Consider the following 133231-nt stretch of genomic DNA (forward strand, 5'->3'; position numbering starts at 1 on the left):
GTAAACATTTGCTCAAATAGTCAAATTGTTTGAGAGGAGGTGGCTATGGTCTATGGAGACATCCAGAAACAACATGAAGTGATTGAATAGATAATCTTAAGAGGATGACAAGCGAGGAGCATAGGCTCAACGCTGTGCCCATAACAGTTAGGACTAAGTGGGTGGGATACTGGGATTCAGTGACCAAATAAACCACAAAAGCTGTGATCACTTTGGTGGTTTTGTTCAGTGACCAAATATAACTCGTGCCCATTTAGTTCCAAAGAAAAAAAAACGTGCAATCTTTCACTCCATGGAATATATATAGACACACACCTACCTACATACATAGTATTTTGCTATAATACACTTGGTGTATCCTATACATAGAATGCACCCATGCCAGTGGGCGCACTAGGTTGAAGCAACTAGCACACCCAACCAGACATGCCGTGAGTGCTTCCTAAATTAATTTATATTTTCCACCTAGCACGTAAAGCCACCTAGCATACAAATCCCACTAGACTGAATGCATGTATGGATGGAATCTTTTATTGGTTCGAATCTTTGAAATAAATTTTCTCCTAAACCGTAACCCCGATTCACAAACCGTTTATTCCATCTGTCTCAAAAAAATATTCTTAACAAAACTAGATCCAATATGGATATATTAAAAATATTCTTAACAAAACTAGATCCAATATGGATATATTTTTTTATCGTTCAAGCGAATTGCATATCTATGTACTATCGATTGCAACTCGGACTACTACAGAGTTGCAACTAGTTATAACTCTGTGTATTGTTTGCATCTGGTCACAATAATCATATCAAGTTGCAATTCTAAGTTGCAATCATATGTTGTTGCAACTACGGTACCAACCATGTTGCAACCAAGTAGTAACTAGTTACAATCAGTAGTAACTGGTTGCAATTGGGTAGTAACTGGTTGCAATTCTATTCAGTAGGAAACATATCTGATTGCAATTGGGTAGTAACTGGTTGCAATTCTATTCAGTAGGAAACATATCTGGTGCAATTAGAGTAGCAACTGGGTTGCAACTGAGTATTAAATAATTTCAACCATAAGTAACAAGTGCTAAATAGGCTACAATCAATAACAAGTGCTAAATAGGCTACAATCAAGTTGCAATTGGGTTGCAGACGTTCTTGCAACTCAAAGTATAACTTAGTTGCAAAGTATAACTTAGTTGCAATGACATACTTAAAAAAACTTCATCAAATATAGCCTTCATGGATCTCGTTGTGTTAAGCACATTTTTTCCAACAACATGCTACAAACAGATTTAAAATCGGATCTGCGGTTCTAGAGATATCACATTTTTTTCATTTCGAATCAAGAAAAGATTCCCTGCATGCATGCTTACTGGATGGATGGGTTAAGCTATGAGGTGGCATCACGTGGTTGGTTGTCTCCATTTAGTTCTGCATGCAAGAGCGTGGGTTTTCCTTGACACGTGAATTAGCTGGCACGCGGAACGTAGGGTGAAGAGTCTGTGCATTTGTTGTACATAATGTACCTGGGTGCATTTTAACCTCGTCGTATACACACATGACTACATGACTCATCATACATATATCATGAGCTACACACTGCTAGGTTACAAACATTGTGGCAGGCAAGCTGCCGTGGTGGGCAACAAACACTGAAGATAACACACAAACTTGCCCATAATACTAACTTCCTGCTCAGCAGAACTCGTGCCTTCATGGATTAAACAATCAAGAAATCATCTGCAGATCAAGAACACTAGCTAGCCACTATCGACACCCTATGTAACAAGTACATGGCATTTCTGTTCGTCTGAGCTGTGTGAGGTGAGCACTTCAAGTGGCACCGGCCAAACTGTCACTGGGGTTCTCCTCCAGCTGCTGCAGAGGCTCCAAGGTAGCGACGATGTCGCGCATCAGCGGCCTAGCCTTTGGGTTGCGGTTGAGGCAATGGTATGCCAGCATCGCCGTCTTCTGCACCGCCTTCACCGGGTAGTCCTCGGCAAGCCTCGGGTCTACTATGCCAAGCACCTTCTTCTTCTGCGTCAGCAACGGGAATGCCCAGTCGGCCAACGTCTGCTCCCTGACCGGCCGGGACTTGTCCAGCGACTTCCGGCCTGTGAGGAGCTCCAGGAGTACAACACCGTAGCTGTAGACATCACTCATCGCCGTGAGATGCCCTGGAGTTGCAAAAGAACAACACTGGTTACTGGTCTAGTATTGAAGTTTATGGAACCAAGTGACAAGTACTGAATTTAGACGCCTAGCAAAGTATGAAGATTCAGAGTTCATTCCTTTTGCTTAAAGTTCAGTCTCAGGTCATGACCACAAGGCCTTTGAGCAACCAGTTGCATTAACCTGAGTAATTAGTCATTGTTTCTGAAACTCCCTTCGTGGTAGCTAGCCTTGTTAGGAGAACATTACCTGTCATGATGTACTCTGGTGCTGCATAACCGTAAGTACCCATTATACGAGTTGAAACATGGGACTTGTCACCAACTGGTCCATCTTTTGCAAGCCCAAAATCGGATAGTTTTGCATTATATTCCTGTATTTTTTTGGAATAAAAGAAGAGGTAATAAGCAAGAAAACGTTGCTTTCCATTTTCCCAACAAAATTAATGACAGTGATTTACTATGAGTGAATTTTTCCTTCATTTCTTGCATTTTAGTTTACAGAGACTGATATGAAAGTGTAACAAAATCAAATAAATTTAAACTGAATATACCTCATCTAGCAATATGTTTGATGTCTTAAAGTCCCGATAGATGACAGGCTTCTCTGCTTCATGCAGAAAAGCAAGTCCTTTTGCAGCGCCAAGCGCAATTTTCATTCTGATCGACCATTGAAGTGGGACCATTACCCCTGCATTACAAGTACAGATATTTCAAAAAGGTTTGACAGAACACAGTGATTGATCTCAAATGAACAAAATGACAATACAAACTGACCACATAGGTCATGCGGAAATAGACAATGCTGCCACTTGACGCAATGCAGAGATGCAGCTAAGTTATTCTAGTTCAGGATAGGTGCGAGGGGCAGTTTTATGCTCTTTTCGAAGGGGTAATAGTTTTCAGTTCAGAATGCCCTATGCAGATGTACTATAGTCAATGTTATGACAAAATGACAACAAACTTTAGAAAGCCAAACAACAACTGGTCAAGAATAGGATCAGAATTACTTGAAAACAGATGGGACTCCACACTTCCCAGGGGCATGAACTCGTAAACAAGAACCCTGTGGTCATCTTCACAACAATACCCGATCAACTTCACTAAATTTGGGTGAGAGAGCTGCCCTAGAAATATAACCTCAGCCTGCAAACAGGAACAAAAACTTCACATCTGAGAACAGCAAAGCAAAACATGCCAAAAAGAAAAACTGAAGACAACAGCTTAACACAAGCATGCGTTTAACAGTATATATTCAGAAAAGGCAGATTAATCACCAGCCACTCCCTATGGCCCTGGAAGCTATTGTCACCATCATGAACTTTAACGGCAACTCTCAGGGGCTCTTCTATCTCCAACCCTTCGCGGAGATCTTTGGTAATGTACCCTCTGTAGACTCTGCCAAATCCACCACCCCCAAGCAATGAATCTTGCCTGAAATTTTTGGTAATCCTCTTGAGCTCCTCAAATGTGAATGCTATCAAAGGGTTGCGAGCCGTATCCTTTCTCAGTGCCTCCACCTCTTTCGGGTTGGATGGCAGCTGGCTGTCTTCCTTTCCAATTCTCTCCGATGGGCTCTGAATTTTTGGAGATTCTGCAGCAAATAAAATATGCAAGACATATATAGATACTGAAATATAGGAATGATTGAGAAAACTTTGTAAAATCAGTTATCAAAAGATGAACAAGAATTTCATATGGCAAAACAGAAAATCTATGATCATTACTTGGAATAGCCATAAGACCAATTGTCAAGATTAAGGAAAAGAAAGAATCATTGGATTGGATCAGATTAAACGTTGAGTACTAAAATTGCTGCAGTTTGATTAAGCAAGAGCAGGGGCCATGCTCACTGAACACTAATGTTTTCAAATATAAGAGAATATTTTTTTCAAAGAAATTAGCAACAGTTACGTTAATGCCTCAATTGAGGGATCAAACAAATAAGAGAAATTTCTTAGTTATAACTGTAGCTACGCAATCCCAGACATGAAACCAAGATAGAAAAGTGTTACCTGATTTGGTGGCATTGGAAGAAACCCTGTTGAAGTATGGATTCCCTTTAAACCAGCAATTACCCATACTGCACAACTCCTAAAGAAGAAAGTCTGCCTCTCTCTCCCTGTCTCACCAAGAACACCAAGAACAGAAAAGGAAGAAAGAGAGTGCTTGCAGTGAGCTGATGGGTTGATGCCTTGATGGTTCGCAGCACAGGAACACCAACATATACTCCCAGGATTCGAACCAAGAACGGGCTCTCCTGAAGATCAGCCCTAGTTGTCAGCATAAAACGAAGGAAGAAGAAAAGAACACCAGTGGAGGTGGGAGAGAAGATGCAAATTTTTATTCTCCTGAAAGCTACACAGAAGGCACAAACACAATGGAAAGCCTCAAGTGAAACATCCCTTTCTCTACTTATCACGCGTTTGATGAGGACAAAACGCAAGGAGAAAAAGAAACGGAAACAGTTCAATTCTGGTAGTCAGTTTCCTCTATATATGCATCATTTATACCCACTTCATAAATCTTGCTTTTAAGAAGGGTATGGAAGATTTCTCCTTTTCTGCGCTGATTTATATTTTCCTCTATATCCATTTCTGAGGGGTTTGGTTTGTGGTTGTGGGGGAGAAGAAAAAAGGGGTGGGAAATGCAGCAACCAGACATAGGTAAAGGCACCAGACCACCAAGAAGTCTGAGTGGGGGAAATGGGGATTGCAGTTGTGGCTCTCTCTGTCCCTCTCAGCTCCCCTGCAATCATCCTAGATTCCACTGTCTCGGCCTTGAGCGCTGAAGCCCTTGACCTTAGTTGCTTTGCCCTCACTCCTTTCCAAATTGCTTTCTGGGCTGTGGTTGGGACTTGCAAGGAATGCACTCATCTAGCCCCATCTGCTTGATCTCTCATGGATATGGAATGATGGGGTTTCTTGGTGGAGTGGCGGTGGTGGTGGCGCCCATCCCACACCCCCCACTAGCCACAGGTAAGCCTAATCACTGCACTAATTATATTTTCCCATTTCCTTGCTGCAAGGAATTTTATAGTCTTGTGGAATTCGCTTTCTTTCCCCTGCGATGATTAGCCTTTGCTGCTGGGGAAGTGGATGTCTGAATCACGCAGCCAGTTTTGCCATCTCCAGCGACTTTTTTTTTAGGGGAAATGTTGCAATCCTTGCGGAGTTGCGCTGCGGTGAGAATTTCTGGATTTGCTTGGGCGACTCACTCGGTGTTGTTTTTTGGCCGCTCTTTTGGCTTGGGTGGGCGTGGGAGTGAGAGCGAGACCTGGACCAGTGCCAGTCTTCCAAGTTCAGGACCCACCAAGCCACCAACCATTACCTCTGTTCCTTCCCATCGCATTTGGTCAGAAACGTCTCCCCTCTGCGGCTCTGCCTAAGCTGGGAGTGTCAACATCACTATCTTTTTCCCCAGCCAATTGCCTAGGTTTGGTTAATCTCATTAATTAAGATCAACAAAGGTGCACAGCTTTGCATTACTCCTACTTATGACGGTGCTTTCCTCTAGGCAACAAATTATAACAAAAGGGCCTATCACCAGAGACAGTTACAGTTATTCTGTTCCTACGTGTGAGTGATAGAGTTGCAGAAAGATCCTTTTTCAGGAGTAGTTAGGACGTGATTGGTAGCGGGAAGGAGTCGTCCTGGAAGCCATCCGGCACCATTTCGTGCACGGGGAGGAGTCGTCGTAGAAGCCATCCGGCACCATTTCGTACACTTAGATCTAATTTGGTTACCCCACCGCACCATATGCCTGCACTGCTTTGTTCACCTGCTCCCCTCTCATCCTGTATCCCTCCCAGAAATCTCTCTTCCCTCGCGAGTCGAGATGGCTTGGTGCACGCAAAGGTGTATGGGCCCATATGTCAGTCAACTAGAACTTCGATACTTGCATGCATCCAAACAAAATCTCATCTCATACAGAATCAACAGCAAAAACAACCGATCATGACTACTTGCACGAGCGCATCCTGACTGCTTTGAGCCTGTACCGTCCGGCCATCCTGGCTTGAGGCACGCACCACAACCAATCACGCCCTTAGTGATCCTGCAGCTGCAAGGGGAGGTGTCTAGCACTACTATTGCGTTTATGTCCCCTTGAGGTTCAGCAGCATAGCGTGAATCACTTGTTTCCACGAACATGGATAGTTCCTCATTCCATTCCCTGTCAAACTGTAATGCTAGCAAAGAAATGTGCATGTCGGTGTGATATGAATGTCAGAACTCACTGGATAGGTGCGGACTATCTGCTTGATGATAATCTCGTGCGACCACCGCATGCTTGATTGATTGCTTGTGAGACTTTGAGCTGCTAGCGCTAGGTTTTGCATGTAGCAGGTGGCTCACTTTTAGGTTGAACAGTTACGGGTTCACCAGGGCCTAAATACAGCTTAAATTCTCGGTGATGGGACTGCGTGAGATCCAGCTAGTAAAACACTGCCATCGCCCGTCCATTTTATATTTTTCCTAACTATGTCGGCATCAGTTGCTGTGATGTATGAACCCAGCTTGTCTCTGGATTTTGTATGACTACATGGACCATGAGGGTGCCGACAGATTTGTCTGTGAATGTGATTGGTGTAAAAAGAAGTTACTTGAGTAGATTGATTATACTGTTCTGCAACACCTTTGGGGTATTTGGATTATACGATTGGGTAAGAACATTGCCTGTAGCAGGTCATACTTGAAATTTTATCAAAATAGCACGCTTGGGATTTTCTAAGCTCAAAAGCTACGTGCCTTTACGAATTGCATTCCTTTTACTCCATCTTGATAGTTACACGTCAAGGAAACAGGCTCCACTTGGTCTTCCTTAGTTGTCTGGTTCTAGAAAGCCCTAAAGGTAACCTAGTTTGTTGGTCGCACTAGAAAAGATCATTGTCTAGATTCTCCTAAAAGGCAGCTTGCACAAGTAGTGTTTGTGAAACTTATCATTTGGGAATTAAAATCCTATTAATTTAGCTCTAGTTGTCTAGTATTAATTCTGATGGTACCGTATTGCTTTTTGTGGTCCTGAATTGGTTATAGCCTACAGGCTACAGTATTCTGAGTCATGCTCTATCATTCTTCCTTTCCTACATCCCTTCTGTGTTGTTAGACATCAATTTTTATTTTTCGGTTCAGTGAATGAGTTTTACCCCCAAGTTCTGCGTACACTCGATTAGCTTCCAAGTTTGGTGTTTGATTGAACTTTATTGATTTAAATTATACCGCAGGAGTCCCAAGTTACCGTTCGTTTTAGCTTATCTAGTTACATAACATTTGCTACGTATCTTGACATAATATATATCATAAGATATATCTAAGATGCATAACAAAATATATATATATCTAAAAAAGTCAAAACGAATAGTAATTTAGGACGCAGGGAGTAGTTGGTAGTAACTTCCAGTGGTTAGCTGCTGGGTTGGTCTGATATAGCTCGCCTTTTTTTCTTTCTGTTGTTTGCTCATTTTATCAATTTTAGAAACCAACTGGGGCAAGGAGCCTGACTAAACATATATTATTTTGTTGAGATCAACAAAGAACGGTCAAGGTGTTTGTTTTTTCTGGGGTTATTTCTTTATTCGACCTGTAAAAATCTTGTTTCGTTCCATATTGATAAAAAAAATATGGGTGTCTTGTTTATCTCAAAGAAAAGTTGTGCATGGTCAAGTGCCAAAACATGTTCAGTTGAGTTTTCCCCCCTTTCCCCTAATTAAGAGAATTTACTTGTGAAATATACTATGGGCTTCAAGAAAGTCATAAACTTGACAAGTGTTGATCTGCAATTCGGTATGGTTTTATATAATCGTACTATCTATTTATCTTGAATAATTCGGTGTAATGGGTTATGGAACTTGTAACAATTGTATACCTATCATTAACCAAAGTTATGTACTTTTCTTATTAGTTAGAATGTTTTCAGGACAACTCCAAATTAGCTTCTTTTTTGTTTCTGATTATGATTTTCTGTGTAGAACTTTGTGAGTTTGTTTCAAAAGGCTTTTGGAGAGAATAAAATACAGTATAATCGTGGAACCAAATGCTATGAAGGATCGTACTGTCATCATGATTATGTGTGAAAACACCTTACATGCAGGAGGTTACTGGGCCTGTTCGCTTCAGCTTATTCAGCCGGCTTATCAGCCACCAAACAGTGTTTTCCTCTCACAACAAATCAGCCGTTTCAGCTTTTCAGCCGGCTTATAAGCTGAAGCGAACAGGCCCACTGTCTCTATATTTCTGCAGAGACAAAACAAATGGATATCGCGACATCATCCTAGGGGTAACTTATTTTGGCAATAATTATCTGTTCTTCACGAGGGGTTCGGCAAGACAGTTAGAAAAAAAGGATTTCATGTGCTCATATAAGTAAAAACGTGTGTACAGTAGGACATGGAGATCCTTTCGCAGGTGTCGGATTTGGTGACCGGTAGTCCACTAGGGGGTTACCCAGGTGGTAGATTTGTAGGCGGGGGAGATCGTAAGATCAAGAACTCGAATGGTAACACAGAGACGCAAGATTTAGATAGGTTCGGGCCTCCGAAGAGTAATACCCTACGTCCTGTGTTATGGTAAATTGTATTGTTGATCGCAGATGCGAAGAGTTAACGTGACGTGGGATGAGTTGAGGTGCGTTACCCTCGGGGGGCGCCTCTGGCCACCTTATATAGGCTGACGACCTAGGGTTACAATCGGATAGGATCTAATCCTAATCGGTTGTTACATGGAAAGTAATCTGAGTCGGTTTACAACAAGTATCCCGTGATATCCGAGCAGAATCCGTTCGCCCGGCCTCTAAACTTGTGCTCCACATATTTTCATGCCTTGACCCGCACGGCATGGTCGGGCGGGCCCACTATCATACATACATCTATGGGCCCACCTGAAAGTTTTGACAGTCCCAAATGTAGGGCTGGACACCGAGACGCATCTAACATGGAGACCATGGCACAGGATGGCGTAGTCTACATGGAAAGACAGGAACGAGTCGAGAATTAGGAAAGTATTCGTCGTAATAGGGTAGGCTTCCTCTAGTTGTATCCGACTAGTACTCTTGTAACCAACCGACCGACTATATAAGGTGAGGCAGGGATCTCCTCTAAGGCAATTCAATCCAACCAACACACATGACTAGGGTATTACACAATCTAGCAGTCCGAACCTGTCTAAATCGTGTGTCAGCGTTTACCTTCAAGTTCCTGATCTCGACGAGCCCTACCAACCAAAACACTACCTCGGGCATCCCCCTCAGTAGATTGCCGGATCTAAACACCGACACCCACTTGTCAGGGCTGACCAGTATTCTGATCGGTGAGGACCCGTGGATACCTTATCCTCGGAAGGTGTCGTTGCCTTTTGGTCTTCATGCAACCATAAACGGAAACTCGTCGTGCACATGGACATGTAAAATCCTTGTGGAGCGCATATAAGTCTGTTTGCTTTTCAAGAACTTCAGAAAAAGCGTATTTGCCATTATTAACCCACCTCATATGTATTCATCTTTTCATTGTTTTTGTGCCACTCATGAAGCCAAAGAACATTTGGTATATGGAGCCTTGGAGGCTCAATTGGATTGACCATAATTGACCTGCATGGATATGGGGCAGCCACCGGGCATGTCAACATGGATAATCAAACACATGAGGAAACCAAATTTTTGCTGTGTTGATCCAATGATGCAATGTTGATGTAATAATGCATCTAAAAGATGAAAAGATTGACGGTCCATGAAGCATGCTGGATTGCTGGTAGATCTTTCTGGTGAAGTGAACAAATATGATGAACCATACTCATGCCAAATGGGAGTGTTTGGTAAGATTCATACAGTCTGTTTCACACATTTTTTCTTTACAACCGATGATACTGGATAGTTTGCCTCTGGATATGGTTTTATCTGCGTTTTACTGAATTATACTAAACTTTCATGTGCATGTTTCCATTTTACTATGCATCTCCTTGGAAACAGACATTGTCCATTGTTCGAAAAAATAGATATTGCCCTCCATGTTCTTGAGAACTTTTTTTTTTCAAGAACACACAGGAGAGCTGAAGAAGGAATTAAGTTTGTTACAACACGGCCGACCGGCACATTCACACAGAACTTTACACCCATATTCTTAAGAACCCATATACTTATATTAATCATTATAGTTACAAATCAACACATAAAAAACTCGACCCTTAAGGGAAAGACCCCTCACGAGTCTCGTTGCATTAAGAAAAAATCTTTCTTTGATTTGCAGGGTTGAGAAAAGGCCCTGAACGCCAAACTGCCTAGACGCGTATAACTCTGGAGACAATATGACTCTCTGAGGAGTCTTTTTTATGCGAGACCTAGGGTTTGAACCCTGGTTGGTTGCCTCGCAACCGGAGGACCTATCCACCCGCTATTTGGTCAGCACATAATGGAACAATGTTAGCTCTTTGAGCATCCTGATTGTATGCAAAACATACCCTGGATGGGAGGTTTACCACATGGTAGATGTGCTTCACAGTTTTTTTTTCCTTTTGCAAGTTGCACAGTTACAAGTTGCTGAAATATAAGCTGATAAAGATTGAGGTTGGATGACTACAATTTTACAAAGTAGGGCATGTGAAGGTCATTACCATAATTAAAGAAACAAGGTCCATGCTGATTAAGTATTAATATTTCCTGTGAACCATGGCCGTTCATTATTTGTGAGATCGCATTGCTTTTGAATGTTCAGAGAATGCATAATGCTTGCACGGGGTGTAATACTGTAATGGCTACCAACATCAACATGCACAGTAGACTTTCCTGGTTCCTTACATAAGCTGCACTTCTTTTTTAAAAAAATTACGTTACTGAAACATGATTGGCACGAGACAAAAAAAAAGGCCCTTTCATCTTGATTTCATGGAACATTTTGGATATTATAAATTTTATACAAAGCAGTACAAGTCACTGTAGTTTGCTATAACCCGGCTACTATACAAGGTAGGCGTACCATTTGTTTTGTGTCTAAATTGGATCTTTAAAGGTATAATGATATGAGCACACATGTGATATTCATAACTCAACAATTACTTATACCTTTGAAAGTCTACCTGTAACCTTGGAGTTTAGCCTTTTAGTTAGTTAAACTGAGAGCTTGAGGTTAGCCTTTAGAGAACTTCAAAAGCTACGACATTCCGACTTGTCAATAGACTATAGCTGATAGTTGGACCTAAAAACATTAGATCAGATGATTAAAACACGAGGCCAAGAAGGTTAGTTTGCTATGAACAAGCTTAGGTCTGTTAGTTATTTTACACATAGTATAGTAGTTAGACTATGTAGTTAACTCCATAGGCTTAATCATCGCATCAGTGGTCTATGGACTAGATCACTAGATGAATAAGGCAGAGGGCATGATGCAGCCATGGAGGGCTGTCAGAGTCAATTGTAGCTTTGCAAGGCTTGTCTTGCAAGCACCCTACAGCATGGCACCAAGGCATGCCCCCACCGAGTAGTATGCTATGTCCTTTGTCTATCTCCCTATATATACCCCTGCGACTCCAGTAAAGTCATCGTGTAAAGCACAATGGAAGTTTTTCGGCTGCTGCTTCTTGTTTTCTCTCTTTCCTTTGGCGTTTATACCGTTCAATCTATACCAGGGTCTCATGCAGATGTACTGTTTTTCATAGATTTTTCAGTCCATTTGATCTTTTGATCAAACCATGTCTTCACATTCTGTATGTCCTCTTTCTGTTGTCTTGCAGGTTCACATTGTGTATTTAGGCCACAACAATGGCCTCAGTCCTTCTCTAACTTCAGAGTCTCATCTGCAGCTTCTGTCAAGAGTCTTTACAAAGTAATTGTTTCTGTTTTCTCCCCCTGAAGTTGTTGGTGTAAAAATCAAGGGAACTAACAAAATACATGCTCAGAGTATCTTAAAGTTAAGTTTACCAAATGTAGTGCAAAAACTTAATCCTTGATTAAACTGTTCTAATGTATAATTTCCTCAGTCAATCACGTATATTGCTGCATGTGGCTGATAGATAAAGGTAACACTTTAGTAAGAAAAGGTAATGTAATTTAACTGTTTAAACTGTATATGTCGTAATATACAACTGTTATCTTTGGTCCCATATATTCTCAGGTTGTGCACCATGCTTAACTTCAAGCAATTTAGTAACTGCTTTGGAAAATTCAGATGTTCATCAGTTGAGTCTGATTGGTAAAAAAAAAATATCAAATACACTTCTGCACTCAACATTGCAGGCCGGATGAAGCAACAGAAGCTATTCTGTACAACTACAGCTGCGGATTCTCTGGTTTCGCTGCACTGCTCAATTCAACACAGGCTTCCACCTTGTCTGGTAGACTGCATCCGTTTTTGCTTGTTGTCAGAACATGCATACATCTACCTAGTTATGTGTAGTTCATTATTTTCGTGCACTTACAAGAAACCTCATGATCATTGCAAGCAGAAACAGAAGGGGTCATATCAGTATTCAGGAGTAGGATGCTGGAGCTCCATACAACACGGAGCTGGGATTTCATGGGCCTCAATCTGCACACGCAAATGGAACAGTCATCCCAAATGCATTTGAAATTTGGAGGCGATGTTATCGTCGGCATCCTTGATACAGGTGTGTGTCTATATATGTATGTATATATATATATATATACATATATATACATATATATATACATATATACATATATATATATATATATTCTTGTCCCTGCAATGCTACAAATCTTGCATATTTGTGTTTTTTCTCTAAAAAAATAATGTCTTTTATGCACATTCTTCTTGATACAAAGATACGCAGCTCTCCTACGTACTCACGGGATAACCTAAAGTATATAGTTTCCGAATATCCGTGCACAAATTAAAGAAGCTGGAGAAAATTGAGTGGTGATCCCTCTCATCCTCCCTGCATAGAGTTGAGCAATCTTGACATGAAAGATAAAATGATTGCTATGATCCTAGCATGCCCTGCTAAGATCTGAAGTTGAAATTTATGGAGCACTCATTCTTGTTAGTGTTGTTATACATGGTGCGGTCCTTGACATTCCACTTGGAAGCTCGAGACATCTGATCTTTTCATGTGCCCTCAGGAGTGTGGCCCGAATCCGAAAGCTTCAGAGATGACCCCCACTACGGCCCCATCCCGTCGTCATGGCGCGGCACGTGCGTGAAAGGCGACTCCTTCGACCCGGCCACCGCGTGCAACCGCAAGCTCATCGGCGCGCGCTACTACCTCGCCGGCATCGAGAGCGAGCTCGGCCCGCTGAACACCACCGGTGGCGAGGAGTACCGGTCGCCGCGCGACCGCGTGGGACACGGCACGCACACGGCGTCCACGGCCGTGGGGAGCGTGGCGCCCAACGCCAGCTACTTCGGCCTGGGCCGCGGCGCCGCGCGCGGGGGTGCGCCCAGGGCGCGGCTCGCGGTGTACAAGGTGTGCTGGTACAAGGACCTGACGGGCCGGTGCAGCGACGCCGACATCCTGGCCGCGTTCGACGACGCGCTGTGCGACGGCGTGCACGTGGTGTCGGCGTCCCTGGGGTCGTCCCCGCCGCTGATGCCGCTGTTCGCGACGAGCACCGAGATCGGGGCGTTCCACGCGATGCAGCGCGGCGTCGTGACAGTGTTCTCGGCCGGGAACGACGGGCCGGACGCGTCGATGGTCCAGAACGTGTCGCCGTGGGGGCTCACCGTCGCCGCCAGCACCATCGACAGGAGGTTCCCGACGGTGATCACGCTCGGGAACAATGCCACCGTCGTGGTGAGTATCTCTCAGTTTTTTTTTCTCCTAGCGGCCGGCGTGCCTGCGTGCAGAGTCCACGTTGGCACGTCGTGTAGCGTGTGCATGGGTTGATCACAGCGTGCGTGGCGTACTTGCGCAGGGGGAGAGCTTCCTTGCGAATGGCATGATGAAGAAGCAGCTGGTAGAGAGCAGTAGCGTCTTCTCCGACGGGTAACCTCCCTCCTTCCCTCCAAGGTCCAATGTGTATATGTAACAATAGCATCTGACGAGGGCATTCCGTTTTGCGTGTGGACGAAGGACGTGCACGTTCGACCAGCTGATCAACCGCACGGCGGCGTCGGGGAAGATCGTGCTGTGCTTCGGCACCGCCGGCCCCGTGTCCAGCGAGGGTGCGGCGCTGGCGGTGTACGCCGGCAATGGCGACGGCGTGATCTTCGCCGACACCATCAGCCGGAAATCGAGCCAGGACAACTTCTGGCCCACCGTCCACGTCGACCTGCACCAGGGCACCCAGATCCTCTACTACATCCGCGCCTCCAGGTGCTTCGCCTAAACCAATATATAATCATGGACCAAGCAAAACCGGTCCATTGCAAATGCGTGCATTTGCTCGACCGGCCTTGCTATCGACTTTCTAACTGGAGCACAATCCCTGCATTGCTGCAAACAGGAAGGCGACGGTGCACGTTTCTTCGAGCAAGACCGTCGTCGGCAAAACGCCGGCGCCGGTCGTGGCGTACTTCTCTTCCAGAGGGCCGAGCTCCATCTCTCCCCACATCCTCAAGGTACTCGCTCGATGCTACTTCGCCTCACTCTTCACACATGTTGTACTTGTACACCTGAGCAAATATGGCCCGGTCCGGCAAGGCACGGGGCGGCCCCGGTGTCGGCAGTGGGCTCGGCCCATTGTGATTGCTCGTGAGGTCTTCTTACGCTGGCTGGTGTGTCGCGTGATCATGGCAGCCCGATGTCACTGCTCCCGGAGTGAACATACTGGCGGCATGGCCGCCCAAGTCGTCGCCGACGGTGCTCCCCCTGGACAAGCGCTCCACTGACTGGAACTTCGACTCGGGCACGTCCATGTCGTGCCCGCACGTCTCCGGCATCGCCGCACTCATCAAGTCCGTGCACCCGACCTGGTCGCCGGCAGCCGTCAAATCCGCCCTCATGACCACAGGTCTTTCTTGCTAGTACCAGTAAGCTTTAATTTGCACCGGCCACCGGAAAGCTTTCCGTCTTCGTAACCTTGTTTCCGTGCGTGGCTGCGTGCAGCGTACATGGACGACGACACGTCCGACGTGATGTTGGCCGGCGGGACGCTGAAGGCGGCGGACGCCTTCGACGTCGGCGCGGGGCACGTGGACCCTCTCCGCGCGCTGGACCCGGGCCTGGTCTACGACGTGGGCGCGCGCGACCACGTGCTGTTCCTCTGCGCCCTGGGCTACACGGCGGAGCAGATCCGGCAGCTGGTGCTCCCGGGCTCGTCGCTCGACACGAGCTGCCCCGGCGGCGGCGGCGGCGCGGCGCACGCCGCCGACCTCAACTACCCGGCCATCGTTCTCCCGGACCTGAGCGCGCCGGTGACCGTGAAGCGGACGGTGACCAACGTGGGCCCGAACCGCGGCGCGGTGTACCGCGCCGCCGTGGCCAGCCCGCAGGGCGCGCGCGCCGAGGTGTGGCCGCGGGAGCTGGCCTTCTCGCCGTACCACGGCGACACGGCCTCCTACTACGTGAGCGTCGCCCCCGCGAAGCCGTCGCGCGGGCGGTTCGACTTCGGCGAGATCGTGTGGTCCGACGGTTTCCACCGCGTCCGCACGCCGCTCGTCGTCAGGGTGACCAACCTACCCGACGACGGCGTCCGAGCCGCTGCCACCGCCGCCAAGGGCGACCACGACAGCCGCGGCGCCACCGATGATCTACAGGCCGCCTTCTAGCCTAGCTACCCCCGGTTCTTGGCAGGCAGCGCATCACGGTCTCAGAACTCGTTCGGTTTCAGATATTTCTCGCGTGCGTGCGTGTGTGTGGATTGCATTTCGTCAGACTTTTTTGAGCCCATTTCTTTCTTGGGAGTTGGGTTCCTCCGGAATCGGTAGTGTGTGTGGGTGTGCCATCGGTCATGGTCAAGACAGAATTTTGCCACAAATTCCAGGGTAGTTGCTGTCAGTCAGTGGACCGATCGTTCTTCAGCAGCTTGTGCAGGAGACGGTCAGAGCTGCAGTCGTGCCCGGATTATTGTATGCCACTGGTCTGATGATTCACCTTGAGGTTTGGGAGCATTGATGGCGATGTGCTCGCTCCTTCTGAGGCGTCAGTTTGCTTGGGGACGCGAGGAGGAAGGGAATTTGTGCAAGGCACGGCAAGGCAGAGCCGGGCTACGAGGACGTTTCAGGTTGTTTGATACGAGGTACTAAAGTCCTTTAGGAAGGTCCCATTGGATATTCGAACATTAATTAGAGGATTAAACATGAGCTGATTATAAAACTAACTGCAGAACTCTTGTACTAATTCGCGAGACGAACCTATTAAGCCTAATTAATCTATCATTAGCAACTGGTTACTGTAGCACCACATTGTCAAATCATGGACTAATTAGATTTAATAAATTCGTCTCGCAAATTAGACTCCATCTGTGTAATTAGTTTTATAATTAGACTATATTTAATACTCCTAATTAGTATCCAAACATCCGATGTGACAGGTACTAAAGTTTAGGAGGTGTTACCCAAACACCCCCTTAGGGGTTGTTGCTAAAGTTTAATTCGTGTCACGTCGAACGTAGGTTAATTAGAAGGATTAAATATAAGTTAAATTAATTACGCTTAATAGATTCGTCTCGCCGTTTAGTCTCCATCTGTGCAATGGGTTTTGTAAATAGTCTATATTTAATACTCCTAATTAGTATCTAAATATGGGCTAAAGTTTAGCCTTGTGAACCAAACGGCCCCTTAGGTGGTGTTTGGATTTTAGTCCGGATTAAATTTCATGTCATATCGAATATTCAGATGTTAATTAGAGGGACTAAACATGAGCTAATTATAAAACTAATTACACGGATGGAGGTTAATTCACGAGACGAATCTATTAAGTCTAATTAGTCCATGATTAGCCCATGTTATACCTGAATTGGCACCTGAATCGGACTGAACCGATTATTTGTCAGGCTACTGTTCTCCTATTCAGCGGTAGAGTGTCACCTTGATGTGGTGGAAGTCATCAGTTCGAGCGTGTTTATCCCTAAACCTAATGTAAGCTATTTTGACTTACTCTCCCACCACGATCGAACGGGAATGGATAAGAGGCTTGTGGGATTGATGTGATAGGGTAGGGTTGGCTATACTGCTGGTGGCGAACTCCAGGCTAATAATCTGAAGCGTATGGATACAAGTTAATGTAACATGGGCTAATCATGGACTAATTAGGCTTAATAAATTTGTCTCGCGAATTAGTCCTCATTTATGCAATTAATTTTTATCATTAGACTATATTTAATACTCTTAGTTAGAACATCCGATGTGATAGGAAAAGTTTAGTCTAAGGTATCTAAACATCCCTTTAACTTTGTTGACAAAAGCGCCCAAGATAGATATACCTGCATATGAATTCATGCAGCTGTCAAAGAAATTTTTTATCTCGTTCAGACAGCGGAAGGCCAGGGAGCATCTTGATAAATTGAAAAGATCTTGGTCACACAATGAAATGGGAAAGGCAACAAAGAAGAGAGTATTCTGAAAGGAAGCTACTATTGTCAAAGACCTACTAGCATACAACTTCTTTATAAGGCTAACAGATTCTGCATCCTTTTTTTGTTGTGAAACTTGAACTTGCAACTAGAATTGCAAGAGCAGTAGGTATATTTTCAGCTCTGTGGTAGATAATTTTCATCAAATCTAGACATACCGCGCACAAGGAAAGGCTAACAGATTAAAAACTAATAAACAAGTATATGTCTGATATCTGGTAGAGCAAATATCTGGCCTCACGCCAAGCAGGGAAGCACAACCTTCATAAATCAAAGCGCTCACGCCAACCACCAAAGTAGCAAAACAGATAAAAAGGGTGGAGCGGAGATGCAGCGGCACCTTCGGATCCACCCGCGGCACCGTCGGATCTGGTCCCGCGCCGCCGGTTCTGGCTGATTCGCCGCGGCCGCCGCGGCCACGGCTTTGGAGAGGAGGAGAGACGGGATGGTGGGAGGAGAGAGGTGGACGCCTGACCGGGATTCGAAATGAGACGAGGAAGCATTATGTTTTATCGTGTATAGCAGCTGTACGTATACGACGGACCCACCGTACACAATATTGGTGGGACATAATGCAGACCATTAGAGCAAGTATAATAAGGGGCTGTAAGTTGGCTGAATGCTGACGTGGAGGAGAGAGAAGAGGTGAGAGAGGAGAAGCGAGCTATAAGCTTACAGCCGACTTGGGCACAGGAACCAAGAAACTTTGTGAGAATGACTTGTGGACCATGTATTAATGGTGAAGAGCTAACCATTGTACGAGTGGGCTAGGAAAAGGCTGAGAGAAACCTTGCAGCCCGCTTGCTAGCTGCGTTATTAAACTTGCTCTTAGTACAGCTAGCGCGGATCTCAGAACTGGAATCGGTGGACATGATAGAACCTATGTCAATACCCTAGAGTATTAAAGGGGTGTCACGAAGGTTTAGATACTAATTAGAAGTATTAAACATAGATTAATTATAAAACTAATTATACAGATGGGACTAATTTGCAAGACGAATCTATTAAGCCTAATTAGTCCATGATTTGATAATGCGATGCTACAGCAAACATGTGCTAATGATGGATTAATTAAGCTTAATAGATTCATCTCGCGAATTAGCCTACATCTGTGAAATTAGTTTTATAATTAGCTCATATTTAGTCCTCCTAATTAGTCTCCGAATGTTCGATGTGACATGAATTTTAGTCCGGACTAAAGATCCAAACACCCCCTAAATCTTCATTCAAAGTCGGGCAACTTGTTTACACCGCATCTTCTAAATTAGGTCGAGTGCAACTTTCAGAGGCTTTTTCCAAGTTTGCTGCCACAATAGCAGTGTTCCACGAGGTGGAATTCCGTGGCCACCTAAGCACGCTTATGCGTTGGGCGGCAGGGTACCGTGGCGCTTAGGGGGTAGGCGGTCCCTTAGGTGGCCTGTGGTGGCATCGGAGGCCAGGATGGCAGCGGCGAGGTTAGGGACGGGAGGTGGTGGAGGCAGGGACAGGCGGCGGAGGAGGAAGAGGCAGGGGTGGGCGCGGGTGCGCGGAGAAGGAGAAGGAGCTAGGGGATGGAGACCCGCGGCGGCGGTGGTCGGGATGGCGGGGGCGATGCAGGGGCCGCGGTCTCGCGGGTGGCCGAGAGGAGAGGTCGAGAGGACAAGGTGGGAGGAGGGAGGGGATAGGGATAAGGTGGGACTGTTGTGGCTCGGGTTGGGCTATTTTGATGGGCCTTCGGTTCAACTTTAGGCCCGCTAGTCTTCTATTTTGCTTTTTTAAGGATATGTATATATGTGGCAAAGTATATGCGTATGTGTAACACCGATTAGGAGACCACCTTGAAACGCCTAGACGCGCCTAGGCTCTAGGGGTAGGTCACCGCCTAGAGAGTGCCTTTTGCAACCTTGCACAATAGTATACTCCAATCCAGCAGGATCAGGTCAGCTGGCAATAAAAAACCCTGCTTAATTGAGGGCAATTCAGCAGCAGCGGACATTGACACATTTGATCCCATCGTCTACTTTGACGTTGACTTATTGTGAGGTGGCACTAGACGAACGGCAAGGCGTGCGTATCCTTCATCGCCATTCTCAAGTTGTGGTGACGTATCCAAAGCAAGACTATATTCAAATATACTATCCGCAATATTATTGTTTTGAAGTTTGGCTAAGCTTGTTTATACTATAAAGATCAAAAATAATTGAAAATTTTTCTCACCCAAATCGGGGCCACCGTACCCCTCATGTTGGACCCATCTATCATATATTTGAAGGAGAGGATAGGGTGCATACCCGTAAAAATTAAGAGTTAGTCTATACTATAAAGATCGAAAATAATTGAAAACTTCTCTCATTCAAATCGGCGTCACCGTACCCCTTACGCTGGACCCATCGGTCACGCTGGACCCATCGGTCATCATGTATTTGAAGGAGAGGAGGGGTGCAGACGCATGGAAATCAAGAGTTAGAAAATGTTTCGGTCGAAAACGTTATTTTTTTTTTCAGCGGGCGATGTTTATACCCGCCCGCGTACCCGCCGTCCAAAAATCGTTCACCGAGGTTCCCTTCCGCTTCCGAAGCCGCGGCACGCCGTCCCAAGTCCCTCTCCCAGTCTCCAGCTGCCTCGCGCGGCCGCGCCCATGGCCGAGCGTGGGTCGCTCCTCCTCCCGAATGCCCATGCGGCGCGCTACCCGAGCCTGTCGAACCGACGAGCCCAGCGCAACGCTCCTGCCTGCATTCACCCACCCCCGCCATGCTTGCCTTCCCGTTCCCCCGTCCGTCGAAACTCTTCCTCGCCGCGTTCCCTTCCCGCCCAGCCTTCGCCGGAAGTCCTCTTCGCCTCGCTCCCCCGCTGCGCCGCCAGACCTCTCCTCCCCGACAACCCCGCCGTGCGGTGCTCACGCGCTACCGCCACGCCGTCAGACCTCTTCCCCAGCCATGCGCAACGATGGCACGCCCGATGCCCCGCGACGCGCCGATCATGATGGCCATGTGCCCTGCCAGCGGCTGCGCGTGCGGTGTCGCGCTTCACGCCTTCACCCGGCGGTCTCGAATCTCGATGCGGCCTGTGGCAGTCGGAAACGGCAATGTGTCCACCACGGCGGGTGGGATTCCTGGCAGCCGGCAGGCGAGCGACAGATGTGGGTGTGGATCGGTGCATGCTAAGGTGGCGGAGGTAGGAGGCTGCGGCGCTGCGCCGGTGGCGAACTGGCGACCAACGAGGGCACCTGATGCCACAATGGTGGAGATCCCGCTCCCTGGCTGGAGAGCCCCTATTCCCTGGCGCTGCGAGCTTCCCCTGGATCCCAGCGCCATGGAGTCATGAACTCATCCTTGCGATGGCTGTGCCCTCCGTGTTCAGTCACGGCCAGTGCCCCAACAGCTTCCATCGATGGCATCGGAGAGCTGCTCCTGTAACAATGAGAATGAGGTTAATCCACCTCTTTTGAAGGATCTCCAGTTAGTCCTGTAAGGTCTTACAGGACTAACTAGAGATCCTGTTATTTGGACTTTGATATTTTTGAATGGTTAATTTTTTTTGTACATTCATTGGTATTGTAAAATAGATATAGAGTTCGCATTGCTGGATACAGGTTCAGTATTGCAGGTTTAATATCCAGTAGGTAAATGCAGACCTTGAGTTGATCAATTTTCGGCCCTTCCTTTTTTGTCGAATAGACTTGGGTGCTTCAGAATACAATTTCAGAGTGTTAATCAAAACATTGCTTTGGTGCCTTGCATGCTCACTTTGTTGAGATAGGACACTTATCCTGCAGGCTTTTATGGTGTGAATAAAATCAATGACTGCTCAGTACCTTTAGAATTCGGCAGTAACCTATAGGCATATAGACTGCAAACTTGTAGAATCATATAGTTTCAGACCACAGATGAGCCCTAGAAGAAAGGACATTTCTTCTGGTAGTCAGATAAGCACTGGATGACAAATTTCTAAGCATATAGTAACAGAGTTGCTCTCCAGTACAGAGTCAGTGCTCACTGCAAATCCTGCATACTCCATACGAGCACTGGATGAAATAGAAGACATTTCTTTGTTCGGGTCATTTTTTGGATTCCTCGTGATGTAATTGCAACGTTAAGGTGCTTGGTATCTAATTACAGTATTATTTGTGCGTAAAGTCTTGCACAGATTTGAAACCCTGCTCTAAAGTGTGAACTGAACATTTCTCCCCTTACTATGGAGTGCATGAAGGTGACCGGTGATTATCATACTTTCCTTGTCCAGCAGCTACAGTATCGCATCAGCTTGAAATTGGCCAGATGCCCAGATGGAATTGAATGAATATCCCTGCTAGCGCCTTTTTCCCTGTGAACTCATCATCTTGTAGGCATGTAGTGTTGGGCAACTTTTTTTGCTGTCTGGAAGGTGCTTTTTTTTTTCTGCATGCAGTTTCTCGGGGTGCACTAGCTTAGGCACCATGTGAATGAAGCACTTAGCGAGACATGTCACACCATATTGGAGATATTTTTCACATACTTCCACACTAGGACCTCCTAATGAATACATTGTTATTAGATGCCATACTTAAAAAAACTTGGATACAGAGTAGCTTGAATTTTTATTATGCACTTTGGAATTGTATTTTTAAAGGGATTTGAGATGGTGTTCTACATTTAGCAACTTGAAGACCAAAGGCATGCAAGGAATTACATATTCTGAAACCACTTTTTAGCTCAGCTAATAAATAGGTAAAGCATGAGGTCAGACTCTTTGGGAAGCTCAGAAGCCAACAAGTCATCAGCTTTCTACATGACGAAGGAACAATGTTATTTATTGACTTATTAAGGTCACACAATGAAATATTACGTTCTATACTATCTTGTATCCATTATTGTAATAATATTTCTTTTGTGTTCATGCACTTTGTATTCTTTTTTTAATAGCTAAGTGATTTGGACTTGAAGGTTTTCTAACATGCATGTATGCTTATCTGATTTGGATGCAGCCATGCAGGCAAGGAATGGGAGAGTTTTGTGTTTGTATCCAACAAAATCAAGTCCCTTGCTTTATTTGTTATTTCTTTCATATGATACGTGCACCTTCCAAGATATGGTGAGGTTATGCTCCGCTAAATGTCTGAACCTGCTACTCATAATTTTTTTAAATTTAATTATTAGTTGATTGGTTATATATATATTTTATTTTTTCTAAAAATGCATGCATGTACATTTTTCTCTATAAACAAAAAATCATTATTTACTAGATTTTTTTAAAACACGACACCCACGTGCATTTTACTAGTATTTTGGAAAGAAAAAAAAAAGTTTGCCAAAGCGACAGAGCGAGTGCGCGTGTTTAGTGTTATCTCGCTGCGAACAGGTGCCGACTGTGCCGTGCAGGTGCCCGCACGCGCCTTTGCACCGTGGTGATCGGATCTGCTGGTCCTGTCGGCAGATCCCATCGACAGAAGTAAAGAGAGCAGCGCCATGCTACGTACACCGGGAGCAGCTTTTTGTCAGATAAGAACACGACGCCCCATCGGTGGAACAAAGTCAGCTAAAGGACACTTGAGCTGGAGAACGCAAACTCGTACACTTCAGGGCTGTTTGGATACGAGGTGCTAAACTTTAACAGTGTCACATCGGATGTTCGGATGCTAATTAGGAGGATTAAACATGAGCTAATTATAAAACTAATTGCAGAACCCTGTGCTAATTCGCGAGACGAATCTATTAAGCCTAATTAATCCATCATTAGCAAATGGTTACTGTAGCACCACATTGTCAAATCATGGACTAATTAGGCTTAATAGATTCGTCTCGCGAATTATACTCCATCTGTGCAATTAGTTTTGTAATTAGCTTATGTTTAGTACTCCTAATTAACATCCAAACATCCGATGTGACAGGTATTAAACTTTAACAGGTGTTTCCCAAACACCCCCTTCGTATCACGTATGGCTCCATAGCTGTTACGATCATCAGGGTCGTTGGCAGCACGAGATCGTTCTTCTTCCAAATTCTGGTCCTCGCGAGGCCCACGTGGCTTCCTACGGTTCCGTGTAGGAGGATCACCCTCCTACGCTTCCTCCATCGTATCCCACGTTCCGAAGATAAAGGGACGCGATCCATCCGTCCGCTTGTGCCGGAGCGTCTCCAACAGTACAAGTTGATAGGTTATACTTGACGTGGATTCCATGTACACAGCAGCTTTGAAACTTATAATGTAAAAAATATGCGAAACTAGCTTTTCGCTCAGCGTCTCATACTTGTTGCGTAGCACATAGCGGGCGCGGGGCGGCAGGAAAACAAAAGGCTCCGAGCGGGCGGGACGCCGCTCGGATCACGAGGCCGAGCCGTATCCGCCCCACGGGTCGCGGCCGACGTGTCGATTTCTGGCGCCGGAATCGAAAATCCCTTCGGGAGCTTGTCTACCGGGGAGGTGGTCTGCAGCCACCGTTAGATTCAGCATCAACGGTGACAACTCGACTTAGGGTGGAGAGATTAGGAAAGTACGGAGCAATTACTAGTTCTTTCATGACGTACTTGCCTTCTGGGCTTCTCGGTTCACCGCACCGGGTCTCTCGTTTTTTTTTCTCTCCCTTTCTCTCTCTCTCCTCACTCTCACGCAGATTCGCCGCCGCCGGGGCACAAGGAGGAAACGGCGGCCGGCAGCGGTGTGCTCTGCTTCACGGCTCTTGTTGGGCGTTGGCGTGGCCGCCTGCGTGCGCCACGCATGCATGGATGGACGCACCGGAGGCCCGCTTCAATGTTGTGTGTTTGTTTTTTTTTGCTCGCTCGCGTGGCTTCCTTTCTGTTTTTCTTTCTTTTATTATACCGTTCGAAACTGCTTGTGGAAATGCGCGTACGCATATCTAGATCGGACGGGGCCGGAAATGCTAGAGACAGCCGTCACCCGTCAGGCTGGTGCTGAGCCAGGTTTGGAGTCACGCAATTATTGGTAGTGGTAGCCGTCGTAACAGTGCGCAGGCATCTCACTGCTGGTAGATCACGCGTGACCGCTGTTACCCCAGCCAAAGCAGAGATGACGCCAAAGCAGAGATGACGAGGACTTATAAGCCGACTGGTTTGTTGTGGGAGAAAAATACTATTTGGTGACTGATAAACTGAAACCAACGGACTGGAACTCATCGCATACCCTCACGCAGCAGCAAGGACTCCTCACCAAAAATAGCTACGGTACGAACACGTAACACCAAACGGAATGTTTTTTAACAAAACAGTAAGGATTAGGCGCAAATTTGAGGACGACGACAAAAGCAAGTGGGTGGAGCGATGATTCACTCTCTGAACACAGTACTCCAAGCAACCGGCTCCAAACCCACCGAGCTAAGAAAGGGATCTGAGCCGGACACCAGAGCGATCCCGATTAGTCACTAAACTAATCCGTCCATTACTCGTTCACTCACTCGCCCAAATAAAACCAAAAGAAAAAGGCAGGAGGTTTATACTATTAAAAAGATATATTGCAGGGAGCACGATGGAATAGTTTAAAGAAAGGAATGGAGCGGCGGAGGGGAATCCAAAGCGGCCGCGCGGGCGGGCGAGAGCCGAGAGCCGTGCTCCTCCCGAACTCCCCTATCCAGCCTGCTGGGCTGGTGCTATATGACCCCCACACCCCACACAAAACCTCCCCCTTTTCCCCTTCACACCCCCTGTACACCTGCTACCGCTAGCCGCCGCGCTGCTGCTCTGGTGGCGGCTCGCCTCCCTCCCCCCACCCCCGTCCGCCGCCGCCGTCTTCTCCTCTCGCTGCACCTCCTCCCTCCCTACCCCGAGCTAGCTCGGAGCTACCTATCCCGAGGAGAAGGGAGAGAGAGAGAGGGGAGAAGGGTCGGTCGGTCGGGGGTTCTCGGATCTCGTCGCTGCCTCCCCGTTGGGATCTCTCGCTCGCGCTCGCACCATGGCCGCCGTCACGCCGCCCCCGGCCCCAGCGCCCGCCGCGCCGGCGCCGGCCGCTTCTGCCGCTGCCGCTACGGCTCCTGCAGCCGTCCCTGTCGCGGATCGTATCCTTTTCGTGCTGTCCTTTTTACTTGCTTGAAAGGTTTTGCCTTTGGGAGGGTTTGGCTGCTTGGTTGGGTGGTGCGTGCTCTGCTGTGCCGGCTGCGCCGGCGCCGCCCGGCCGCCCGACACCCTGTCCGGTGCTCTTGTCTGTCCTTGCCGGCTCCTTCGCTTGGGTTGTACAGATCGATGCGTTTTTACTGTCCTTAGCCTTTTACCTATTGGTTGGAAGCTACAGGAGCAATAAAGATTATTTTTTTCGTAGTTTTGTGATTGGGTTTATTGCTAGTGCTTGCTTGGATTTAGTAGCTTGCAAGCTCTGTGATCTGATTACGCCCTTGTGATGCCTTAATTCGCCGATTTGCCGCGCGAAGAAACCACGGATCTGCTGCAGAAGCTGTCGCTGGATTCGCAGCCCAAGGCGGCGGATGCCACAGAGCCTGCCGGTGCCAAGAAGGTAGGGATGAAACAGAAGCTTTCATGGGTTTTCATCTTGTGTGTGTTCGTGGTTTGCTCCAGGTGATCTGTGATTCTGATTCGCTTGTTTGTCTGTGCTGTTCGATTCAGCAGGGTGCTGCAGCGAGCCAGCCGCTGAGCGTGTCGATCCCGCCGGAGCGGTCCATCACGCCGGTGCTTCAAGACTTTATGGATCCCAACCTGTTCTATCTGCCAGCGTATTACTATGGAGGTGAGTGAGGGACTGTGTAAAAAATTCTTATGGTGCCCTTTTCCTATCTAGCAGGAGTATCTTGGCAAGTTGTTTGCTGGTGTCGTCTTCCTAGTGGTGTGCCAGACTGTAGGCTTGATTACTTCTTCGTTTGAGAGTTCTGTGATTTAGATGACTGAACTGGTGCTGTCTCGTGTCTTACAGGCTACGACGGTTCCATGAACGAGTGGGATGATTATCCTAGATATCTAAATCAAGACGGAGTGGAGATTGCCCCAGTAAGTAATCCTAGAAGATCTTTTTCTTCAACTTGTCATCTGATGCTTCCAATGACTATTTGTATCCTGCAGCATATTCTTAATGTAGAAATGGTCAAAATGCTTGCTATTATTGTCTGCTGCTAGGTGATAGCTGTACTGTCGTGTCTATTGTTGGACATGTAGGAAGTGGAAAGCTATTCCCTCTCTTTTTTGGGTATGGTTTGTGCTTTTGGCTGGTTTTCTCTTTTCCTTGTGCTTCCTGCACTGTTACCTCATGTTAGAAAGGTTGTTTTTCTTGTCTGCCACTAACATCGTGTCATGAAAATTATGCATCTTGTATCTTTTTATGCTCTTCTAATATTTGTGTTACTCCTGGAAGCATCATGTATACCATTTTGAGGCTCTTTGGAATTTCACAGGCAGTATATGGCGATATTTATGGATATGGGTATGCTCCCTATGGTGCATACTCTCCTGCCAGTTCCCCAGTTCCAACAGTTGATGGCCAGATGTTTGGTGCGCAGCATTATCAGTATCCAACTGCGTATTTTCAACCTCCTACACCAGTTCCTTCTACCACTCAAGGCGACCTACAGTCTTCTGTCAATCCTGAAAAGCCAGCAGCTAAAACCGATCCTGCCAAGACAACAACAAATGGTGTTCCTAATGGTACTGCTCACAGTAACAGTGGAACTGTACCCCTTGCGTCAAGCCACCAAAATTCATCACTGACGCCTGATGGAACTTATAGGGCACCCTTGCTAGGTGGAGTTCCTTCTGCTGGTTACCTGGACACAACTTATGGTTATGACAGCACAGGAGCACACTTTGCATGGTATGATGGCTCTGCTTATGCAAATGGACAGCAAAGATCAACTACAACTAATCATATGCCGACCTCGACTTTCAATGCTAATGGTTCCTCAGCAAGAAATCAGACAAAGAGCTCCACGGCTCCACAGATGGTGAGTTCAGACTAAATTTAGTGATAGTATTGTTAAGAATACAAAGCTGTGTCATCTATGCACTTCTTCTGCTTTTCCATATGTTTCCTGCTAGGCTAATACTCCACTGTTTCAGAGTCACAATAGGATAAATCTCATTTCACATTTCATGACACTTATTAGTCTAACCAGATGGGGAGCATAACTTCTGTAGAATTCCATTTTCTTTAAACAATTCAAGGACATACTGTGCTTTCAAATATAAGAAATATGTGCTTCCTGATCGAGCAGTTTACAAAGTTTTACCTTTGCCCTTCATACTAGAGTTGATTATGGCATATATGATCTTTCTTAGAACAGTTATTGGCAGGCTGACTCATGTCCTCTTTTTATTGTCTTCAAGCAGGGTATGCAGAATCGAAGACCTACAGCTACAACCGGATCAGTGACACCTACATATCCAAATAGGATGTACCCTAGCTCCCGGCCTTACACCCAGTATGGGAACTCAATAAAAACTGGTCTTCCTTATGGCAGTAACGGTTATGACTCCAGGTTATATGGTCGATGGGGTCTTGGTATGGACAACAGGTACAGGCCCAGGGGTCGTGCTAATGGATACTATGGTTATGGCAATGAGAGTCAGGATGGAACAATTGAGTTAAACAGAGGTCCTAGATCTGGCCGTTTCAAGAACCAGAAATTATATGGTCATACTGTTTCTATTGCTGTGAAAGGGCAGAGCCTTCCTTCTGGCGAAAGCAAGAATGATAGTGCCCTACCTGATCGAGCACAGTTCAACAGAGATGACTTCCCTGTTCAATACGATGCTGCAAAGTTCTTTGTCATTAAATCGTACAGTGAGGATGATATCCACAAGAGTATTAAATACAATGTGTGGGCAAGCACCACCAATGGAAACAAGAAGCTTGATGCTGCTTATCAAGAAGCTCAGTCAAAGGGCTCTGCGTGCCCTATATTCTTGTTTTTCTCGGTATGGGTCCTGTCAATCAACATTTCTTATTTCATTATGAATGTATGAGTTTATTTTCTTTGACTGATATGGCCTTCATGTTGAAATTTCAGGTGAATACAAGTGGCCAGTTTGTTGGTGTGGCTGAAATGACTGGTGCTGTTGATTTTGAGAAAACCCTTGAGTACTGGCAACAGGACAAGTGGAATGGTTCCTTCTCTCTTAAGTGGCACATTGTCAAGGACGTGCCTAACAATATGCTGAAGCACATCATCCTAGAGAACAATGAGAACAAGCCTGTCACTAATAGCCGTGACACACAAGAGGTAAGCATTCTCCAGACTTTATTTCACTGGCTTGCAAAAATGGTGGTGTCTTTATCTTTTTTGGTCAATTATTCAGATACACCTTGAACAAGGCCTTCAGATGCTCAAGATATTCAAGGAGCATGTCAGCAAGACCTCCATCCTGGATGACTTTGCCTTCTATGAAAGCCGGCAGAAGTTGATGCAGGATAAAAGGGCTAAACAGCAGCAGATCCAAAAGCAGGTACGTTCGCACTAAATACGTGCTTACTAATCAGTTCGAGGCTCCAGCACCTTGCCAACTTAATTAACCTGTTTTTCTAAAATACCTCTGCTGTGTCTGTCTTAAATCACTCAGGTCTGGGACAGCAGGGCTCCCGTTTCTGTCACAACCGGTGAGCTGCAGGAAGTCGCTAACGGGAAGCCAAAGCCATCTGTACCAAACGGTGTCAACGGAGAGGTGAAGGCTCCTACAGAGAACGTCACTGCTCCCGCTGTTTCCTACGCTGCAAAGGTGGCCCAAACAGCAACCGAGAAGCCCGCCCTCGCCAATGGAGTTGCCAAGACTGGCTAGCTTGATTGCAAAACCGATGTTCCATAGCTAGCCGTGAAGATGGTCGGACAACTCAACCGAAGTGTGGGGTCCCAAGGAACTGGTGATCTAGCAAGGGCTACCTGTGGAACTGGAAGCATGGCCCCGAGAGCCTTGCTTGGTCGCGCCTACTGGAGAGCAGTTGGGCTAGCTGTTAGTTTTTCCCCTAGTTTCTCTTTTGCCGTATTTTCTCGTTTCAGTTTGCTTAGCTCCAGGACTTTCGTAATAGTACCATCCTCATCATCAGGAAAAAAAAAAAGCCAGAGACTTCTGTGGCCGGACAAAATGGATTGCGGAGGCCATCTGGCTGGGTGCGTGTTGCGTAATTGGGTCTTTGAGTTGAGTATACCCTTGTCTTCGTCGTTGTCGTCGTTATATTAAGTGGATCTGAATGAAAGTGGGTTAGATTGGAGTAGTAGCTTTCCTTTGATGGCTTTGATTATAGCGTAATAGCCGTTGCTTTTTCGGTCCGTCGTCTGATGATGGTGCTGAATTCGGTTCGGTGCTCCACTACCGCTTAGCCAGGGAGGGGAGTTGTTGCCAAGATGACGAAGCAAAGCGGCCACCTTTGCCGTAGTCTGCTTTGCTCGCGTTGCATCACTTTTGTTGTTTGAAGTTATCACCACTTCCAGTTCCAGCCCTGAATTCTGAGGTCCCTGCCTCTGGCTCACTGACGGTCGGTAGTTATGAACTACTGATGCGGTCGGTAGTTCTGAGAGGTCGTCGCGCCTTACCTTGATTTCTCTGATAATGTGGTGGCCATAGGGACACATATCGGTCCCATCGTGCTTTTGACTGCATTGGCACGGTCGCTCGCCAGACGTACTCGGCAGAGGGAGATATCATACGCTAGGCCGCTAGGGCCCAGCCTTCCCTGCACTACCTGTCCTCCCATAGTCTCCGGATCAGTGCCGTAAAACACAACTGTGGATGCTTCTACAAAATTTCCAGCTTCATCTTGGGCCACCGCTGCCGCCGAGGCGTGCCCACGGTTGTGGGGTATGATTTGGGCTAGGCTATGTTCGCTTGGGCTGGATCGGCCAGGACTGCGGCCCACGGTGGCGGATTCGAAAGAATCCGAGCCCATTGAAAATAGTCGGCGCCTTGAAAGAATCCAGCCTAGGCTAGGCCCAGTCTGGCCTCGGCTCACCGCACCCAACGCTTCCTTCCCCTCCCCCGCCCGCCCGCCCGTCCGGGAAAACAAACCTCCAATTGGAACGAACCCTCGCGAGAAGCTGCGGCAACAGCAGCGGGCGATCCCTGGTTCCTGCGGCGGCGACGCGGCGGGCGGCTGCCGAGGCGGCGCGACTCATACGCGACGGCAACGGCAACGGCCACACGCCGCTCTCCATTTTAAGTACTCTCTGCCAGTATTACTTTTTTGTGATCATTGGTAGATGGTTTTATTTATGTTCCCTGTTCTTATGCTCAAACGCTTTCAGGTACTACATGTGCTACTGTTCTGACAAAGGCTATATTCACTGAGGGTTGCAAGTCTGTAACGGCTGGAATGAATGCCATGGATCTGAGACGTGTTATCTCAATGGCTGTTGATGCTGCGGTTAGAAACCTAAAAGGCATTGCGAGAATGATTAGCATATCAGAGGAAAAAGCACAGGTAACTGTTGAATAGCAACAAGTCAAGAACACTCTAAAGAGCTTAGCATTTTATGAATCTTGTCACATGTACCAATATATTTTGAATTATCTTTGGCAGTTCCAAGGGTTCCAGATATGATTTACACACTCCCATAACTTCCAGTACACTTAGGTTGTTTATGTGCTCAATTTGGAACATATTTGCATTTTCTTTATCCCACAAAGGATTGTTATCATTGATTTTTTATTTCTTTTATAACTAGCTGTGCTGGGAGAAGATTTCTATATCAACTTTTCTCAGAGGATTTATTTCTAGTGTGCTATATTTTGTTTATGAACCATGAAATCTTGATAGGATGTCAACACACTCTATAACGAGCTTGAAGTTGCGGAAGGCACGAAGCTCAACAGAGATTACAGCTCCCCGCACTTTATTAACAACCAAAAGAACAAGAAACGTGTAAGTATATCCTTGATTTCTTGTTTTTCTTCTGCAGTAACTTCAATGTGTTTTTATTATATCTTTAATTTATCTGTTGTAGGTATTAAATGATCCCTTGATATTGGTACATGACAAGAAAATATCAAACATGCACGCGGTGGCCAAAGTGATGGAGTTGGCTATGAAGGTATTTCTTTAATTGTTTTTTTTGGGCTGGCTGATGTTGGAATGCACTGATCTCGATTACAATCTATTTGTTCTCCTGGGCTCACGACTGATGTTTGTTTTGTTGTGACCTCAATTACAATCTGAGATGCCAATGATCTATTTTTCTGCTTCAACAGAAGCAAAAACCTCTTGTTGTTGCGGAAGATTTAGAAAGTGAAGCGTTCTTAGCAAGCTTTGTGGAGGTGTTAAGGTTGGCTCTAATTTGACATGAAATTTAGGTCTGTTCGGTCAAAGCTCCTGGTTTTGGGGAGACCAAGAAAGCCAACTTACATGACCTTGTTATTCTTACCAGTGCAGAAGTAAGTCACGACTCTATTACTTTCCCTATGTCATAGTTATCAGATATTTGAATCCTTATTTACTTCAGTTTGTTTTAGGCTTTTGCACCATCATTGAAGAACTTGGGATCTTTAATGACTTAAACCTGCTCGCACTCAAGGTTAGGAAGGCTGTCCACGTCGCCATAAAAGATTTCAGCCGTCGGATCGAGCACGGACGGTAGAGGATGGTGATTTTTCAAAAAACACCCCGGACTTTGTCGAAATCAACCAGCAGTTCAAAGGCCCCATAACTTTTTTTTAAAAAACCTGAACTTTGTCAAAATCCAACCTGCAAGCTCAGGCCGTCGAATAGAGGCCTAACAATTTTTCAAAAAACACCCCAAACTTTGTCAAAATCAAACCAGCAATCCAAAGACCTCACAGAAAATTTTTCAAAACCCCCCCGAACTTTGTCAAAATCCAACCTGCAGTTGGATAGCCCCAATAATCTTTCAAAAAAAAACCAAACATCGTTGGAATCGAACCCGCCATCTAAGGCCTCTCACACAATTTTTTTTTAAAAACCCGTACTTTGTCGGAATGCAACCCGCAGTCCACAGACCTCTCTCACGCAATTTCCTAAGAAAACCCTTTACCTTTAACAAAATCACCTCGCTGTCCAACCCACAAGTAATATAAATAAAGATTGAAAGTAATATGGCTCAGGAATAGTAGATGTATTGATGCAAAGCACCGGGTTACATATATAGGCTAGGGTCTCCAAGGTTTATACAAACACCACCAATCAAGAGATCCTAGCCTAATACAATTACACCTATCTAATCCTAGGGGCAGCGCACACTCAGCAATGGGCTGGTGCGGCCAGCACCCAAGGCCCGTAGGGTCGGCCTATACACAATTGTCTAACAAAGATGTAAAAAAATGATAAAGATGCAAACTGATAATTTATTAACTAATAAACTGACTGGCACTTTGCAAAATAGAAACAAAAACATAGAAAAATGATAGAGATATAAGTTAGCTTTTGTTGGCTTCGTTACAACCAGAGGTATCCAACAAAAAAATTAAATCTAGGCAAAAAAAAAACAACAAAATACAACATCTCGATACGTGCATGAATTTATTTACAAGATACTTTTCAAAGTCCACTCTTTGATATTGCATAAATATTGTGTGCTCCATTTAACCATAAAAATATAAATTCCAAACCAAATATATGGAGGGCTATTTCTGCGCGGCAACGTTGCGCACTGTTCTAGTGAACCTTGAAAACTTTGAGCCTCATATGTTTGGCACTTGCAAGAAGATAAATATTATGCCCCTGTTTACGACTGTTCACTGTTTGAAATCCTATCAAACTGAACTGCTGTACAGTATAAAGTAATCACTTTGTTTCTAAAGTAGTGATGTTTAGATTACATGGGTGAACAATAATTGTGATACAATAGCTTCAGTAGATTATCTTGCTCATTCTGTTCATGCTTAAATGAAGTGATTGAATGCAGGTTACAATTTCTAAGGAGGACACTGTCATCCTGGATGGAGCTGGAGATAAGAAGGCAATTGAAGGGAGAGCTGAGCAGGTTCATTTTATAAGTTTAGTTTCCGTGAGTCAGTTTGGACTCTTATGTGCTTATTGCAATCAAATACTGTTTTCAACAGCTGGGATCTGCTATTGAGCAAAGCTTTTCTGACTTTGATAAGGAAAAGCTACGAGAGCGATTGGCAAAGCTGTCTGGTGGTGTTGCTGTTCTAAAGGTGAAATTTTTTTATCCATGTTGAATGATGCAACTTCAGAATTTTGATGTCAATATTGAACTTATCAATGTAAATCACTAGAATATTCCTCAACTAACAGATTAGGTAATGTGTAAATTGGCAGACATGTATCATGTATGGAGTATATTCAGTAGGTACTTGGTTATGTAAAAGAATTGACATAGCATTTTAATTGATTCTGATGCCCTGGTTTACTGATAACATGCATTATTTTGATTTTTCTTTGAGATTGGTGGAGCAAGTGAAGCGGAAGTTGGTGTGCAGAAGGAGAGAGTGACTGATGCACTAAATGCAACCAAAGCTGCAGTTGAGGAGGGTATTATGCCAGGTACTGAGCTGGAGCTCCACTGTTGAGTTTTCTGATATAAACCTGTATCAGTATATCAGCATGGCAGAAAATCTTATTTGTTTATGATACACATAGGTGGCAGTATAGCCCTTCTCTGCGCGTCAAAAGACCTGGATAAATTGCAGACCGCAAACTTTGATCAAAAGATCGGTGTTCAAATCATCCAAAATGCTTTGAAGGTTTGAAGAAGTTGTCTTTTTTAGATGAACCTCTCATGTTTACATCATCTGATGATTGGAGGCTCTTGCAGACCCAGTGCAGACTATTGCTTCACATGCAGGCGTAGAAGGAGCTGTTATTGTTGGCAAGCTTTTGAACAGGAAAACAATGGTCTAGGCTATGACACAGCTAAAGGTAGGGTGCATTGTTGATCACCTTAACCCTTGAAAACTCATGTTAAATTAAGTTTCTAATAACTTTGGTTATGTTAACTTATCTTCCAACCTAGGTGAATACGGACATGGTGAAGGCTGGTATCATTGACCCGCTTAAAGTGATCAGGACAGCCCTGATGGATGCTGCAAAGGTCCTCTCTGTAATTTCATTCTTGATTTTTTTTTAGTCAAATGCATGTGGGGTTTTGGACTTTTGGTTAAACCATTTAAGCGTATAGTACATATGAAAGATAATGAAGCTGCATTGAAGTAGCTGAACCAGATTAATATCCTCTCGAAGCTCTCGTGGTTTGATAAATTGTCAAAAGTTAGCTTCAACTTTTAGATTGTTCCGTACACGCTCAAGCAGCTCCTGAATCTTGGTTGCAAAAAATCTAAGTCTGTTATTATGATATGTTTTCTCCTGCTCTGTCTGCAGGACCATGACACACTTTTGCCTTCTGTTTTCTATTGCAGACTTGCTGTGTGTCATCTCAGATGACTACCACAGAACCTATCATTGTTAAGATCCCCAAGGAAGAGGGCAGTGCACCAGCAATGTGTGAAATAAAATGCTGACATGCCAAGAAATGTGATTATGTGAAATATTTGTACTAGATTCATCATTATCTGGCTAAGAAAGCAGTCCAAATTTTGGTCCTCCTGAAAAAGGTAGTTGGAAATTGGGATGAACAGAAATCCTCTTATACCGAGAGAAATTTTTCGATCGAATCACGGTTGGTCCTTAACTGAAGCACCCTGCGACTGGACAGTTTTGCCACTTCTCCCTAGAAGATTACTTGGGTATACTGTGTGGCGCTGGTTTCAAGATGATTGTCATACGTTGACTTGGAGTGGGATCTGATTTTTCTTTTGGTGATGGTTCGAGTAATATATATGCTTACGCTCTCCCTTCTGTTTGTGCATACCTGGAAACTGTACAGTACTCGACCGAATGCGCTCGAAGAAATGGTCTATCATCTCAGGGTTCTCCTTGCAAAGTTTATAAAATTTCCCAACTGACAAGTTAAGATAGGGCCCCCAGTGCGAAATTACATCTGTCCTCTGCGGCCGCTGGCTGCTAACCCGCTGTTGTGGAGGCTTTGTATCGCGGTTTAGTGGTGATACTGGATTGGTTAAAGTGATACTGAATACAAAGACAAGAGAAACAAAAAAAAAACTTTGTTCTGTCTCATTTCCCTTGTGCCATGTATTGTAATTTTGTTGATTTCTTCACGCTCTCTTCGATTCTTCGTTGCAGTTGTATTGTTTTCATGACCGTGCAGTTGTACAGTTGTACTATAACACCTGTAGACTGTAGCTACATTGGCCAGAGAGGAACCTTGCGCCTGAAGGCGTAAAGCTGCGAAGCATGCCGCTTGAATAAGAAAGAGTAAATTTCGTAAGAGGTGTTTAAACTTTGTTCTGAGTTTTCATCCCGATCGTGGTACTTTTAAAATGCACAAGACGATCCTTAAATTTATCCCGTGCTTCTTGGTACTCTTGAAATTTACATAACGGCTCCTAAACTTACCCGAGCTCTCATCCAGATCCATAAACTTGTCCCGAGCACTCATACAGATCCATAAACTTGTTTCGAGCTCTTATCCACTAAAAATTTAAGTAGAATTTGAACTTGACTTCAAATCCTCATGATTTTTCGATCAATTTTAAAAGAGATTCAAACTTGATTTCAAATTCTCGTGAACTTTGGATTGATTTTGAGTGAGATTCAAACTTTTAGTATTTGAAACCAAGTTCAAGTACCACTCAAAATTGATCCAGAGCTCATGAAGATTTGAAACCAAGTTCGAATTCCATTCATGAAACTCTCCATGAGGATTTGAAACCAAGTTCAAATCCCACTCAAATTTTTAGTAGATGAGAGCTTTAGGGACTGTTATGTGCATTATGAGAGTACTGAGGCTGGATGAGAGCTCGGGACAAGTTCAAGTAGCAAGATGAGAGCTTGGAATAAGTTTAACGACCGTCATATGCATTTTAAGAATATAGGACCGGGATGAGAACTGAAGACATGTTTAAGTACCACCGTTGAAATTTACTCTTAAAAGAGCAGTTGAAGAGATCAGCTGAAGTAGCAGCTCCAGATACGGGTCAAATGAATGCAGCGCCAAATTGGCCAAAACTCAGAAGAGACCGCATCACGGCACCAGTCTCGGGCCGAGATTGGATACTCTCGGCGTGCCGTCGTATGTTCAGCTAGCATTGTACTGCATTTCTGCAAACGGCGACGCTTAGAGCAAGTCCAATAAGGGCACGTAAGCGGTCGTATAGCCAAGACACATCAGCTGATTCCGATGTGGCGGAGAGAGAAAAGAGGAGAGAGAGGATCTTGTCGCTCATGCGAACGCCGAGCGCTTCATCAACAGCGTCGATGCTTGGACGGTTGCCTATTTCAATCATCAACAGCGTCAATGGACTCGTGGCAGAGTCAACGTCCGCTTCGACGCGTCCGATTACGGATGACAAGGCACGATTGCATCGCTTTGATCCTTGCTCTACCCCCACGGCTCCATGCGTCCATGACCGTGGCCCCACCTGTCACTGACTCGCACGCGGGGGGAGCATCGTACAGCAAGTCCAGCCCCTTCGTCACAGGCGGGCATAAACCTATAAACTAACCAGAGTAGAAGGGACAAAACCACATTGCAAGCCCCTTCGCGAGGCTGCGGGCTGCCTATATATAACGTCACGCTCCCCTTCCTCATTGCAAGCTCGAGCAAGCCTGTTTCTGGGCCCTCTTTTGAGAACAAGAAGCGTCGCTTGTACAGAGTTGAAGATGGCAAGGGGCACGTTCAGCAGCGGTCGTGAAGCGGGGGCCGCCGGCGGGGCGCCAAAGCTTCACCATCAGGCAGCCTTTGGCTGCGGTCTGCTCGGCCTCGCCGCGGCCTCCACGGCAATCACCATGGCCGTTTCCGAGCCGCCGCCCTGGCTCGACAGGAATGCCTACCTCGTCGCCCTCACGGGGGCGTTCTTCGCAGGGATGGCCCAGGTGGCAGCCTCCATCTGGGCCTCCGACGGCGGCCGCGGTCACAGGGTCGTGTGACCTTGCAGCTCCGAGATCACGCCTTCAGCCGTCATGGGCTGGCTGTCGCCTGTCGTCTGCGTGTCGGAGTTTAAGCTCATTGTGATTTAACGGGAGTGTGCATGCCTCTGTTCGTTCTGTTGTCGTGTCATGAGCGGCGTGGTTCAGTCGGCAGTGTGTGTTGTTCCATATGTTTTGGTCTTGTTTAGTTCACCCCTAAATTCCAACTTTGGCACTATGTAAAAAGAAGATTTCCCATCACATCAAACTTGCGGTACATGCATGGAGTACTAAATGTAGACGAAATTAAAAACTAATTGCACAGTTTTGTTGTACTTCGCGAGATGAATCTTTTAAACCTAATTAGTCAATATTTGGATAATAATTTACAAATACAAACGAAACGCTACAATGTTACTATAGTAATTTTGACACCTTAAAGTTGGGCAACTAAACAAGACCTTGGCCTCTGTCGTGCGTGCGAGAGCTGGTTGCTTGTGTGCCAAGATAGGTTTTTTAGTACGCTGGATAAATAATTTTTTTTGCTTGAAATGGTCTATCACCTATCACGTTTCAGTAAAGTACTCTGCAATCCCGCATTGGGCACTCCGCCGCGCCATCAGGTCCACTGTTACAATACGTAAGGTCGGCAGGTCGCCGCACCCTGCCTCGCGGCAATTGATTGCGCATATTAGAGCAAGCACGTAAGCGGTCGTACAGCCAAGACATATCAGCTGATTCCGATGCGGCGGAGAGAGAAAAGTGGACAGAGGTTTTTAATATACCTTCTAAAGTTTTTAGTACCCGTCACATTAGATATTTAGATACTAATTAGGAGTATTAAATATAGACTATTTAAAAAACCATTGCACAGATGAAGTCTAATTCGCAAGACGAATCTATTAAACCTAATTAGTTCATGATTTGACAATATGCTGCTATAGTAAATATGTGTTAATCATGGATTAATTAGGCTCAATAGATTCGTCTCGCGAATTAGTATAGTGATTTCGCAATTAATTTTATATTTAGCTCATGTCTAACCCTTCTTATTAGCGTCCGAATATCTGATATTTTTCGGACGTCGAGCGCTTGCACGGTTGCCCATGTTTGTGGGGCCGACACCCCCTCCTGCGGTGCAGCAAGCTCTGCCAGGGCTGCATGTGTTGGCTCGCTGCTGAGGATGGGTGGGTCCCGTTGAAATTAAAAGAAAATGAACTTGGAATGTGGGATGAGATAAGCTTGTTGTATGAATGTCTGCTAACCTTTCCTTTTGATGATATGGCTTGTCTATAAGACAAGCTTATTGGGCTTGCACTTAGCAGCTGACTCGAGAAGTCCACAAGAACTCTGCTTATGAAAAATGAAGGAAAATACAACAGCATCCAGTCTGGCAATCAGTAGTTCAGCGCACGCAAAACAAAACTTCACTGCAAATCGCACTATGCCAACACAAAATTTTTGACAAAACAAGCAGAGATATGCTCCAGATTTGCAACCACTACACGCTCCTGAGTATACTCAACTTGATTGCTAGTAGATCTTCAAGAAAAAAAATGGTTGCAAGTTTGCCGGCTAGCCCATCGCAGAGACATTTCCTCTTGCAAGCAGATCGCTACCACTACAGGCTGCAGCCGCAGCATATATACCCGAGCGGTGCGGAACGGGCCAACAACTACATGCCTCGCTACATCGTAGGCACGCGCACGCCAACTTAGGCTCTTTTGGTTCTGGAGTGCTTTTTCTTAAAAAAAAGCCAGAAGCTAACAAAGAGATGGAAACCATACAGAGCCGATCCTAAGATTTGGGAGCTTCGGGACAAAAGTAAAATTCGGGGCTCTTTAATATAAATATTATAACAAATATATATAAAATGTTACAAATAAATACTTAAATGTATCTAAAAGTAATATTCATATCAAATTATTTATACATATTACCTTAAAAGTTTCTTCTAACATTTCTCGATGCAAAGTCAACTTATGATAGGGTTGATGTCAATCTCATCCAACAATTTCTTCTCGATGCATAATGTTGCCAAATCATTTAACCTTTCCCGAGTCATTGTTGACCTCAAATAGTTCTTCAGTAACTTCAACTTTGAAAAGCTTCTTTCAGCCGATGCGACAATCACAGGCACAGTAAATAACAGTCGGTAAGCAATGGAGACATTATGATAACAATCCACATCTCTAACATGCTCGAAAATCTCCATAGCAAATATTACGCCATCGGGCAAAGTGAATTTCATAATCTTTAATTCAGAAATAAGATCATATACCTCAACATCAGATGAACCATCAAAATAAAAAGTTTCTGCAAATTTAGTGCAACATTCTTGAAGTTCATTATCATTTAATGACTTCAAAGTGCTTGAGCTCAATAAAAATTCGAATATATGTTTAAACACCATGAGTTCTTCAAATCTGTTCTTCAAAGAAGAGATCGCATATGAATCAAAACAAAAAAAATATTTAACTTCAAAAGCCTTCTCAGCTTCAAGGATTTCTTCTTGGCAATTACTTTCATCAAACTGTTTCTTTCTCGTAGCACGACGTTTTTCTGGAAATGATGCCTCTACTTGTCTGCCGGGCTGCCGCATGCGTAAATAATTACGGCTCACTGATCTTAGGCCATGCTGCATGCAGGTTGCATGCGACCTGCGTAGCAGGGCAACAAGCACACCATGGATGGGCCCCCTGGGATTTAAAGGTCCGGGGCGGCCGCACACCCTGCCCCTTCCTAGGGTCGACCCTGAAACCATACCATCTTCTACCGCAAAAGCAGCTTCCCATCAGTTCAATTTTTGCAGCACCTTCCCCCGTGCTTCTATCGGCTATGGAGTTGAAACTTTCGTCAAAATTACCCACTGCGGTTATGAAAGCGTACCGGTTCATCAAATTACCATGGCCTCCTCCTTCTCCCCACGACAGAACACACGCACGCGCACGGGGATGGACCGCTAGGGTTCACCACCCCACCGCCGGCCACCCTCCCCACCGCTGCCCCACCGCCGGCCGCCCTCTCCACCGGCGGCACCCCTCTCTGATCGCTTCCTCTCCTCCCGGCGGTGATTCCAGGTGGTGGCGGCCCTCTCCGACTCCCTCTTCTCCCAGCGGCGGCGCAAAAGAGGGTCGGCGGCGGTGCTACCTCCGCCCGGTGATTGATCGCCGACGGCTATCTTCCCCACTCTGGTGCGCCCCTTTCCGACCCATTCATCTCCTTCCGGCGGTGGATCCAGTCGACAGCGGCCCTCCCCAGCCCCCTCCTCTCTGGGCGGCGCACAAAAGGGGGCTGGTGGCGCTTCTGCTGCCGAGGCCAAGCAGGGTCGTCTAGCGGTGCCACTCTGTGTCCCCCTCGCTCCTCTCCTCCCCTGCGCAAGAGGCTGCGTGGGTTCCAACCGAGGTACCTCTCACTCTTGCTTCCTCCCCTGATTCGGTAGCTGAAGTTGTCCAGATTTCAATTCCTTTGGTTGTGGAATTCGTTCATGATTGACATGGTTGTTAACAAAATTGATGTATGCTAAGGATTTGCACAAGTGCTTAAAAAATTGATGTATGCTAATTTGTTGGTTGCCTCATTGCCTGATTGTTACGGGTAACTGAGATAGCTCCTTCCTGATTCCAACCATTACATCATAAAATAGAGATGTCGAACATCCTTCTGCCTCCCTAGAAGGCATCTACGTTTGTTTTAGTTGGGTTTCTGTTGAATTGATTGCTCATGCTGTCATTAAGCATGTTCCTTGATAGTATGGAAAAATCATTGTCATTGCAGTTTAGTTTTCCGGTGAATTGATAAGTCACAAGCTTTCGGAATCTTGCAGCAGCGTATTTTAAAGGACATACCAAGTTTCTCCGCTCGTATTCAGAAGCATATCATTCTTGCTTGTATGGTATTATATAATTTTATTCGTGAGAGCAATTTGCATGATAGAGAGTTCGATAGATGTGGTGCTGATGAGGACTACCTACTACAACAGACATGTGGCACAACCCAAACACAAAGAGATGAGAGTCCAGATGAGGAGAATGAGGATACATGAATACCATTCGTAGTAGAATAGCTGATGCTTTGGTTAGTGCGAGAGGGAGATAATTACGTGGACCATATGTTAATGGTGGACATTATTATATGAACCATATATCTTTTGTCAAATGTTATCTTTATATTCATGTGGACCATATGGTAATGGTGGATGTAAAATTTAAAAAAAATTAAAATTTTCTTTCTAAAATGGTAATTTACATATGATTAAGTGAACAATACATTATTTTACGATCAATTTGCATAGCAACAATCCCTCAAACCTTCAAGGGGTATTACAGACCTTTCTTGCCAATCTACAGTTTGACACCTACAATTTCACAGCTATTTTAACCAAGTGACTTTCTGCTTTCTTACAGCTGATAGCTCACAACAACTTTTTCACAACACAGATCCGGCAGCTTTTCCACGTCTCGCGCTCCATCCAAACGGAACCTTAATACACCACCAGTCCGACGGAGGCAGCCTGGTGTTGGCCGAGTCCGCACGATCGGAAATTTTCTAGCCGCAACTAGAAGTCCAGAACGTCACCGGAAAAATGGAACTGATAAGCATATATCTCGGATTGTGGGTTGCAGGCCGATTACCAGTTGCAAATTTTGATCTTCCCTCTCTCTCATTTTCCCAGAAACCGCTGTAGATCCGGGTTAGTAGGGAACGACGGTGAGGGCGATTCGTTGTGGATCTCGACGAAGCCGCTCCCCTCGTGCGCCGGTGACGGCCTCCTGGCTTTTGCGGCGGGCTCTTGGGTAGCGCGGCCGCGGGTCCGTGGACGGGAGCGCTCGACCCATTCGCTCCGCGACGGCTCGTCGCCGTCCGTGGCCGCTTCGGGTATCCTACCCTCCATCTCCACCTGCCGAGAGGCTGCGGGGCAAGGGCTTCCCCACGGACCCCACCAGGTGTGGGTTGGGGGTTTCTCGAAGTAGTTTGTGTAAGAGCAACTCCAAGAGGCTGCTAATCTTACCCCCAATATCTTTTTTAGGAAAAAAGAGAGAAAAATGAATTCCAACAATCTACCTAAACCTTCCCCAATTTTTTAGCGACGCTAAAAAACAGCCTGCCACCGCGTATATTTTAGCGTTGGCGTTCCGCCCCCAATCCTGATTCCCGCACGCCCGCGCGTCCCTTCCGATGGGCCCAATACGATGACGTGGCCTGTGTTTGAAATATTGGGGGCTATTTATTAGCGATCTGCTGTGGACTAATATGTTTTTGGGGGAAATTTTTTTTAGGAGAACCCCCAATACATAATTTTGGGGAAGAATTTTTTAGGATACTCTTGGAGTTGCTCTAAGGTCTATAAAAGAAATGGTAGCACACAACTTTGGTGCAACTTTTAAGAGTTGGTGTCAAGATTTGGACGCCGATTTCTCAACAAATAATAATGAAGACTGCATCCCAGCTCCACAATAGATAATAATCCATAATTATTGTTTTAAAATGCATATAAATCCAATGGTAACAGTTAATTTCTTGCAGATTTAATATATGGTTCAAATACTTGTGGAGGTTACCAACAATAATAAAAATGGTTAGACAGAGTTAACAATTACCTTCATTGTCATTTTTGTCGGTGTCTTCGCCCTTCTCGTGGCTAGGCCCTTCGCCTTGCTAGCCAGGCCTATACCAAAACAAAAAAGCCAATTAATATTAAAAAACATTGTCTTTGAATACAGAACTTCTAGCGTACCCCTCACAAAATAAAAAAATTCGAAAATAAAAGAGGCGTGCAAGGGTTCTACATGGTTCAATATTTGTGGAATCTCCTCTTGTACTTATGGTTGAAGAGTTTTAAAATAGAAATATTTATGGGCGGTAAGTTCTGCTGTATCCATGCACAATGTCAAGCGAACCAAGGCCATGTTTAGTTTACTCCAAAATCCCAACTTTGGCACTATGCAAAAAGAAGATTCTCCATCACATCAAACTTACGGTACATGCATGGAGTACTGAATGTAGACGAAATCAAAAACTAATTGCACAGTTTTGTTGTACTTTGCAAGACGAATCTTTTGAGCCTAATTAGTCAATATTTGGACAATAATTCACAAATACAAACGAAACGCTACAGTGTTGCTACAGTAATTTTGGCACCCCAAAGTTGGGCAACTAAACAAGGCCCAAGTAATTATGCAAGAAGTAGATGACAAGTAGGGAAAGGCGGGCTACTACGTGGAGGAATGCAAATATATCTTGTGTGCAAATAGAAGATCATTGCCTGTCACTTCTACTGATGGTACTTGTTCATGGCATAACAAAGGAAAAAATGAGATAGATTATTGCCAAGGAAAACATACTTGTTTTGTCAGCACGCACTTGCGTTTCTTTCTCCATATTGATGCAAAGCAAGGAGTGTTGGTTCACAGCTGAGGATTTCAGAAGTGAGAAGAAACTGAGAAGAAGTGTGTTCGTTTCCTAGTGGATTGTCTGTCTTCTGCTCTACTGGAGAGCTAGTCGGGCTATATAATGTTACCGAGCAAGCGGTTAGGGGATCTGATCATTGAAGAATAGTGTGACACCACACGATCTTCTGCTACAGAGAGCGCCATAAGATGATTCGATTTTGATAGCCTGAGTTCACATAATCACTAGGACATGATCAGAATAGTCCTTTACTCATGTGACTGTGTGAGCCCTTTCACCACCAGTACTGGAAAATAACCGAAAGACCACGTGGTGCACTGAAGATGTGTACTCCGAGTTGTATAACAAGAATAATCTACAAGCATATATAAAAAAGTGTTTAATTAGTACTCGCAGTCTATATACACTAACTCATGCGCACACAAGAAGTTCTAATTTCTAAAAGTGCACATTTATATCTGCAGATCTACTACCTGGTGGCTCTCTGGAATCTCATAGTATTCATAAGCCAGATACGCCCTAAGAAAAAGAAAAAAAATCAAAAAGAAAATAAAAGGCACAGCACACACCTGGTTGTCGATTCAAAAAAAAAATAGTATGGCCCAACGTACTTACTTTCTCCTTCAATATGTTTGTCATTATATTAGCCTTTGGAAGAATGCATCTCACAATATTTGTTCATTAAAGATAGCATAGTACATTTATTGTAATATTTCTACTCACTACTCATAAAATGTTTTAAAAGAAGAGACAAGATAGTATCATATTACTATTTAACAGAGTAGATATGGTCATTTTATATTGATTTTTTTCATAGAGCTCGTGCTTTAGGTAGGCTATTCCAGTAGATTATATCATGCACACAAAATACTTGTCACATAGGTTTGTTTCAATGACATGGCATAGAGTTAGCATGAGGTTTTATAGTTATGTTTTCAAGAATGTTGTGCTTGATGGTTGAAATAGCGCACTACAATGTACTCGCTTCATTTTGTTATTCCACATATAACACATGCAAGAGAGTAAATGTGTTGAAAACACTAACCATGTAGTTTCATTTAGATAAAATCCTCTCTCTCTCTCATCATTTAGTGAGAATGAAATCTCCATTTGGAGTAATCTAATGAAGAGAAATGAAAGATGTTTCTTCATGAAGATACATTTTAATAAATTTGATATCTAAGACTAGTAAAATGTGTACATGCTTTGGACCCATTATGATAGATACAACATATGCAACAACTAAATTGACTTGGACTTGTAAGAAATTAATAACATCAACATACTATGCATTGGGCAAACTGTATTGTACTTTACTTATATGACATATGATAACCTTGAAGAAAGTGATATGACACAATGGGCCATTTAATTTATTATATGGCATGCCAACCATGAGTAAAGGACCATTCTCACATCCAGACCTAGAAGCTAAAGAGCGAGAAAAGGGGAAAACGCTAACAAAAATGGAAAGCTCTTCAATACCATATAATCATATACCAGCTATCTATCATTACAAAACGTTCACTGAGTTAAAGTATGCTCCCGATTTCAAAATAAAATCTGAATTTTGTCTATTGAAACGAATATGTAATCCTAAAAGATCTAACTTTATTTCAATACATTAAATAATTTTATTTACAGACTTCTAATATTCCATGTGTTTTAAAACTGCTACACGGGCAAACCACACTATATGTTACCCGCTGGCTTACTTGTCGCGCTCAGTTGTTTTACTAACTTTATCACATTAACCAAACTTTTATGACAAGCACACTTAATCTTACCTTAGTTATGGCAAAAACAATAGCCAACTAAAGACGCCCTTAATTTTCTGCAGTCAACTGACATGTAGACCATCTTTAAGAGAGCTTCCCACCCAAGCGTGCTGTATACTTGTATGCATAAACGATTGCACTTTCGTTAATCTACTTGCTCTTTATTTTACTTGTGAGGTAGCTGAGGTGATCAGATCTTGTGAGATCAGAGAGTCAAGTGAAACTGAGGGGTGTTTGGATTCATGGACTAATTTTTAGTTCAGATCACATCGGATATTTGATACCGATTAGAAGGACTAAACGTGAACTAATTATAAAACTAATTGCATAAACCATGGCTATTTCGCGAGATGAATCTATTAAGCCTAATTAGTCCATGATTGGACTAACACTAGTAGAGAATTCACCTTCCATGCGCCCCATTTTGTCCCGGTTTAAAGTTGGCTCGGGACAAAAGGTTCACCAACCGGGACTAAAGCTCGGTCACTGGTGGGAGGCTCACCAACCGGGACTTTTTATCCCGGTTGCAAAGGCTAGTGAAAAAAAAGACCTTGAGAGGCCTTTTTATCCCGGTTTGTAATACCAACCGGGATAAAAGACCCACTTTTATCCCGATTAGTGTTTCCAACCGGGATAAAAGGGTCCCCCACGAGTTAATACAAAAGGATTGCATCCCCTATATAGTCAGATGTGTTGTGTAGGTAGGATGGTAAGGAAGCTATGCGCGAGGCTGGAGGTTGTGGGTTCGAATCCCATGTAGCGGGCACGCGCATATTTCGCGTGAAAAATCGCGTGACACTCAACCGGGACTAAAGACCCCCTTTTGTCTCGGTTGGTTTATCCCGGATGGATTTTCGGGAGATTTGCATCCTACCAACCGGGACTAAAGGTCAATTCTCTACCAGTGTAATTAGGCTTAATAGATTCGTCTCACGAAATAGCCTTCATTTATGCAATTAGTTTTATAATTAATCTATATTTAATACTCTTAATTAGTATCTAAATATTTGATATGACACGACTAAACTTAAGTCCTGTGTAACCAGGGTCTGAGTCTTGTGATTCAATGCGATACTGTGTGAGATCATATAAGCAGAAGGACGTCTCACGTCCGTGCTAGCGGCTGTTGTATGAGATCACACAAGTTGACAACCAGTAGTGAAACTGAGTCTTGCGATTCAACGCGATACTGTGTGCGAAGTCAAATAATTATGACATCTCTCTCTTCTTTATTCGAGAGAGAAGACCCGCAAGCAGTGTTGTTCTAGTACTACGAAGTTGGCGATGCTCTTTTAATTTTTTCCCCTCGACTCCAAAACTAGAAATCATTGATCATTCATTTTTTAAAACTGTTAGAATTAATATTTTGTTAATAATCAATTAAGTTGCGTCCCAAGCCCTTCCCTGGCTCCGAGAATGAAGGCCCCACGGCCAGATCAGCAAGTACATTACTATATGCCAGCGGTCTTATAGGTCGTCTCATGCAGTGCTATATAAGATTTTTGATGATGTGAAGGAGAGAGAGCGAGGAGAAAGAGCTAAATTGTAGGACTATGAGACAACTCAGCAACCATTGTACAAGTTATTGTTGCTATGCAACTCATAATATTTCTTTTTTCATATGCACAAATTAAGGAATTATATAGCTCTACCAGACAACTTATAAGACAATCCATTGCATGGGTTTCCTGTTGAGTCGTCTTAAGATTACATGGCAATGCATTAGACCGCCTATTAGACAACACCAGTATACTTGCCCTTAGGGCAAGTACATTGGTGTCGTCTAATAGGCGGTCTCATGCATTGACACGTAATCTTGAGACGATTTAACAGGCAACCTGTACAATGGGTTGTCATATAAGTTGTCTAGTAGTGGTATATAATTCCTTAATTTGTGTATAAGAAAAATAAAATATTATGAGTTGCATGGCAACAATAACTCGTACAATGGTTGTTAAGTTGTCTCGTAGTCCTACAATTTAGCTCATAAGGTGGTTGTTTCGCGAAGCAACGACCTCTTTCTCTCTCCTCGCTCTTTCTCCTCCACATCATCAAAAATCCTACATGGCACTGCATAAGACGACCTATGAGACCGCTGACGTGTAGCAATGTACTTGCCCTTAGTTTGTACTGTGGAGAGGTTCCCGGAAAAAACTACACAAATCTTCCTTGTACTCCCTCGATCTCTTCCAATTTTTTCTTGCCACATTCAAATCATCCCCTATTTTCCCGTAAAACACCTAAACAGTAGGTGTACGTCTGATTCTCCTACAACCAATTAATCAGCGATTTCCCCCAAGTAAAATGCCGTTGGACCACGAATCACCCCCAAATCCCAATCTCACATTTATATCTATTTATTTGTGGGCAAATTATTCTTCTCCTTGATCATGTTTTATGTCATTGCACTTTATCCTAGTCTCAGCATCAGATCAGTTGGGATCGTTTGGCTCTCTGCTGGACCATTGAAGCCCCTCCTTATTGGATTGGGTCATCTAGAACAACAGAAGCCACTACTAATAACCGTACCAGTACTTCTGCAACCTGCATTTTTCTTCTTCAATTTGCAACACTGTTTCCGTTCTGTCTATTTGTGCATCCGTATTTTTAAGTCACGTCTTTTGGAAGTTGAAATAGAAAATATGACTCTGGTTATGAAAAGCATAGAAAGAAAAAAAGGAATAGAACAGCTAACTCGATTTCAAAATGTGTTCAAGCAACATGTATAAGTATATGAGGTGGTTATGCAATGATTTATAGTATAAAAATTACTATATATATTGAACTTGGTAGTTAGATTGAGGGCCTAAATTATAATTTGGTACGCGACCCATATATTTTGCACTTGAAGATGAGAAAAAGTAAATTAAAAATGTGAGGAAAAGATAGAATGGAAACTAAATGTCAGAAGCTAGATTGAAGCCACATTTACAGGGGGGGAAATAAAATTGGTAAGTCCGTGGAAAAAAATAACATCGGTAGGTCCAAAGTAACAAAGTTTTCACTTAATGATGACATAAAAAAATAAAAGGAAAAAGGCAGTGTCAGAAGTGGGATTTGAACCCACGCCCTCGTTAGAGGACCAGAACTTGAGTCTGGCGCCTTAGACCACTCGGCCATCCTGACGCTTTTGTTTGTATTCTCGAAGAATTTATATAAGTTTGTTTATTAGAAAAACTTTCCACCTAATAGGCAAACAGGCCTGGAGGCATACCAGCATCAGCATCTATGTTTTTACGCATCAGATACGTTCGGTCTCTCAACTAGAAACCCTTCTGAACTTACCAAAAAATCGTGCACTTCTAGTGTTGCTCATGGGCTCTTGCATTGCACACTTGTAACACACTGCCACGATTTCCCCCTCCCCCTGGAGATAATATCCCCCCCCCCGAAAAGAGCAAGGAAAAGGAGCGAGAGGGAAGGAAAGGAGAAACTTTCTATCCTGACGCCCCGGGATATGAGGCTGCAGTGGACGCCTCGTCGCGTCGCGAGGCCTTCCCGCTCCAGCGCTCCTCTCCCATCCCTCTCACAGTCCCACTCCACTCCGCTCCAATGGCCGCCTCCTCCATCCTCCCGCTCCACCTCCCGTCCTGCGCGCGCCGGGCCACCACCGTCACCGTGCGCGCCGCCGCGGCGTCCCCGGCGACGGCGGCGACGACGGCCACCGCGCAGTCCCTGGAGGAGTCGTTCGGGCGGAAGGGCCTGAGGTTCGTCGCCGACCCGGCCGGCGGCGGCGCGCACACGGCGGAGCTGAGCGTGCGGAACGGCAGCTCCCTGCAGCTCCGGCTCGGCGACGGCCTCGTCACGTCGTACAGGCCCAAGGTGTACTGGAAGGACGACGGGTGCAGGGAGGTGCTGCACACCGTGGCGGAGCCCGGCGGCGACCCCGCCAAGGTCAAGGGCGGCGTCGGGCTCGTGCTCAACGAGGTGTCCTCGTCCGGCGGCGCCCAGTCGCTGATCGATGGCTCCGGTTGGGCCATCAAGGATGCGGATTCCGACTCCTATGATGCAGTTCAGGTACTCTTTTTGGGTGATGGATGCACAACTGTAGACTGCAATTGTAACTTGTGTATCGATTTGTTTTTAGAGTAATATGACCTTAGAATTGAAGAAGAATTTGCTGTCAGTGATGAACTGACATCACAAAGATGTCCCAAATGCATGAATTTGCAGCAATTTCTCTGAGTTTTAGACATCTCATTTGATGAGCGTGTTTGCTCGGTGACACATCTATGGTGGTTGCAGGTTGAGCTGGGGTGTACCAAGGGGAAGCTGGACATCTCGTACGTGGTGACGCTGTACCCTCTGAGCATGGCGACGGCGGTGATCGTCCGGAACACGGGGACCAAGCCGGTGGAGCTGACGAGCGCGGTGCTGAGCCACATCAAGTTCGACAAGCGTGGCGGCACGGCCGTGGAGGGCCTCCGGGGCAGCCCCTACTGCTCCCACCCGCCGCCGGCCGCCGGCTTCAGCCTCCTCACCCCGGCCGAGGCCATGAAGCGGGAGGACCCCGGCTGGTTCTCCGGCGGCGGCGAGGAGCCCCGGCAGGGGGTCTGGACCGTCGAGGAGGACATGTACACCACGCTCAAGAAGAAGGTGAGCCGGGTGTACGCCGCGCCGCCGGAGGAGAGGAAGAAGCGCATCTACAACACGGCGCCGTCCAAGTTCACCACCATCGATCAGGCAATATTAATTTCCCAATGGAATACACATTCTGTTCCTCATCATCATTCAGATTACTGCATTTGCGCTGATGAATTGCTATCGATCGATGGCTGCTGAAACAAGATTGTTGAAACGTGCGTTGATTGCATCTTGCAGTATAGCGGGCTGGGGTTCAGGCTGGTGAGGATGGGGTTCGAGGACATGTACCTGTGCAGCCCTGGAGGCATGTACGAGAAGTTCGGGAGGGACTACTTCTTGTGCGCGGGGCCGGCGTCCATGCTGGTGCCGGTCGTCGTCAACCCCGGCGAGGAATGGAGGGCGGCGCAGGTCATCGAGCACGACAACCTGTAGCTCCATTTTTCTTTTTTCTTTTTTTTACTGAACAGAACTACAGAATCGAGTGGCTCGTCTTGTACATTCTCGTATACATGCTGATCCAGCGAAACTGCCTGAATCAAGTGAGCTGCGCTGGACGTGCGATAATGCAATATGCAGCACAGAGAAATAACACAGCGAACTTTGGATCAAATGCTGATATGAACTTCTGAAGTGTACAGTGACGATACATTGAGGGGGCACTGACATAAGGTATACAGGTGTTCAAACCATCAGAATTCAGAACTGATGCATATCGACGGCAAAGATAGTTTACTGTTTAGCTCAATTTACAGTTTCAAATGGTAAAGCCGATGACTGGCGCTACTCCACCAAACAGTAGGTCGGCAAAGAAAAACTCTCCCTTAGTATAGGCGAGTCTTTTAACATAATACACAAAACACCATACAGAACTTTCTGCCACCTAAGCAAACAGGTGCTAACACCATGATGAGGAGAAGAGCAGGCAGCTGGCTCGACAAACAATCACCAGCGAATTGTCCTGATCTGGAGAGCGCAACAGCTAACCATGAGGAGGTTACTCATAGTAAACCTGCATCCTTGAGTGCAGTCTCAAAATCTTCCTCATTTTTCCAATTTCGCACCTAAAATTAACACATTATGGTAAGTACATGCTTAGGTGCACAAGATACAAGCATACACAAGATATCAGTAGCATACCTCAGGTACTTGGTGCTGGAAGTAGTTCTCAATCTTCTTCATCACAACATTATCTGTTTCACCACATAGCATGTTGAACACAGCACCTGTCACCAGTAATGACTCGCAGTTAGCAATATTAAACTATATACAACATGCCCCGTGTTAAGCAGTTTCTTCTGAATTCTGATTAGCCTATTTAAAGGGTTTCTTACAATCAATCGATGGTAACTAAAATCTCTAGAGAAAAGGATCTAAATTGTAACGACAAAAGCTGCTAATCAATTTTCCATATCATCATCATAGAAGCATCTGGAGTTTCTTGATTAAACTTTATAACAGGATTCACAGGAACACTATTCTGCATATGGGTGCTCAAGCTAAAACCAGATATGGCTTGACAAAAGGCAGCAAGGTTGCTTAACTAGATTTAGTCCAATAGCATGATCATTAATTAATTTCATTCCTAAATAACACCAAAGCTGTCTGAAACAGCATGGATCACCATACTTAGTTGCTGCTTGCGACACTGAAAATTCTAGAAGGAACAATAGACTTGTATGGATAAGATACCAAATTACCTAGTTTAAAAGGAATAATGGATGCAAAATTACCCATTCTAGAGGGAATAATAGACATAAATTACCTTTCCGGCCGAAGCGCCCAGCTCTGCCAATTCTGTGCAAGTACACCTCATAATCAGGCTCATCTCTTGTCCCAAATTTGATTGGCATGTCATAGTTGATAACCAGGTTGACCTTTCAAAGGAACAAAGTTAGATGGTAAAAAAGTTTTACTTCCTGCAGTGTAAAGAAAAGTGCCACACATGTGTACCTGTGCTTGGTCAAAACCACGAGCAAGAACATCAGTTGATATAAGAACCTTAGTGTACCCATCTTTGAATTCCTGTATTATCTTTTCCCTCTCTGCTTGGTCAAGGGATCCTTGAATTGAGGAGCACACATAGTCCTCTCTTGTCAAAGCATTGTGAACATTCTTAGTACTTTGCTTTGTTCTAACAAATATGATAACCTGGCCAACTTTTTGTCCAAACTCAAAGATCTTGTCCCTTATAACCTCTATTTTTGCCGCCTCATCAGGGACTTGAACTTTGTATTGCTTCACTTTTTCCAAAGTAAGCTCTTCCTTCTTAACGAATATTTGATTTCCATCCTTAATGACCCTTGTTACAAAATCTTTCACTCTCTCATTGAAGGTTGCAGAAAAGAGAAGCACCTGAGAGAAATAGAAATAAAATTTTAAAATAGATCCATAATCAGATAAACAAACACATCTAGCCAGCACTACATTGGCGTTGCAAGGGTAGGCATGGAGTCATATTAATAGCAATAGTTACACAAAACTCCAAATAATATGGCCCCCATCAAATGAATCGGGCTAGTGAAACTGAAGTAAATGGCATAAATTGTCAAAAAGTAAGATTTGTCAAAAAAAATTACAAAAGAATATCCCAAAGTAGAGAAAAGCAAGATTTGACATAAAAATGTCCAATGCATGCCCACGTTAGAAAAAAATGAAGAAAATTATTGTTAATTTTAAACTAAACTAAATAAAGTGTATTCATGGATGATATTTTAATAATAGATTCATAAGCCATGTTTCTATCGTTAGCAATTTATAGAAGATCCTCTAAGAAGAAACTACATAAACGCATGGCGAAGTAAGAAAAGGTTTGTTTCCTATACCTCCCTGATATCCTCTACACTAAAAAAGACAACATTCATGGATGGCATTCAATAACTTCTCTGCCTCTATCATTAGCAATTTGTAAGATTCTCTGATAAGAAACTATATGAACACATGCTGAAGTATAGGAAAAGGTTGTTTCCCTAGGGCAGGATTGTTCCCTAGATACCTCCCTGGTCTCCTCTTATAAGAAGGATATACACATATGATTTTGATCAAAGCATCTGAAGTCACCATGCAAGCTGTATGATGAGATAAGAAAGAAGATAAGAGACTAGAAAGAATTACCTGACAACCACCAGCGCTTCTTTGTATATCCCTCATGATCCTTTCAGAATCACTCCTAAAGCCATCCTGCAAGAAGGCATTCACCACTGTAAAAACTGGACTACTTAAAGTTGTAAAGACAGCCAGTTTTCATAACTACAGCACATGTTCATGGACTAAAAACCATCCATACATAAGAAGGCATGATGTTTTGAGCAACCGATCAACTTGTGATTTTGTGAACATGCTTCAATTATAAAAAGATGCCACACAATAAAATAAAATATCAGACATGAACAGACTTTTCTAATTTAGAGAACATAAAACACACTTGGAAAGGCCAACTTTGTTCTAGCAATAGGGAAACAGATACATTTTTGTATCTTTTCAGTGTAGTCAGAACTAGCACATTCGATGTGCTTGACTAAAAGTGTTATCTGGTGGCATGTAGTATATGCTAGGCATTATTAGTAGTTCAAATAGAGTTACAGCATTCTTTCACTACTCTGAATAGGCTAACACTAAATAATGGCTTGTATCAGGACAAGAAAAAAAAACTGCTCCATATTATGAGGGTGCATAAACAATACTCCCTCCGTTCCAAATTGTAGGTCGTTTTGACTTTTCTAGGTTCATAGATATTATTATGCAATTAGACATACACTATATCTAGATGCATAATAATATCTATGAATCTAAAAAAGCTAAAATGACCTACAATTTGGAACGGAGGGAGTAGCTATTAGGAAATTGGAAACAACAACATCGCAGCCACTACCAATCTAGTAAATATGTCATTACTTTCCTCTATTGCAATGGTTACACGATCACAGTTTGGTATAATGTGGCTGCCCATTTTTAAAGAAAGGATAGTTAGAGAAGCTTTTTATGCTTCTTGACACATCACTCCTTACAGCTTACAACCAATAATACTACCAAAGCGAAAATGCTTACCTCCCTGAGCCCCTAACAGCTAACGGCAAGGTGACCTATTAAATATTAACAACCCTGGGAATTATCATAGACTTATAGTGATAACTGATAATAAAATCAAAAAGGAAATCAAACATACCTCAGCAAGCATATGATCCGCCTCATCAAACACAAGTATCTTGATTTCCCTTGTGGCCACCTTCTTATTGGTAATCCACTTGATGAGTGTCCCAGATGTGCCGATCACAATCTGGTCATTAATTGGTGGCATCTTGGAGACTGGCACATAATCTTTTTGAGCTGGTGGGATCGCACATGCACATGTAATGCCAGTAAACTTGCCCATCCTCATGAGAACCGCCTTATTCTGCACGAGTTCAATCAAACAAATTCAGCACTAAAGTTACATAGCACCAAACAATTACAACCAGTTATCATACTACCAAATATGTGAGCGTACAAGTATAGTGAGCATTAAGATACCTGCTGGGCGAGCTCCCTAGTTGGGCAAATGCAGATGGCCTGGGGGATCCTGCGGTTGGGATCCACGCGGCTGAGCATGCCAAGGACGAAGCAGGTGGTCTTGCCGGAGCCGTTGTGCGCCTGCGCAACGAGGTCCTTGTAAGGCGGCGTGAGGATCATGGGGAGGGTGATCGCCTGGATCTTGCTCGGGCGGCTGAAACCCATTTCGTCGTGCAGCCCCTTGAGCAGCTCGGGCGACAGCTTCAGATCCTCGAACGTGGTGGCCGACTCATACACCGTGCCGCCCGAAGTCACCTGTAGTGCAGCGAAAACAGAACCACAGCAATCAATCAGCAACCCGAAGCAACAGAGACTAGCTAGGGCTAGCGCCGGCGGGAGTGGGGGGAGAGGAACGGGGTGCATACGGCTTGGATTTGCGCATCGTCAGAGTCATCAAGTAGAGGCGGGGCCTCTTCGCCGGCGGCGTCGTCCTCCGGCGGGGCGAGGGAGAGCGCCTCGATCTGCTTGGCCTGCGCCTCCACCGCCGGCTCGGAGGTGGAGGAGGACGAGGACGCCGCCGCCGCCGCGGCAGCCTCCGCCTTTGCCTTGGCCTCCTCCTCTTCCTCGACGTCGGCCCACGACTTCTTCTCCGGAGACGCCTTGTCGGCCATGGTGTCTCGCGCTGGCAGATCGAGAGCAATCGGGGGAGGAGAACGAGGAAGCAGAGGGGGTTCGCGTTTGTTTTTTTTCCTCTCGTGTTGATTTGGGAAGGGTTTATACTGCGCGTGCGGGCGAGCTTAGCTTAGCTTTCAAGCGGTCTCCGCCGTGCTCCGCTTGCGATTTACGCAGCGGGGCCGCGGTTAATCCGCGTTACGTTGGGCCACGGATACTGGGCTCTGATGTTCCCTGGGCTGGTTTTGTCTTCCGCGTGATACTGGACCCAATTGTATTACGACGGCCCATAAGCACACTCGTGAGTCCCGTGGTGACGACCACTACTACAGAGAAGAGAATTTGACCGTGGAAAGAAGACCCACCACACAGAAACAACATGAAGAGAATTTGAGAGCAAATTGTAGGGCAGTGCCTGTTCTCCTCAACCGTTGACTCTCTGTCTCTGTCCGTGATTCTATGGTTTATATTAAAAAAGATTCATAAAACGCACAACGCTTTTGCTAAGCAAGCAAACTCATCAGCAATTTGAGGCTTTGAGCGCTAGAAATTGGTCATACTTCCGAACCCGTTCGCCCTTTACAGATCAAACTTCCATTCCACGTCAATGAGCACACCTAGCACCAGGAAACCAGAGGAGCTGCCTCCCCACTCAGCTGAATAGATTATTAGTTCCAAACGAAGACTCTAAGGACATGAATCATGGATGACATAATGACATCCAAGTGGTTTGTATCCGTAATATAATACTCTTCAGGATTAGTGATGGATCTCACCCAGGGAATCAGAAAAGCGAGCAGTGGCCTTCAGATTCTTCACGTCTCTCAAAATAAAAAGACATCAACAGAGGATTGATAAATAAAAAGACATCAAGTGATTAACGGCTCAACCTGATTGTAGAAACTCGAATTGGAAAAGAGCATCAATTAGAGAAACTAAGACGGTTTGTTTCCTTCCCTCCTAGATTATATAAGTTGGATTATAGTCCATAAGTAGTAGGGTAAAAGACCATCGTGGGATCATTTTAGGACCACAAATAATTATTTCAGATTATTTGTGGTTCCAAGGTGATTCTGAAGTGTTCTTTTATCTATGATCCATAATTCAGATTATATAATCCAGATGGATTATAATCTAAAACAAACATGGTCTAATACTGTTTTGCAGGTCTCTAAAAGAAAGGCATTCTGCTGTCCCAATTTAAACTGATAATAAAGGTCAAAAACATAATTGTGTCATTTAGAATTACCAACAGCTTGTACTTTTCCTTTGCGCTATGGCGTGCAATGTTTACCAAACGAGCAATTTGAAATTGTGCCACACTACACACCTGTTTTTGGTATCAGCTTAGTGAATGAATCAGTAAGACAGCAGCGAAGATACTTCATCACCAAACTCTGGAGTGCTCACTGGTTACCAACCTTAAATGGATCCTTCTCAAGGCAGTGTAGTCTGTGCTTAGTCATCAACATAGACCAACCTATCTGAAAGCAACGGCAATGGATACATACACCCGATCTACAGATTTTCCACCAGAATCTTAGTAAAGTAGAGATGATAGTAAGTATCAGAAAGCTTGTCTTTAAAGATGATTAGCAAAGAAACCAGCATAATTTGCTTCATTTGAGAGGCAAAAACCAACCAGACTTTGAATTATTAGTGTTTTATAAGCTCTGAGAAGTCTGAATCATACAGCAGCATCACCTGCTCTCGAGACAACTGACCATCTACCTTATTAATTATTCCCAGCAAAACACATTCCAACAACAATGGTGGCCATGGTAATGAAATCCCATGAGCACCAAAAAGTGAAAAGAAATATTGCAAAATAGTTACTACGGCACTAATACTACAGGCGGATCACAAATGCGCAAAGCAGCTCTTGCAAAGAGCTCACTTATGTTATGAAGAACAAAACATCCTGCTAAATTGTAGCAATACCAAATGATCATAAGCACAAGCCAATCAAGGGTTCCTAGCTTGGAAATCCTTCATGAAGGCGACAAGCTTCTCCACGCCGGCGAGCGGCATGGCATTGTAGATGGATGCGCGCACGCCACCAACTGACCTGTGTCCCTTGAGCTGAACCATGCCCTCCTTGGCTGCCTCAGCGATGAATTGCTTCTCAAAATCTGGCCCCTTGGCCAGAGTGAAGGGCACGTTCATCAGCGACCGCACTGACTTCTCCACTGGGCAGATGTAGTACCCGCCGCTGGCGTCAATGGTGTCATACAGGATGCCCGCCTTGTGGGCGTTCTTCTTCTCGACCTCCGCGAGGCCGCCCTGGGCGAGCAGGTCCTCGAAGACGAGACCGCAGATGTAGATGGCGAAGCAGGGCGGGGTGTTGTAGAGCGAGGCGTTGTCGGCGTGCGTCTTGAAGTCGAGCATGACCGGCGTGATGGGCTGCGCGTTGCCGATGAGGTCCTTGCGCACGATGGCGATGGTGACGCCCGAGGGGCCGACGTTCTTCTGCGCGCCGGCGTAGATGACGCCGAAGCGGGAGACGTCGACGGGCTTGGAGCAAAAGTTGGAGGACATGTCGGCGACGAGGATGCCGGACTTGTTCTGCGGCACCGGGTAGTCCTTGAACTCGACGCCGTGGATGGTCTCGTTGGAGCAGATGTGGAGGAACCTTGCCTCCGGGTTCTGCTTGATGGCGTCGAAGGGCGGGAGGGCGGTGTACTTGCCGTCCTTGCCGGACCAGGCGACGGAGGCGGCGGAGAACTTCTTGGCCTCCTTGAAGGCCTTGTCGCTCCAGGAGCCCGAGACGACGAAGTCGGCGGGGTCGGTGGGGCCGGCGCAGAGGTTGAGGGGCACGGCGGCGAACTGCGTGGTGGCGCCGCCCTGGAGGAAGAGCACGGCGTGGGTGTCGGGCACGGCGAGGAGCGCGCGGAGGTCGGCCTCGGCCTTCTTGATGGCGGCGTCGAACTCCTTCCCGCGGTGGCTCATCTCCATGATGCTCATCCCGGAGCCGTGGTAGTTGACGAGCTCCGCTGCGCCCGCTCGAGGACGTTGAGCGGGAGCGTCGCCGGGCCCGCCGCGAAGTTGTAGACGCCCCGGTCCCCGGCCCCGGCGACGGGGGAGGACGCCGACGGCGCCGCCACCGCCGCGCAGGAGATCTTGGCGGCTCGCGCGGGGAGGCGCAGGGAGGAGGCGGAGGAGGCCCTCGGCGCGGCCGGGGTCGTGGGGCGCTGGAGGAGGAGGGAGTGCGGCGTGGTGGCGGCGGCGGCGGCCATCGTGGGGAGGGGAGGAGACGAGGGTTTTGGGTTCGGGCTGGTTGGGGCGGAATGGGGAAAGGGGACGGGGAGATCTATAGGGAGTCGCGGGGAGGCGTCAGAATCGGGGGTTGGTGGCTTGGTGCCGGCGGAGGTGAGTGATGAAGCGAAGCGTGGGTTTGGTTGGTGCCCCGCTCGGCAGTGCCGATGGGCCTGACCTGCAAGGCTGCAAATTTGGAGCAGATGCGGATCTCTGCCCGTCTGGTCCACGTTTGGAAATCCGACCGGCTCACTCCACTTCCATCCATGCGTGGCAAACTTGAGAGGTTCTTGCACATCACCGCATGTGTCTAGTGACTAGTGAGCTGTTGGTGTTGTCACAATTGGGAAGAACAAAGCTAGCAGCCAGCCGATCTGGTGGTTCTTGTGACGACAGTCTCGAGCGTGTACGAACTTTCTTCTCGTCGCTCGTTTTCCATGCGCGGCAGGGTTCTTGTTCCCTTGCGGAATGGAGCATATTTTTAGAGCGCCTTGTTGGAACAGGCGTTGCTGTGTGCAGAAAACGTGGTGCGCTGCTCGGAGGGACTCCTCGAAGTCGATTTGGTTACTACGGACTTGCAAACGAAAACGACGGCACGCCGAGCAGTGGGAAGGGAATGAGATCCCTAGAAGTGGAGGGGACGGGTGTGTCCACGTCCACGTGCAAGTGATCCGGGCGAGTCAGAGTGACCATGTTCATGTTGCAAACCTGGAGCGGATTTCCGCCTCTTTTTTGTCAAAGTTGTACTGCAATCTATTGGATCTGGTTGATCTCCATCTAATGACTTGCTTTTAGTTATGGCACATTGTTTGCCACAATGGGCACCGAAGAAATGATCTGCCTCTTAGACACGAGTATCTGGATTCTGGCGAGCATGCACATTGCACAACTAAACCGCATCAGGCACGAGATTACTTTTGCACGCCAATATAGCCACAACTTGTACAGACACCGATATGAAAGCAGCACTAAATAATGCCGCACTTAAAAACAAATCAAGAGAAAAACATGACAGCACAAAACGAAAGAAGTAGCACAAGGAAAAATGACAGAACAAAGCTGTTTCTTCCAAAGTCTTCTGTATTCAGGTGCTACACTATACCAGTTTTACAGTATACCACTTTGTGCAATGCCAGTATTCACAAGTGAACCACAACACATGTTTGTCTGTCCGGTAACCCGTTACATGAGCCAATGAGATGGCACTTCTCATACCTGCATCTACCGTCAATGTTGGGATTCTCACCTATGAGTTAGTCGAATGCCAAAAATTCAGGGAGGCATTCAGAGGGCTAAGTAAAACAGCCCAAGTTTTTGTTCTCTACAGACAATTTCTGCACAAGGATGGATGATCAATGCTGGGCGACCATATTTTCCTTTACTTCTGTTATACATCTGAGCAGCTACTGGTATGGTCTATCATATCTGTTACTAGAAGGCGGGTAAGATTGCCGTCTCATCGGATTCTGGAAATTTCCTTCCTTATTTCTACCAGGAAGTAGTCCTGTTCCTGTACTTTGGCTTATTGATTGAAAGGTGGGCTCAAAACCAGACAGGTAGCTGGACATCTGCATGCCTTCAGGTTCATAATGGTTCCCTACAACTTCAGTGCTATATCCTGGAAGCTGTGGGTAGTAAGTAGCGTTGCTCAGCTGCATCGCTTCATTCATCTGAGTTGATTGAATCCAAACATTGTCACTGTGCATTCCAGTATTTGGATAAAATGATTCCGTGGGGCCAATAGCAGCTGAATGTTTCACCCCATCAGAGAACTGCTGGAAAGGAAGGACAGAAGATCTAAAGTTCTCCACATTGCTCCCACCCTGAAACTGAACAGCAAGACACAAAATCTAATCATAAAACATGGTATGGTCATGAAAATCAATAAACAAAATGTCAAGGCCAAATGTACCAAGAATTTATATAGTAGTGTAAAGTGTAAACGAAGTTGCAAACCCAACAGCAAAGACACATTGTAAGAATACTCAAGCTAACCTATAGCAAAGATTTTTTTTCAAAACTAAAAAAAAATGTAGAGTAATAAACAAAAAAGAACAATAACATTAATAGTTGACGAACTAAACCAAGTATAAAATTGTATGCAACTCTTCAACATTTCACAAAAGAAAAGTAGATTGATACACAGAAATCGTGTATTAAGAATGAATGGTGTAATATTCTCATTGCTCAGAGGAACAGTTTGCCTGTACCTGCTCCTTAGAAAACCCTCCAAAAATTTCTGTCTGTCTTCCAGGTTCTGAATTTCCTAAAGCTCCTAAAGTGGGTCTCTTCAGTTCTTGAGTAGCCTGAGAAACATACACAATGCAGCAATATAAGTGCAGAATAATAATAAAAACCATACAGCTGTTTGATATATTTCTTACCTGCTGATATCTATTATTGCTCAGGACATCCTTATTAATTGGTCTGGTAAGGCCTGACAAGGTCTTGAAGTTCTTAGTTGATGTGGTTCGAGTATTGTCGTCTAGGTGGATGCTGTCGATCATGGCTGTTTCATTCATAAAACCAGCCCCACTGCCAGAAGCAACACTGACATTTGCAGTTGATGAAGGAGCCACAGAAGACTGATCAGCTGTACCAATATTACTCTTATCACTGTCAACATCCAAAAGAGTTGTTTCATCACTGGCCTGAACACTTTTCAGTGCCAACTGCACAAGATAAGATATTAGTTACAAAAGAGATCATTAAGCACCAGTGCTAAAACTCAGCACAGTCTTAAAAGCATTCAGAGCAAATGAATGGAAAACTGAATCCACAGAAGTTCAGCCTAACAAACCTGTTCTGACCGTTCCTTCTTTAGTTGCTCAGCTATTCCTTCAAATGCATAAGAATATTCAAGCGCATTCCAAACAGTGTAAGCAATTTCGTCGAGACTGCGCTCAACAAATGGATATTTCGATTTTACTATTCTTTTTAAATGCCCAGTATCTGTAGGCATCTGCTTTGCTTTGAATCCAAAAAATAGGAGCAATAAAAGAGTTAGCAAAGTTACACATCTAGCTTTGCACCATAACAATCAAAATAAATTAGCAATACCTATCTCAATTAAAGCCTTATTTGGCAATACATAGCCAGTGCTCTCATCTTCTTGACGAGCTAAACGATCTCTCCACCCATGCAAAGCCTGAGACAGGGGGGAGAAGAATAAACAGGGGTTGCTCTTTATACTTACACTTTGATAGAAGAAACCGCATATAATATAATCTTACATACATAAACAAAATGAATAATTTTGGGTCAGTGGAGCAAATTCGTTGACTTGTTATTTACAAAAATGATGTCTTAATTGTGGCTTCACTAAAGTCAAAACATCCAAAAGTTATCAAATCTAGCAAAAAAAATTCTGAACAAAATTATCAGTAGTCCATAGCAAGATTTGGATTCTAACAGCCACAAATCCATTTCTAGGGAAAAGCCATGTTGCATGCTAGGCTTGTTCAAGGCAGAATAATCATGCGATAATGTATAAAGTATGCTCTTAGTTCTTACAGCAACAACAGCCAGCTGTTTTGAATTCAGTTCGTGTTCCTGCAACCTGTAATAATATACTTCGATTAACCAGATAGGTACACAAAATATACTTCTGTGCACTTTAGAACGAGTGGATAAACCGAGGAAGCAGCATTCAAACCCATATATGTGGAGATAGGATGTATCTGTCAGCAGCTCCTTTTCATAGAACTGTAAGCAAATTTCATTACTGCGCTTATGAACCTGCAGTAACCAGAACTCTCATAAAAACCTAAAAACTACAAATCAGCACATGCAATTTGATACATATGTGAGTCCAAATAACAATGATTCAATTCAGGGATCATTGTAACAAAGAGATAGCAATTTTTTTTAATAGGATGGCAGAAGGATCAAAAAAATTTATCTGTCATGCAGTTCCAAATTCAATGAAAGAATCAAAGAAAAGGTTTCTTTTAGGAATCTACAGTGCTACATTTAAGGTTCATTCAAAGAGGTAGACAATTCCAAACTGTGCACTCATATGACCTCAGCATATAAGATGGGGACCCAAACAAAGTTTACCTCTAGAAGAAGATCATTTTCAGGTGTCGACTCCCTTTGTAGTCTCTGTTTCATTAAGTCGTATATGTACAGCAGGTAGTGTGTATCTTCTCTAGCATACCTGGATAGCAGTAACATCAGTTGCATATAATTGACGACAAGTAGCAATAACAAAAAAGAGTAGACCAAAGTAATCAACACCAAACACAACAGAAAAGAAACCCATTATAGAGTTTATATGCACATTACTTGATCATTTCATCAGGAAGTGGCCTCGACCTCCAGTCTGCATTTTGATATCTACAAGAAAAAGGTATCCTTTAATCAGAAAATTTCCATTGTAGATTCAAGGGAAGTCAGAGTGTATCTTTATAAATTTATTGGGTAGAGTCATACTCCTTCTTTGCTGTCACTCCACAAAAGCGAAGCAATAGGTATTCTAGGCTGTTTCTCTCCATCTGTAAGACCCTCGAAGCCTGATTAAGTTTGGAAAGAAAGACCAAGCTTCAGTCCATTAAACATTAAAATGAGTGTTTCGAGGAGAATACAGAAGAAGCAAAGTGCATGGCCTTTTCATGGGATTATTGGTCCTTGTTTAAAAATTACCTGTCCTGTGTCAAAAAGATTGCATATGTAAATGTGGAAATCCCGTTGGAGCCACATTATATCACGATCCGCACCATGCATTACCTATTTCACGAAGAACAAATTAGCAACCAGAAATCTGAGTGCGTATAGACAGAAACTACTGATGAGTTCTTCAAAACCTTTCTCTTGGTTGGATCTTTAAAAGGTTCTTGCAAGTAGAGACCAATGTATATGCGAAGCTTAAGAGTGTCCACAATAAAGTCTTCTGTTCTGGTTGAAATCTGCATCAAGCAGGTCAAACCTTGAAATGACCTATATTGATTGTGCTCCAAATCCACCTGAAATGAAATAAAATCAGGTAAAAATTTGTTAACATCGTGAAGGCCTTAGAAGTAGTTCTATTTCATGCCAGATGGTCTAGAACATAAGGGGCGCACAATAAGAAGAAAGAAAAGATGGAACATGAGCTTGTTCCCATATCCTCCTACAGCATGTAATTCATCGTAGGAAGCCAGGTTAGTGTTGTCAAACAAGGAAGAAGGGGGAAAAATGTAAAAGCAACAATCCATCATAGAGAAGAAACCTCCTACCAAAAAGTCATACAGAGGAACCAAGAATACTGTTTTCATTTGAATTTCAAAACAGAATGATATAACCTCTCGTATTTGACCCTAATATGATCCATATGATACGCACTTTTGACCCAATGGTTCCAGTATAAGACCGTCAAGTTCAATGTGCATTCCGCGACCACTAACATATAGCAATAACGAGGGCCATGCTTAACTTAAAATAGTTCGCTGAGAACTACTATAATGACTAATGTGCACAAAATAAACTCTGCAAGGACAAATGTCCAGGGAAGCATGCTAACAGTTTTTCAGATAGAAATGCATGCAAAGTAGAACAAAATACTTGCAACCTCAAATTTTAGTACTCAGTACAACATAAGTGGCAGGTAAGTATGACATAGATTCATTTGGAATTTATAAACACAAAATCGATTACAAATGCTTACAGCAAACTCAGTTACACTCTTCAGCTTTTTAGCTAATTCCATCAAGCCTTTGTGATCCTCAACCAGCGTAAATGGTGTATCCTCTAAATCAGCTGGCTTCAATGGTTCACTCTCAGGAACATTTCTGTCAACAAACTGTTCAACAGGCAGTTTTTCCTGCAAGAAAAGAACTTAACACTTATGGTACATGGACATGTATGCAAGCAAACCATAAACACCAGACAGAGAGGAGTCCTGTGACTACTTTTGATTACTTTTGCGAGCAGCTTTCAATTGGATGGAGGGATGGTCCCGTGGTGGTCCTTTTTCCATGCAAACCATATTTTTTTTAAAAAAACTATTTCCTCAGTCCACATGCTCATTGATTACTTTTTCTCATCAAACATAAATAAATTCCGTATTCCACAATAACAAAAGTTAATATTTCAACTAATACTCAACATTTCCTCTTTTATTTATATGCATACTAATAAGGCTATCTCCCCAAGTGCAATTGTTAATTTAGCTCAAACAACGTGGACCGGACTATTTGGGTATTTGTACTCATTCCATGTTTCGCATTTTGGACAAGGCCCAAACCCAACCTAAACTCACCAAGTGATGGAACAGGGACCGCGGTATTTCATCCAAGAGGTGTTTGGTCAAGAGTCAAGACTCAACTCCAGCTCAAAAAGAAAGAAAAAGGAAAAAAAAAGAATCAACTAACAAAGCAATCTAAAACAATTTTACTCATGTTTCACACATTGATCAAGGAGTTCATAGCTCATCCATTCTGAATTTCTGATTGAACACGCCAAACCATGGAAAAGTGGCAAGAAAATAGTCACTAACGGACGAAATAGAGCACTGACCAGCGGGTGAACACACCGGGTGCCGTCCTCGCTGCGCTCTAGCCAGACATGCTCGAACGGTTTGTAGTTATCCACTATGATCTTGTACACCTCCTGCGGCCGGGGGATGGTCGGATCGTGGAAGGGCACCTTCGCCTTCGTCCCCGGCGCGGGCGCGCCTCCCTTGTCCTGGGTCAACGCCCGCACCGACCCCGCACCGAGAAAGGCGCCGGAGCCAGCACTCCCGCCACCCTCCTGGCCGCTGGCCCTCTTCTTCTTCTTGTCATGCGAGACGAGCTGGAACCCGTCCCCCGCCTCCTCGGGGTCGCCGGCCTCGCGGCCCGGCGCCGCGTCCTCTCTCCCCTTCACGCCTTCGGGCCCGTCCATGGAGGAGCCGCGGCGCGCGAGCAGGTTGTCGTCGAGGTCCCCGAGCAGGCCGCGCGCATCCGCGAGCACGTTCCCGCCCCGGGACAAGCGGCGAGCTGGGGGAAGGAGCCGCGGGCGCTCGCCGCGGCGGTGCGCGCGGACGGGCGGGAGGCCGGGCAGCGCGCGGCGACGAGGACCCGGAGTCGACGGCGGAGGTGGATGTCGGGGGAGCTAGGGTTTTGGGTTGGTTGCGCCCCGCGGCGAGGGCCTCGCCGCGGGGGGTGGAATTGATTGAGGTGGGGGTACGGCCCGGACGGGGACTGGGGAACGGGGTGGGAATGGCGGGCGGGTTTCTACTGCGGGGGGCTCCTCGCTTTTATTGGCGCCGCGGCGGCGAGGAGGAGACCTCAGCGTGATGAGATGATTCCCGCCTCCGCCGCCTGCCTTGCCTGCTCAGGGAGGAGCTACTCGTGATCGTGTTCATCGGCTGTTCATGCGTCGGCGGACCGAAGCCTCGGGGTCTGGATCGGGACGGCGCATCGGCTCGGCTCAACAAATATCTCCTCATTTATTGAGAGGAGATAGCCCCTGTGATGTCAGGTCGATTTCTCGATCTCAATGCGTAAATGCCCGATCCCCAAGCATTGTGCCTCATGGCGTGCTTGGACCGTTAGGGTGCTCAAGTCACATCGAATATTCGGAATCTATTAAACCTAATTATTGTGATCCTATTAAACCTAATTAATCTATCATTAGCAAATAATTACTGTAGCATCACGTTGCCAAATCACGGATAAATTAGGTTTAATTGTCAAATCACGGATAAATTAGGTTTAATAGATTCGTCTCGCGAATTAACATCCATCTGTGCAATTAGTTTTATAATTAACTTATATTTAATAGGTCTAAGTAGAATCAAACATTTGAAAACCTATATTTAGAATATATTTAATACTTCTAAGTAGAATCAAATATTTGATGTGACACGCTAAAGTTTAACCTACGAAACAAACAAAACCCTCAGTTCAGAGGGCACGATCCACAGACAAGCAGGCATCACGATGGCTTCATTGGGTTCAGATGGGTCACTGCGTAATCTTTGGACTGAAGCGCTGTAACTGCAATGTGCCAAAGCCAGGTCCACGCATGCAAAAGGAACTACTATGATGCTTAGCTGGCTAAAGGGGACAAAGTAGACAAACACAACCGAACACATATATCCATTGCCAAAATCGTTTATTCTCGGCCCACATCTTGATGGCTTATTCCTGAACAAGAACCTGACAAAGTTCTCTTTTGCAGGTCTAACTGTTTTACAATTATACAGAAGTGCACACGATTTCCACCGTAATTCTGCAAAACATACACGAAGCTGTAGCCCGTAGCGCACGGCAACACTTGAGTTCTGGGCAGTTCCGGCAAAGCTATTTTCACAGCTCGTTCTTGTCAACTGTCCGAACCGGGACGGCAGGGATGGACTCCCACCACTCCCTCCACCGCCGGCCGCCCTGCGGGTTCGACACAGCCTTCGCGACCCTCGTGTTCGCCACGAAGCCGCCAGCCGCCAGCCCGATCAGGATGAACTTGAACGGGATCACGGCCGCCACCACCGCGGACCCGGTCAGCATCCATATCATTGTCTCTGTGTGCTGCAAAGTGCAGGCAGAACAAGCAAGGTGAAATGGTATCTAGGAGCTCCACATTTGTTTCATGACAAAAGAGAAAGCGTAGAACACAGTCAGTAGCCGAACAACCAAAATGGTAAAAGGATCAAGCAGCCACAACGGTGTATCGTCAGCTGCAATGGTACCTTTGGCGACCTCGCTAGCGCGATCGACCACAGCCTGAGGATGACCACGTTTGCCGTCTTGATGTACTCGTGCACTTTCCTCAGGCTTTGCTGTGCTTCCACTATGCTCTCCATTGTAGTCTTGTCCGATGAAGTGTCGATGATCACTTCCGAGCATATCTTGCCGATCTTTCTTTGCCTAGCCCAAACCATCACGCCAACTGCCAGTATCAGGGATGCGGCTAACATATAATTGAACCACTCACTGCATCAGGAAAAATAACCACATCACATTTCCTGTTACATTTTCCGATTCCAATGTATGATGTATCCAGACACATGGCCACTGGCCAGGATGATCAGCTTTAGTGGTGTGCGGAGCCTTACTTGTATATGGTTAGCAAAGTTACAGCAAGGACACTGCCAGTAACAAACGGTCGCTCCCACGAGATTATCTGCTGGACCAATGGACGCAATTTGCCAATGGGACCGACCAACCCCTGCATAAAAAGTAACAAGGCTAGTTTAAGAAAGCACAAGAAGAGCAATGAACATACCAAGTAAATACTATTAAGGAATTGATCATACCACCAGTACAAGAAGGCTATCAGTGATGCCTTCCTCCTGCATCCCTTCAATGGCAGCATTGGCAGCGGTGACTTCCCTGGCCTCATCTTTCGCTTGATCAATCTTGTTTTCTAGGGATGCCAGGGGCTGCTCGTGGCCACTGGAGTCTGTGTCATGATCTTTTGCTATCTCCGCACTCAAGGGTATCACATAAGAAGATTTGCTTAAACCCTTGAACACATAGGATGCACTCAATCGAGTAATGGTGGAGGTCTGTTTCAGGTTGCTCGCTAGTTGTTCAAGTACAAAATCACCTTTAGGCAGGTCGTCATACAGTGAGAACACTAGGAAGCTAGAAGGGGACGGCGGTGACATCCTTAGCATCTCTCTTGCAGCATGGAGCCTTATTACCCCCAATATAATTCTAGAGTGAACCTCCCATTTGTGAATTGGAGATTCTAGGTTGTACATTGATATAAAACGATGAATAAAGATAACTTCTCTTATCAGAGTAAGCCACATATCGCGCCTTGTTGAGCTAGTCATCTCGGGGAATTCCAAAACCAGAGGTTCTGATCTGCACAGATGAACGGTTCAGGTCTAATCGATCGGTAAGTCTAAGCTCTTTGTATGAACACCAGAAGGGTCTATGTAAGATAAAACTCACAGTGACTCAAACACAATGGCTTTGTCAAACAAAGGCACGCCAAAAGGGCCTGTTGAAGCCGTGTTAATTTGGTGTTGAATTCCAGTGTCTGAAAGATCAGCCTTAATAGCTGATTCATATGAAAATTTTCCAGAAGCCTCAAAATATAGTGCCTTGTTTGTCAGAGTCACTCGACCTAAATAACCCAAAACACCAAACATTGCAAAGATTTATGAACTAAAAATTATACGTATTTACTGATGAAGGCAGTTAATTCAGATTTACTCCAATATGAGAAATGGAATCAATCTGAATCAAGCAATGATCAGATTGATTACCTGGCCAACTACTGGTTCCAATGTGCCTCACTACCCGTTGTGTTCCTGCTGTCCCCTCCATGTGCAAAATGAATTCATCTTCAGCAAATTCAATTCCAGTTGGAGTTGGCAAATTTTGCAAGAACTTGAATGACCTAAAGAAAAGGTTTCGAAAATGTAGTGCTTAATACGTTTGACAGTTATGTCAATACAGAATATTTGACCCAATTGTGGAACAGGCAGCATACTTATCCATTTCTTTCAGGAATTTGTCATAAGCAGGATAATGCAGCCTGTTAGCTGTGGTAGCAGTGAGAGCTTCAAAAGTGAATCGAGCATTGACCACGTCACAAGCCAAAGGGAATACAGAACCAAACCACACGTATGCTTCTTCTCCAACAGTTGGCTCTTCGTTCACCTGTTAACCAATTGATGGCTTAGAACAAATTGACCATGATATACTGGTAAGCAGTAATGTCTTTGACACGCTTACAAGAAGAGGCATCATATCTGAATAGAACAATGAAGTCTCATCACCCATCACAGCTTCATTTGCTCCAAGTGGCTCCTTTCTATCTTCCCTTTCTTTTGCTACGCTCTCCTGTAATATTTAGCACGTCAGTCAGTTCAGGATTCAGCCATTTTCATGTTTGACATACATATGCTGAATTACCAACCATGGTAATCTGTTGATCCGAAGGAGTGGGGGTTTCCCAAGCTAGCATCATATCAAAAGTGAATCGACTAAGCGATCCCTCACTTATCTTTTCTCCTATATCATGAGATGTGATGATTTGCAGGGCCTGAAGACTACAAAACTCAACTAGTTTTCTTGAGTAGTTGTCAACTGCAGCAGTCTTTAAGCCCAACTCGAAGTCTGCGACCAAATCATTAACACTCCTGCCCAATGTCCTGTGTGGCAGTAACATATTAGTTGCCAAAATTTTTAAGAAACAGGCATGATAAGTATATTTTTTCCGAAAGAAAAGAACGTGTTAGTTACTCCATGCTAACAAAAGGATATCTAGAGAGACATGAACACAGATAAAATATGTCAATAAATATGGTAACACAATTCAGGATGCTACACGGCTAAGGGAGGCTGGGAGCATTTCAAGGCCTTTGCCATTCAAACTCAGGATACAAAGTGTTTGCAAGTGCAATGAATTAGACTGAATGACACACCAGGAGTGTACTACGGCCAGGTCCTGCCATGGTAGGCGCGCTGCTCGCACGTCAAGAGTCTCGACCAATTTTTTCACTTGACATGGTAAATTTGTTGGAGAATTAGTAAACCAGCAAAAGGTCCAAGCTGAAAACTGATACCCCCTAACTTTCGAAGGAAACACAAATTCCATCATCCAATGGCCAAATGCTGAAACATATGTGGAAATTGACCCAGTGGCCGCATTTTTGCAGTTGGCATGTCATTCCATCGTCCAATTGACATTCAGGCAAAATAAACGAGATTGGCTTGAGACAACGGGAAAATACAACTTCTGAACTTGCGAGTGATGTGGTTTGCTATGATCGAAGACTGCACTTCCACTAACCGACCATGCTCTTTTAATCAAGACAAGCGACAGAGTAACGAACAGAAATGAGATGATGAACAGGCGCACGCACAGGGAACATTGCCGGAGCACGTGGTTGGCGATGGAGGAGAGGTGCTTCCGCCCGCCGCCGCCGCCCGCCTTGTTCCCCGTGCCGGCACCCGCCGCCGGCGCGGCCCCTCCAGCTTCGGCCGCCGACTTCTCCCGGCTCTCGACACCCATGTCCATGGCTGCGGCGTGGGCGCACTGGATGCGTCTGCGGAGAAGTCGTCCATCGGGGTCTGTGCGTGCGCCTATTTGTTGGTGCGCCACGGCCGTGCATGAGCACATGCAGCCCGCCACCTCGCCCCGTCTTCCGCCGCACGCGTCCCCTGCGCCCGCCGGCCACGTCCTTCTTCCACCACTCTCGGTTCCTCGTGGGCCCATGGAACCAGTAGAGCGGCAGCCGCTGTCACCGGCCCGGCCCACCCTAAGTTATCCGGGCCGTGGGTGTCGGTATGGGCTTAGTGGGCTGACTGAAGTCGGCTCTACACGCGTTGGCTGACCGCTGCTATAGAGAGAGCAGCCGCCTCCGACTTGCTTCTGACTTCTGAGTTTCCGACCCAACCACCACCGTGCCTCGTGCGCGCCGACGAGCCGCCGACCTCGAGAGATCGTCAGATCGATCCACCGATCCATGGCCGCGGCCTGCGCCGCCCCGCCGGGCGTCGACACCGACTCCCGCCTCCCGCCCTGGATCATCCTTGACGACGAGGCGTACGTCGAAGACCGCGAGAACGCGACCACTACGGCCGTGGGCAAGACGAGTGTAGAGCAGAGAGATGCGGCTGGTACACGGCGTCCATGATGTCCTTGGATACGGAGGTGTACAGCCAGGAGACGATGCAGGAGTCAATCTGCGCCCATTCGACGTCGTCACGCATGAGGACGGCATCGATGGTGCCGTCGACGTGGTTGGTGAGGCCGAATTTCTCGAAGGCGAGCTCGAAGAAGGTGCGCCACTGGTGAAAGTGGGCGGCCTCCATCTCGAGCGTGACAGGGACGTGCGCCCTTGATGTTGATCATGGCGATCGTCGCAGCAGGGAGTGGATCAGGGACAGGGACAGCAAAGGGGTTGGTGTAGATGGTGGAGGAACTGGAGGAAGAAGAGTCCGCCATGAACACGAGAAGAGAGCAGCGGAAGGTGGAGCTTAGATCGTGTTGTCTCTGGATACCATGTAGAGGAACAATTGCTGGAAAGCTCAAAGTCTTTACTGCATCATGGGGTTCATATACATGAGGCTCAAGGCCGTGCGTGTGTGACTACTGATCCTTCTAGGAGTACATGCAGAAGCCGTTAGACTATGCCGTTGGGCTATGCCGTTGATGAGATCCTAGACCAGGTCGTTTACAACGAGCTCAGGGCTACGCGTCAAGGTCTCCTTCTTCGCCGCCGACCCGCCGCGCCTCTCCCACTTCTGCCTCCACTACCCCGGCGTGAATATTAAATCCGATTTGCGAGGTAGGCCGTGCGTCCTCCAGACGGTGGACAACCTCGCCCTCATCAGCATCGCCTCCAGCTGCGACTCCAACCCCGAGTACTTCTTCTACAGGGCTGCGGGGCGTGGGCGGCGGCCGTCGATTGAACCTATCCCGGAGATCCACTCCTACCTCCAATGGTGTCTCGTGGTCTCCGTCGGATTCCAGCCGTGCGGCGGCGACGGCTATGTGGTTGCCGCTCTCGTTATCGATATGTCTCCGGTTCCGGTCCGAGCGACCGCGAACTCCATGTCTTCCGGTCCGAGCGGGGCACATGGACGAAGACCACGCACTAATCAAGGTAGAAAAGGTGATCGCCATGGGAGCTGGCAAGCTTGGCTTTGTCGATCTCTTGAAGGGAATTCTGGTCGCGAGGTGCTCAGCGACAACCCAACCGGCCGCTTTGTCCCGTTGCCCAAGTTGCTCCCCGCCCACCAGGGCGACGTCAACGGCGAGCTGTGCCCGGCACGGCCGTTCCGCGACGTCGCCATCTACGCCGACAGCCTGATCAAGTGCGTCGAGGAGGAACCTTTGGCACGACGCACAATCCACAAGATACCTCGGGTCACGAAAAGACGCATAGTCCCTGAGAAATTACCTGAAGATGTATCAAAAACAGATGAACTCCAAGACTCAGACTTGATGCCTGATCCAGTGGACGTAGAAGAGGTGGACATGGAAGAGGAGGAAACCTACCAGTACCTCGGTTGGAGGGTCATCGCATGGAGCAGGACGCTTTCTTCCACCTGTTGGCGCAAGGAGTGCTTGATCCATGTAGATGACATTGTTGCCGACAACAACCCGACGCATGCTGCTTTGCTGGGTGAGCTTGGAGGCAGCGGAGCTCCTAGTTTGACATTGAAGGACCTGCGCATAAGTTACCCCTCACTGAGCATAGATGATAACAACGCGCTTTACCTCACCGCCAAGGTGAAACCATCGAGGGATCAGGAGGAGATGTGTGTGATAAAGGTTGACATGGGGAAGAAGACACTGGAAGAAATTTCTCCAGTTCTCACCGAAAGACAGCGTTACCGTCCAAACTACATTTCCTGTGCCTTGCCCAAATATTTGAATACAGATTCAGGTAACTAATGGGTTTGCTACTCTCGTGTATTGATCGTTGAAACATAGGATTTGTTGTTCTGTTTTGTGTATTTCAATTGCTAGGCCAGTAACATTTTGGTTCAATCCCAAACTTCAAGAATCTGAGCATCTTCTCCCATCTTTTTTTCTCGAACATGCAGAATTCTCCCATCTTTTTGAATTGGTATCATAAATGTGCCTTTTAATGGTGTGCTAAATATGGGCTTGCATTCAAACATTGATAGTTGGTAATCGCACAGTTGATTTGCTATGATGTTGTTTATGTCCAAACTACAAAGTTAGTGCTGCTGATGTTAATGTTTGTTTTCAACCACTGACCAGATGTAACTCAGATTGGTGGGCAGAATGCTGATTCCTGCCCGGCCTCTTCTGCTCTCCAGGTATTTTCTGACACCCTAAGGTCCATTGCTTCCTCTTCGTGCAATAACTAACACTGTTAGCATTTGCACTCAACCCAGGAAAGTGGCAACCTGATCCGAGCCAGCAACTACTATCCACCTAGTACGCGGTACTATGGTGATTACTGTTCCCCCTATAACCCCAGCCTCACGCACATGCTTTGGCAACCGCGGCTACTACCAAATGCGGCCACGACCACCAACAGTATTATGGCAGCGGCCACCACCACAATCAGGTAATCAAAATATTGGTGAAGATTGAGCTATAGCACTGCTATTGTTTTTTGAGCAGCAACAAACTCTTCGTGCAAGATACTAAATACTAAAAGCTTTATTTTATTGATTTTCAAAAAAGAAGTGCACCATAAAATGGTATCTCAAACATGCATGATCCAATTTCAATGTGTGTGAAGATCTTTATATTATTAATATTGTTTGATCTGATACTTAGTTACTATTGCTTCGATCAGTAGATGCGATTCAAGAATATGAGTGCAATAATGCCTTGCCTGCTTTTAATCTGCATTTTACACTTCAAGGTGCTATTTGGAAATAAAATTCTAAGATATTGCTGTGATCAGATTCTAGCTTGGATATGTTTACTTCTCATCATTCATAGAGCAATCCTCCTCTTCCCTAAATCCTAGGTATTACCACTAGTCCACTACCATAGTTGGTAATGGCATTGTTAAATTTGTTAGGATGTCATTTGTGTCCAAACTCCAAAGTTAGTTCTGCTGATGTTAATGTTTTTTTCTCTTCAACCGTTGACTAGGTGGAACTCAGATTGGTGGGCAGAATGCTGATTCCTGCTCGGCCTCTTCTACTCTCCAGGTACTTCTTTTAAGCTCTAATGTCCATTGTTTCCTCTTCGCGCAATAAGATCTTAAGCATTTGTTGTGGACCCAGGAAAGTGGCAACTAGGTGGTTCGAGTTGGCACCTATAGTCCACCTTTACCATACTACTGTGGCGACCTGATCCAAGCCAGCAACTACCGTCCATCTACGCAATACTATGGTGGTTACTGTTGTCCCCCTTTGACCCCAGCCTCACGCCCATGCTTTGGCAACTACCAGTTGCGGCCACCCCCGCCACCACAATCAAGTAATCAGGACATTGGCAAAGATTGAACATAGCACTGCTATTGTTTTTTTAGCAGCAACAAACTCTTCGTGCAAGATGTTAAAGATTGAATCTTGATGCTATTAATTTCCAAAAATGAAGTGCACCATTCTGCCATGGTCTCTTGTCCATGCATGATCCAACTTCAATGCGTGTAAAGTTTTTTTTTTGCTTCAGTAGATGCAAAATTCAAGAATCTGAATGTATTACTGAGTGTAATACTTCGTTCCATTCAAGACCCATGACAATCAGCAAAAATACCAGAGTGCTAAGGCAACTTCAGGGCGTGTCAGTAAACGAAGATCAGTGTCGGTGTCCAGCTGAAAACCTAGTTTATTCCTTGTGGTCTCGTGGAAGACGGATGCACACTGGCAGAGGCAAGGAAAAGGTATCGCCGAGGGATCTGCCGGAGGCAACCGCGCCCAAACTTGTTTGCAAATAAATGCCTTCCCCTGAAGCAATTCCTCCTCCCATGCTGCACTCTTCCGTGTTCCTCGCTTCACCCCAGTATATAGGTGCACACGAACAATAGCTTCTGGTAGCCTCAATCCAGCTCTGTCCCTCCGTCTGAATTGTTCTGAAACCATATCAGAGCCAAGACCCATGGCCGCCGCAGCGCCGCGCACGTACGCTGACTTCGAGCCGCCGCACAGCCTGCAGGAGGAGCCCGGCCAGTTGGCCCTCCGCGTCGACCTCTCCGCTGAAGGCATGTGAACGCGCGCACACTACTAGAGCATGTTCATGGAGTTCATGTATCCGTGATCGACTCATCATCCGTCTAGAGAAGATGTTACATTCTTACAATAGTTAGCGTGTGCGTGCACGCACGATTGCAGGGTTCAAGAAGGAGCAGATCAGGGTGCAGATCGACAACTTCGGCACGCTGCGGATATCCGGCGAGCGCCCCCTCGGCGCCGACGGCAGCCGGTGGAGGCGCTTCGGCAAGGAGTTCCAGGTCCCCGACACCTGCGACGCCGCCGCCATCCGCGCCAGGCTCGACAAGGAAGGCGTCCTCCTCATCACCATGCCGAAACTGTCCGCGACGGCTGCGCCGCCGGCGCCGGCCGAGGAGCCGGCGGCGCCAGGCGCGAACACGGGTGCCGCCGCCGCCGCCGCTGGCCGGGACCACGAACCTGCAGGTCACGCTCATGCCAGTGCATCCCAAGCGGGTACTGCTGCTGCCGAAGCTGAAGAAGAGAAGGGCCACAAGGAGGAGGACGACACCAGGGCAGCGGCCATGGACCGTCCAGGCGGCCAACAAGACGAGCAGCACCCAAGCAGCGACGACGCCGCTGCGGCAACCGCACCTCCCGCTAGCCAGCCGGCGGCGTACGGCTTCGCCAAGGACGGCAGGAAGATGCTACTGGCGATCTTCGCCGTGATGCTGGCCCTGGTTGCCGCCGGCCTGTTCGCGAGGTACACGATGGATCCATCGGCTGAGACGCCGTCGTCAGGCAACCACATTGTCAGTCTCTCGGATAGCTGATCGTGGCGCAACAGTGAAAAATTACTCTTAGTACGCGTACGCCTGAACAATGTGCAAACGTGGTGGTTGCATACCGTATAGTTTATACGTTCCATCACTGTACATATATGTGTGATGACTGCGTATTGTTACACAAAAGAAAAAAAACAGAGAGTTCAGTTCAAAGCTTGGAAAACACCTGTGAAATGGGATTACTTAGTACTCCCTCCATCCCAAATTATAAGTCGCTTTGACTTTTTTGGTACATCCACTTTGCTATGCATCTAGACATATTGTTATATCTATATACATAGCAAAGTGAATGTATCAAAAAAGTCAAAACGACTTATAATTTGGGATGGAGGGAGTATTCAGTACATACAAATATCTGAGACAAACGCAAAGGCCATTTCCGTGCTCGTTGGTCGTGAAGCAATCCCTTGCTCCTCAGACCACGACAGGCATAACACCACTCACACTGCGATCATCCTACAAAATTATATGAATCTTGCCGCGGCAACAAGGATGCCAAGCAAGCTAAGGTAGACTCTCTTCGAGATGACATGGTAATTGACACCAAACAGAATGGAATTTGCTCCCAGCAGAACACGAAATCAGGTAATTTCGTCCACAATAACCAGGAAATGTGCAACCTTTGCGATTGAAGAAACAGCAGTTTCTTCTACACTGATGGCCTGATTTCAATTACAGCTACTTTTACTGCATTTCACTGAGGGCTTGTTTGATACACCCATTCCCCACGTGGATTGGAGTGGACCCGTAAAAAAAATATCCTTCAATCCACAAGAGGAATGGTTCATCCAAACTTGCCCTCAATGGTTGCTAGATCTCAGACCATAGGGCAGTGTACAGCTAAAAGCGGATACAACAAATAAACATTGATCAAATCGTTTTCTTTTGATGTGCCTGTGTCCTAAATTTCCACCAGCAAAGACCCGAACAGCAGGCTCCATCCTGCTGCACGCAAGCTACCGCCTCCAATAAAATTATACAGTATACACAATATGAAGCTGCACAGTCGACTGTAGATGGTCTTCTCTTGTTGCATCACCTGATAGCTCCAAGTAGATTTGCACCCCCAAGTTTAGCACCAGTTAGAAGCTGTTGACCAAAGTAAACATAGTTAGGACTGAAGCTTAGACATTGGTTTGTTTGGTACCATGAGATGTGTAGCAACTACTTGTGCAGAACATGAAGTAAACAGAAGTGCCCAAGATCCTTTGGCTTTGTAATCAAGGAAAAAAAGGGGGGGAAAACTAGAGAATGGAACCACGAGCAAAAACATACAGTGTCACGCAAATCAACTTCTCGCAAGTAAGCTCGCTGAAGATTTGCACCTTGCAAGTTTGTTCCAGACAACTTAGCACCCTGAAAATCAGAACGAGCTTCACATGTGGTTCTGATTGATATAAGGTTAGGCACCAGAAAATGGCTGGTGTTAATATTCAATAGTCTGGGCAAGACTGCAGGTTTCAGTAAAAATATATATATTCAATTGCATCACAGCTTAACAAGGATCAATACAGTTTTGCTTATGCAAATTGTCATATACTTGGATATGGCGGGAAAGATATGTTTATGTCAGAATTACTATCAGTTGATATGACTAGTATGCATGCCCTCTAGTTCTAAGAATTCATCAGTATTTAAACCAAAAAAGAAAAGGATCCTACTCACTGATCCTATTCCATCAAAAAGTAACATATCCACTTATCCTCATTTCAAGCTTGGGATTAATCAGATAAATAAATGTAATTAAAAATTTGGGTATTTGAGAGAAGAATTTGCTAAAAGTAAATTTTACCCCCTTGTCAGATAGCATATTCCTTCAAATCTTATTCATAAGGTTCTAAAAAGGAAGAAAAATCTAGTTTGGACCACGTGGATATATTTTACCACGCTAGAAATACGAGCCTGATAAGCTGAAGCCTTTAGCATGAGGCTTATTGATTATCACTGTCACAAAGTTAGTTCAGTTCTAACTTCTAACTAGAAAACACGTAAACATTCCCTGTAAATCATGTGACACAAATTTTTAATTTACCTTGAGATTGGCTGCTTCAAGGTTAGCTCCACTCAAGTTGGCAGACGTAAGATTAGCGGTCTGAAAATCCATTTGAATTAACAATAAGATGCACACATAATAATCAGCTTCAAAGATTTTATGGCTTCTGACTTATTAAAAACCACTCCCTATAAATCATTTATTTGCAGCAATCTAGGAAAATATATAGCATATCCCTATGAAGGGAAAACAAACAGGCATGTCTCCTACATGTGATTTGGTAAGCACTGAATTCTGCTGCCACATTTTGGATGCGACAAGCCGACAACATATAGCTGGGATGAACTATAGATGTCTAAACACCAGCGGCACTAGTATTAACATCCAACGACAAGATCAAATACAGAGATAGACTATGATTATTCTACAGTTCATGATTTTTTTACATTGAACATAATGTATTTGAACGGCAACTCAATGTGTTGAGTTTCATGCACTATAGTTTGCATACCTGTAAATGGGCAGAATGAAGATCTGTTTCAATGAAGCTACAACGTGTTAAGCATGCATCTGCAAAATAATCAGAGCATACGACATTTTTATCATCATTTGCTATCAAAACTTAAGAAAGATGATTGCTTTATAGCGACTCTGTGATGGATCTTTCAAGAATACAGAAATATAAAGCTGCATACCCAGTTGTATAGGCATAGTACAGACTACAGGCAAAGATCAACACCAATGCCACAGTAGTTATGAACCAAGAAATGAAGGAACATATCAATGTTAGCATCGTTACCTTGCAGGTTCGCACTTCGAAGGTTTGCTCCATCCAGAATAGAATCTTGAAGGTTTGCTCCAACAAACTCACACCTGCTACTCCGAAGTGGGTGAACAGAACGAATGCCAAATTGCACAAAAGGGAAATTGAATGAGAAGGGGGGAAATTTACTCTTACAGCCTATTGAAAAAGACTACAAGTAGCTTGTTGGAGTGTCTTACTCACGCAAAATTGCGTTTTGGAAAGATGAAGATGAAGCTTCCACCTGCTGATAGGAATAATAGAATATAGACGAGAGGTATTATCAGTAAAATGTTTCATTTTTATAGCAGTAATCTTAGACAAGAACTTAACTAAGAAAAAATATTTTTTAAAAAATTAACATCTAATGCAGTCACAGATGAACTAAATAAGCATAGTTGCTATGGCCGCTACTGCTAAGCAGCTGATTAATAACAATAAAAAGATTTTATTGTGATTGATTTACCCCGAACTTTGCTTTGTAAAGGTTAGCACATGAAAAATCAGTGTTCTTAATGCATGCATAACTGAAGTCCACCTCTGACAAGTCCTGTAGAGCATAAAAAGGAAAGCAAATTTTTTAGAGTGCAAGTTGTAATAAACCAAAAAAGCTGTACAGAAATCAGAGTATGCACAGGCTAAACAACAGCTCGAATGCTAAAGAAACAATAGTCAGTAACGCCAGCAGAAAACAACAGAAGCAAGTCTCTCAAAGATCTTACAAGCTTAGACAGATCAAGGCCAGATAGATTCACACCACGGAACCTGACTCTCTGAGCCTGGATGCATTTTATCACGTCCTTCCGTGTCAATTCAGCCTCTGAACTGTCGACTTTCTTCCAACCGAGCCTCTCATTTATGTAATCAGCTAGGCCCTGGAGCAGAAACTATTGCCTTATGAACACCAATTGAATCAAATATCAATCTTTAAAGGAGACAAGACAGAATCGAGCATTTTTTTTTCTTTTACAAGCAACTGGTAGTACTCTGCCTCGCGCAGCAGCTGTTGGTACTCGGACTCAGACAGCACGGGAATGGCACCGTCCCTGAGCCAGTTGAGTACGTGCCGGAAATGCTTACCGTCCCTGTCCACGAACACCGTCCCCTGCACACAATGACACAAACCACTCGACTGATCCTCTGAAGCTGCACAAGAATCAGCAGCAACAAGAGACCTTCGGAATCCGGACCGTACCGTGGTGGGGTGGTGCGGGAGCGTGTGCCGGCCGCTGAACATGGCGGCGAGCATGGAATCGGGCTCCCGCTGCGTCAGCGTCTCCACCGTCGTTGCGTACTTCTTGCCCCCTGCATCATCATGGTAAACGAAATAAGACTGCAATCCGCCCCCGAACGGCAAGGGGGGCAGTGGATCGGGGAAGGGGGAAGGGACAGACCTATGTTGAGGAGGACAGAGGAGGAGGAGGAGGACTCCGGCGACTGCATCGCCGCGTACCCTGGTTTCGGCACCGGTGGCGTGGAAGGCGGAAAGCGTCGGATTGCGGAGGGGGGATCGGGGATTCTGGTTGGGGCGTTTCCTTCGTCTACCTGCCGCTCCGCTCCGGCTGGGTTTTACTTTTTCTTTCCCTCGTTTCTTTTCTTTTATTTTCTTTGAAAAAGGTATATAAATTCTATAAGTCAACTTTAAATTAGTATAGTTTGCACTAACACTACGAAAGTGGCGCCATTAATTTTTTTTAAAAAAGTTAACTCTCCAACCATCTACTTTTCCCAAATTAAATCATTTCAAAATTTGGTAATAATACAACCGTAGTGTGAGGAGTACTGTGTTGTAAGTTAAACGACTTCTCGATTTGTGTTGTATAAACACAGACGAACCTGAAAAGTATTTTTTATTTTTATTTATTTTATTACAGTGATCTTACTGAGAATCTGAGTAAAATAAAATGGTACCAAGATGAAAATTTCATCTCGTACGGCTCACCTTCTTTGGCTCGCAAGGGTGACATGAGATAGCCTTCTTTTTTCAGCATCTATTTCAGAAGAAATGGTACATTCCAAATAGGCCAAAGGTCGGTGGTCTATGATCAAATTTTTAAGCTTCATGCCGGCCACACAATAATCAAAGGTTGGATCACTCTTTGACCCGCTCTAGGTAGCGGTGACAATTATTCAGTGCCCAAACTATAGCTGAGAACTTAGAAGACCACCATTTTTAGGCGACGGCAATGCATAAGCTTGAAGAGTTAAGGTCTATGGAGTCCATACCCAATGCATATAGCGACTTAGCGAGAATGAACAACGCAGCACATGACTAACTTACGCATCATCCATGAATTAGCATATCAGCAATTAAGCATGGCAGGTTTCCGAAGGGAACAAGCTAGGGAGAGGCGATCAAGGGATACGTTAGCGAGGCGCTAGTGGTAACTTCGTGAGGATTTGCTGGCTCAATCTTTCGGAGGTGCTCATAGGGGTAAGGTTGCGTGCGTGTATTCGTAGAGGCGAGTGTACGTACGTGTATGTGAGCGTCTGCACCCGTACCGCGTGATTCGAAAAAAAATACGCCAAGCATGGTTTCTTCGCCTCACCTAGCCTCGCCAGGCAAGGCCGAGGAAGCAAGGGAAAATCTTGCTTTTATCACAAGCGTCGAGGTAGTAAGTAAAGGATCCAAACCTCATAAACTGTTCTAACTTCTTGCCCATCAAAACTAGGCGAGCTTCAGCAATGGATCCAAACGTCCCCAAAGTCTCTCGAGACCAGGTGTTGCCCGCCCAGTGCCTCTCACGTCATCTGCGTTTCCTTTTGTTAGACGCACCACGCCGTTCATCTCCTCTCTTCCTTGCAGCTTCTCCGGTGTCGTACACTTCAGGTAACTCTACCGGTCCGTTGCAGCTTGGTTCCCACCATTTCCGGACAGAACTCCCAGCCAAAGTTGCAGCAAATAGATCGCCGTTACTTTACTGCCGACGACAAGTCTTTTTTTTTCTTCCGTCTCACACGGGTGGGCTGTTCTGTTCCCCTTCCCGTGCGTGACTGGCCATGGCACAATTACCACAAAACGGTGACGCAACACAGTACCAGGACACGATCCAACAGCGTGCCGATGCCATCTCCCAGTTGGGCAACTGGTCGGGTGCCTCGTCAATGTCTCGCATGCAGTTCCCTGTCGGCTGATGCGCGCCTGACATTCACGGGAAAGACCGCAAGTCCACTACCACTTGCCAGTACAGTGCCCAATTCTCTCTGTCCCTGTAAGTCTGTAACCGCGGCTGCGAACATTCAGCGTCAGCCAGTCAGTGCCCCTGCTGCTTCGAGTGATCTGATCCTCATTATTGTGCTGGGCGATTTGCATTTGCTTGTGTGAATTTGGATAGCGGAAAGAGTCGTCTCTTGTCTCTGTCGTCTCTACAGTCTTGCACTCCTCGCCACGGGAGCGGAACTCATCAGAGTTGGCTCTTATATCGTGCTAGTACCTCAGATGAATCTCGCGTATAAAGATCTTTTCGGTGGAAGCTGCTCTGACAAACCGATGATGCTCGATCCGTTTGGAGAATATTTGGCCGAAAATCCAACTGTGTTTCACGCGAAATTCGTCCAAACTCGCGCCCTGCATTTCTTTTTTTGAAACATTCGCCCCGCGTTTCTGAACTGTTCGATAAAATTCGCCACGACACGCTGCAGCGCAACCAAGCAAATCAGGCGAAACCAACGACTCTGCAAATATCCGGCAGGTTCAGAAACCATGGCGCCGAAGATCAATGCAAGGGGATCGATCCAAAAGACTTGCACGCGAGCGAGGAGATTGGTTTGAAGCCAGAACGCGGCCAGATGGCGGGGTCGCGGAGGCCGTAGCGGCGGCACCCGCGCCTCGATCGACGACGTCCCCATCGGACCCGCGCGCGCCAGCCGGCAGGCAGGCGCCCGGAGGCGCGGTGCCCTGGGCGATACGTCGTCGTGAGGCCGGCATGTGTGGAAGGCGGCTGCCCGGGCGCGCGCGACCACACCCCCACTTTCCCGCGCCATCAATGCGCGGGGGCCACCCGCCGCGCCGCGCTGGCGAGCCCCTGCCCCTCCGTTGCGGCCCCGCCGTCGCTCTCGCCACCGCCCGTCGTCCGCGCCCCTCTCTCGCCTCTGCCTAGCCAGCCAGCCAGTCGCTTGCTGCTGCGCGCGTCGTCGCGGCCCTGGCTCTGGCGGCAGACGTATATAGCAGCCCGGCCCGTGTAACAGCTACAGTTGTGTAGTGTGTAGCTGTGCCTGAGCGCACGCACGTAGCTAGGTGTAGCTAGCTGATGATGGAGTCGATAATGGAGAAGCCGGTGGCGGCGGGCGGCGGCGGCGGAGGGGGAGGGGGTATTAAGCATCACGGGCGGGCCAAGTCGGAGCAGCTGGCGCCGTCGCAATCGCTGAGCCGGACGGCGTCGGCGGAGACGGTGCTGAGCAACGCGGACACGACGACGGGCCAGTCGCGCAAGTCCAGCTTCGGGCGGAAGCAGCGCGCGGCGTCGGGCGGCGGTGGCAACAGCCACATCCGCAAGTCGAGGAGCGCGCAGCTGAAGCTGGACGTGGAGGACCTCGTCAGCAACAGCGCCGCGCTCAGCCGCGCCTCCAGCGCCAGCCTCGGCTTCTCCTTCACCTTCACCGGCTTCACCCCGCCGCCGCAGTACATGCACTCCGCCGACCCGGCGACCTTCAGCGACGACGACACCCGTACGAACGCTTTCATCTAGCTATATATATCCGCCCGGAGCTACCTAGCTCTAACGACGGCAGTGATAATCTAAACTGTTTACGCTTGCAGCCATGGACATCGAGGCCGGAACGCGGCGGCGCAAGAAGCTGATGACCGAGCCGACCATGCCGATATACCTCAAGGTAAAAACGCAAGCAAAAACGCCATGCATGGTGCAGAGAAAAGCTTGGTACTTATCAGCGGCGTGCGTGCAACACAATACATGCAGTTCACGGAGGTGAAGTACAGGGTGGCGGCGAAGGGCTCGCCGCGGGAGATCCTGGGCGGGATATCCGGGTCGGCGTCCCCCGGCGAGGTGCTGGCGCTGATGGGCCCGTCGGGCAGCGGGAAGACGACGCTGCTGAGCATCCTGGGCGGGAGGGCCGGCGGCGGCGCCGTCGAGGGCTGCATCTCCTACAACGACGAGCCCTACTGCAAGTCCCTCAAGCGCAGGTAACCTACCTACCGCGCCATCGATGCGCGCCTTAATTGCACCACTGGTTTAACTAGCAGGGCATCTGATTAATTTTAGTTAATTATTTTTTTTGAAAAAAAAAACTGGTATTGAATTCTCTGGGGCAGAGTTATCCATTAATTGTGTGGTCAGTAGCTTTCGGTTAAGTTAAGTGGGTCCATCGCCCGGTGATGAGGTGTTGCTCGCAGCTACAGGTGGTGTCCATGCACGCTTGTCTGCCTAGCTGATAAGTACTAAAAAGATGGCTTAGCTAGCTGCCTAGCCATGGCTCACGGTTATCCTGCCAGTTTGTTAACTGTTCATGCATGGATTCCCTCTCTCTGGTTTACTGTTCATGCACCTTCCGTTATGAGTAATTGTCTGTACGGTGTACTGTCAGTGCCCCGATGAAATTGACCTGCCGATGGCCTTGTCACTCTCGCCTCCTCTCGCCACCAAGGAAGAAGGAAGCAGACGGAGAAGAAGCTGTGAGTAAATTTGGCCCAAGCCTTATATGGGCCTAGCTGTTCTTGGGCTAGGTCTCTCTCATCGGCTTGGGTTCGGCCCGGCCAGCCAGTTCTCTCGCGCGCTGGCATGGCGGCACGCGCCTCTCGCCCGCCCGGCGAGGCGTCGGCCGCTGGCCCTTCCCCCGTCTCCTCCCGAGTCGCCGGTGGCTTCGGCTGAATGAGATTATGTGCGGTCGTAGGTGATTGACTGCTCATGCTGCGGTGCTCCCTCATGCAGATGCAGCCATGCCCCCGTCAGTCCACAACTGACACAACCCGCTCTCTTGGTCTCATGTTTCGGCTGCCACTCGCCTGCCCCTGCCGGCGTTGCCAACCCTATACTGGATAGGTCAGTAGGTGGCCAACCTACCAGCGCTGGTTCGTGGTGATGGATTGCAGGGTGAGATCTAGGGTCGATTCTTTCGCCAATCCGATGGGAAAGGGCCACTAACTAATCAGTGACCTGACCAATGCTATGCCAATCCCGCATGCCTGCAGCCAGTTCGAGAATTTTCCTTGGCACCTGCGGTTTGAGGCTGACGCCCTCGCGCCCGTTGAACGGGCAAGTCTCTGTGTTCGGACGTCAACATCTCCAGAAACGTCGGATTCTCGGACCACCATTCCTATGAATGACAGAATTGATGATGCTCCTCAATTCCTCGTGCCTGTCATCGTCACAAGGACTATCTCCGTCTGTGCTTCTGCCCAGTCATTTTAGTTGCAGCTGTTGTGATAAAGCCTTGTGATCGACTAATCTGCAGCAGGGTCCTAGGTCCTTGGGGATACAGAGACACCAAGAAAGGACACTAGTTTAGTAGATCCACTTCCTGTAAACTATATGTGATCTTGTTTTCCCTACTTGGGTAAAACAAGCACCTGATTTGCATTTGGAAAAGGCGTAACGTTCATAGTTGTCAGTTGGCATGTATGTGCAAGATGTATGATTCTCTGAAGGATGGCAACTAAGACCAAGAAATAGGTTTGACTGTTGAATAGATTGGGAGGCCTCAATCCTCATGATACCTTACAAAATATATTGATACTAGATCAGAGGGCTCTATTATTATATTGATCAATGATATGAAATATTTTTTGGGCTTTTTAAACATTCTGTAGAATGTAGAAGTTGAGGCCTTGGGATAGAATGTTAACGGATGTGTCAAGTTTCTTTTCTCCAAAAGGGAGAATTTGGGAAGGTACAAGGGTACATAGAAAATCAATCTGGAAATTCGCGGCTGTATTTGACGATTTCACTTCACTAGTATTGTCGCATTTTTTTTGGCTTCAGGGCTGTACTGTGCTGACTTCTGCCAACGACGGTCTTGCAGTGTAATAACTGTTGCTTCATAGGTTGTGACTTGTGAGTATGAATGTTGACATATAGTTGGACTCATATTTTCTGCAGGATAGGATTTGTGACTCAAGATGATGTTCTCTTTACCCATCTTACTGTGAAGGAGACGTTGACTTATGCGGCACTACTTCGTCTCCCAAGAACAATGACAAGACAACAAAAGAAAGAACGGGCAATGGACATTATATATGAGCTTGGCCTTGAAAGGTAGACTGCATTCTACATTTTCTGCATTGTTGAATGTTCACTTTTCTTACAAGGTGGCTTATTTTGGTGTGTTCAAAGGTGCCAGGACACAATGATTGGAGGATCTTTTGTGCGTGGGGTTTCAGGGGGTGAAAGGAAAAGAGTTTGCATTGGAAACGAGATTCTTATCAATCCATCTTTATTGTTTCTTGATGAGCCAACATCTGGGCTGGATTCAACTACAGCCCTAAGGATCGTTCAGCTTCTTCATGACATAGCGGAGGTGAGGTGGAAGTAAGTACTGACAAGTAACGGCACATTGGCTGCCATCAGTTCAGTTTGTATTTAATTTAATTTAGTTGATTTCTGCAGGATGGGAAGACGGTAATCACCACAATTCACCAACCATCTAGCAGGCTGTTTCATAACTTTGACAAGCTTATCCTCCTGGGCAAAGGAAGTTTACTATACTTTGGGAAGGCATCTGAAGCCATGCCCTACTTCCAGTCCATTGGATGCACCCCACTTTTCGCGATGAACCCAGCAGAGTTTCTACTGGATCTCGCCAATGGCAACACTAATGATGTTTCTGTCCCTTCAGAATTAGATGATAAGGTGCATATGGAAAATCACAATTTGGAGAATAATAATTCCAAGAATGACTGCAGGCCATCAGCACAAGATGTTCATGAGGTGAAGCATGAAATCATTGTGCTGATGTTATGATATATGGCTTGGTTTTTAATTGTACTGAATAAGGTATTTGTGATGTTATGCAGTACTTGGTAGATGCTTATGAGACTCGAGTGGCTTTTAAGGAGAAGAAGAAGCTTCTAGCACCGCTTCCAATCAGTGATGACCTGAAGGCAACTATAACATCATCAAAGCGAGAGTGGGGCACAAGCTGGTGGCAGCAATATTCCATCCTCTTTTGTAGAGGGATCAAGGAAAGACGGCATGATTATTTGAGCTGGATGAGAATCACCCAGGTCATAGCTACGTCGGTTATCTTAGGTTTACTGTGGTGGCGCTCTGATCCCAGAACACTAAAAGGTCTAGAAGATCAGGTATATACACACAACTTGCTATTTGATCTGGTTAAGTTAATTCCCATACAATACAACTAATTGATACATCGGACCATAGCATGATAAGACAATGCCATTTTGTGCATGCAGGCTGGCTTATTATTTTTCATTGCTGTGTTTTGGGGTTTCTTTCCTGTGTTTACTGCAATCTTCACATTCCCTCAAGAGAGGGCAATGTTGAACAAAGAGCGTGCAGTTGACATGTACAAGCTCAGTGCATACTTCTTGGCCAGAACGACAAGTGATCTACCACTTGACCTTTTCCTCCCTGTTGTATTCATGGTGATCGTCTACTTCATGGCAGGCCTCAAAGCAACTGCCACACATTTCTTTCTTAGCATGTTGACTGTCTTTCTCAGCATAATTGCTGCTCAGGTAAGAAATTCAGAGCCAGTTTCGCTATGCATTACAGTCTCCATGTCTTGTTTTGCCCTTTATAAAAGGAGAAAACTGGACATTGGATGGCTTACTAGTTACAAACAGTGTGACTGTTATAAATGAAGAACACGTGACACACTCTTGTGCCAAATAGACAGTCAATAATAAATCATCTGGGGTCAATGAGAGAGGCATATTGAACATAAGGATGTTCTCTTGTCATGACCAGTCAATCCATATTATTAACCATTGGTTAATATAACTAGAATATACTGCAAAAGGGTATATTAACATTTACCAGTGATTCTTCTCAGAACTAGTGGTCTCAACAAAAACTGATATTGCAGGGACTAGGATTGGTAATTGGAGCTTCCCTGCTGGATATCAAGAAGGCAACAACTCTAGCTTCAGTTACGGTCATGACCTTCATGCTAGCAGGAGGCTTCTTTGTAAAGGTGAGTGCATTACCTGATTTAGCTACTGCTGAATTAAATATGAATGTGTGATCTCGCAAAAACAGGCATTTGGCTTGGAGCACCGAATAACTCTGTCCTAATTCCACTCTGATAATCTGCAGACGGTTCCGCCATTCATCTCCTGGCTGCGCTACCTGTCCTTCAACTACCACACGTACAGGCTCCTGCTGAAGGTGCAGTACGATCCCGTGCCGGAAATCCTGACCACCACGAAACATATGGACAACGGCGCCACCGAGGTTGCGGCTCTCGTCGCCATGATCATCGGCTACCGGGTGCTGGCGTACCTGTCGCTGAGAAGGGTGAATGCCCCAAGCAGCTAGCACATCGCATCACTAAGTGTGTGGACTGACTGAAGCCTCAGCTCCTGGAGGCTGCCACTGCAAGTGTAGCACTCGCTGTTTGGGTGTGTAGGGAAGTTTGTTTTTATATTGCACCGTGAAAAGATGGAATTCTTTTACTTCTCTGTCTTTTTCAACTAAGTTCAGAGGGCCCAAAGGCCAAACACGAGTACTGAACAAGAAGAATCTGTAGCGAGTATCAGAGAAAAGCTGTGTTGTAATCTTTTCTTCACAACGGTTACGTGTTTTAAGGCTAGTTTCAGAGTTTTTACGAGAGAGAAGAATAGAGTCACTCCTCCGGTACAATTACCAAGACCATGAAACTGAATGAAACACCCACTGAGACCTTTTTTTTATTTCATCCCATGACACATTCGATCATAATATTATTGAAGAATTAAATGTTGCAATTTGTCTACGAAATTGTATGATGAAACTTTGCACTGATAGTGACAATTTCGTTTCATTGAAAAGCTGACATAGCAGTCGTGGTAATAATGTGATGAAACTATGCATTGAGATTAGCCTAAGTGATCAGAATACGTAGTTTTAGGACAAAAACCTACTCATACTCCCAAACATGCCTCTCATGGCTGGGGGTGGGATTGGGACGGCATCTCTAGAAATAGAGAAAGGAAGATATCCTGCGTGCATACCCATGGGAGAGACTAAACATTAGAACTGTAAAGAAAAATGGTTACTTCTGAGCTCATATAGAGGCAAAAAAGAAACCCAATAAAGAATCATACCAATAAACGGAATCACAGGTGGTCTGATGTTCTACAGTTCAAGGGGCAGACGTGTGCATCAGTGTTTCATTAATCTGCATCAGGCTTGGACGGTACCACTTCTGCAATGCTTGTTCCTGTTGTTACCTGTAGAAAATTGGCACTGAACTTGTAGGCTGCAATGATCATTCCAACTTGTGAATAGAGCGCTCTTTTCTTTTTTGCTACTGTTGTTAGGGTAAAAAGGAGCACACAAAAAAATGGACTTCCAGATCTTGGCAAGAACTGACGACGTTAACCGATGTTAGGCTCTAACAGGCCTGTTACTGGTATGTTTACAAAGTACATACTGTGCAGAGCTATGCCCCAACATATACTGATATAACAGGATCATGGAATGGAAGTACCAGGAGGACAATGGACAGTAAGCATAAATACAGCACAGAAAATATTGTCGTATCAGTATCACTACTCTGGAAGTACGATATCAGAATATATTTTGTCAATATCTTTACAGAAGTCCAGGTCCCCTGTCATGGCTGCTCAGTGCTCCATGTATTGACATGGGGGTGGGGTAGTCTTCGTCTTTTCGCCTGCAGGAAAAAGAGGCAGCACAGAATCAGTATTCCTGCACAAGTCAAATTCTCGCAAGCAGATTATGCGATCATAAGATCTATTACCAAAACAGAATCCCATGTAGAATAGCATTATGTACCAAGTAGATGATAAAAGGCAAGGCTTCAAAATTGTAACGTTTTGCTACAATTTTTCTCTCTTTACCAAGTAGGCAGCTTATGCTGTTGCCTCGGTTGTCCCGCACCTAATTCAGTTCATGGTTTACTAATTGCTAGAAGCATTTGAGTAGGAAACTCACCATAAGCTCCACGAATCTCAACCTCCCGCCATTCTTGAACAAGGGCGCAGCAACAACACAGCAGATGTGAAAGGAAGTCATCACAGCAGCCTCCCTGTCAGAAGCATAAGAGCATTAGAACTTCAGGTACTGCAAAGACTCCAGCAAGTTTGATAACATATAAGAAAGCTTATCTTCCAGTTAAGAATGTATATGCCCAACCACTTCATTAGCAGTAGACAAATAGATATATTGTATAAGATAACTTTATCAAGATAATTGTTAACCAAATGTTTTCCCAGGATATTCTGGTTTGGGTAAATGGCCAATCCCCAAGGTAGTCAGCTCCAAGTTATAGAGTATGGTAAAGAGATGAGCATTTTCTACTTTAAAGACGAATACAATATCAACTAGTAAAACGTCCAGGAATATTTACCGCAATGTCCAACTTTTGGCGAAGCTTTCTCCTTACACAGCAAGTATAACAGCAGCAGGATAATATCAGGGAGTATGCCATAATATCATTGCAAGCCTCTCCAGAAGCTGAAAGCAACACAGAATTACAGTGTAAAGCAAGCTCTATCTAACTGAAGCGACTAAAAGCTCACAAACTTTATGACAGCATTCTACTTAGAAGTATGCATGGCTGTGTGTCCTGCTGCAAAGAAAACGAGGAGGAAACCCTCGCCAGTTTTCATAATTTTTTTTAAAAAACAGCATGTAACATAAGGTGATGATATTTTCAATTTTCAGAGAAATATTCTTACACATTGGTCTGTCCTTGGCGACTGAAGCAATTCTCGAGAAGGTTCCACAGGGGAAAAACAATGTCTTCAAACCTATGTTATCATAACGAGTGAATACAAGGGAAACAAAATTACATAGGAATAATCTCCAAGCCTGGATTGAGTAAATCATAAACTGAGCAGTTATAAATAGGACAAGTAGGAGCAAGCTAGATACAAGGCTGAACAAGTGTTCTTAAAATATCATGTAAAATACAACAGTGAAATCATTGAACTAAATACTGAACAGAGTGAATAAAGTTATGACAATCGAATCTCCGTTGTTCAAAGATAAGATTAATAGACATACACAGAGCTGGCTCTGAACAGCAGCCAAGTAAATCTGCATGCCACTCATCGCTGTATGATCCTCTTCTTGAGACAAGATCATGTCCATATGAAACTGGTGAAGAACATCTGCATGGGATACACACCATCAGAACTTCAGAACTACCAGATGTATTATAGTATGTACTTCCATTGTCGAAAATAACCTAATTTCCCTTCCAACTAAAAAACAACAACACTACACAGGAATCTGGTTTCTTTATCTTTTAGGACACACAATTTAGTGTACCAGAATTACATCTCCAAACAAGGTAATGGTCAATGGCATGTGGACAGTTCTCATATCACTCACAACCCATACAGACTCAAAATGCAGGTTAATGTTAACCCAAGGGAAAAAGGGTTCCGTACACCATCTTATATGTCAATATAATATCATAAAGAAACAGTTGCCAAAACTAACACAGCTAAATTCACCAACCGTTGTGTACTGCAGGCATCTTTTTGCTTCTTAGGATAGTCATCATCATCATACGATTTTGCAACATCTCCTTTGGATTCCTTGTAATTTGAATCCTTTTCAGAAACTTTTGCATTTGTTTCTTCCTCTGGAATGGTACATGCCACAGTTTTTGTTACTCCAAGCAGGTGCTGAATAACCTCACATGAGCCCAGATCCATGTGGCTTTGTGATCTTTGAAGCTCCACCTGGAGCTTCTCACTCTCCTTCTTGAGGGCTTCATTGAAAGGCAAGTTTGGATAGGAACATGACAGAGTCTTCTTGAGCACTATTGTAGGATTTGTACAAGGATCAGGATTCAACAGAGCATCTTGCACTTTCTTGTCTTCCTCATCAAAAGAATATTCACATTGGTCCCTCTCAATGTACTCAAGCCGATCCTGGAACAGTTAAAAAAAATAATAATAAGCCAAAAAGGAAATTCAGAGGAGCAGCAAAAGATGATCCTTGATCAGAGCTGAAAACAACTAGCTATACTGTTCAAAATTGAGCTTAACTTCCTAGTAGCAATTTTTAATTCCACAGGTGTACAGATGCAATGAAAGCGATGGCACATAAAAAAGTTGGAATTTCATTATCCGAAGAACATTAGAATCCTTGGTCACACCAACTTCATGGCCAACCAACATAGAACAAGAAACCAGTCAGGCCATGCAGGAAAACCACCCTAGTCAATCAGAGAGTGATACTTTAGAACCTCAAAAGTAGAGATTCCATGCACCATACTTCAGAACCAAAGAATGATTCACATCACGTTTCCTCTAAAGTCTGAACCAGAAAGAATATCCCGGCAGAATGGAATAATAACAAATTAAAATTTCTGAAAGCCTACCTAGCACATCCAGTCTAGCATTCTTCTGTAAGAATAAACAACTGAAACTAGTGGAAGTAAAAAAAACCGAGAGAAAGCCGATTACCGACCCGAATGCGGGCATTGTCGACGAGCGTGATGAGCGGGACGAGGCGGAGGTAGTTGTCGATCTCGCTCTGCGCCTTGCGGAACTGGTAGACGATGTTCCAGCCCATGGCGAGGAGGTAGAGGTAGGAGCGGTCCTGGCACGAGTTGACGAGCAGGTACCCGCGCCGGAGCGCGTCCTCAAGCTGCTCCAGCGGCTCGCGCGTCTCCGGGTACTTCCTGAGCTCGGAGACCCGGAGCTGCTCCAGCAGGCCGCCGATGAGTTTAAGGTGCCGCGCGAAGCGGCGGCAGTTGCTCTTGTGCATCCGCGCCGTGGACGCCGCCTTGACGATGAGGGAGATGAGCTTGACGGCGTCCAGCCCCGTGAGCTGCGCGATGTTGGAGAGCTCCCCTAAGTTGTCCCATGACGCCATTGCGATCTTGAATTCTTCTCCTTCACTTCACGCACGAGTCGCTCGGTCTCTCGCCTAACTCGCGCGCAGGGCGAAGATCAGGGAGACCCGGCCAATTCTACTAGCCACGGTGCATCCACCCGCCGGCCATGGTTCCAAGAACCTCGCTTTCGGTTCTTGATTGCGGAGAAAACGACCGCGACCGGGCAGATCTGGAAGATCACAGCAGCAGCATTCCTCCTATCGCCTGCGAGGAAGAAATCAACCAAGATTAAAGGTCCTTGTGCTCGCGCGAACCAATTCCGCGCCGGGAACGGCAAATGCTACTAGAAATCCAGTTAGCTGCTATACTGAACTACCTCTCCTTGGCAGCCGTGGCAGAATTGGAGACTGGACTGGGCGTGTGCAACCCTATCTCCCTCCCTCGAGCCGCGCAGCGGGGGAACTGGAGTGGAGAACAGGCAATGCCGGCAAGTGGAATGGCAGGGGGAGGGGGAGGCGTGGAGAGCGGATGAGGCGAGGAGAGGCTGCGCGGCTCAGTTCCCTCTCCTCCTCTCCCCCCCACCTCGGCTGCTCTGCTTGGGCGGTTACTGCTGGACTCGCTCGCCGTTTCGGTTTCACTCCACCCCAGCTCGGTGCTCGCCTCAGCATGATGCGTGTTCCCCGTGTCTCCGAGTCCGTGCCGCGCGCACAGCTTTTGGGTCCTTGTGCAGCGCGCGGGTGCCGTGCCGTGCCGGGCCGCGCCGCGCCCTCGCTCCGCTCCAAGGCTCCAGCGCTCTCGTCACCCGTGGCTCGTGGGCAGGCAGGTGGGTGCAGCGGCACTAGCACTCCACCGCGACCAGCGACAAAGGAATAGTTAATTTCTGGGAGCTTGTGCGCCCCAGCAGGAAATTGTTTGGGTTGCTCCTTCGCCTGTGACTGACGAGTGGGGCCATCTGTTCCGATTCCGAGGCCGGTCAGCTGCTGAGTAGGAGTACTCCACTGTAGTTGGGTTCAGGTTCAATTTCAGCTCTCTTCTGCGTTGGAATTAAACAAGACCCGTCCCGGGGTGTGTGAGGTTAAGGCCGCGACTGCAAGCGCCCGTGAGCTGGTGGTTGGAATAATTGTTCGGTGACGCCGTGGTGGTGGGAGGAGGAGTACTAGGATCACTTTTATTTTGTTTATTAATGTATTTACCGAAAAGCCCCTGCAGCTGCACTGGCAACTTTGTCCGGGGACGAAATGTTGGACGTGGGCGTGTACCACCAGGCAACAGCTCCTCCAGTGCGCACCTGCATGCGCCAAAGGTGGTGGTGGTGGACAACTGGACATGCGTGGCCACTGTTGCCGTGGGCCCCCGCTTGTTGCCTCATTTGGTGCCCTCGGGTAGTGCAATTCGGGGGATCCAAACACATGACACGTTCGGAACAAAGGGAAATGATCGGTCACTTTGGGTAATTGGATACGTGACTTAGTGGTACACGCATCAGGCCTCAGGAAGCCCACCGGTGATTTCACGGAGCAGATCGACACCGCCAAACAACAATGGAGCATTTGGGCCTATTGCTCTGTAGCCATGGGCTGAAAGCAAGCTTGCTCGTGGACAAACTAGTCTTTCGGTGCTTTGTGGGCTGATGGCTTCCTTTGAAAAAAAAACATGTTTCACAAAGGGCTAGACACCGCTCCACCTAGCTCATGACTAAATATATAGTCAATCTTAAAAGTGTAACCTATAGTATAACGTTTCTGATGACTTTCAGCAATTTTAAGATATGTAAAATGAGTTTATTCGTACGTGCGTTCGTAAGACTAAGTATATGCACATGTACATAGATGCGGGCATTTATACTAAGTTTCAAAAAAGTAGACGACAATTGTTATGTTAAGATAAAGAATTTGAGATTTTCACTCGTCCAAAAAACCGTAATATTTCCTTTTTACACATATATTTCCTTTTAAAAAAACTTGATCCATAAGCAATGAAGCCACCTTCTCATTTAGACTTGGTTTCAACTGGGCAACATAATCAAACTCGATGTCTATACCAATATGCTTATCATAGCACCAAAGCTCGAGTGCTCAACGTCTAAGGGCCTAACGCAAGCACCTAAAACTTGATCAACACTAAGAGCCTGTTTGATATCTTTGCTAAATCTTAGGGACTAAAAGTTACTAAACTGTAGTTGCTAAATTTTAGTCATGGCTGTTTGGTTTCATGGGCTAAATAAGGTGGACTATGACCTATTTCCCTTAATGAGAGAGGGAGTATCCACACAAGCATTAATATAAAGGGTGTTCACCCCACCTTTTAGCAAGGTTTAGCAACCAAAAAGTTGCTTATGGGCTAAAATTTAGCAACAAAATTTAGCAAGGATATTTGGTAAATTTGGGACTAAATGGGATTAAATTTAGTTGCTAAAGTTTAGCGAGGTGGAACCAAACACTCCTTAAGTGAACCATCTGTTCTCCTATCACAATTCCACAGTTAGCCTATAGCGTGTCGGACCAAACAGCCCTAAATATACTCCGTAGAATTTACTGAAATCAATCGGGAGCCATACGTACGCTTACGCAACCACGTCAGCAGTTACCTCCGTGGACCAAGTCATTTAACATCGCCATCGTGCCAGTACAGAAACGCAGAACAGTACGCCGCCACAACTACTACGAGCAACGTGCGCGCCGCACCGCCACCTCCTTCCCAGTTCCCTCCCTCTGACTGCACGCGATTCAGCCAGGCCCCAACCACCGCACTCAAAGCAGCGCAGTCGCCGCGCCGTGCCGCGCTAGGCGACCCGAACCATCTACCCAACCCAACCAACCCCGGGGAGTGCCCGCTCTTCCGCGTCTCCGAGCCGCCACCCCCACCCTTGGCTGCCCTGCCAGCCCCTCATCCTCGCCGAGTCCAAAAGAAGTTGTTTTGCAACCCACATCATCCTCCCTGGTCTCCCGGACGACTCCTCCCTCTAATCTTCTCCCATGGAGCGGCTCATCTCCACGCCCGCCGCCTCACCGACCCCCTCCCCCTCACCGTCGCAGACCCGGATCCGCCTGCCGGGCGGGTCCCCTCTCCTCCCCTCCAGGCGCCTCCCCGCCGCGGCATGGCCCCGGCTGCGGTTGCTGCAGCCGGCGCGGCCCGGCGCGATCGCGCTGGCTTCGCCGCTGCGCCACGAGGGCGTCTCGGCCGTGCCGGAGGAGGTGCCGAGGGCGGCGGCGGCGGCGGCGGTTGGGCATCCGTGGAAGCTGCTCGGGAGTCTGCTCCCAAAGGTGATAGGATTTCCCCCCCTCCCCGTCTAAGAGACTAAGATACTAGTAAGATTGCAATCTTTGGTTCGAAAAGTAAAACACTGCCAAGATACTTTTAGAGTAGAACACTGCCAGGATATGATAGCGCTGGTGGTTAGCGTAATTGAGTGTGCCGTGTAAGCAATTCATGGTTGGCGTGCTACTTTTCTGGATCAGGGAGCATGCGCATGCCCGCCTGGTTTCAGCATAAGCTTGCTACAGTCTGGATAGGAGCAGGAAAATGCTGAACGGTAATTTACACGCCTTGTGCAGTTGGCTCTATGTTGACCCAATGAAAGTAATGCTAAATGCACATGACGAGTAGAAGGAAAAAGTCACCGAATTAACCTCTGTGAAGCATGTAAAAGTTTAAATTTGTTCTAGGAATACACCTGAAGTGCATTGTTTCAATTGATTGGACACCGAATAGGCCTATGACTTTGGATAATACTGCTGGAAGTTAAGAGACTGTATGGTGACTGAGAGCTCTGAGTTAGGTTTGACAAGTTTTAGACAAAGTTCTCTTTTGTGGTTTCCATGACAACTCAAGCCAGATACCATCCAATGCAAGGAGCCAAGGACTCCCAAGTGCTTGTGGTCATAGGGAGGGTCTTGGCTACTGGTCCTCTAATCTAGCGAGTTTAGAAATTGGTGCAAATTCTTCCAGCTTTTAGTTGAGATCGTATATTTTGGTGTAGAATGTCGATGTCAATGCATCTTGTTTAGCTGCTGAGGTTGCTTTCTTTGATTTGTCTGATGAACTGCCTTTTGTTCGTAATGCCTTAGTAACGTTTCCTTAGGAGTGGGCCTGAATTGTGCTCATAAACATGCAGTGGTCAGAACAGGCTGCATGGCCAGTGTTCTTATTCCATAAAAAGAAGTGATAAAGTGCCATAATTGAAGGTTTTTAGTTGTTGGCTTGTTGCATTGTTATACCACACAATTTCCTGTTGCAAGTAAAGGGATGCCTTTTTTTTACTCGCCGGGTGATTTTAACCTTCAGATGTGCTGAAATGTCTTGATCACTGATAATAATGCTATTTTGGTTATCACATGTATTGTTCACTGCTCCCGGTATCGCTTGGTGATTTATTGGCAGGATACACCAATCGTTTTGACGGGTTGCTTTTTGTAATTGACAATAACTCTGGTACTTGCATGTTTTCTTTTTGTGCTTAGGACCTCTTGCTAGGCGCATTAGAAACTGATTTTTGTTAAAAAAAAACAGAGAGAGCTTAATGCACAGAAGTGTATATGCTCTTGATAATTTAGTTCTAAAATCAGAGAAATTTGATAATGGAAGTACACAACATGCATCTTTAAGAGGACCAAGCTAGTGACTAATCTGAATTCTGATGCTATTTACAGGTTCAAACTAGATTTTAGTACTTAACAGCTGTCATTTTCTTGTTTTCAAGTTGTATATTGTGAGTCCGATTAAACGATTTCCCATCACAAGCTTGTGTTTTATTGATTTATGGCTTACTATGTGCATAAGGGCTTACAACCTACCAGTTTATGCCATTGTTCATCAAAATTTAAGATTTATTGCTGGTCTTTCTCTGTTCTATTCTGATGTGTCAAAAATCTTTTGTATCACAGGCTTCCACTGCTGCCCTTTTCCTATTGACGACACTTATTACTGGCACCCTGCACTCAACCATCCCTCATTCTGCATATGCATCGATGCAACCAGTAGCCAAAACTGGTGGAGGGCTCCTCACGACAGAAATACTAAGCAGCGGTTGGGCTGGTTTTTTAGCTGGGTGCTTACACACCTTGTCTGGACCTGACCATCTAGTTGCCTTGGCACCACTTTCTATTGGGAGATCAAGCCTTGAAAGTGGACTGGTTGGGGCCCTTTGGGGCTGTGGTCATGACGCAGGACAAGTTATTTTTGGTCTGCTCTTCTTGTTACTCAAGGATCGATTGCACATTGAGGTTTTCCGTGCATGGGGAACACGAGTTGTAGGCCTGACCCTTCTGATCATAGGAGCCATGGGTATCCGGGAAGCTTCAGAGGTTCAAGAGTCCACACAGCTAGTTCTGGAGGGCGTCGACGCCAGCATGAGCAGTAGTGATCCTTTGCAGGCCCCGTCAGCTCCCAGAAAGAAGAAAGTCGGTTTTGCAACATTCGCCACCGGAATCGTCCATGGTCTCCAACCGGATGCGTTGCTGATGGTCTTGCCCGCCTTGGCTCTTCCATCGCGCTTTGCTGGTGCGGCATTCCTCGGCATGTTTTTGGTCGGCACTGTGTTTTCGATGGGTAGTTACACGGCTTTTGTAGGTTCTTGTAGCGAGGCCCTGAAAGAGAAGGTTCCTAGGATAACGGAGAAACTGACCTGGGCTGCTTCACTAGTAGCTATAGGCATGGGATTAGCTCTTCTGGTGGGGCAGTTCTTTGGATTCAGCTTGTACTGATGTTAGCCACGTGTGTTTACTCGGCGAGATATTGTTTCATGTAAGAGCATTGTTGGCAATTAGTTTGATAATAGATGGTTATTGTTTGTGAGACTACTACATGTATACTGCTGCAAATTGACCTTGCTCACTTTACACCGGTTTCCTGCTCTGTATTATTTGCTGGTTTTATCTGATGGAAAGATGGGTATCATGAGGATTGGGAGGGTAGGCTGCTGGCTCTTACAATGCTATAGCCTCCCAGGAATGTGTGTATGCATCTCGAAGGATTATGGTACTCAGAGAAGGTTGGCGCTGCTGTTCTTGCCTTCCCGGCAGGATTGAGTGGGACGGAAATCCTAGCAAAAGAAAGCCGACCGATGCCGATACAAACAAGTGCAGAAGAATCGCGAGATCCAGGGAGGGCCCGTTTCCCATTTGGGACAGGAAATATACTAATCACGTTGCGTGTGGTCAGAAGAGTTTGGAGAGATCCAGATGCCTCTTTGAAAAGGAGTTACAAAAAAAAAAAGAGGGCTCTGCATCCATGGCTGCACCTTTTCTGCACATGACTTCCCCTGCGGCGACGGGAAGTTCCGGCCTCTCAGCCAAATCCTTTGTCGCTTAAGCGTTGCTAATTACATCTGGAGAGTTCCTAACATCGCCCGTGTAATGGTGAAGCCACTCGAGCAAAAAAAGAAAACCGAAAGAGGAGGGCGCAGCACAACCGGTGCTGAAGTAAACATAAGATCTTACCTGGAAAAAAAAAGGTCCCCTATAACCTTTTGCCCCTGCAATCAGGATCAAAACGATTTGACTCCGACGTGACAACAAACATATGTTCTCTCGCTTCCGAAGCATCTCAAAGTTACCCGACGTCCCGACGAGCTAGGCCATCAACAACCATCTCCATCGGCATAAGTACTGGGGCGGCAAAGGCACAACAGCCGCATCCGACATCAGATAGGTACCCCCGTCTTGGTTGGCCTTGGCCACCAGCCTAGCACGGTCGGAATGATTCGCGTGGATGACCTCATCGCCGAGCTCTGCGAGCTGCCGGCCAAAGTCATCGGCAGGAAGAAGCGCAAGGAATTCCAGGTACGGCTTGCTATTGCTACTCTACTCTCGCGGACAAAACAAGGCATAGGCAGTACGGCAATGCCCGTAGATGGCATGTGAATTGTGATCAATCACATAGATCGGCGTAGCGATCGTCGATGTCTCAACTGTTTTGTTTGGCATTGGTCAATTCAGGAGCTGGCCTTCCTGGTCCGGATGGACTGCGAGGGGTGCGAGCGCAGGGTCCGGAAGGCACTGGAGGGCATGGAAGGCGTGAGCAGCGTGGAGGTGGACCCGAAGCAGAACAAGGTGACGGTGTCGGGGCAGGTGGAGGCGGCGGAGGTGGTGAGGCGGCTGCGGCGGCGGGCGGGGAAGAAGGCGGAGCCGTGGCCCTTCGTGCCCTACGAGGTGGTGCCGCACCCCTACGCGCCCGGGGCCTACGACAAGAAGGCGCCGCCAGGGTACGTGCGCAACGTCCTCGACGACCCCGACAAGGCGCCGCTCGTCCGGGCCAGCTCCATGGAGGAGAGGTACACCACCGCATTCAGCGACGACAACCCAAACTCGTGCGCCGTCATGTGATCCCGCGCCGACTCGCCCACTTCCATCTCGTGTCATACAAGCTGTGCCTGTACAGTTCCGGAATGCTTCCTATCTTTGGTCTGATAGCTTTGAAATCTTGTGGCAAAGTCAGTTTTTTACCCTATGTGGAAGAATGTTGAGATGGACTCGGCATGTGTTGTTTCAACATGGCCGACCTGGAATGGTGCGACGAAAACTCCCCTCTGGTTTTGTTTGCTGAAACTAGACAACCATCATTGCTCATAGAAAAGGGTGAATCATACTGTGTTGCTCCTGAAGCGATGGTTACATTGTTATGGTGTGATTAAAAACACTGCTAAAAGAAATGCAAAGGAACTCAGACAGGCAGTCAGGCAACGAACGTGGAGACGTTTCCATTGGCTAAGAAGAAAGTCGACCACTAGAAATTTCATTGAAACTGGGATGGGAGCTACCGCCAGAAATGTAGAACTATGTTGAATGCACGTGCATGAACCAGACAATCGATAACTTCATACCAACATGAAACAGAAGACAAAGCACCGCTAGAAGATAATATTTTATCAGGACGCGCATGGAATCGAAACAACACTTGCAATGAACATGATTTCATAGTGTATAATCTCAAAAAAAGCAATAAACGCAGGCAAAATTAGTGCACCAATCCTCGAGGAACACAAGAATTAATAATAGTGTCACCTACTTTTATATATTTTTGTTCACTCCACAGTTTCTGAATGATACCGTTCACGACACTTGAAATAACTCGGTTCACACAAAAAGAGACATCAAACTGCTGCATTCAGATACAAGCCTAGTGACTGGGTAGTAACACATCTCAGAAAGAACAAGAGTTCCGATACAATCTACCTATGCCCCCTCTTCTTCTTTTTCACCTTTTTCATTTTTCTTTTTTTTTTTTGTTTTTTCAGTTTTTGTATATTTCTATCTCTATTTTTTTGTATTATGCTTTTGTTTTTTTTTTTGCTTTTTTAACCAACTGATCTTTACACCTCGTACTTAGATAAGGTGTGCATGCCGTCACTGTGAAAACTCGGCCTGCCGTTATACTTCGTATCTCTCGAGCATATAGCCTCAGAAGGTATCGCTCCTCAGTAAATTTCTTGCTGCCTTTGGTCCGAAAAGTTGTCCACTCCCATTGTTGTGTAGCCCACCCAAGGTTGGTGCATGATAACCTCCTAGACTAACTGAAGTCACTGATCTAGTCAGAAGAGCTTCACCAGGCATTCCTTGCATGTTACCATGGTATGTTGCCCCCTCAAGTCCAACAGAATGAAACTGAGATACCAGCGAATCAATGCTAGATGTCACAGGGGATAACAAACCAGAAGAACTTCCAGCATAATGATTTGGTTTTGGAAGCAGCCAATTCCCCCATGTTCCACGCTTTCTTAGCTTATCACCCTGTTCAGCATAAAAGAATGAGTCAGGCCTTTAAGTGAGAGGGGCAAAGTGATTATAGCAATTCCTAACTCTAGGCCATGCAATTACATTACAGGACAAAAGGAGAATCATAAGATTATCTAACATGTGTAACCAAGCAAAGCATCTAAGGAACAAGATTTTGATCTGGTTAATGCTAACTTTATTGCAAAGTTGATCAAATCCAAAGACAAGTACCAACAAGTATGCAAAGGCCTTTTGATCATTGAGGACAGGATTCAAACTTTTGTTGTCCCTAATTGTACATACAAATGCAAGGCTCACTTTTCAATTCTGGTAGTAATGATACTCAATGGCAGCACTTAACGCCCAGAAACTCTATTTAAATTACATGAATTAATCAAGAGATTTGGCATTTTTCACGTTATTGAAAGAACTTATCTTAAAATTAGTATAGTAGACATTGGATAAAATCCAGCCACACAAGGGTTGATCTGGTTGGATTCTGGTCCAATGGCCTAGTATAGCGATTGAGAATAAGTTGTTTTGAAGCACACTAAAGATTTGCTATGACCTAAATAATATGAAGTCACTTTAGGAACAACCCTACCATCAATTAATCCTCGTTGAATAAATTTCATACTAAATATATTTTCCATGGTCATACTAGAAAAACATGCCCTCAACAAGTAATCGAATGATATAAACTCTGCTAGTCTGTGGATACCATGTCAATTAATAAACTCCAGGTGTAGAACAAGATGCAAACCAGTAACCAGATCACGCGTGATTAACAAACTATGCATGACTTAATGAACTATGCAAACAGATAAGATAATTAATAGCTCTTGATCATAAATTTTCTAGAATTAATGTGCAATGATATGGGAACATTCACATGTTTTACTATAGTAACCAGGCCAAAGCAAATTTATTTTGAAATTGCATAAAAGGAAATCATTACCTGTACTTCCACAACGGTAGACAGCATGACTGTTTCCAAGATAAACTGTATATTGTTAGTCAAATCTTTGACCTGTAAAAAAAGTTAGATGAGTGACACCGTCTCTTTATTAAAGAAGAAAATATCTATTTCAATATTCTGGAAAAGGTTATCTGATTCTATTATTATACGCCACAAAGACACGTCACTCAATCAGCAGTATCCAGTCTCATGTATATGTATGCAATGTCACGTATATGGATGCAATGTCACCGACTTTTTTTGCATTTGCAAATGAATTATGGTGCCAGCTGTAGATAATGGCCAATTATTGCACATACCTATGAGCAACACAAAATAAAAGATAAACAAAGCAGAGACATAAACCACAAGAACTCCATTATTTCAAGAAGTTCAAATTCTAAGGAACTTTCATTAGCAGTCTGCTCTAAATCGTGCAATCATTCCCAGACAGTCTGACACTCAGACTGGTAGGGTGCATAGCATGCCTTGACTGCAATGTCGCCTATAAAAACTGACAATTTCCAACAATGTTGAAAGCATAACTCATTAAGGTCAACATCATCAAAAAGAGAAATAGATATCCTGGAAGCATATGATAGAAACCCTAAAGGGACATAAACTCTCAAGTCTCAACGCAAGCCATGCTTTATAGCGGAGGAAATCGTGCTGAGAAAAGAACTTGATACCACGAAAAAAATGGCCATACAAAGCCACCCCAGAAAGCAAAATGTCCTTTTTCTGGAAAATACAGGAAATAAAACCATTCTCCTATTGTGAGGGAAATATCCTTCATATGACAACAGAACTTGCATCGCTATGCTACCTTCTGTAGTGACCCCAGCTAAATCTGTTTCCTTCTGACTGCTATTCATTAAACATGGAGCAACAGCATACTGATGACCCATGAGCCTTTCATAGCTACCGGTTTCATTGTCGGTATTCCAACCCCTCTCCCCCACCCCACCCCTTAAGGGGGAAAAAGATCAAGGCAATACCTGTCAAATTTTGGGCAGGTCTAGCCTAGAGGAAAATCAATTGTGTGTATACCCAAGTAACCCAACACATATTGTGACAACAATGGCATATGCATATCAGTTCAAGAGCAAACCCCTGTCCTCTGAAGGTAGAATGAGCATGCATATGGACACAGTAGTTAGTCCATACAAATAATCTGCGGTGGCTCAACCTAATATAAAGACATATGGTTCGTGTCTTGTTTCATACAAATCTATGGGAGCAGTGCTGTTTAGCTAAGTGCATCAACAGACCATACGCATGTAACTGAATATGCTAAAAATGTCCAAAGCCATATACCTATTCCAGGTCCCCCAGGCATTAAGAGGGATGGACTAAACTCGCTGAACCTTGAACAAAATTGTGCCTGTGAGACAACCTGACCCCTGTATAGATTGACCCTCAACTCAAGCTAAACAAAATCGCATAACCAGGCCAAGAGCGCCGTCACTAATACTAGCAATGAGCTTAAACCCACTGTAAACAGTGTCAAAGAATATGGCCTGCTCTGTTTCTGAATACATACCACTTTCCTAACCATATGAATGATCCAAAAGTACACCTACTGACTCTATCCCATCATCATCTACTTTGTCCCGTGCTTATTGAAATAGTGCTATTATTAGAAGGTAGCATTGATGCAATTACATTCAAAACCGGACGAATTATAGGTCTCACTGACATTACTACTTGGCAATATAATTAACTGTGAAGGTATCTGATTTCTGAAATGCAGATATCTTAAAGATTAGATCCAATAATGCAACGCAGCTGTGTCATCCATGTTATCAATTACACCAGTAATACAATCCAAATTCTCATTAATTGTGTTAGGGGCCATCTTGCAATTCAGTTAAATTGATCGACGCCACAATATGCAGTCCCTCTCATCCAATGGTGTCAAGTAACTACAGAACAGGCCCATAAGCTTACTAGATAGCTAATTGAAGAAACAGAATAAGAACTGAGAGTGGATTTTTACTGAAAAATATCAATTCAGAAGACTTGCAAACTTACTTTGCGGAAGCCAGCAATCAGGGATAATGGCACCCAGCCTTGGTCATCCATGTGTTGCCGCAAGAATGTGTCCTTGCACAAATTGTCATCACTGCATAGTTCACAAGTGGATAAAGAAATTGACCAGAGCAGTTTCACAGATAAAAGAAGAGATTCCCAACAATGTAGATGAACAACTACCTGAAATAGTAATCAATTTGCACCAGAAGCTCCTTTCGAAGAGGATCAACTAACATAGCCTGGGGGCTTGCCGGATGAGGCACAAAAGGCAGGCCTTGAATGCCTTCCGTGGAAGGTGACACCGGAAAATAGTAAACATGCGGCACTATGTCTGCTATTTACAGGAAGAAAATTAATGCAACATAACAATAGGACAAGTCCAAGATCTCATAAACCCCATGCACAAGCATGGCATACCTGGGAAGCCCATAGGTGCCCCATAAGGTGGTGTCTGAGTAGTAGGGCTAACGAATGGTGGTGGCGGCGGAGGTGCTCCTGCTACAACAGCCAGAGCAGGAGGAGCCCTAACGTATGTTGGCTGGTGGCCACGATGCTGGTGAACTGGTCCATGCCCATCTCTGCGGCCACCTCCACGCCGTGGCCCATCAAAACCCCCGTGGTGCTCGTTCCCACGTCGACCCCCACCTCCACCATTGCCATTGCCCCTCCTGTTTCCCCCACCATAGCCACCACCACGGCCATGGGCATGGGAACCAAAACGTCCACTCTGATGATGAAAATCTCCGCCGTTGCTCTGGGCATTAGGCACATAGACAGGGGACGGTTCTGGGGCAGGGGCATTCTTCTCCAGCCCATCCGCCGCAGGCATCACCAGAGCACGCTGGGCCACAGGATTGCGCACAGGAGCCTCATTGCCAGGGTTAGCATCCGGAGCGCCCGAATTGCCCAAAGAGACTGGCGAGATCACCGCCACCTGACACCATTCCGACAACAGTAAAACCCAATCTATCAAATGGTACCAAATTTCAAGCTCGTCATTAGTAACTGTATCGAACACTGGTAACAACTCACTGTGGAAGCGGGAGAAGCGGCCTTTGGTGACGCCTTGGCCGCCAGCCCCGCAGCCGGTGGCGGGGGAGACGCCAGTCCGGGCAGCGCCGGCCAGGACTCCACGTCCATGATGGGGTTTTCAACCGCCACCGCGGCTGGCACCGTCGCGGCCCCGGGGCGCTTCCATGCGGCGGCCGCCGCCCCAGCCTTCTTCGCCCCAACCGGGCTATCGGACGGGGGCGTCCCGGCCCCAGCAACGGCAGCATGCGCGTCGGCGCTGGTAGCCATCGTCCGCACCCTAATCCGACGGAGGGATAGAGCTTCTAGGAGGCGGGAGACAAAAGGCGGAGGCGACTGAGCGAACGGCGGCGGCGGAGGTGGGGGGCGGGGGCGGGATCGGTCAGTGGTACAGCATGAGGCGATCGGTGACAAGGGTTCCAAATATTGCCGCGCGGCGAGGCGATGCGAGGGTCGGCGATCGGGGATTGGATCGGGGGATGAGGAGGAGGGGGGCCGGTGAGGCGGCGGCGGCGGCGGGCGGGGCGGAGGCGGAGCCGATGCCTGCGACGCTCGCTGCTCTTCCCTTCCCTTCCCTTCCCACGGGCGGTGGATGGACGCGGACAGGATCCCTCCTCCTGCCCTCCCGTGGTGGGCCACAAAAGGGCAAAGCCCGCAGGCCGCAGCCAACCAGTGTGGGCCCTCCCTCGCAGCTCCCCTCCGTCCGATCACAGATCAGCGGCCGGGGCGCGCCCCGGGCCCGCGCCGCGCTAAAGCGGCTCGCGCTGGCGTCCGCTTGGCTACCACCCCGGCTGGCGCGCGGGCCCCGCCGCGCCGGGTGCGCGGCGTTGGAGGGTTGTTGACGAGCGGGGGACGGCGGGGAGCCGCACGATGCGGAGCGGACGGCTGGGACGCCACGGGAGGTCCGCGTCCGGCGAAAGCGAATTATTGCGACGCCTTGGGGCTCGGGCAAATCCAGCAGCGGAAGCGGTGGCGGCCCGGGACGAGGACGATTAGACGAACCGGCGCGGCGACCGACCACCGCGCTTTTGCAAGAGCGCCCTCCGCTGCTTCTGGATTCCCAACTCTTGCACCGGCCATGGATAAGGATAACGCCGTGTTTCACGGCCAGGTTCACTGTTTTGTTTTTGTTTTTGTTTTTGTTTTTTTTTTTTTGCACGTCGCACTGGTACGTTGAATTGAGCCGCTCGATTTTTTGAAAAGGGGCCTTTTCAGAAAAAGAGAACACAAAGAGGGTGGACATGTTATTACTCTGTTCCAAATGCGCCGAGAATCTGCTCGATTTTCTGGCCTCTCCGATCCCGGGAAAGCGAGGTGCGAATGTGAACATGATCTGAAAAGAGCACTGAATGAATTTGCAGATCGTACTAAGAAGATCTTGAGCTATCTTTGTTTTTGTTCCGGGAGATCTTCACGTGTTGGAACACCTTGCGGTGCAAGTTACCTTGATAGAGGAGGAGGTGACGCCGGCTCACCGATCGGTTCACCTTCACCGTCGCCAGCGCCTGGAAGCAACGAGACAGGCGAAGCCTCGAGCCGTCGCTGCTGCCATCGGCCATCGCCAGCTGACGCTGTCACGCTGTCCCATCCGGAAACCCGTCGGGTCACTTTCGTGTCTCGTTCCGCAGCCCCTTGAAATTTTCGTTGAGAGCCAGTTCGTAGTACGGATTCTGCTGCACATGCGCTGGGGTCGTGCATGCGTGTTTTCGTGCTCCTCTCCTCGCCGCTAGTGGTGTTTTTTCTTTTCTTTTCGTGGCAGTTTGTTCTGATCGCAAGGAAAATCTGCGGCGGCTATCAGTTGTCACCGCCGCATGAAACACGAGTGCGTCTCGAAGAGGACGCGACGAACGAATTCGTAGACGGAGATTACAAATCCATTAATTACTGAGCATTTGGGGGGCCATTGGAGCTTAATTACTGGAGTAATCAGTGAGCAACAGCCTGCTGCATTTGGGGGGCCATTAGAGCTTAATTTAGGACAAATCCTTATTTGTCACTAATTTCTCAGTGATGGGCCCAGGCTGCAAATAACTGGGCAAACTTACAATGGCACGAAAAAAACTTGCAATTATTGGTAGAGGAAGGGAATGATCATGTGATTAAATTTACAACCATTAGTTGGCGACTTATAATAATCAAATGATTCCAAACTACAAGTGAGATTGAACGGAAATGAAACAGTGCAAATAATAAAGAATAGAAAAGAACGGATTTTATAGGCAAGAAAAAACAATGATCAGATAGCGAACACGCAGCCACACGCCTTGTGGATGGACCCTACGTCTTGGGGGGAGCAAATCAGTAGTCGAAATTCTGGTAGGTTTTGAAGGTCTGGCCGAACTGCCACCACGCCGGCACGACGTCCTGGAAGACGATGCTCTGGCCGCCGGTGGAGGTGAGCGCGAAGCTGAGCCCCTGCCCGGCGAGCGCGGCGAGGCACTGCCAGTTGGCGCCCCAGTTCCTGGACATGGGGATCCAATCCGTGCTGGTGCCCTTCACCGCCATGCTCTGGATGGACCCGCTCCCGGCCACGTTGGTCACCAGCACCAGCTCGAAGTAGTTGAAGCCGGCGATGGTGAACCGCACGCCGCCGTCCCTCCAGCACTTGATCCTGCATGCAACTCCAACGATCAGTTGCTGGTGACGAATTGGCTTGATGGGTGTGAGAAGTTTGAGTTGGTATACCGTTGGTAGAGGACGGGGATGATGCCGGCGCTGTAGATGCCGATGTTCTCCCATGCGGGCTGGGACATGTCGAAGTGGGGGCGGGGCGGGCCGCACCAGCCGCCGCCGGGGAGGGACCAGTTGGGCGGGCAGAAGTTGGTGGCGGAGACGGCGACCCACTTGCCGGGGCGGCACCACCCGGACTTGCTCGTGTCGCAGATGATCACGTAGCACTGCCCGCACGACGCGCCGTCGTTGAACAGCGCCGTGCTCAGCGCCGCGTTGTTGATGCCGTAACCCTGGTCGTACAGGTTCCCGTACCCGCACGCGCCTCCTGCATATATAGTGCATGCATACACGTCACACGCACGCATGCATCAGCTCGTGGCCTCGTGCTGTTATTCAGACGATGTATTGGCATATGCATGCACGCAACAGCTAGCTGCATTCTGCAGATGCCACAAAACTGACCAAACTGTAAGCTTACCCATTGTGTCGGAGCCATCGGCGCCGCCGTAGAACGTGGCGGTGGCCGGGAGCCAGCCGTCAGGTCTCACCGGTGCAAAGCAGAGCGCGAGGACGGCGAGCAGCAGCTGGTGCAGGAAACGCTTCCCCATCTTCTTCAGAAGCAGAGATCGATCCCAGACGCTGCAGGGACAGAGGGAGACAGCGGTCGAGAGAGTGTTCGTTGCACTCCTGCAAATGGATTGTTGGATCGAATTGAGTTGGAGCCTGGAGGTGAGGAATGTCTGCGGCGATGGTGGTGCTTATATAGGACCTGCTACTAGTCGAGGAGACCGTGCAACGAACTGGATATAGATTCCAAAAGAAATTGTTGTTCCATGATTGAAACGAATAACCGCTAGTACTGTTCTAACGATCGCAAGCACATGGTTTGCAACGACCAGAGATTGACTTGCGTTGTCTTCTCTTTTCACCTTTTGGTGCTTTGTACTTTTTTGGAACTCCTTCTTTTTAATTAAAAAAAGAGAGAGATTGACTTGCGCATCGCTAATGATTGATTTGTAGGTCTATGTAGTATTTGTTTCTCCAGTCAAAATGTTTGTAGGAAGCTACTAGCTGTTCTAACTGCAGTTTACGTACAGTTCATAATCCAACAATCCCGTATCCCCCTTTTAAAAACATGCTGTTTATTAGGTAGAGTACCAGAATTTAAAAACATGCTGTTTATTAGGTAGAGTACCAGAATCCTTCGTTGCATTGTATACGTTATGTACTTATGTCACCATTGGATGAGAACTCGACAGCATTAAGATGAGACAGGTTTCACACCAGAGTGTAATGATGCAACCGCTCGATTTTTTCTGGCTACCTACATTCCAACAATCAAATTTTCAACTGGATAAGCGAGAGGAAGTAGGATTATTTCTATATTTTAATCTACTTCGTAGCTGTTCTTTGAATATTTTACTTCATCATTGTTCTTTCGTTCAGTAGAATATTACATGTAGAGGAGTGCCGGTAGCAACTGAAAACTAGAATGTGAAGTGACTGCTCAACGCCCTTGAAGGCTTGAACCCTTGCAGAGAGGCGGCTAGCTTCGCTCAACCACTGGTGAACCGAACGTTGATATTCTTTTTGGACGAACTAAACATTGAAAAAAAGTCAGTCCAATATATTCATCCTCTTACCAGATCCTGAAGGTCAACTGAGTTTTTTTAAATCTAAAGCAAGGTCAACCGAGCTTTTATTCATCGAGGATACACCATTTCTGTATGTATGAACTATACTTTGGATTGCAGTGAGTTTGGCCTAGGTTACGAATCAGAAACATGATTTACCTCAACAAAGGAGTCAAATTTCCATGCGATGCTGTCCATATTCTGGATTTAATTTACTTGGCTCTCTGTAGTGGTGCAATCAGCAAATCAGCACATAGCCTCATCTGCTATTGATTGTTGACACTATCAGTATTTTTCAGTTCCTTGGTTGTTGCTTGCTTTCGTGATTCTATAACCTCTTTGTTCATCCTGGAACTGGATTCTGCTTGTGCATCCACCGCCTCAATCATAAGATCATCATAACCATGGAGCAGTGCTCAGCTCGCACCAGTTTCAAGTTCAACTGAAGCAGGCCCGGTTAGTAACGTTAGTTCGGTGACAATCATGCAACGGCTACAAGTTCGAACCGCTCGCCAGATTCAGAGTAACCAAATGAGGCGGCAAGGCACAGTCCAGGTCAAGCTCTTTCTGTAACCGTTGAACAAACCAATTGGTTTGTCCAATCTGTAAAAAAAAAAGAACAAATGGATTTGCAGTGAGCAAGATAGGAGCTCTGAAATTCAGACATCATATGCTGCCTAATTTGCAGTGGTCCTGTCGGTGTGTCCTGAAAAGTTCGTGCCAATGCTTACTTGGAGCATTCTAAAAGATTGTGGAAGATCTCAAAAGACTAACTTTGACATGTACAAGGATAAGATCATGGCAAGGTAAGAAAGTTCTTGAAAATTGCATGCTTTATGGTGAAGTGTAGAATATTCTACAACTAGATATTTAAGCATGGTAAAAATATAAAAACTAGATAAGGATGAGGAGTGTTCTACAGTTAGGATATTTTTTATGAAAAAGTGTGGAAGTTGTCACATGTCAACACCACAATGATCATGAGATCCTATAAATAGAGGTGTTCCCCTTCCTCCTAGCCATACCATGGCATAAGAGGTCTCAAGTAGAAGATTGCAAAATAACCATGTAGTGTGGTAGTGTCATGGTAGGATAGCCACACAAAGAGTGTGCAAGTGAGTCTTGTATCAAATTTAGTAGTGAATAAAGATTTAGGTTTCCATATAAAGAGTTGATCTCACGCATTGGTGTCAATGCGAAGGTCTTCTTGAAGTAGTGTGGATAAAGGTGTATAAAAGAAGTGGTAGCACACTACTTTAGTTCTACTTCTAGAAAGTCGGTGTCAAGTTCGGGATGTTGATTTCTCAACAGTTTGGATTGGAAATCAATCTCATTAATAGCAGACGAAAAACAAAGATGAGATTTTACTGTATCAGCTAGCTGGTTGAAGTACTGATTTGTTCGAAACGTGTGTAAGAAATATGGTTCCATTAGATCATAGTTTGTGATTTTGGTGATTGAGTGACAACATGATCTTTAAGATTAACGGTTGGTCAAGCATGTGACTTATAGATTTTACGTGCAATCCAAATCACAGTATTTAAGTGATAGAAAGCATGGTACCTTAATTTATCCTATGACATCTAAGTCAGATATTCAAGTCATGGTGTAGTACCGTGATGTAGCTTCTGCACTGAAACATTCCCCCACCAAACACGCATTTGTCTGCAGATTGGAATTGAAGCGAGGCTCGAGAAAACGATTTGGGAAGGAAAGAGATGGCGGAGAAAATGATGAGGCCTGCATACTACCTACTTACAAGTTGCAAATCATATCTGAGATAAATTGCCTAAGTTGCAAGACTACACTAGAACTAATGAAGTGCAACATGTAGTTATCAAGATCAAAATTGGCCTATATCGGTGAAGTCCACTCGTTACTTCCTCTGGAAAAAGGAACCGGTTACCTATCTGTATTATTATTGTTTACAATAGAACATGAATCTTAATTTTGGTAGAGTTAAAGATGACCATAGCCGAGATGACACAGCCGGACAAGCAACCGCGCTCTAAATTTGGTATTCACTATCCCCAACAAAAAATATGTAGCAGCACAGGATAATTACCTGCAGAAGTTAAAAGCAGTGTAGATTGAGCACGGAGTTGCAATGCTCGCACGCGGCCACAAGCACGCCACCAGCTGAGCAGCTGCCAACAGCCGACCCAGCCGTTCCCCACCGCAGCAACGCGCACGCTCCTCGCCATTCCAGCGGCCACCACAATGCTGGCTGAGGTCAGACACGAATCTTGCAAATGGCTCGAGCGCGCTAGCTATACTTGCGGCGAACTTGGTGCCACAAGCAAGCAGAATTAAAGCCAAGCCAGAAGCTGGATGTCGCTAGTGAGGAAGCAAGTGGATCGCCTCCTCCCCGTGCCGGAGACGGAGAGTCGTTGGTGCTGGCTACAACTGGGGACCTGTGGTAGAAAAAAAAACTATTTTCATAAACCCCCAAATCGGATCGCGATAATGATCATGATCCAATATTTTACATAAAACTCTCTAAATTGGATCACGATTAATAGTTGCAATCTTCAGAGGTTTAGTGAAAATAATTGGATCGTAATTATTAATTGGGATCCAATATTTTTCATAAATCCCCTAGTCCCTGTTTTCCTCCGCGCCAACCATCCACCGCGCTCCCTCCTTCCCTCCCGGCGACGGCGGTGGTGGCGGCGGCGGCGGCCGCGAGATTCGAGCCGAGCGGACTCTCCTATGGCTATCCCCTTCCCCGTTCCCCGCCATATCTTCCTCCTAAGCCGTATCCATCGCCGTATTTGATTCTCGCTGTAGGGCAAGCCTCGCTGTCGCTTCTCCCCTGGATGGTGTGGCGGCGGCCTTCTATCATCTCCGTCGTCCCCGCCGTCAAATCCAATTCTCCTGTGATGCAATGCAGGCTTAAGTGACAATGCAATTGCTAGCCATCGGAATTGAGCCATTGATGAATGCTGTAGCTAGCTGCGCTCTGAATGAGCACTCTTCTGTCAGGATCGCTGAGGAATCAAACACTGACAGTGGCAGGGCATGAGCAGGAGCTTTCAATCGTCAGTGTTCTTAAGGGACGAATTCAGAACTCTTTCGAATTTACTAACACAGACATACATTCAGAAAGAGAGAGAGAGAGAGAGATAGGAGAGAAATAATCCAGAAGGAGCGATCTCTTTCCCTTGGTGGCTCTGTTTCATAGCTCGAAAGCTGTTCAACGAGACTTGAAGTTGAGCAGACTAATCAGTAGTGGGTGATTGGCATCTCCAGTAGTCATACACATGCAGTGTGCCTTCCACAGGAATGATGTTGGGGATCTCACTGAAGAGATCGAACTCAACATTTGAGGGGCTGTTTGGATATGAGGTGCTAAACTTTAACAGTGTCACATCGGATGTTCGGATGCTAATTAGGAGGACTAAATATGAGCTAATTATAAAACTAATTGCAGAACCTTGTGCTAATTCGCGAGACGAATCTATTAAGCCTAATTAATCCATCATTAGCAAATGGTTACTGTAGCACCACATTGTCAAATCATGGACTAATTAGGCTTAATAGATTCGTCTCGCGAATTATACTCCATCTGTGCAATTAGTTTTGTAATTAGCTTATGTTTAGTACTCCTAATTAGCATCCAAACATCCGATGTGACAGGTGTTAAACTTTAACAGGGGTTTCCCAAACACCCCCTGACCCGAAGATGTATTGCTTGATCAGAAGAACATCATTGTCGTGCTAGGTTCTGAATTAATCACCATGTCACTGTCAGCTGCAGAAGAGTCATCAAGAAGCACAAGATGCCAAGCCTAGGATCAATGCGAGTCTGCTGAATCAGCTGCGCCCCATTGCCATCACTGATCAGAAGAAGACCATTCTAGTGCTAGGTGCAGAAATAAACGTCACTCAAAGTCTGAATCTAGCTATACGGATGCCCCTTAAGAGATGGGCTTCGCGAACCTTGCAGGCCATTCTGGCTGTATGGTCTAGCCTAGCGGATTCAAGCGAACCTTCCTGCAATTCCAGGCTCGCGAACGCGATTTCCAAGGAAGGGGACGGCGAAGAAGATGACGGCACTTTGCTTCCTAGTTGTTCATCAGGAATTTGAGGTGCCTGCTCTTGGTCCCTCGATGCTGCAGAAATATGTGCATACTTTTCAAGCAATTTGTCTTATCTCATCATCTCTGAACATAGGATTAATGAAATATTTTTTTCTCAGACAGGATAAGCACAAAAAGAGAAAGGAAAATATGTGCAGAAAATAGTTGATAATCATAGTACACCAGTTAGCTCTTAAAATAGCCGACTCGTATCCTCCACGCCGTGGACTTGGTTGCTATCAATAGCAAGCTACCAGTGTATATGATCATTCGACTGCGGCTGCGTCGATCGCTCACCGCATATACGATCCATTTATCCGAGAAACTGGTCACTAAAAATAGGATCTCACTTAGTAAGAGCTCAGACTCACCACAGGATATCATCTCTATCCATTTGATTTACTATAGATACTAGAGGCCTAGTTCACTTGATGAGAAAAAGGGAACAAAAACGCCATATATATTTCTAGCGCCCGTAATTCTAAACATAGAGGTTTTTCATCAAAATAAAAATCATAAAAAAACATAGAGGTCAAGAATGAAGATTGTTTACAGCTGAAAATGAGATGGCACCGTTTGTGCCACCTATTGATCTGCATGTTTTAGACTTTTTGCATGGCTCATGCTGGAGCACTTTGAATTTGTTTTGTTCCAAATATAAGCAGAAACCGTAAGCCGGGTAACTCAACAGTCACATAAACTGTTCCACAATCCACATCTTAGCCTCTGAAATGGTTTTAAAAGTTAAGAATGTCAGATCAGAACATTAACGGGTGTTATGAGCTGCGTAACTAGTCTCATAGGGGTGGCGTACAGTATGACCACAGAGTACAGAGTTTGGGAATGGAAATAGGTGTCAATTTTCTAACTTAGTCACGGGCCCGCCTGTCAGATTGCTACACTTTGCTGTCGCTCCGACACGTGGCAATCCAGCTCCTGCCGGAGCCACGGCGGCCTTGTGAGCCCCGATCCTTTTTGTTCTTATCCAGGATTTATCCATTCTGGAAACAGTTACCGCCAGCAACGAGATAATTACCCCAGTTCCTCCACGTGGCAGCCATCGAGCAAGCCGCTAACGGATCAGACGGCTGCAAGTAGTTCCGATCGGCGGTTTTTACTTTCTACCCTTTATCCACGCTTTAAAAAGGCGCCATTACTTTCCGTCGCCGCTTTCTCGAATCCCCCCTTCTCTCCTCCTCTTCCTCTTTTCACGCTGTGCTCGAGCTCGGTGATCCGTGAGGAAGGTAGCCATGGCGGCAGCGCAGGCGATGGCGAAGATGAGCGTGGGGTCGCCGGCCTGCAATCGGGCTGCGGGATCCCTCTGCCGGTGGAGGGGAGCCGTGGCGGTGCGGCTCGGAGGATCCTGGTCCTGGAGGAAGAGCCCGTTCCTCGGCGGGAGGATGGCGGTTGGGCCCAGGAGATCGAGGCCCGTGTCCCGGAATCCTGTTGCGTCGCCGGTGCAGGTTACTCGTGTCTTCCGAGTCCTGAGTAATTACATTGATTTCAAAGTGAATTTATTTTTTATTTTAGGATTGTCTCGTTTCATCGTGATGAAATTGCTAATACTGTTAATCGGATAGCCATAAAATTTCCACATTGACCATGATTAGTTTCGATCTTATCCTCATTTTTTTCTTCGGAAAACCTCCTTTTTCTTTAATCATTGCTTTTGTATGTGCTGCTCTGACATTGTTTCTTGTTCGCTGGAGCAGATGAACCTTTCATTTGGGAAAACCATGAAGTGGTGGGAGAAGGGATTGCAGCCCAACATGCGGGCGATCCACACCGCCCAAGAACTCGTCGATTCCTTGATCAACGCCGGCGACGGGCTCGTCATAGTCGACTTCTTCTCACCTGGCTGCGCCGGCTGCCATGCCCTCCATCCCAAGGTAATATTAGTAAGCAGGATACTTTGCATGCCACTTGTCATGGGAATTCAATCGTTCTGTTCTAACAGTTATCTTTCCTCGTACAGATTTGCCAGTTTGCGGAGCGGAACCCAGATGTGCAGTTCCTGCAAGTGAACTTTGAGGAGCACAAGTCTATGTGCCACAGCCTTCATGTTCATGTGTTCCCTTTCTTCAGATTCTACAGGGGAGCTCAGGGCCGGCTCTGCAGCTTCAGCTGTACCAATGCAACTGTAAGATTATGATCCTATCACGTGTTTAGGCGTCGGCATGTCCCTTGTTCAAATCCGAAAACGTATAAAAGAAAGGCCTGCTCCAGCTCTTATGGAAGATTTGTCTCTGGCTTAGGAGTTAGGAACTAAAAACAACCTACCCATGTTGTATCAATTTGATATTGTTAAATGATTATTAATATCGTCTTTGGGACTACATAGAAGGGAGTGGAAAAAATTGGGAGTTTTGTCATTGAGTCGTGAGCTTATGTTTGCAACCCGATATAGTTTGTGGAATTGAATGTGAAGTTATTTGTGTACTTTCAAATCTAACCAAGGAGGGCTTCACAGCATACCCCTAACGATTCATACATTGTTCCTGATCATACAAAGAAGTTTGAACATGACTGGAAACAATAATAGTTATGTGATTTGGATCATGTTTCTGACGTATAGTCTGCATTCCACTGTAATTTAGATTGTCTATTTTGTGTCTCATTGCAGAATCAATGAGGTTCGACGCTTGTCATTAGTTGTTAGCAATTGAAGTTCACTAATGGGAGTGGTGACTTTTGTATGCAGATCAAGAAGTTCAAGGATGCGCTTGCAAAGCACAAACCAGATAGATGTAGCCTTGGCCCAATTAAGGGGCTAGAGGAATCAGAGCTACTGGCTTTGGCTGCAAACAGGGACCTGCAGTTCACCTACACCAAGGAGCAAGATCTGGCTCCGAGCATGGAAGATGGCGCAGAGGTCATCACTCATGACCATCCAAGGCTTCCTGCAGCAGCAAAGCCGCTGGTCAGGCAGGGGTCTGAGGACAGGGCTGTGGTCTCATCGGGAAGATAATATGTGATGATGATCGCATTCTTCAGTTCTGTACAGTTATTTATTGTTCTTTGTGTATATGTTGTTCCTTTTCATGGTTGCGGGCTGCAGGCTTCAAGATTTTTACTTATGAAGCCCTCCCTGTGACACCGTCTGCTAGAAGTGTGAAAATGTAGTGGCTGTAGCAACAAGAGTTGTGGAGCTTTTGTCATCAGGAATTTGCATGGTGGTTGTCTGAATTCATGTCCTTGCTGTTTGGTAGTAGTGTTGCATTTCATGAATCGTTGCGCATGAGTTCCTCCCTGGAAATGGTAGTCGTCATTCGTCAAGCAAGTGCAGTTTCAGGTTTCACAACGGTGCTGATGTTTGTACTGGTGCCTCGATTCAGTCTCCTCGATGGCGCCACGACGACCCCACGATCTCCAGCGCTAGGGTGCAGTGGCGCACCACCACCGCGTCTGGCGTCTCGGCCGGCCTCGGCAGCCGCCGTGCCCGTGGACGCTAATCCGGTCTCCGACGGCGCCGACGGGGAGGCGCGGACTCGTCCTCAACAGTTAACACTAGACGAGCTGCTGTAAGATGGCAAATGGTACGGTCAGATCAATGACATCTTTGCTACGTTATGATATCCCTCTTCTTTTTCCAAGTGGCATGAGAAATTCTGATCGGCTCCTTCCGCTGCAAGCACCACCGCCACACCGCCTCCAAACCTCGGCGCCGCAGGCTGTCGCAGACGACAAGCACGACGACGAGGCGCAGGAAAAAGCGCCCGCCGCCGATCAGGCGGACAGGTCGTCGTGAGAATCCTGCACTGCTCCCCGCCTCCCCATCTACTGGTCTGGTCTCCGACGTGCTCGTCGACGTGGAGCGCTTCTCGCGGCCTCCTCCAATCCACCGCAACGCAGCCGATCCCTTTCCTTCTCTTCTCGAATTTCGCGGAGGTGGTTGGCCTACTCAGCGTCGTCCGGCCACCGTCGGATGCTGCGATATGCCTGCTCGGAGCTCCGTCCCCTTCCGCCGGCGTCGAGGTCTTCTCCGCCGTCGACATTACTGGACACCGGACCTAAAGTGGCCTAATTCGGAATTAGGGTTTTTAAAAAAAAAATCGGATCGCGTAGGAGATTTTATAAAAATACCCAGGGGTGCATATGTAAAATGTTTATCCCCGACCTCGCCATCACAGCTCCCTTCCGCCGCGATCGCCATGGCGGTCCCTTCCAGCCTCCAACGCCGGCGGCTTCGATGGAGACAGCCAAATCTTCGCCGCGGACAGGCTCCACGTAGCTGGATGCCTACCTCTCCATGGGCCCTCATCCGCGCCTCCCCGGTACAGCCCCCGCCGCCGCGGGCTCACCATTCGCCGCCGTCTCCACTGGTAGCGCAAAGTCAACCATTCCAATAGCCGCATCTGTACTCCGCTCAACTATCTGTTCCTCTTTCTCCTCTCATCTGCTCCTCTTCTCCCTGACGAGCCAAGAACCGGAAGGCGGAGGGGCGCGATCCTCCATCTCCGTAAGGAGCTCAAGCTGATCCAAGGTGCGCGCGTGCTCGTTCTATTGGAGGACTCCCATTGCCCGAATCGACCTGACCGTGATGTGAATTCAGATGTGCATACTGAAATTGCCGGGATTAACACTGACGCCTGCATCAGTAGCAGTTCATGCGGATGTGAAAGAAATTAAATTGCCGTGATCACTGGCATGCCTGGATGCTGCATAGACTGTGCATGCTCTGGATCTCACCCTGTCCTGCTGACTTGGCCAGGTCTGCACTGTGCACACTCTTGTCAGGATCAGGGATTCAGGACCCATCGTCGAGCAGTATGCAAAGGCAGTTCCTTTCATCTGACATGCTGCATTCTTTTTGTAGTTTGACTACTGAAAAAAGGGTGCAGACAAAATGGCATGTTAAAGCCAAATGTTCATGAGGTGTGTTCCTCTGCAATGCAAGTACGTTTGGATCCCTTGGCATGCTGACCAGTCAGTTCATTTCTCAAGTACCGCATCTGATCAGGCCGTTCAGTTCTGTACGAGGAAGTGTGTGTTCTCATGTAAACGATTGCACGTGTGACTGTCTACAACTCACGCAATTGTCATTGTCGTATTCGTTAATGAGCAAATCTCAAATAGGCATTCATGCAATGCAAACTGAAGGGATGGCATCACTGTACACCAAGAACGCCATGTTGGTGATGGTGAAATTTCGGCATGCTCCTGAACTGCACAAGAAACGATCACCAGTGATCTGCTGACTTCCCCACGAGGAGTCGGTCGCCGTTTGTAGAGAGAAAAGCATTCAGTAGTACCGCTAGGTGGCCGGTTCCCTGCATCTTCCTCCTCCCTTGAATTCACTTGCCCCAACCTTTCGACCTAGCTACACCTAGGCTACACTAGACACTCAAGCAGTGATGACTGATGATGAGGAATGTTAGAATGTGGTGACTAGTGACCAATGGATTCAACTTCCCTACTTCCCTTTTATTTATTTATTTATTTATTTTGCATCTTCTTTGTTCATCGCTCTGGGTGTGTGGACCCCATAAACATGGCGCAGGTTAAAAATTAGGAGCCTGAACTTGTACAGACAGGGTTCAATTTTTTCATTACACCGACATGACTGACCAGGTCCACGATGTTTGGGTTGGGTAAACTTTCCTCTACTGCAGCAGAAACTAAATTGCTTCATGTAAATTTTTTTCCAGGTTTTGTGACGAACTCGTGTACCAAGGAGACTATCAAGAAAAATAAACTAGTAGCACTGAGTTACCTTCTGCGAAAAAAATAGTCACCTTTTTTGTGGTGGATGATCAAAGTTTAAGTCTGAAATGGTCAATATATTCCTCTTATCACAACGAGATGTACATGTACAAAGTAGCCCCCAAGAAAAAAGAACGAACAAATTGTCGCCTTCCATTACAACAACCGAAAGTACCCCTGCGCTTGCTTAGCTTGGCCGCCCTCGAGCTATAGCTATTGGTCAGTAGTAGAAGTTGTAGTTGCTGACGAAGGCCATGCCGAACTGCCACCACGCCGGCACGACGTTGTTGATCCAGAGCGTCTGGCCGCCGGTGGAGGTGACGATGAAGGAGAGCTCCTGCCCGACGAGCGCCGAGTTGCACTGCCAGTTGGCGCCCCAGTTGCGGTTCAGCGCGATCCACCCCGTCTTGGTCCCCTTCACCGACACCGACCGGATCGACCCGCTCCCGCCCACGTTCGCGAAGTTCATCAGCTGGAAGAAGGTGGATCCTCCGATGGTGATCCGGATCCCTCCCTGCCTCCAGCACGTCACCCTGCACACGCCACCATGGCCGATCAGCTCGCGAGCTCATCGGAGAAGGAAACGAAGGTGTGGTAGACGACGACATGATCGATGACTTACTGCTGGTAGAGGACGGGGATGATGCCGGCCTTGTAGACGCCGATGCGCTCCCAGGCGGGCTGCGCCATGTCGAAGTGGGGCCGCGGCGGGTTGCACCAGCCGCCGCGGTTGCTGGGCTGCGCCCAGTTGGGCGGGCAGAAGTTGGTGGCCGTGACGGTCACGGCGGCGCCGCCCTTGCACCAGGGGGACGCGTTGCTGTCGCACATGATCAGGTAGCACTGCCCGCACGCCGCGCCGTCATTGAACAGCACCGAGCTCAGCGCCGCCGTGTTCGTCCCGTACCCCGCCTGGTACAGGTTCCCGTACCCGCACGCGCCACCTTCATCATCATATCACGCCGTACAGCATCGTGTTAGCTAGCTCCATTTGGAAAAACTACTGTAAGATTCGTACAAAAATGGATCTTGGATTTAAAAACTAGTGTAAATATTTACCCATTGTGCCGGAGGCGTCGGGGCCGCCGTAGAACGTCGCCGTCCCGTAGTTCCAGCCCTTCGCCGGCGCGAAGAACGTCGCCGTTAGGACGGCGATGAACAATGTGAGGACTCTGTCCATCTCTGCTCAGAGACCGGTACAGAACACCACAGGAGACTTGGAATACTCGTCGGTTTCAGTACACTACAGGAGAATTGCAGTGACTGCCTAACAGCTTCTGATCTGACGGATTTGCAGTGATCGTGGCATGGCTTATATAGAACGAGGGAACGAGAATTATGTTCAGGGACGGCCGGGCAGGGGAATTGCAGGGAACATGCCACCGAATGATCGATATCCCAGTGCGTGCTGGGCTGCTAGCTAAGCTCACATGCGTGCGAGCAAATGGACGCATGCAGCAGGAGACTTCATTTACTCGCGCGTCCTGTGCTGATCAGTTGACTCTCCTGATAAGCATGGCATGCGAAATCATTTGCGTTTTCGTGCGCCCTGCATGTTCAGTTATCCGTACTTGCCGGGTTGAGCTGAGTTGGTGACCTACCTCCGCATCAGTTTAGGACACAAAACTATAGTCTGGAATGAATTTAGCACGTAATTAAACCATGATTTGGAATGTGTTGCCGTTCTTGCTTATCTCTGGCATGTGGTGTGAGGGAATTCTGGCCCACATGAGGCCATGAGGGCCAGCGGTGTCAGCACATGGATGATTATGCCCTGGAGGTGGATAAACAAGTGAGAGGTGACGAATTCAACGCGTACAATTTGATTCTAATCATACCAACCTGGTCTAGAAGAGTCAGAGGTTTATCGACCGGCCGTACCTTCTCCGGATTCTTTGCGTTTCTTTTAGCATGGAATCGTTTGTCAACTTGCACATAGCATTTTATTCATCTCATATAAAAAAAATCTAGCATGCTCCGTCTACTGTAGTAAACCGCCCTTAAAAATGGCTTGGTCCCTGTTAGCACAGTGATTTCACTCGCAGGTGTTTCACATAGAAGTGATTCAGTTCTTGCTGAAATCCTGAAAAACCTTTCACGTTCCAAATGTTTTTCTCTGGGGTCTGGGGAAATTCTCACGTCCCGAACAAACAAATATTTGGCGCTCTTCCCTGCCTGCCTTTAGTCTAGACTCTAGCATTATTTATTTATTTATTTATTTGCGAAACTCTAGCAAGTTTTGACGTTGCTTCCAACAGTAGGTCAGTAGCTGTAGCTGTAGCAGTGGCTTTCGTCAGTAGTGGCGCTGTGCAGTGCAGGCCAGTCTGGAATTTGGGCTTGCAGGTCAGTGGTTACTTCATTTTCACGCCCGAGTTGCCCGGCCCGCCGAAAGAGGGTTTAGTCTCCGGCCCAGCTCACGAGAGTGTCGTGGGCTCGTCATCCTCTCGCGCGCTCCACCGAGGCAGCAGGCCTGTAGAAACTTGGCCCGTGGGTTCACGCCCCTAGTAGGAATTAATTCCTTTTGCACTACCACTACTGATTGGGCTTTAGCCTAACTCACACGTTTGACTCTTCTAGACAGATTGGGCTTAACCCAACTCACGTTCGACCAAAGGTGCAAAATTTCATCACGCCTGGTATTAGATTAACGGGCTTTGGTTAGGGAATGCGTGATTTCTATCTAAAATTTCATTCAAATGACCAGGTGTGAACAATAGTACCACAACAAGACTGTAATTATTAACAGAGTCTGCAGAAGAAAGCTACTGATCGGGCATCGTCTCCAGCAAGAACTTAACTCCAGACTACAATAATCTTCCAGTCTACCCTGCCATGAACCATGAATGGGTCCTCCATGGCATGGCCTAGCAGGCGAGAACTATACATATCACAGTACACACCCCAGTACTCCATACAGTCCTGTCCCCATTATTAATCTTTTTTAATTCAGATGTCATGTGCTTCTTCAATTCAACCAGAAAAGCCTAGATCTGCAAGACTGCAACTAGCCTGCTGGCCGATGGAGCCGCCGTTCGAAACTCCGATGAGGTTCGTCACCGATCGATCAGCTGGAGAACTGGACGCCGGAGGTGAAGGACTGCCCGAACTTCCACCATGCCGGCACGACGTCGGTGACGACGACGGTCTTGCCGTCGGTGTTGGTGACGCCGAAGGTGAGCGCCTGGCCGGTGAGCCCGGCGAGCGACTGCCAGTTGGCGCCCCAGTTCCTGCTCATGGGCATCCTGTCCGTGTTGCTCCCCTTCACCCACACCGCCTTCACCGACCCGGTCCCGGCCACGTTGGTGATGAGCACCAGCACGAAGTAGTTGGACCCGGCCATGGTGAACCGCACCCCTCCCTGCTTCATGCACGGCGTCCTAGACCGTCACAATGATTCACATCACCAGATTAATCTTTTGTTAATGAGTTAATCAATCAGAAGGCTAGCTAGAACTGACTTGTCCGGGTCAAACCGTCCAAGATTACTATAATTAAGGATTGTTGAAGTGATAGTAAACTACTAATTACCTCTGGTAGAGCACCGGCACGATGCCGCCCTTGCACTGGGCGATCTGGAGGAAGGCGGGCTGGGCCATGTCGAGGTGGCGGCGGGGCGGGTTGCACCAGCCGCCCTCGTCGCCGGAGAGCGCGTAGTTGGGCGGGCACAGGTTGGTGGCCGTGACGGTCACCGACTTGCCTTTCAGGCACCACTGCGATGAGGCGGCGTCGCACGTGACGGTGAAGCACTGCCCGCACGACGCGCCGTCGTCGAACAGCGGCGAGCTCAGCGCCGCCGTGTCCGTCCCGTACCCGGACCAGTACAGGTTCCCGTACCCGCACGCGCCGCCCATCGTGCCGGAGGCGTCCCCGCCGCCGTAGAACGTGGCCGTACCCTTCGACCACCCGCCGTCGTCCCCCGCCGCCGCCGGCACCAACCGCGACGCCGCCGCGACGACGAGGAGCAGAAGATAGCTCGGTGCTCTCCGCATCTCCATGCACTTTTGAGCTTTGGCAAGTGCAGTACTGGGCTACTAGCTAGCTATACAGAGAGAGGCTGATGCGTGATGAGCGACACTGTCGGTTACACTTGGTGTGGTGAAATGGAGTCGATCTTCTCGTACGGATCTTAAATAGGATGAGAGCAGCTAGCGAAGTGTCGAGTGCATTCATATGCGTCGGCTTGGAAATTTGCTCCTCAAGCCATGGCAAGCAGAACGTATGAGTGAGTGACACATGTACAGCAGCTACGAGTGCGCGTCTCGTAGATCGCGATCGCTTTTCCCCAATTACCTGTAGCTTCTGCCATGGGCACATGTTAAAGATATTCTATTCCATCCTGCTGTATCACCATTCACCAATCACCAGTGGCAGGACGAGGTCGCTGACCCTCTTGCATTTTGCATGCTCTTCGCTGCAGGCTGAAGCTCGAGCAAGGGGAATGAATGACCAGCTGGATTTGTTTACGGTGACATCGTACTGTCAATGTACTCGACAAAGTTGACATGGCCGCTGGAGGGTCGGCGGCCATTTGATGGATGGTATTAGGAATCTGGAGATTGGTGGTCAGTAAGTAAACATGGTGGCAACTCGATCACATGAGCACGGCCGGCCACGCGAAGAATCTCAGTGCGTTGTCACACGGTCATGGCTAGAAGATGTAATTACCAAATTCACCATTTTTTACTTTTGCCCTTGTTTGGGTAATCAAATAAATCGATCAGGTTGTCCGCGAAAGTCGACTTCAGAGTTCAGACGATGGAATCCGATTGAACCCCGTCCTCGTCAACGTGGGCTTATTGGGCTGTCTGCAGAAACTCTGTGTCTGTCTGGTAATATCCAAGTGTCCGTCACTCAGCTCATAAGTGTCATGTTCATCAGCTGTTTAGGATTAAGCCCATACACTGATGGGCCACAAAATAATTCAACTGAGTTTGTTTGGCAAGAGATGTAGATAGAAACAAAAAACTCAAAAATGTAGGTCGCGAAATCCTTTTAAAAAGTAGGTTGCAATACCTTAAAAATTGTACTCGTTCCGTTTCTAAAACATTTGGACAAGCCAATTAGTTTATTTTGGCTTGCTTCAATGGATCACAAAATGTTTTTTGAAATAGTATGTGGTTTTCTTTTGACCAATGAATACGTTTCAGCCATTGGTTGTGACGTGTGACGGTGTGAGCAACGAAAATTTTGAAAAAAAAAACACCTTAACAATCTCAAATTGGGAAAATGAGCCGTGAAATCTATTACTCCCTCCAAGTTTAAATATGTAAAAATAAACTAATTAGTAAAACAAAGGGAGAAATAATATAAACAACACTCAATGGCTCACAAAATAGCACCGGGTAACTAACATAAAATGGGTGTATTACAAAAATATTAGATTGTGGTGAATGATGCAGCTGCATGGTAGACCGTGGATTCCTATAACTTGTAAACGTAATAGATGCTAATAAAAAACATCCAAATGGGAGTGGTGTTGAGGTCTATTCATCAGAGGGGATAGATGGGAGGGGGCTCAAGCCCCTTACCTACCGAGGAAGGGGGAGGAGGAAGGACGTAGCCCCTCTAGCTAAGCATCTAGAGGGGTTAGCCTGAGTTGAGATAGAGGTTCAGATTGGAACTGCTTCTGCCGCAGCTTTTCATCAAAAATAAGCTATCAACTGGCAAAATGAGAAATTCATGGAGATCTTTTTGAGCAAGTGCTTCCTTTGTAGGACTACGAGACTGCGTATCGAGTAAGTGGGGTGCATAAACTCTTCCCCGCCCGCACGGCCGCGCCTTCCACTCATCGTCTTCACGTGCTCGTGCCTTCCTCCATCGAATCAAAGCTCGCGCACTTAACACTGTCGCAGCCCTTGTTCCTATCAGGCTTTGCATCCAGCTCATCCACTCGAGCTCGCCCTCGTCGAATCAAGCGTGAATCGATGCGCCGCCGCAGCTGAATCAACGCGTTACCGTCGCCTTTTCTTTTCTCCTGAATCGACCTCTCCCTCACTCACTTTTCTCTCTCCTCCTTCCCACAGCAGCTAGCAGCAGCTCCAACGAGGGTCTTTGTGGTGGGCATGGTGCCTCCGGTGAGGGCTACGGGATGGGAGCAGTAGTAGAAACCAGGGTGCCAGCACCTGGCTTTTTAACAACTCAGCTTCTTCAACAAGTTGCTTCTGTGGCCAGCCGAGTAGAAGCTAACTTAAAAATAAGCTTAAGCTCTTCCAAACAGGGCCAAACAGGGCCATAGAGAGATTGAAGAGCTCTGTTCCATTGGACTATGTAATTACAAATACTTCACAAGGTAGACTTATGAGGAGACTTAGGTCTAGGTCATGTCAGCTAGCTCTTAACTAGTCCACGTCATCAATTGTCCTACTTGGAGGAGAGATTGAGAGGAGAGAGAAGAATAAGCTCTTGTTCAACAGATAGTCTTAATCACACTTTTATTCTTTGGTAGCTTAGTAGTATTTTATCTCCAATTATTTTCCTTTGTCTTGGGACCCACATTAGTTTTGAAAGTTGGATTGTTAGAGAAGTGAACTCTTATGCTAGCTATTAAATATTTTTTTGAAGGGTTATTTGATACATTAGCAATGACATGATAAATAAGACCTATTACTCCTTCCGTCCCAAATTACAATTCGTTTTGATTTTTTTAGATACATTACTTTTGTTATATATCTAGACGTGAGTATAATCTAGATGCATATCAAAAGTTATATACATGGAAAGGTCAAAACGAAGAGTAATTTTGGACGGAGGGAGTAACTGTTAGAGGAGGATACCTCGCTCATTAGCACTTTGGAGCGTTATCATTCCTATCATGGAAGCTAGGCCAGCCATATGGCAGATATATATGTCGTCCATGAGACTATGAACCGAAGCTGCGAGAGGGGAAAACGCCAGGAAACGAGTGCTGCGTTGGTTAATGCCACCCTTTATCGTCAAGGAACAGGGACGTACTCGCTTAGCATGCTCGTCTCCTCTGGATCCTGTAACTCAGTGGCACTTCAGAGATGATCATTTCTCTCCAAGCAACTAGCAGACCAAACCTGAGCTGGAACTGGCGCTGGGCATGCAGTGACACTCCTCACAAATTCGTGCATCTACGTGCCTGTGCCCTCAGCGCGCTCGCCTGCAAAGCATGGATGCAGCAGCATGCAGTTTGTAATACTAGCCGTCTAGCCCCACTCGAATTCAGTTCGGTCGTGGGCAAGGCTCGGCCAAAAACTGGCCCGCGACTCCTCAACTTGTAGGACTCCCTCAACTTGTAGGCATACCATTTAGATCATGGACGGCATATCCGCATATGTTTCAAAGTTCTGACTGTAGTCCTACTGTTAGTACAAGTCATCAGCAATTTCACCGAGTTCCGAAGCTTTGAAAGACGATAGAAATATGGTAATGCCTACACCAGCTGACCAGCTTCTAGCCAAAAGTCAAAACCAAGCATGCATGGCCGTTTCATCATTAGAAAAATGCACCAATATAATCTGCAACAGTACGCTCACATGCGCGGTTTGCTCCTTCCAAAGTAAGCTAAATAAGCGCCATTCTGGCACATCCAACGATAACCTCGTGTCCAAGCAAAGGCAGTCTCGCCACGAATCAACTCCTTTTTTTTTCTTTTTGGTTTTTCTCCAGCAACAATCATCCGTAAAGCAGTAGGCATGGCGGGCACTCGATCAGGCCGGCCGGAAACGGACTGACACGGCCGGAGACCCATGAACCCCACCTCTGCCACGCCAACCGCATTACGCATGGATGCGATCTACTAGACGCTAATCGAGCCACTAACATTTCCATCACAATGACGCTAAATAAGGCCTGCTTCTTTTTGGCAAGTTTCCAGATGCAAAAATGAAGGGAAAAACAGGGCGAGAGCCGGCGGCGGGCGGCATGCATGGCTCGCCGGCCGGATCGCCGCCGCTAGTAGAAATTCTGGCCGTTGGTGAAGGTCTGGCCGAACCGCCATCCGGACCCCGCGACCTCCCAGAACTCGATGGTCTGGCCGTTGGTGGCGGTGACACGGAAGGAGATGCTCTGGCCGTTGAGGTAGTTGTTGGCCTGCCAGTTGGCGCCCCAGTTCCTGGACATGGTGATCCACCCGGTCCGGGTGCCCCTGATCTGCACCGACTTGAGCGACCCCGGGCCGGCGACGTTGGTGATGAGGACCAGCTCGAAGTAGTTGTTGCCGTTGATGGTGAACCGCACCCCGCCGTTCCGGGAGCATGACACCCTCTGGTACATGACCGGGACGTACCCGCCGCGGTAGACGCCGATCTTCTCCCAGGCCGGCTGCGCCATGTCGAAGTGCTGCCGCGGCGGGTTGCACCAGCCGCCGTTGTTGCTGGCCTTGGACCAGTCCGGCGGGCACAGGTTGGTCGCCGTCACGGTCACCGTCACGCCCGGCCGGCACCACTGGCTGTTCTGCTGGTCGCACATCACCTGGTAGCACTCCCCGCACGCCGCCCCGTCGTTGAACAGCGACGAGCTCAGCGCCGCCGTGTTCGTCCCGTACCCCGTCGAGTAAAGGTTGCCGTACCCGCAAGCGCCACCTGTTAGTTAGATTGCAGCGAAGCATTCCCATCAGCTCACCAAGCGATTGACAGACACTGGAAGTGCACTGCATTGCAACCAAGACGAGGCAGCTTAGTCACTCACCCATTGTGCCGGAGGCGTCGGCGCCGCCGTAGAACGTCGCCGAGCCCCTGATCCATCCCGCCCGGGCCGTCGCGGCGAGGCTCGCGGCGACGACGGCGATCACCAGCAAGTGACACGAGACCTTGCGCGCCATGTCGATTGGCAATCTACCTAGGCCCTTGGGGCAGTCACAGACTCACAGGTGGGCAAGCTCGAGGCAATGTGTGGGAGGAACCGAGGAAGTAGTAGACCGGCCGGGGAGGTGGATGAGTGAGGAAGATGGCGGTGATCGCGGCGGTGCTTAAATAGGAATGCGGCGACGGGGGAGGCGGAGCTCACGCGCGCGGACCCCGGCGCGGACTCACATGCCGATGCATGCCGCACCCAGACGCTGCGCCGTGCGCCTTTAATGCCACGATTCCTCATCTCCTCCTCCTCCTCCCGTCCAAAAAGTCTCTCTGTTCCATTGGCAATTCGAAGAAAGATTCTTCTTCTCTGCAGCCTCTGCACAGCCGGCCGACTCCGCCATTTTTCTATGCCGGCCATGGCGTCCCTGCCACCCGATCGAAGGAGCTGATCATTTTCTGCGCACGCGATCTGGCCAATAAACGCGATAGAAGCCGGCTGGTGTGGTTACGGTACGTACGTACGAACTAATCAAACAATGATTAGGGAAGAAAAAGAAGGATCAGTTGCTAGTTGGAGAGGGCAGGCGGGAGCGTCACGTGAGCTCACGAGACTTGAGTGCCTGGAGCACATGGGATTACGGACCGACGATGAGCGAGGGTCCTCGGATCGAGGGAGGAGCCTCACTGCCCGCCCCAGTAATCACGACGGAGCCCTTGGATCGTGGCGGTTGACGCGCGCTCTCTCGATCTAATCTAACCTAACCAACCTGATAGAAAAAGAAACAGAATTCCTTGCTGCTTGACAGTTAGTGGCCGAGGCTAGGGAATTTAGCTGCGTAGGAGTAGGTTAGGTAGGTAACCGTAGTTTCAGGGAGTTTAGGTTGGTAAATTTAGCTTCGGAATAGGGTTCTCTAGAAGCCTGCTGTTGCTTTGTCAGGTCGATTGGCATCGACGAAAAGGAACTTACTTGCAAGTCAACTGTCACATCTTGGCTAAGGCCACCATTGGACTATTAGGGGCACATTGTTTTCAATTGTACCAGTACTACTTGATCTTTTGATTCATCAGCTGCTATATGACTTTGTTTATCTAATTAATATGATGGCCAAGGAGTAGTGGCCCTGCTAGATTTATGGTCAAACCTCTAGATTTGAATGAAGAAAAATATTTTCCTGCTTATTTTGGCTTCAAGGCGGTGTCACTTGGATGTAGATAAGCTGATACGGGCAGGTGGACAGTGTGACTATACTTGCACTTGTGCAGAGTGAACCCCTGTTGAGTACTCCAGCACTCAGCATGTCTCCTGTGTCCTTTTCACACTTGCACTGAAATGTTAAAACGCGTGACCCCTTTCCAGCCTCTGCACCCCTTTAGCTTTATTAGCAAAACTAACTTAAAATGTTGATTTTCATAGAAAAGTTTCAGTAACAAACAGATTCTCTGTAAAATGGCCGGTCACTTTTATGGACTATAATATTCAAACCATGGGAATTTCCAAGAAATGTTTATCTAGGACTCATATTTGACAATGTTCTGAAACCCCCTCTTAAGCGTCCCCACACCGTGAAGGGTTTATGCTACATGTATTCTCCTGTCCTCCATCAGGACAAAAATGTACCTGTGAATCGTACAATTCGAATACCAACTAAGTTTTGCGAAATTTTTCCTGGGTCATCAGAGCCATCGGATCCATCTGTGGCAGTTGAGAGATGCTGATGAGGCCATGCATGCTCTTTGTCGGTTAATGATAAGGGCTAGGGATTCTTTCACACTTGGCACGGCAGACTGCTTCGAGCCGCGCTCCGTGAGATCCCCGGATGCGGATGAAGCCACTTGGTCAAACCGGTTTGTTAATCGGTTAATCCGCCCATCTGCACCGTATGCTCGTTTCATTCATTAATCACGGCATGTGGTTACGGCAGTTTCTGTTGCTCCGCCCATCTGCAGTTCTGCACCACGAAAACTCAACTCCAAGTGTGATCAAACTCCTTTCGGTCACAAGTCAACTGTTGACATCAAGCTTCCTCTAAAAAAAATGCATCGACTTGCCATGTGCATCTGTGCCATGCATGTTGTACGTACCAGTACATCGTACGGTGTGTGTGTGCGTGCGCGCGCGTGTGTGTGTGTGTGCGTGTGTGTGTTTCACGTAGGGGTACTACTTGCAACTTCCTTGTAGGGAAAAAAAACCAAGTGATTAATGGTGTTGCAAAATTCAAATATTTTTGAGATAGCTCCACGCCCGAATTTTTACTTACACCAAATCAGCATAGAAATTACACATAAAAAATCACCATGACTCTAATGTGTTCGGTATAAAATGACTAACTAGAAATTTTGATGTTAATGGCCATTTTAACACTCAAACTTTGTTTCCTTTCTTCCATCCTTGCTAAGTAGGAAGAAAAGAGATGGCAAAATTCAAGTGTGGGGGCAAATAAAATGCCCGGACATGGTTTAGATATTCACATAATAATCTGCTCATGATTTGGTTGATATCACATAAAAATTCAGTGCTTGTTTGGTACTCTAATGGCTGCGTCCAACATTTTATTTGTTTGCTTTCTTCTTGTAGCGAAACTTGTGGCAAAGCTTTTGTCGTCCTTTGAGGGGAAAAAAATGGCGGCGGGCCTGTGATTGTTGCCACACCTTTTCCCTTGTTTAGCTAGGAGCAGCGGAATTATAGCGTTCCACAGTCGTAGTCAGCCATGGCGACTAGCGTCTTGGCCAGCAACGGCGACAGGAAGGTGTCCCTGAGGAACTTGACGACGACGTTGTTGCTCTGCTGGATGAACCCGACGACGTAGGCCGCCGTGATGAGCTGGATGCTCCGCCACCGCCTCGCCCAGGCACCGGGCCAGGACGACGCCGTCCTCGAGCGCGGCGCACCCGCCCTGCCCGAGCTCGGGCGTCATCGGGTGGAGCGCGTCCCCCACCACGCACACGCCGCCCCGGCTGATGCTGCCGCGGAGGAGCGCGAGCGGCGACCGGAACCGCAGCGGCGACGACACCACGTCGCTCATCTCGCTCCGCTCGATCGCGTCCAGCGCCGCTGCCGGGATCTTGGCCGCCCGCAGCTTGCCCAGCACGTGGCTCCGCATCTTGGCCACGCTCTCCTCGGCGTCCCCGTCTGCACGCGTGAAGCCGGACGGATCGATCAGCCGACGAACGTGCACGAGTCGTTGCAACTCGACACATGTCAGTCAGATAGGCAATGTTGAACAGGAGAGTGATGCGTACCGGCGGGGGAAGGGTACCAGGTGTAGTTCCAGTAGACGGAGGTGTCGGAGCAGGGCAGGACGCCGGAGCGGAAGCCCTGGCCGATGAACTGCAGGATCTCGGGGCCGAAGCAGTGGCCGGCCGGGTACTCGGCGAGGCCCCTGGTGGCGGAGCGCCCCGAGAGGATCGGCTTCGGAAGGCCCAGCCATTTCGCCACCACGGAGCTCACGCCGTCGCACCCGATCAGAACCTTTTAGCGAGCAGCAACAATACGACTCCCCACTCCATGGGATATTTGTATTTTTGACAACAAAAACAGTATTTTTGACAAAAAACAGGTGGCTTCGTAAAATTGACACCCCAAAGATTGCCTTTGCAAAATTGACATCCTTATTGTGAACATCTTGATTTTCTTGACATTTTGCATTATTTATTCATTTTACGTTTTCTTTTCCATTTGACAGATTAGTACAATGACCAAAATACTCTTTTGATACCTGAAACGCTCGGTTGGGACTGAATCGGTTGTTTTCTTCGTTGCGCTCATCTCGCGATGAGGCGCCGCCGCCCGCCCGTCTCGCGACGAGGTGCCGTCGCACGCCCGCCTGAAGACGACGCGCCGCCGCGAGGTAGCCTGGCGAGGTCGCGCCGCCGCATGCCCGCCTGAAGACGACGTGCCACCGGCCACCAAGACGCGCCTCCGCCATCTGCGCCCGCCACCCGATGCATCCGTCGGACTGCCGCTCACCGTCCGCATCCGCGGTCTCCTCTACGGCAAGAAGGAGGTGCGCGTTTTGTTCCTCCAATTAGCATGAACCCCTGTGCATGAGGGTCGATCGATCTAACTGGTCAATTTTGATCAAACTGCCGTTCTGCGAATGATCAAACTCCCAACTACCAATTCCGCTGCATGTGTTGATCGAAAACCTGGCCCCCTGAACTCAACAGGAACTTGAGGTTGCTTCTGCTGAAAAAGCAACGGGCATTGGTCTCCCAGGTACCGGAAGCATAAATTGTGGTGGCGCCATGTTGGGAGGATATGAAGGTGGAATTTGCGCACTTATCTTAGGCTTGGTAGCAGGATATTTGTATGCAGTATCAGAGTGGTTAGGATTGACCGTATCTTTTGTTTCTCCTTGATTTTTGCACTGCTGTTGAATTGGGGAAGATGGAATTTTGGAAAACACATTGCATGAATCCATGCACACCTGCACACCGTACCATATAAAATAAGTTATAAAAGGTTGTAAAGCAGCTGAGAGATGGTTGGCTGAGGTACTGACTTTGCTAGTTGGAGGAACAGAATTTAGCATCGGTGTCTCATGCAATTTAGGAACATGAACATTCTCATATTTTTCAATTAACTCAGCCCCTCCACCAGTAACCAAATCATCTGTTGCTTCTTGCTTTTGCTACTATCATTGTGATTATGTTACTACTATCATTGTGAATATAGTAATTGTGATTATGTTATTACTATCATTGTTTTAGGGATCAAACCGAGACGATCCAGGCCGGTGGAATGGAACCTGATCTAACGGGGAGCAATACTGATCCTCCATTGTTTTTGGCGGAGGCTACTTCGTCTATCCCACAAGTCGATCGGGATAACTTAAAGATAATAGAGACACATGATGAGGAAGGAAGAATTGAACCAATGAGTGAGGATCAGCTATATGTGATCTTGAGCTTGAGGGATGAGGATGAGAGGAGAAAGGTGGTTGAACCAAATGGTTGTAC

At 46.6% G+C, this 133231-nt stretch overlaps 20 protein-coding genes, 1 non-coding gene and 2 pseudogenes across 30 annotated transcripts; 9 read left to right on the plus strand and 14 right to left on the minus strand.

The window, feature by feature from the left end:
- Window positions 1-1481: 1481 nt before the first annotated feature.
- LOC101766923 (probable serine/threonine-protein kinase PBL16) lies at window positions 1482-4908 on the minus strand. The gene is made up of 6 exons (XM_004985570.4): window positions 4181-4908; window positions 3443-3759; window positions 3176-3311; window positions 2720-2856; window positions 2416-2539; window positions 1482-2171 (listed from the first exon to the last, which is right to left on the minus strand). The coding sequence occupies exons 1-6, from the start codon at window positions 4245-4247 to the stop codon at window positions 1828-1830; spliced, it is 1125 nt and encodes a 374-aa protein (XP_004985627.1). The 5' UTR covers window positions 4248-4908; the 3' UTR covers window positions 1482-1827.
- A 6796-nt stretch (window positions 4909-11704) lies between these two features.
- Window positions 11705-16155, plus strand: LOC101767325 (subtilisin-like protease SBT3.18). The gene is made up of 10 exons (XM_004985571.3): window positions 11705-11790; window positions 11882-11973; window positions 12384-12481; window positions 12593-12754; window positions 13230-13900; window positions 14022-14092; window positions 14180-14422; window positions 14553-14667; window positions 14846-15059; window positions 15155-16155. The coding sequence occupies exons 4-10, from the start codon at window positions 12628-12630 to the stop codon at window positions 15814-15816; spliced, it is 2103 nt and encodes a 700-aa protein (XP_004985628.3). The 5' UTR covers window positions 11705-11790; window positions 11882-11973; window positions 12384-12481; window positions 12593-12627; the 3' UTR covers window positions 15817-16155.
- A 9052-nt stretch (window positions 16156-25207) lies between these two features.
- Window positions 25208-29744, plus strand: LOC101767723 (YTH domain-containing family protein 2). Of its 4 annotated transcripts, none has more exons than XM_004985572.2 (9): window positions 25208-25584; window positions 25954-26036; window positions 26147-26267; window positions 26451-26524; window positions 26926-27471; window positions 27854-28444; window positions 28537-28749; window positions 28826-28972; window positions 29087-29744. In XM_004985572.2, the coding sequence occupies exons 1-9, from the start codon at window positions 25482-25484 to the stop codon at window positions 29300-29302; spliced, it is 2094 nt and encodes a 697-aa protein (XP_004985629.1). In that variant the 5' UTR covers window positions 25208-25481; the 3' UTR covers window positions 29303-29744. The 4 variants fall into 4 exon arrangements, with proteins under 4 accessions (XP_004985629.1, XP_004985631.1, XP_004985630.1 ...); XM_004985574.2 differs by having other exon boundaries at window positions 26150-26267; XM_004985573.2 differs by having other exon boundaries at window positions 25209-25584; window positions 27857-28444.
- Window positions 29745-29865: 121 nt separating this feature from the next.
- LOC101786605 lies at window positions 29866-34951 on the plus strand (annotated as a pseudogene).
- A 13698-nt stretch (window positions 34952-48649) lies between these two features.
- TRNAL-CAA lies at window positions 48650-48733 on the minus strand. The gene has a single exon. It is a non-coding gene; the product is annotated as a tRNA-Leu (tRNA).
- A 332-nt stretch (window positions 48734-49065) lies between these two features.
- On the plus strand, window positions 49066-50801 carry LOC101769348 (photosynthetic NDH subunit of subcomplex B 2, chloroplastic). The gene is made up of 3 exons (XM_004985577.4): window positions 49066-49624; window positions 49853-50290; window positions 50429-50801. The coding sequence occupies exons 1-3, from the start codon at window positions 49160-49162 to the stop codon at window positions 50621-50623; spliced, it is 1098 nt and encodes a 365-aa protein (XP_004985634.1). The 5' UTR covers window positions 49066-49159; the 3' UTR covers window positions 50624-50801.
- Window positions 50802-50863: 62 nt separating this feature from the next.
- On the minus strand, window positions 50864-55442 carry LOC101768942 (DEAD-box ATP-dependent RNA helicase 38). The gene is made up of 8 exons (XM_004985576.2): window positions 55102-55442; window positions 54698-54991; window positions 54354-54581; window positions 53303-53368; window positions 52142-52543; window positions 51954-52065; window positions 51329-51414; window positions 50864-51252 (listed from the first exon to the last, which is right to left on the minus strand). Exons 1-8 carry the CDS (start codon window positions 55345-55347, stop codon window positions 51190-51192), a joined length of 1497 nt encoding a protein of 498 aa, XP_004985633.1. The 5' UTR covers window positions 55348-55442; the 3' UTR covers window positions 50864-51189.
- A 1528-nt stretch (window positions 55443-56970) lies between these two features.
- On the minus strand, window positions 56971-58739 carry LOC101769748 (phosphoserine aminotransferase 1, chloroplastic-like). Its single transcript, XM_012843161.3, is given in 2 exon segments — window positions 56971-58341; window positions 58344-58739. Coding segments are annotated over 2 exon segments (1269 nt in total). The 5' UTR covers window positions 58585-58739; the 3' UTR covers window positions 56971-57313.
- A 908-nt stretch (window positions 58740-59647) lies between these two features.
- On the minus strand, window positions 59648-65986 carry LOC101770158 (protein RRP6-like 1). Of its 2 annotated transcripts, XM_012843054.2 has the most exons (14): window positions 65099-65985; window positions 64248-64403; window positions 63409-63567; window positions 63248-63331; window positions 63038-63117; window positions 62891-62941; window positions 62663-62762; window positions 62259-62341; window positions 62117-62162; window positions 61664-61751; window positions 61404-61573; window positions 60988-61275; window positions 60814-60909; window positions 59648-60432 (listed from the first exon to the last, which is right to left on the minus strand). In XM_012843054.2, exons 1-14 carry the CDS (start codon window positions 65462-65464, stop codon window positions 60007-60009), a joined length of 2193 nt encoding a protein of 730 aa, XP_012698508.1. In that variant the 5' UTR covers window positions 65465-65985; the 3' UTR covers window positions 59648-60006. The 2 variants fall into 2 exon arrangements, with proteins under 2 accessions (XP_012698508.1, XP_004985636.1); XM_004985579.2 differs by having other exon boundaries at window positions 62117-62341; window positions 65099-65986.
- A 687-nt stretch (window positions 65987-66673) lies between these two features.
- LOC101786997 lies at window positions 66674-70544 on the minus strand. The gene is made up of 10 exons (XM_004987112.2): window positions 70389-70544; window positions 69440-69674; window positions 69256-69363; window positions 69011-69180; window positions 68784-68917; window positions 68467-68641; window positions 67821-68376; window positions 67620-67732; window positions 67254-67497; window positions 66674-67092 (listed from the first exon to the last, which is right to left on the minus strand). The coding sequence occupies exons 1-10, from the start codon at window positions 70541-70543 to the stop codon at window positions 66874-66876; spliced, it is 2109 nt and encodes a 702-aa protein (XP_004987169.1). The 5' UTR covers window position 70544; the 3' UTR covers window positions 66674-66873.
- Window positions 70545-75015: 4471 nt separating this feature from the next.
- Window positions 75016-76122, plus strand: LOC101771092 (inactive protein RESTRICTED TEV MOVEMENT 2). The gene is made up of 2 exons (XM_004985581.2): window positions 75016-75167; window positions 75298-76122. Exons 1-2 carry the CDS (start codon window positions 75065-75067, stop codon window positions 75945-75947), a joined length of 753 nt encoding a protein of 250 aa, XP_004985638.1. The 5' UTR covers window positions 75016-75064; the 3' UTR covers window positions 75948-76122.
- Window positions 76123-76509: 387 nt separating this feature from the next.
- On the minus strand, window positions 76510-80313 carry LOC101771483 (FH protein interacting protein FIP2). 4 transcript variants are annotated; one of them, XM_012848737.2, is made up of 11 exons: window positions 80149-80313; window positions 79950-80059; window positions 79725-79859; window positions 79477-79629; window positions 79221-79304; window positions 78955-78998; window positions 78752-78825; window positions 78464-78522; window positions 77992-78051; window positions 77235-77315; window positions 76510-77048 (listed from the first exon to the last, which is right to left on the minus strand). In XM_012848737.2, exons 1-11 carry the CDS (start codon window positions 80195-80197, stop codon window positions 76995-76997), a joined length of 903 nt encoding a protein of 300 aa, XP_012704191.1. In that variant the 5' UTR covers window positions 80198-80313; the 3' UTR covers window positions 76510-76994. The 4 variants fall into 4 exon arrangements, with proteins under 4 accessions (XP_012704191.1, XP_012704190.1, XP_012704189.1 ...); XM_012848736.2 differs by having other exon boundaries at window positions 78752-78828; XM_012848735.2 differs by having other exon boundaries at window positions 78752-78828; window positions 78955-79001.
- Window positions 80314-82944: 2631 nt separating this feature from the next.
- LOC101772960 (ABC transporter G family member 22) lies at window positions 82945-88588 on the plus strand. 2 transcript variants are annotated; one of them, XM_004985588.4, is made up of 10 exons: window positions 82945-83422; window positions 83514-83587; window positions 83674-83897; window positions 85810-85965; window positions 86044-86227; window positions 86317-86559; window positions 86724-87011; window positions 87123-87407; window positions 87758-87865; window positions 87988-88588. In XM_004985588.4, exons 1-10 carry the CDS (start codon window positions 83005-83007, stop codon window positions 88207-88209), a joined length of 2202 nt encoding a protein of 733 aa, XP_004985645.1. In that variant the 5' UTR covers window positions 82945-83004; the 3' UTR covers window positions 88210-88588. The 2 variants fall into 2 exon arrangements, with proteins under 2 accessions (XP_004985645.1, XP_004985644.1); XM_004985587.3 differs by having other exon boundaries at window positions 82946-83422; window positions 86317-86637.
- Window positions 88589-89230: 642 nt separating this feature from the next.
- Window positions 89231-93373, minus strand: LOC101773657 (cell number regulator 13). Its single transcript, XM_004985589.3, has 8 exons — window positions 93069-93373; window positions 92323-92956; window positions 91363-91781; window positions 90904-91010; window positions 90576-90647; window positions 90245-90351; window positions 89830-89923; window positions 89231-89548 (listed from the first exon to the last, which is right to left on the minus strand). The coding sequence occupies exons 2-8, from the start codon at window positions 92728-92730 to the stop codon at window positions 89499-89501; spliced, it is 1257 nt and encodes a 418-aa protein (XP_004985646.1). The 5' UTR covers window positions 92731-92956; window positions 93069-93373; the 3' UTR covers window positions 89231-89498.
- A 2147-nt stretch (window positions 93374-95520) lies between these two features.
- LOC101774063 lies at window positions 95521-98552 on the plus strand. The gene is made up of 2 exons (XM_004985590.3): window positions 95521-95955; window positions 97576-98552. Exons 1-2 carry the CDS (start codon window positions 95668-95670, stop codon window positions 98392-98394), a joined length of 1107 nt encoding a protein of 368 aa, XP_004985647.1. The 5' UTR covers window positions 95521-95667; the 3' UTR covers window positions 98395-98552.
- A 128-nt stretch (window positions 98553-98680) lies between these two features.
- LOC101774470 (heavy metal-associated isoprenylated plant protein 27) lies at window positions 98681-100325 on the plus strand. Its single transcript, XM_004985591.3, has 2 exons — window positions 98681-99471; window positions 99628-100325. The coding sequence occupies exons 1-2, from the start codon at window positions 99388-99390 to the stop codon at window positions 100012-100014; spliced, it is 471 nt and encodes a 156-aa protein (XP_004985648.1). The 5' UTR covers window positions 98681-99387; the 3' UTR covers window positions 100015-100325.
- A 335-nt stretch (window positions 100326-100660) lies between these two features.
- LOC101774868 (la-related protein 1B) lies at window positions 100661-106024 on the minus strand. Of its 2 annotated transcripts, none has more exons than XM_014804589.2 (6): window positions 105428-106024; window positions 104813-105329; window positions 104576-104729; window positions 104396-104486; window positions 102362-102433; window positions 100661-101418 (listed from the first exon to the last, which is right to left on the minus strand). In XM_014804589.2, the coding sequence occupies exons 1-6, from the start codon at window positions 105692-105694 to the stop codon at window positions 101089-101091; spliced, it is 1431 nt and encodes a 476-aa protein (XP_014660075.1). In that variant the 5' UTR covers window positions 105695-106024; the 3' UTR covers window positions 100661-101088. The 2 variants fall into 2 exon arrangements, with proteins under 2 accessions (XP_014660075.1, XP_004985649.1); XM_004985592.2 differs by having other exon boundaries at window positions 100677-101418; window positions 104576-104726; window positions 105428-106023.
- A 1564-nt stretch (window positions 106025-107588) lies between these two features.
- LOC101775273 (expansin-A19) lies at window positions 107589-108807 on the minus strand. The gene is made up of 3 exons (XM_004985593.2): window positions 108576-108807; window positions 108110-108422; window positions 107589-108035 (listed from the first exon to the last, which is right to left on the minus strand). Exons 1-3 carry the CDS (start codon window positions 108703-108705, stop codon window positions 107723-107725), a joined length of 756 nt encoding a protein of 251 aa, XP_004985650.1. The 5' UTR covers window positions 108706-108807; the 3' UTR covers window positions 107589-107722.
- Window positions 108808-114968: 6161 nt separating this feature from the next.
- Window positions 114969-117019, plus strand: LOC101775678 (thioredoxin-like 1-2, chloroplastic). The gene is made up of 4 exons (XM_004985594.2): window positions 114969-115276; window positions 115526-115702; window positions 115789-115953; window positions 116515-117019. Exons 1-4 carry the CDS (start codon window positions 115064-115066, stop codon window positions 116779-116781), a joined length of 822 nt encoding a protein of 273 aa, XP_004985651.1. The 5' UTR covers window positions 114969-115063; the 3' UTR covers window positions 116782-117019.
- Window positions 117020-119568: 2549 nt separating this feature from the next.
- LOC101776358 (expansin-A25) lies at window positions 119569-120810 on the minus strand. Its single transcript, XM_004985596.2, has 3 exons — window positions 120573-120810; window positions 120139-120457; window positions 119569-120049 (listed from the first exon to the last, which is right to left on the minus strand). Exons 1-3 carry the CDS (start codon window positions 120691-120693, stop codon window positions 119737-119739), a joined length of 753 nt encoding a protein of 250 aa, XP_004985653.1. The 5' UTR covers window positions 120694-120810; the 3' UTR covers window positions 119569-119736.
- Window positions 120811-122418: 1608 nt separating this feature from the next.
- LOC101776758 (expansin-A15) lies at window positions 122419-123623 on the minus strand. Its single transcript, XM_004985597.2, has 2 exons — window positions 123042-123623; window positions 122419-122890 (listed from the first exon to the last, which is right to left on the minus strand). The coding sequence occupies exons 1-2, from the start codon at window positions 123506-123508 to the stop codon at window positions 122578-122580; spliced, it is 780 nt and encodes a 259-aa protein (XP_004985654.1). The 5' UTR covers window positions 123509-123623; the 3' UTR covers window positions 122419-122577.
- Window positions 123624-127082: 3459 nt separating this feature from the next.
- On the minus strand, window positions 127083-128501 carry LOC101777168 (expansin-A12). The gene is made up of 2 exons (XM_004985598.3): window positions 128166-128501; window positions 127083-128059 (listed from the first exon to the last, which is right to left on the minus strand). Exons 1-2 carry the CDS (start codon window positions 128296-128298, stop codon window positions 127431-127433), a joined length of 762 nt encoding a protein of 253 aa, XP_004985655.1. The 5' UTR covers window positions 128299-128501; the 3' UTR covers window positions 127083-127430.
- A 2451-nt stretch (window positions 128502-130952) lies between these two features.
- On the minus strand, window positions 130953-132198 carry LOC101753272 (annotated as a pseudogene).
- Window positions 132199-133231: the final 1033 nt, after the last annotated feature.

This window comes from Setaria italica, chromosome IX (genome assembly GCF_000263155.2).
Source record: "Setaria italica strain Yugu1 chromosome IX, Setaria_italica_v2.0, whole genome shotgun sequence".
In the NCBI taxonomy this organism is placed as follows: Eukaryota; Viridiplantae; Streptophyta; class Magnoliopsida; order Poales; family Poaceae; genus Setaria; species Setaria italica.

Excerpts from the sequence above, each read along its gene's own strand:
- LOC101766923 (XM_004985570.4), bottom strand. The coding sequence starts at position 4,247 with ATGGGTAATTGCTGGTTTAAAGGGAATCCATACTTCAACAGGGTTTCT. Across the intron at positions 3,760-4,180 it reads TTCCAATGCCACCAAATCAG|AATCTCCAAAAATTCAGAGC; the intron begins GTAACACTTTTC and ends TATTTGCTGCAG. Across the intron at positions 2,857-3,175 it reads GGAGTCCCATCTGTTTTCAA|GGGTAATGGTCCCACTTCAA; the intron begins GTAATTCTGATC and ends CTTGTAATGCAG.
- LOC101767325 (XM_004985571.3), top strand. The coding sequence starts at position 12,628 with ATGCTGGAGCTCCATACAACACGGAGCTGGGATTTCATGGGCCTCAAT. Across the intron at positions 13,901-14,021 it reads GGAACAATGCCACCGTCGTG|GGGGAGAGCTTCCTTGCGAA; the intron begins GTGAGTATCTCT and ends GTACTTGCGCAG. Across the intron at positions 14,668-14,845 it reads TCTCTCCCCACATCCTCAAG|CCCGATGTCACTGCTCCCGG; the intron begins GTACTCGCTCGA and ends TGATCATGGCAG.
- LOC101767723 (XM_004985572.2), top strand. The coding sequence starts at position 25,482 with ATGGCCGCCGTCACGCCGCCCCCGGCCCCAGCGCCCGCCGCGCCGGCG. Across the intron at positions 26,268-26,450 it reads GCCAGCGTATTACTATGGAG|GCTACGACGGTTCCATGAAC; the intron begins GTGAGTGAGGGA and ends CGTGTCTTACAG. Across the intron at positions 26,525-26,925 it reads ACGGAGTGGAGATTGCCCCA|GCAGTATATGGCGATATTTA; the intron begins GTAAGTAATCCT and ends GGAATTTCACAG.
- LOC101769348 (XM_004985577.4), top strand. The coding sequence starts at position 49,160 with ATGGCCGCCTCCTCCATCCTCCCGCTCCACCTCCCGTCCTGCGCGCGC. Across the intron at positions 49,625-49,852 it reads ACTCCTATGATGCAGTTCAG|GTTGAGCTGGGGTGTACCAA; the intron begins GTACTCTTTTTG and ends TGGTGGTTGCAG. Across the intron at positions 50,291-50,428 it reads AGTTCACCACCATCGATCAG|TATAGCGGGCTGGGGTTCAG; the intron begins GCAATATTAATT and ends TGCATCTTGCAG.
- LOC101768942 (XM_004985576.2), bottom strand. The coding sequence starts at position 55,347 with ATGGCCGACAAGGCGTCTCCGGAGAAGAAGTCGTGGGCCGACGTCGAG. Across the intron at positions 54,992-55,101 it reads ACGATGCGCAAATCCAAGCC|GTGACTTCGGGCGGCACGGT; the intron begins GTATGCACCCCG and ends GCTGCACTACAG. Across the intron at positions 52,066-52,141 it reads GTGGTTTTGACCAAGCACAG|GTCAACCTGGTTATCAACTA; the intron begins GTACACATGTGT and ends TTCCTTTGAAAG.
- LOC101770158 (XM_004985579.2), bottom strand. The coding sequence starts at position 65,464 with ATGGACGGGCCCGAAGGCGTGAAGGGGAGAGAGGACGCGGCGCCGGGC. Across the intron at positions 63,118-63,247 it reads ATCTTTTTGACACAGGACAG|GCTTCGAGGGTCTTACAGAT; the intron begins GTAATTTTTAAA and ends AAACTTAATCAG. Across the intron at positions 61,574-61,663 it reads TAAGGCTTTAATTGAGATAG|CAAAGCAGATGCCTACAGAT; the intron begins GTATTGCTAATT and ends TTGGATTCAAAG.
- LOC101786997 (XM_004987112.2), bottom strand. The coding sequence starts at position 70,543 with ATGGACATGGGTGTCGAGAGCCGGGAGAAGTCGGCGGCCGAAGCTGGA. Across the intron at positions 69,181-69,255 it reads CAGATATGATGCCTCTTCTT|GTGAACGAAGAGCCAACTGT; the intron begins GTAAGCGTGTCA and ends ATTGGTTAACAG. Across the intron at positions 67,498-67,619 it reads ACTTTGCTAACCATATACAA|TGAGTGGTTCAATTATATGT; the intron begins GTAAGGCTCCGC and ends TTCCTGATGCAG.
- LOC101771092 (XM_004985581.2), top strand. The coding sequence starts at position 75,065 with ATGGCCGCCGCAGCGCCGCGCACGTACGCTGACTTCGAGCCGCCGCAC. Across the intron at positions 75,168-75,297 it reads CGTCGACCTCTCCGCTGAAG|GGTTCAAGAAGGAGCAGATC; the intron begins GCATGTGAACGC and ends GCACGATTGCAG.
- LOC101771483 (XM_012848735.2), bottom strand. The coding sequence starts at position 80,197 with ATGCAGTCGCCGGAGTCCTCCTCCTCCTCCTCTGTCCTCCTCAACATA. Across the intron at positions 79,002-79,220 it reads TTTACAAAGCAAAGTTCGGG|CAGGTGGAAGCTTCATCTTC; the intron begins GTAAATCAATCA and ends TATTCCTATCAG. Across the intron at positions 77,049-77,234 it reads AAGTTGATTTGCGTGACACT|CTTCTAACTGGTGCTAAACT; the intron begins GTATGTTTTTGC and ends TTTGGTCAACAG.
- LOC101772960 (XM_004985587.3), top strand. The coding sequence starts at position 83,005 with ATGATGGAGTCGATAATGGAGAAGCCGGTGGCGGCGGGCGGCGGCGGC. Across the intron at positions 85,966-86,043 it reads TATGAGCTTGGCCTTGAAAG|GTGCCAGGACACAATGATTG; the intron begins GTAGACTGCATT and ends GTGTGTTCAAAG. Across the intron at positions 87,012-87,122 it reads TAAAAGGTCTAGAAGATCAG|GCTGGCTTATTATTTTTCAT; the intron begins GTATATACACAC and ends TTGTGCATGCAG.
- LOC101773657 (XM_004985589.3), bottom strand. The coding sequence starts at position 92,730 with ATGGCGTCATGGGACAACTTAGGGGAGCTCTCCAACATCGCGCAGCTC. Across the intron at positions 91,011-91,362 it reads GATGCCTGCAGTACACAACG|ATGTTCTTCACCAGTTTCAT; the intron begins GTTGGTGAATTT and ends TATCCCATGCAG. Across the intron at positions 89,924-90,244 it reads GCCAAAAGTTGGACATTGCG|GGAGGCTGCTGTGATGACTT; the intron begins GTAAATATTCCT and ends TGCTTCTGACAG.
- LOC101774063 (XM_004985590.3), top strand. The coding sequence starts at position 95,668 with ATGGAGCGGCTCATCTCCACGCCCGCCGCCTCACCGACCCCCTCCCCC. Across the intron at positions 95,956-97,575 it reads TCGGGAGTCTGCTCCCAAAG|GCTTCCACTGCTGCCCTTTT; the intron begins GTGATAGGATTT and ends TTTGTATCACAG.
- LOC101774470 (XM_004985591.3), top strand. The coding sequence starts at position 99,388 with ATGATTCGCGTGGATGACCTCATCGCCGAGCTCTGCGAGCTGCCGGCC. Across the intron at positions 99,472-99,627 it reads AGAAGCGCAAGGAATTCCAG|GAGCTGGCCTTCCTGGTCCG; the intron begins GTACGGCTTGCT and ends TGGTCAATTCAG.
- LOC101774868 (XM_014804589.2), bottom strand. The coding sequence starts at position 105,694 with ATGGCTACCAGCGCCGACGCGCATGCTGCCGTTGCTGGGGCCGGGACG. Across the intron at positions 104,730-104,812 it reads GGCACCTATGGGCTTCCCAG|CAGACATAGTGCCGCATGTT; the intron begins GTATGCCATGCT and ends TCCTGTAAATAG. Across the intron at positions 104,487-104,575 it reads CAAATTGATTACTATTTCAG|TGATGACAATTTGTGCAAGG; the intron begins GTAGTTGTTCAT and ends TGAACTATGCAG.
- LOC101775273 (XM_004985593.2), bottom strand. The coding sequence starts at position 108,705 with ATGGGGAAGCGTTTCCTGCACCAGCTGCTGCTCGCCGTCCTCGCGCTC. Across the intron at positions 108,423-108,575 it reads CGATGGCTCCGACACAATGG|GAGGCGCGTGCGGGTACGGG; the intron begins GTAAGCTTACAG and ends CTATATATGCAG. Across the intron at positions 108,036-108,109 it reads ATCCCCGTCCTCTACCAACG|GATCAAGTGCTGGAGGGACG; the intron begins GTATACCAACTC and ends AGTTGCATGCAG.
- LOC101775678 (XM_004985594.2), top strand. The coding sequence starts at position 115,064 with ATGGCGGCAGCGCAGGCGATGGCGAAGATGAGCGTGGGGTCGCCGGCC. Across the intron at positions 115,703-115,788 it reads GCCATGCCCTCCATCCCAAG|ATTTGCCAGTTTGCGGAGCG; the intron begins GTAATATTAGTA and ends TTCCTCGTACAG. Across the intron at positions 115,954-116,514 it reads TCAGCTGTACCAATGCAACT|ATCAAGAAGTTCAAGGATGC; the intron begins GTAAGATTATGA and ends TTTTGTATGCAG.
- LOC101776358 (XM_004985596.2), bottom strand. The coding sequence starts at position 120,693 with ATGGACAGAGTCCTCACATTGTTCATCGCCGTCCTAACGGCGACGTTC. Across the intron at positions 120,458-120,572 it reads CGACGCCTCCGGCACAATGG|GTGGCGCGTGCGGGTACGGG; the intron begins GTAAATATTTAC and ends ATGATGATGAAG. Across the intron at positions 120,050-120,138 it reads ATCCCCGTCCTCTACCAGCA|GGTGACGTGCTGGAGGCAGG; the intron begins GTAAGTCATCGA and ends TGGCGTGTGCAG.
- LOC101776758 (XM_004985597.2), bottom strand. The coding sequence starts at position 123,508 with ATGGAGATGCGGAGAGCACCGAGCTATCTTCTGCTCCTCGTCGTCGCG. Across the intron at positions 122,891-123,041 it reads GTGCCGGTGCTCTACCAGAG|GACGCCGTGCATGAAGCAGG; the intron begins GTAATTAGTAGT and ends GTGACGGTCTAG.
- LOC101777168 (XM_004985598.3), bottom strand. The coding sequence starts at position 128,298 with ATGGCGCGCAAGGTCTCGTGTCACTTGCTGGTGATCGCCGTCGTCGCC. Across the intron at positions 128,060-128,165 it reads CGACGCCTCCGGCACAATGG|GTGGCGCTTGCGGGTACGGC; the intron begins GTGAGTGACTAA and ends TCTAACTAACAG.